A 144179-nucleotide genomic window follows, 5' to 3' on the forward strand; every position below is an offset into this window, starting at 1 on the left:
TATTCAACACTGCTGAAACTTTGTTCAATAAATATGCCTGTGTGGTTTGAAACATGTGACAATACATTCCTGGCTGACAGTTTTATAAAGGAATATATATGGCAATCCAGATCTCAGTACAGTTTGGGGGTCTCACAAGCTTCTGCCTCTCATGTATCCTGCCTGTGCCTCGGTAGGGGTATGTACAGCTGAGCAAGCCCCCCTGGGGTTGCTTCACAGACTCAGTGGTGTCTGGGAGGCAGACGCTTGGATCGGAGACACCGAATGCTAGGCCTGGTGAGTCCCACAAAACACGTGGACTTTGAATTACTCATATTCACTGAAGATTCACTTTAATCCACTTTAGTCCTTGACTCTCTTTGACTCTAATTTTAACTGAAGTGAATACACTGGAAATACCTTTATTGGGTCAGAGGAACCCTCCTCTGTGTGTGTCTTTGGTGGAAAGTAAGTGGTACGGAGGCCTGTTGTTATCAGTGCTGAGGAATATACTGAGGGAGTGTGAGAGAGGGCAGTGGATTAACTGCGTAGCCCAAGAATATCTCAAATGTGTTGCAATCAGAGCAGGCTGATATGGATGCACCTCAAAGTTTCTCCTAAACAGAACTGGTGGCTTGCCACTATTTCTTAACAGAGATGCTGAGGTTTTGAGGAAAATGCTCAGGGCCACGTGACAGCATAAAGCACACTTGGGGTCGAGCAGACATTTTTAGCTGATGCATTTTTTCCTGTTCATGCTGGGTCTACAGGTGAGAGGAAATCTCCTGTTTGCCGTGTGAAAAGCCCCGTGAATGCTCATCCATATGCTCACATCTGCACTTCCAGGTCTGGGATACTTCCTGTAACAGAAGGAAAGAGGGAGCTGCCATGATGTTAGTCCAGGGAAAGGTCTGACTGATAATGACTAATTTATATTTCTAACCAAAATCTCTGGAGGTGCCCAGCAAAGAGGCCCCAACATTGAAAAGAAAAGATTAGCTTTAACCATATGGAGCAGTGTTTCTGAGCCTAGCTTTTGCTAAGTGTTTTTATAAAGACCTAATTTTGTTAATTCTACCACCTTACCAGGTTTTAATCAGATCCTGTGCTCCATTGAGCTGTTTTAGCCACTGTAACTCACTGGTCCAGGAGAGCTCCGTTCAGATGCTGTGTTTGATGTGCAGTGAAATTGTTCTTTTTGCTCAATTTCCCAGCTGGGTTGCCTCCAGCACAAAGGGTCAAGTGATTTGAGCAAATTGTCCTTGGCTCATTCAGGATCAAAGCACAGGTTTTGCCTGGTTCCACTTCTTTCCTCCACCCACACTGTTAAGGGGTCACCAAACCTTTGGTATCCAGTCCCTGATAAGTACAATACACAGTGATAACTGAAAGCAGCAAAATACATCCCAAGAGATTTCCTTTGGGCAGATACCAGTGGATCAATTGAGGGCCGAGAAAAGATTAGGGCTAGAGAAGAGGGTGCTTCTGTCTACCCAAGCCAAAGAAGCAAGGAGAAGCAGCAGATGCAATGTGTGCTTCCTGGATGGGCATGCTACTGGAGGACAGGGTGTTTGTCCGTGGTGCCAGGGGAGGGTGTAAAGGGAAAAGGCGTGCTGGTTGAGTGATAGGCAGGTAAGGAACTCCAAGCTCTCTGCTTTGGTTTTCACTGTCTCAACTTGTGTTTATGAAGGATACTAAGCAGGGGAGTGGGTGTCTCATCCCAGCTTAACTTGTCTCATTGTGTGATTCCAGGTAATACATTGTTCTTCTGTTGTTTGCAGAAAAACCAAGAGAATATCTCTGTGTCTCTGAAGTAATCATTATCAGTAAGGCATTATGGGACTGCCGGCAGAGGAATGGTTGCAGCTAGTCCCCTATTTATTTTAGTAGGCTGTGTAGTACAAGCATTGGAAGAACTTGATGTTCTGAATATTGCAGTGGTCGCGCTATGCCCAGAGAAGGGTCAAGTGAAGAACACTTAGAGGACAGAGTATCTTCAGGAACAGGATTGAACACCTCATACTTTCTAAGTACAACTAGTGCTTCTAGGTGAACTTAATATCAAAACTCTAGAAAGGCCAGCAGTTTTCAGAAATTAGGAAGAGAAAATTCAGACGTGGGTATGACTGGTCTCATTTCTGCCTTATTCTACTTTATAAAGCACATTTTCTATCTAAGCTGAGGGACAATTGACCTGGTTTGTAGCATCCAGCTTTTAGGAGCCTTGATATCAGGCACTTGTTACTGTTTTTAAAGTGATATCTCCTTTCCAACCATACCAATAACTCAATTCAGTTGCCATGGATTTGGGGGAAATACAGGTCTAAGTTCTCTTCCTTGCTTTCTCAGATGAGGACATTGACCACAGATTCTAGAGATATTTCCAAAAATTTTTCTGGATTTTTAGATAATTTAGGCAAGAAACAATTTAAACAGGGAAGACTACCTCAAAATGCTGTATTGGCCAGGTTCAACATCTGCTCTTGGCAGTAGAAGATCATCTATCTGGACTTCTGTAAGGCCTTTGATACAGCTCCACTCAGCATCCTTCTCTTTAAATTGGAGTGATATGGATTGGTGAACTGTTCAGTGAATGAGGTGAAGAGAAGGCTCTGGGAACACCTTATTGCAGCCTTTCAGTACTTAAAGGGGGCTTATAAGAAAGATGGGGCCTGTTGTGATAGGACAAGAGATAATGATTTTAAACTAAAAGAGGGTAGATTTAGACTAAATAGAAGGAAGACATTTTTTACAGTGAGGGTGGTGAGACACTGGAACAGGTTGCCAAGAGAAGTAGTAGATGGCCCATCCCTGCTAACATTCAAGGTCAGGTTGGAGGGGTCTCTGAGCAACTTGATCTTGTTGAAGATGTTCCTGCTCATTGCAGGGGGGTTGGACTAGATGACTTTTAAAGGTCCCTTCCAATCCAAACTATTCTATGATTCTATGAGTCTAAGATTTTAATTCATGATCTGATCAAAAGAAAACAGGGAAGATCCCAGGTCTCGGTAAGAGCTCTCATTCATTAATTTCCATCTGCAGGGCAGAAAGTTCTGCATGTCAACCTTCCAGATGCAGCATCCAACCTTCCAGGCCTGATGCAGTAAGTGTTTTCTGAAAACACTAGTGGAGCTGACCCTAAAGTCAGGACAGTCAGAGGCAGATATCTGGGAAATTTCAGTTCTTCCTGGGTAAGCAGCAGCTGATTGGGGACTTCAAGTATCTAATAAATATTTGAAATAGGTAGATGTGGATTAGTATGTTCTCCAATTCCAAAGATTTTAAGAAAGCATGCTGAGACTTGCCTACACCAAAAGAGGGTTGTGGTACCAAACACGTCACACTTCCAAAGCACAGAAAGATTTTCCGTTCATAAGGTAAAATGCTATTAAAGTGGCCTGTCTGAACTGTCAGAGCCTGTGTGCATTCGGTCTAGAAAATATCCATGAATACAGTATTTCATGACATTTCCTATATTTCCTGTATGTAGTCACTCATTTTGCAAAAAGACTCCCCTTTCTGTGGTGGTGTGTATTTCTCGATCCTTGCCAAAACATAAAAGTAGAAAGGCCCATTACAATGCAAGGAAAAAGATCATTAAAATAGTTTCAACTCTAAAAGTTCAGGGTGAGTTTGCAGTGAAAGTTTGTGAGTGGGAAATGATGCATTTCTCATTAAGTCCTGTCCCCGTTGATGATCTGCCCTTGTTTCAAACCAATTAAACTGGAGCTAATCTCTCTGTTGGTTTGAGACATGCTGTCTTTGTTACATATAGCTCCTTTTGTGCACAAAATGGTAATGGATTTTTTTGTAACCTACATCCATATTGGAGAATAATCATCTTTGTACAAACACAGAAGATCTGGCTCCTGAATCAGACAACTTTGAACTTGATTCAGGGCCTAATGAGGAAAAACTGAAAGGCTCACATTGACTTCACTGCGTATTAGATCAGGCTGTCACTGTCTACATTCAGTCAGGGACATATAGTAGCTAATTTAAGGCCTATATTGTGAATGGGCTGAAAAGCACAATGACAATGCAGTACACATTCATTTTAGCACCTACCTTTGGTGAAGGGTGGCTGAAAAGCTTTATGGAGGAAGACCTTTCGGAAGGAATTTGGAAGAATGAGCATTCAACATTTCCTGACTAAAGGAGTTCTCAGAAGTGCTTTTTTTGTGGGAAGTCGATAGAGTGTTGAAGGATTATTTAAAAAAAACCCAACGGCTGGGAGACAAATCAGATGGACAAATTAAATTCTCTGTGTGTAACTCCAAATACTGCTGCATTTGGATGTACCTGCTGAGACATACATCTGTTGTTAGAAAAACTCTAGGATATTTTTGACTGGAAAGCCATACAACCCATAAGCAAAGCAGTTAAGCAGTGAGTATAAATTCTGAGGTAAAGTGGGCTTAGAGGGCTCATTCTAAAAGCATCCTTATAAATGTGCTGTGCTGTAAATTTCCGGCTCCTTTAACCAAGTACTCAGTTCCTGGGAGTCAGACTCAAACGTTGAACTCATGGTGACACATCACCACCATGTGGTCATTGCCAGGAAAATAAACTGCCATTGAATAGTTGGGAGCAACTGGAGCTCTTGTTTCAAAATTTGGGAAATATGTAGTTATTGTGATAGGAGAAGATCCTACAGCCCTTGGCCATCAACACTGCTATAATGTGAGCACCTAACAGAAGCATCTGTGAACACCAACACAGAAAAACTGTGCTTTGTCCAAGCTCTTGTTCGAGGCCTGAAATAAAGGCAGGCACAGGAGGAGGCACTCATGCACCATCAGATGAAGCATTACTTCAGCATTTTAACCTGTCTGGATGGTCCTGCTGTTGGTTCCGATATGGCTGAGACATAACACATACTAAGAGTGGTGTAAAGAGATTGTCCCTGTTGCTGGGAATAGCATGGGGTACTTTTCTCAAGGCAGAAATGACGTTCTTCGGAAAGCATTCTTTATTATATGCTTTAATGGAAAGTCCTGCAGAGTATAGCAAAGGATGACACTGTTTTGTTCAGGATTCCCTGTAGAGTTTCTAATTCATTTTGAGGAGGACTTTTTTTTTTTTTGTGGAAGGGAGGCTGCAGTGAGGTATCTAGGAGAGTTCAGGGGTGTTGCCCCTTTAATTAGGACTGCATACAAAGCAGCACCTTAAAACATCGTTTTCTGAAACAGCATTGGGGTCACTGTGCAGACAGACGGCTGAGCACTCTGTTTCATTTTGTTTGCATAATGGGGGGGATGTCACTCCTTATTGTGCTTTTGCCATTGTTTTCATCCCTACTCTGCTCTGTAGGACTTTCTAGAAGGGAAACAGACTTTATAATAACTTTCTACAACATTCACTTCTGTCAGTTCTCTCTCATGATTAGTAACTGCTGTGGGACCAAACTCCTCCAGTCTTTCAGGGACTGCTCTGGTTGGGCCTTAATTGTCTGTGCAAAGTGAAGGCTGTCGGCTCCTTGTCTTATTCTTCCCCTTCCTCTTCACACAAATCCAACCTCTTCTTTATTAGGAGTTAAAATGAACCCTGGTATGTGAGTCTTGATAAAATATTTTGGTAATGGCACTTGTATATGATGGATCCAGATGTGGCTGCGAAGCAGACTAAGGCAGCTGTTGCTATATTTCAGACTATGAGCTGTATAAGAGCCTCTAAGCAGAGACCCGGAAGGAAAAGCGCTCTGGCATGCTATTATGCAGCAGAGCCATGCAGGGATTTTTACCTCCCAAAATACTAATCATTTGTGCAGGTGTAAAACAGCAAAGAGGAGATAAGTAACCATGCCTCAAGAATATATTCAACTACACCAATAAATGTCTCTGTCTAAATTATTTATCTGCTCTTTTAATAGCTCATTGCTCCAGAATGTATTTTCCTGTCATCTTTATCAGCCTAATCCTGGAAGGTGCTGAAGCACTTGGTTTTCACATGCCTGAGGGTGTGGAGCCATAATGAAGCTTTTCTCTGCTCTAAGAGCTTAAGATCTCCTTACAGTGAAACAAAAGCCATGGACAGAAAACTCTTTGAAGGGCAAAACGACCTCATTCGTGTTTTCCTACAAATAACTCTCTTTGGAGGGTCATGACACCAAGAACTTCACTGTGGCTTCTCTCTCCAACTCTCTGAATAGTAATTTGTGATGCCTGCAGATACCAGATATTCATTTGGGATGCAAATTACATGTAACAGTAATTAGAGCCTGGCTTTTGTGTGTGGTCCCTCCACAGCCCTCATTTGGGTTAGAGGTGAAGTGTAAATCCCATGAAAGTATACCAAAACTCAGAATATCTAAAATTAATCTCTTTTCTGGGACACTTTCCAGCCAGTACATTGAATTTTGGGGAAGTTATGGATGTGATGAAGCTACTGTGCAGTAATTGGCTTTCACAGTAGTTGTGACACTTAGGAGCAGGGTGTTTGGATCAGAGTTACCAAACAGGGACCATATTTTCTACAAAAGGATATCCTTTGGAAAAAATGGGGAAGAAGGAGGGGGTATCGGGCAAGAAATCAGTCCTGGTGCAACAGTCTGATGTAAAACTGAGTAGGAGTAGAGGCATTTTGCCTCTGGCACCTTTTGTGATGCTACAGGGATCCTGCATTCATTTAAATTGTCAGGGTTTTAGGAAGAGTGCTAAGTGAGACAAGGGAGTAAGGAACCATAAATTCTATTCAAAGCCTGAAGAATGCTACTTTTCCTGACAGATATGAAGACCTCTATTTATATAGTTTATCCAAAAGGAGATTGAGACATCTGGCAAAGCATCCTTCTAAAGGACTCAGTCAGGGCAACCCATTAACTGATGCAGAGGCAAGAGGAAGGGAGCTGTGCCGCACTTCGTAGAGCTTTCTGTCCATGGCTCTGCATGTGTATTACACAGCACCACAACAAGAGACATGATTAGAGTGTGCGATAAACTCTCAGGGGAGGAAACCACCAGGTTTAGAAGGCTCTTTTGTAGAAAAAAGGCATAGCAAGAATTCATGGTTGAGTGCAAAACCAAGATGAATTCAAATAATAATTAGACAAGTGCTTTAAATAACGAAGGAAATTTGCCACTGGAACGTGCTGAAAAGAACAGTAGAACTGACAAATCTTGATACTCTCAAATCCAAACCAATTATCATCCTGGGACACAGACAGAAGCTGAAGAGAAGTTACTATACAAAAGTCAAAGACAACTGGGAAGAAAAGGCAATATTTAGATGCCAGATGAGAAGAAATTACATCTCCTAGCTTTAAAATGTGTTAATGCTTGAATATTCTAGTAAAGGGCTTCAACATAGATCATTTTGAGCAATGCCAAGTTTTTATATTATTGGTAAATGCCGAAATAAACACCACGTGTACCTGCTTTTCCTCTGTCTCAGGATTTCCAGGGAAAGAGTTAAACATCTGATTAAGCCACAGGGGAGACCTACCTTCATAGAATCATAGAATCATAGAATGGTTAGAGTTGGAAGGGACCTTAAAGATCATCGAGTTCCAACCCCCCTGCCATAGGCAGGGACACCTCCCACTAGACCAGGTTGCTCAAAGCCCCATCCAGCCTGGTCTTGAACCCTTCCAGGGATGGGGCATCCACAACTTCCCTGGGCAACCTGTTCCAGTGCTTCACCACCCTCACAGTAAAGAATTTCTTCCTAATATTTAATCTAAATCTCCCCTCTTCCAATTTAAAACCATTACCCCTTGTCCTGTCACTACATTTCCCGACAAAGAGTCCCTCTCCGGCTCTTCTGTAGGCTCCCTTCAGATATTGGTAGGCTCCTATGAGGTCTCCCCGGAGCCTTCTCTTCTCCAGGCTGAACAATCCCAGCTCTCTCAGCCTGTCTTCATAGGAGAGGTGCTACATCCCTCTGATCATCTTCGTGGCCCTCTGCTGGACTCGTTCCAACAGGTCCATGTCCTTCCTGTGTTGAGGACTCCAGAGCTGGACACATATTATTTCTTCATTATTTCTTCAGTCACAGTTCTGTCTCTCACATGCTCGTTTTCTCATGTTCAGTGGTACTAAGGAAGGAAGTGGTACTAATGCTGGAAGATCTGGAAGATCTGCAGAGCTGTAGGTCTCTAAATCAAACTTCTGGCTACCTTTCCTTTTCCTTGACTCCATGAACAAGTTCTCTCTTCCTCCTCCCAGCTTCCAGCCATGGGTGATAGTCAATCCCAGAACACAAAGTGTATCATGCTCTGTAGATCTCGATGGATCCATCCTTCAGACATAGGTCCAGCTCATCTTTAACCGCCCAAAAAACTGTGGCAATTAATTTCAACATTTAATAGGGGTGGAGGTATGAGAAAAAGGATCAATTTCTGTTTTCAAATCCGTGGCTTAGAAGCATTTGGTGCCCCTAGTTCTTGAAAACCTAGTGCTATGAAAGCAGGCAGATAGTCTCTCTCAGCTATTCTGTCCACATTTAATTGTTTCTTGTATGGAAACTATTCGATGCTGTTGATCATATCTGTCATGCTTCTCTGCATGCTTTCTGGTTCTAGTGTCTGTTGTTGAGCTGTGATTACCAGAGACACAAACACCAAAGAATTTGAACATAATGTCATGTAATGTTATTTTGTTTAATATACTCTTTCTTCAGTGATTCAGTTTACTTTTTCCAGAATCACTGCATGAACAATCACTACAAGATCAGTTTTCTGAGTGGTAAAATCTGATTTAGAGGCTATCTCTATATCTAGACAGAGTTTTATTTGCTTTTAGTTATGTTCATTGCTTTGGATTTATCTAAGCTGAATTACATCTGTTACGTTATCACCCAGCCACCTAGCATCTTACGATTCTTCCAAAGCACTTCCAGGGCTTATTAATTTTTACACAATACCATATGAACAAAAAGCATCCTGTTTGCAGTTAGCTTCTGTTCAACCAGGGCACAGAGACTTGCAGCTCCCTGAATTGCTCCACGTGCATCTACCTTATAAAAGCTCTGAGTATACCCTCATTGTTAGAGAATGGTTGGAGATAACACCATCAACTTGGGACAGGAGAGCAGCAGAAGAAAGAAAAGCCTAAATTTACAAAAATAGTCCTATTTCTCTCTAATTTTCCATTTTTCCCAGGCAATCTGGCCTGATCAGCGGGCAGTTGATATGCATTTTTGAAGTTAACCCCCATGGGCTGATTCCAGAAAGTGAATGGTTGAATAATTACAGAGAATGCTGAACTGCTCTAAAATTCTCTCTGCACTAAATTCGGAATCTTTAAGAAATATACTCTGTAGTTCATCACATTCATCTGCATAAGAGGCATGCAGAGGTTCTGCACTGCCCAGTGCTTATTTGGTCACCACATATGAAACATGCATGTCATACCATGTTCACACTTGAGAAGCCTTTTCTGGCAGCATAGGATGCAGCTCAGACAGGGCAAACAGCCATCATTCCTGGTGTGGCAGTGCTGACAGTGTAGCCGTGTCCTCACAATGCACATAAAAGCATAGTAGGATCTGAATGATTTGAATTCACGAGACACTTCAACCTCTATAAAGCCCAAATAATAAATGAACATATAAATTAGCCAATAGGACAGAGGTCTTATCAGTCAAGTGAGACAATTAAACTAACGCTAGAAAATAGGACTATGGCAGTTGAACTGATTTTGCTGCAAAGACGGTGACTCGTTTTGGGGTTAAAGCGTGCTCGTCAGAACATTTTGGTAAAAAACCATCCTTGCCATTAGAGGGCACCAAATCACTTCAAAATCTGCCTTCCCCTCCATGAGCCTAGGGTTTGTGCCCAGCCTATGCAGAACCTGAGCCTTGAACTACAGAGCCACAACTGAAATGATTTTGCAGTCATAGTTGTTGTGCCTCAGTGTCCCCCACTAGATTGCTACTGTTTTGACCCTAAATCCCACTAGTGTTCCTGGCGAGGTTTCATAACTGTCAGATTTCAGAATGGCAGACATGCAGCTGCCCGCCTGCCAGGGGGAACACAGGGAAAATCTTATTTTCACACATTTCTTCCCCTGTCAGGCATTATAGCCTTTGGGGATGGAAGCTACACTGTGCAAACAGCAATAAACTTGTGAGGTTTGAAGGGCATGACAGGGAATATCACCTATTAAAAGATAAATAAGCTGAAAAATACAGGAGCGGATGGAGTACAGCTGTTAGGACACTGCTGTTGGGAAACTGTTAGGATTACTGCTGTTATCCTTAGAGTTACCCTTCTCAGCTACTACTCACATGTGCTGCTGTTTGTCCGTGTTTTACTTTGGTCACCTTGTTTTCGGGTGTGTTTTCTGTTTCAGTTGTTTTCCTTTCCTTACGCCTTTTAGTTTCTTCCTGAATAAAAATTAGCTTCAGTTGGAGTGGGGCTGCTAAAGGGCTGCCAAAGGAAGGGGTAAGCAATGCAGAGAAGTAACCCATGAAAACTTTTCCATCTGGGCCATGGCTGAGGATCTTGAGCTAAGATTCAGTCAAAGCCTTGGGTTAGGATTAGGGTTAGGACAGAGCTAGAACTGCAGTCTAGAACTGCAGTTGGGGCTGGGCTACAGAGGAACTGCTGAAGGATGTTCAGTTTGTTAAGCATCTTCTGACAGGAATACATAGGCTTCTGTTAATATTTGATTAAAAAAAAAAAAGAAATAAAAGGATGCTTCAATCTTTAGGGAAAGTGGAACAAGGCTAAGCAATTAGTTAGACTGCTGGGAACCTGCAGTAGCTCTGCTAAAATTAAATGGGTTGCTGTGGCTGTGATTTACTCTATTTCACAGCCTTTTAATTCTGTTGAGTTTGGCAGGGTTATCCCAGATCTATACCAGGGTGAAAGGTCCTTTGACTCTGCACTGAGAGCAAAATCTAGTGCAGCTAAGCATAAGGAGAGCAGAGTGTTTTATTATGGAACTGAGTTGTACAACCTCTAAATCATGTCACCTGGTATGGATGTTCTCTGTAAGTTCTTAAATATTTGAATAAAGAGATATTTCTGAAACATTTCTGGCTGGCTGTGAGGATCAAAGTGTGATGTTGACATTAGTATTCTTTGAAGGGGGAACTCATGACAGTGTTTGGGAGCTTTTTCCCTTGCTTCCCTTCCTGTGGGTATGCGAGATAAAGCAGTGCCAACTTCTTTAAAAAGGGAAAGGAAGAAAGAGAACCAGCAGTTTCATGAGCATCTCTGAGAAACTCCAAGGAATTTAGGTTAATCCCAGCTGAATTTATACTACTGAAAAATATCTCTTTGGGGAAGGATGAGCTTTCCTCTTAAAGCTGCAACCAACAATGTGTAGAGCAGAAAAGAGAAAAGTATGGGATACAATGGTGTTGGGACTGACTTAAGTGTACCCAAGTGCAAGGAATGATGGAAATGTACATTTTAGCGTTTAATAACAAGAATACAAATGACAGGCTTTACCCGTGAGAACAACAAAAGATTTATCTAGAAAATATCCTTTCTTTTGTGTTTTAATGACAGTGACATCCTAAGGTGGGATTTATATCTGCTAATTTTAGATGTCTACAATGCATAATATGTCTGGGTGAGGTGTCTTAGCTCCTCTGAAAATCGGTGGAGATCTAGTCAATAAAGTCAATTGCATTTAGGATGAGATTCACTGGACCAGATGTGAGAGCATATTTTACTATGAAAACATACCCTAAATTACACCAAATCACCAGTGACTAAAAGCTGCTTAGGCTATGAACATAAATGTAGATGCTTACACTGTAAACACTCACATATAGTCTGATGAAGCCTGCTTTTAACATCTCTAAAGCTGCTTATTTGGAAAAAATGCCAAACCATCAATGCTAGAAAATGTTTTCAGTATTTCTTATACACCAGTTTTATGACACAGTGTAAATAATAGTGTCAAAAACACTGATGAGGAAGTTCATTAATAAACATGCTGTGGCTGGAGGCTGGATATATCAAAAATATAGTCTAAATTCATATGCTTGGACAACACTGAAGTTAAAGCCAGACTGTCAAAGGACAGGGTCCCACTTTCATGGGTCTGGTAACCACTGAGATATGAGTAGTAACTAGAACTATAATGTTCTTTTTAACTGAAAAAATTATGTTTGTTGGAGTTTGGTTTCTTCCTTTTTTTTAAAGAGACTTCTTGAGCAAAGGGCTTGAATTGGTAGGTCTTAGCTTTAAGTCTTAGCTTCATTCTCTTCCCTACACATTATCAAAAAATTATGTGTCTTCAGCAGACCTACACTGCTGAAAGACAGGTTAATTCAACTGCCTAAACATCTTCCAAGGCCTGGAGTAGCCATCTAACTTTTTCTGTGCATTATACCAAATACCTTTCAAGACTAAGAAGCTGGAATTGAAGTGTTGGCATACTGAAAGTCACACAACATGCGAGTTGAGCACCGTGACTTCAAACTCTTAGTCCACTAAATTACAATGTTATATTTAGGGGAAAAAAAAAAAAAAAAAAAAGGCACGACGCTGGTTAACTCCTAATACCATTGCAAGATGGAAAGGCAACCTGCCTGCATGATCCTTGTGCTCATGAAAAGTGTTCCTTTCTAGGTAGAGCTTGTCTTTTCTCAAGCGTAGACAAAGTTCTACAAGCGGTCACTTGCCCAACTTGTCAGGCAGGCTAAGTTCTCTGTTTTGCTGTGTTTTTAACCTCCTGACTCTTCCAATACTTTTTTCTACCCACGCAGATGCTGGTAATGGACATGACAGTTGGTTTCAGACAAGAAGATGATATCTATCAGTTAATATCTTGAAGCATTCCTTCTGAAGAAAGTAAGAACTCTTTTCCTGGTATCTCAGGTTTACTTATTCCTGGGAGGATGATGGCTGCACTTTTTGTGATTGTGTGGATTCCACTTTGAGAAAAAAAAATTGCTGAATACAAAAAAGCAGAACTCAACAGTCATGTAGTGTCCCATCCCACATCCTGTAAATCCTGGAGGCTGGAGAAGAGTTATCTGTTGTCTTGTTCATGTGCAGACGCAGATAAAATTTCCTTTGACTGACTGACGTCAATGGATTGGCACACTTTAGGGTTAGAGATCTCAGAACATGGCCTCTGGAGTTTATTTCTACACAAATGACTGGTGATAAGATAAAACAAGGGTTAAGATGTGGTTGGTAGAAAGTGGAGGCCAGTTCAAGGAGCTGTTCTAAAAATCTAGGCTCAAAACCAGCTTCTAAAATTAGAAAGAACATGATGGGGCATATTGGGACCTATTTTCTAGAAATGCTGTGTACCTGCAACTTTTATTTGCACTCCAGAAATTAATGTCTTGAACTGTGTAGTCCAAATCAAGCGCTGTGTAAAAAAAATAGCTGAAAATCTCTCCTCACCAATTCACCAATCTAAAACCTATACACTACTCCCTGCTTCAGAGGGGTATGTTGTGGCTTCACAAATCAATTAGTTTGAACTGGGATCATGCTATGGTAGAAATCTTATGAACTAGTGACTCCCAGCCCAAGCCCTTCGTCGTTGTTTAGCCCCAGCCAGCAACTAGAACCATGCGGCTGGTTGGGATGGGGAAGAGAACCGGAAGAGTAAAAGCAAGAAAACTCGTGGGTTGGGATAAAGACAGTTTCATAGGTAAAGCAAAAGCCACATGTACAAGCAAAGCAAAACAAGGAATTCATTCACCACTTCGCATTGGCAGGCTGGTGTTCAGCCATCTCCAGGAAAGCAGGACTCCATCACACGTAACAGTTACTTGGGAAGACAAAACACCATCACTTCTAACGTCCCCCTCTTCCTTCTTCTTCCCCCAGCTTTATATGCTGACCATGATGTCAAATGGTCCTCTCTGTCAGGATAGTATGAGGAGCAGAAAAGGTCTTGACTGCTTAGCAACAACCAAAACCATCAGTGCACTATCAACACTGAGATTTCCAATCCCAAATCCAAAACACAGCACCATACTAGCTGCTAGTAAGAAAGTCAACTCTACCCAGCCTAAACCAGGGCACCCCATTAAGATGAGAAAAAGCATGACAAACGTTCTGTGGGCCCCCAGTTTTTAGGCATGCTTCCTAAGATGGTGCATACTACAGAGTCCCCAGCATTAACATCATCTTGGAAAGGTACTTCTTCCTCTTCTGACCCCTGTGATACCTGCTTTTTCCTAACTCACACAATGCTCTTAATTATTATTTTGATTCTCTGGAGAACATGTAAGGAGCTGAAACATTTACGGTCCTCCTGCTTATAGGGTCAGGCCTCTGACTGGCCTGGAAGAGGATTGCCTTCTTGTTATCCAGCAACTCTGAAATCATGCTGAACTCAAGATAAGGTAAGGAAAAAAAAAAAAACCAAACCCACAAATTTATTTCTTCACCACATCCCACATAGATAACATAATTTCAGAGGTGATAAAGAAATGACAACAATTAAGCAAACCAGCCTTCACTTTTGGTCTCCAGATATTAAAACACAAAAAGCTTCCTGCATTTTGTCCCTTTTTATCCATCTATTTCATTGTGATTTTCCTGACAGAGAGTAAGGAGAAATTTAAAACAGTGTAAAAATTTATTCTTTAGGGCAGTGCACTCCTACACTGTGCTAAGGTGCATTTGTTGAGATCACCTCTGACAGGCCATTAGTTTGTGCCGAGACCCAGTGGGAGGCTAAACTGATGGGCACTGGAAGTGGCCAGCCCCTCCAGGACATCCTGCAGGCAGGCTCCCTGGGAGAGGCGCTCCATTCTCCCGGCTTGCCCAGCGCCTGCATACGCATGCATATTCATGACTGGCTATTCTTTCAGGCAAAAGAGAAAATTTCTTTAGAAAACTGTAGCAGCAGAACAGGGCTGTGCTTTCAAGTATTTTGTCTTTCCCAAAAGAAAATAGCTGATGCCATGAAAAGTTTTGTGCAACCGTAAATGTGCTCAACTGTGCTATAATGTTTCATGGAGGGGGAATTTTCTTTCCCAGCCCAGCTGCTGAATAGTTTGTGCCTCCAGGCTCCATGAGGAATTGAGAAATAGGACCAGGCATGATACTAATTTTTATCATTTTTCACCCCATTTGCAATAATCTGGGACACGGAAATTGCCCCATGTGACAGAGCAATCCTCCTTTCCTCCAGTCTGACCACATGTGCAGACACACGTACACACAAACGCATACTTTTGTAATCCATGTCTCCTTCAAGACATTTTTATGAAGAAGTTTTTTGGAGGAAAACCTCCAAATCCAGTTTCATGCAACAATCTGATCATTTGTTTTTAAAGGGCATTGCTGTCAGCTTGGGGCTACTGCTGACTATAAGAAGGTAACACTATATAAATGAACATGCACCTGTTTAAGTTTCCACTTTCTGCTTATACATACATTTAATGTGTTTTTTTGTTTTCAGCAGAAAAATGCTTCACTCAGTGAAAAGAGATCTGCTAATATGGAAGTTGGGAGATTTAGGATTTTCCCTTTATGACCAAGACATCCCAAGCGACAAGGGGAACATTTCAGACTTAGATTTGCCCTGAAAAGTTCAGGTTGTCTAGTCTGTTGTTTAGCCGTTGACAACGGAAAGCAAAACATTCTTGTGTTAGAAGCAAGTGTAAAACTTTTGTATTAGGCAATTAATTAAGCACTTACATGGAAATAAGATAAGTGCCCTAAATTCAGCTGAATTGTATTCCTTGGCCTTAAGGATAAAACTAGTTAGGTTTCTAAGAGTCTCTTCAACAAAGTTGTATATGAATCCTTGATTATTTTAAACCTTTCCTGTAGGGATGATGTTCTACTTCAAGACCAAGGCTAATCCTCCTTCCTAGCTGCTCCCTTGCTTTTTGCCACAGTTGTACCTGGTGGCTCCGAGTTGCTCATTGACTCTGGATGCAGAAGGATAGACAAATTGATAAAAGCCATTTTTAGTGCTATTCTTTGATTTCCCGTGCTTCTCTCATTCATGGGTAGCAAGGCTGGGTGAATCAAAATGTTTACTTTAACCTTTTCTGTATTTTTCCTCATTTGTCATGCTTATCTCTCTGTCCCTTAGAGATTGCAGGAAGGTTGCTGTACCACAGATCCCAGGAGCTGCATTCACTTCCTCACTTTCTGTCATCACCCCATGCATCCTTACCACTGGAAAGGGCCACAAAAGTTTCTCCTTTCTTTTCGGCCTCTTTTGTGGAAAAAACTGTTTTGCAAGGACAACAATTTTGAAATGGCAGCTGATGTGGGTGATTTCTTATCTGCCTCTCTGTGCTTTGCCCCAGGAGCTGACCTCTCCATGCACTGTAAGAACACAGCTCACAGCTTCACGAGGTCTCCAACAGTCTAATGCTCATTCCTTCACACATGGCTTGTGGGGTCTGAGAAAGCCACTTTGCAGGCTTTCATTTTAGACCATCAAGATCTCTTTTTTCCATCATTAGAATGACCTTGGAGCTCAAAGACACATTCCAGGGAAGGCTTCTGATGCTGAGCAACTTGTCTCTAATGAGAGAGAGGAATTTGTCATTGCCTAACTAGAGTCTCCTTTGCAAGTTGAGACTGATTGCTCTGGGATGGTATGTTCTAAGCTTTTCACATTCCCCTACTGATTTTCACACCTAAGAACAAGACAGAAGCAACTGTCTGTTGCCCCTAGGACTTCCGTCTACAGTAGGAGGCTGATGCAAGGGCTATAAAATGACCAGAGGTCTGCCAGATTATGTCTTGATCCTGACTCTGTGCATGAAATTGAGTTATATTTTTCCACATGCTGTAGCACTGATCAAGGCAGTTTTATTATAGACCCAAGCTTTATGAAATAGGCCTAAGAAAAGAAACAGGTAGGGCTGAGATGTTCCTTATCTGATTTGTAACATCTTGTACTCACACATTTATAATGGCATCAGCTATTACTCTAACTTACTGGAGAACAAGCACACTAAAATTTTTCATAATAAAAATGGGTCCCTTGCTAAGTCTACATCAGCTACTCACTGTCATCAGGACTACGCTCTTTGACCTGTGATGTATGTGTCATTACAGCAGCAACAAGAGGCCCACAGCTCTGCTGCCTGCAGCTCCTATACTGACTTCCTTGCCTTTACGCTGAGCCCTTGCAGGAAAGACTCCAGCCCACTTCTCTGCCCTGTATTGAACACATGATGCTGCTTGCAAAGGCTGATGTGATATGGGAATGAAGGACTCAGCCAGGAGTGTACTGGCACAGCTGGCTCCAGGCTGAGGGAGTGTGAGAGCTTTGTCTTCCCTCCTCTTGAGCCTCTGCTTGAGCAGGCTTTTTTTGAAACAGCATGTATGTGAGGTGAATATAAACTGAGATTGTGCTATGGAACAAGTTTAGATGACAGCATCTTCATACCTTCAGTGCCAGAGCTGGTACTTCACTATCTGTCGACAAAAAAGCTTTCCTGAAGCAAAGTTTGTCTGAATACTCAATGTTGCAGAGCATTTTTAGGGTGTATCATCTGCAGGAGGAATATAAAGGCCTCCCTGAACAAATAGAAATGACAGATTTGATTTAAAAAAAAAAAAAAAAAAAAGAGGAAAAACTTTTCAATTAAAGTGTAGAAGTTTATTTGTCTGATAGCTGAAAAAATATAATTACTTTCTTGCTGTTGCAAAATAACAGGAGAACCAGCTGCATCAGGGTCTCTTCAGGTGTCTGGAAGAGAAGATGCTGAGAGATAGGTTCATATATATAGGAAAAAGAAAACTACCCTGAAGACATGCAAGGATGAATTTTGGCTGGATCAAACTTCTATAAACATTGGAGTTAGAACTAAACAACCCCTTTATCTTTCAGCTGCTGGGGAATAGCCCCACGAAAAGGCAGCGATCTACAGCTAGTGAGATTAGCAGGGGCTTTGGTCAGGTCCTTGCGAGCCTTACTTTGTGCCTAATGCTATTCAAGGAAGAGTATGGACATCTGTGCCAGTGGTGCTCTGACGACAAGGGTTATCCATGGACCAGAAGAGGTTGCACTTCAGTGGGAGTTTTGGTAAGTACAAGCACACGTTGGTAGAGTGCCACAGGGTATAAATCATGCAAGTGTCAAATATTTTAATTATTCTGTTTTTCCACAGAGTATTGTTACCATGTAGTCTCTAGCTCAAAAGTTTTGGTGTTTTGGTTTTTTTCTTTTTTAAGATTTCAATTAGAAAATCTAGTAATCTTTGCGTGACACTTCTTGTTTGGGAAAGCCATCATACTACAGCACTTGCATATTCCTTCACTAGCATAAAATGCCTGACAGCTTGGTGGCATGTGAATAAAAAAGGGAATTGGATATCTACCTAGTCAGACCACTGTGAAGCTATCATCAAATGTTCTGAAGACTACTGTACCAAAACTGCCTGATCTAACATTTGGTGTGATCAACAGAAAAACTGTTATTGGATTCTGTTGGACACAGTCCATAATCCATTTTTCTTAATTTCTACATTTCTCCTTTTCCCATTTCCACTTTGTCCCAGAGGGAGAAATGCTGAAAAGCCACAAGAAAAAAATTACTTTTCTGTTCTTTTAAGTGCTTGTGGGACAGGAGTTTTCAGTAATTTGATGATTTCTTCCCTATAGTCCCAAACCACTCACCAAAAACAGTCCTTTACTAGTTTTCTCAGAGCCAAAAGTTTTGAATAGGTTTGATAAACTTCAGTTATGCATCAAATTCACAGGACTAAGTAATAATCCCAAGGCCTTGTGATGAGCAGTTCCTATACAGTCCTATGCTAGGGTGATGTGGTTACATACACTGTATGATAACTGCTTTCATAGGAGCAAATCATATGTAGATACTCTTCAAGAGCCCACTACCTCTTTTTTAGCATTATGATCTTTTCTATGGCTTTGCTATTTTTCCAGCAGCTGAGGAATACTTAAAACAATTTTAGGTCTGTGCTAACAAAAAGTTGCCATCTTTGAATTCTTCTGTCTTTGCTCCCTTGTGTGTCCTAAGAACTCTTCTAGTGTTAAGAGACAGCAATGGAATGAACAATACTCATCCTCCTCTTTTCACAGTAATTTTCAGGAATATGGAAGTTTCAGATCCATAGATCCATTCTCCCACTACCTGATGGTTTTCGCTGTTTTTTTTTTTTTTCTTATTTTTTCTTATTTTTTTCTCCTTTTCTTTATGAAGTGGTTTTTAATTATCTGGTGCATTTATATGGCTATGTGGGGTTTTTTATGGCAACATTTGTGGACTGGTAGGAGCGAATCTGCATAATGAAACAGCTAGTACTAAGGACCTAATGTCCATACTATTCACATTTCAGGATTATTCTACTCTGAACTAGCTCTAGTCTGGTCTTGCAGAGCCCTTTGTGATGCAGTGCATTACAGTATGCTCCTAAAGCACACTTTCCACTTCAGTTTCATCTGACAGGAATCTGGTTCATGGTCTCCAAGACAGATTCATTATGGGAACCAAAGCGCAGTAACTGGGGAAAATGGGAGATTTGCTTCAAAAGTGTAATCTTCATCTAAACTAAAGCCCTGGTGTAGATATATCCTGAGTGATACATTGGAAGGATTTGGAAGGGATAAACGAGGTGTCAGGCCTTACACAGCTAATACTCAGGATGGAGCACTGTCTCAAACAGCTTGCATTGCTGGAAGGAATAGACATAGGTTTTATGCCCAATGCTGCATTCTGAGAAGCCACAAGGCATCCTACATATTCACAACAATGAAGTCCCTGGTGAACCAAAGATGTTCATCTATTTCCTTCACCATTGAAAATGCAATCTGTGTTAATTTTCCTCTCTCAAAAGTTTTGCTAGCAAACTGCGGGAAGTACATGGTTACAAAAAGAATGTCTATTCTTCTGGGAGATGCATGTGTTGCATTTTCAACTAGGTAGGCAAATGTCCTACAGCGTAGGGGTCTAGTGCATGGTTAGACAATGTGATTTAATAAGAATCCAGAGTTTCACAGAGGGAGGCCATTCTGAAATAGTAACTGACATGTACAGCAGCTGCACTCTGCTTTTCAGTCATTTTTTTCCACCATTTTAATGAATGTTTTATGTTATCTTTTCTTGCTACCCGATTGTCCCAGCTCCTGTTACTGAACACAAGGGCCGCCTTTCACAACCTGTATCACTCCAGACTGACATAATATACTTACAATTCTGGAAATTCCAAGGCGCATATACACTTCACGGTAACTCCCAGGCAACTAAGCCCTCTTGGAGTTAGTAATTTTACTGTATTTCATTCCACAAAGGAAATTCTACTCCCAAAGGAAGCAGTAAGCTTTGGCCACCCCTATAGCTGATAACAATCCAAGACTTTCATCACATTTTTTTGACCCATTCTTGGCTTTCAGGAATAACAACAGCTGCTGAAAGCAATACAATTTTTAGTTGTGCTTCTTTACCTTCCCCCTAGCAAGCATCCTTATGAGAGGCTGAGAGATTAAATAGCCTTGGGGTAAATCAATCTCCAACAGCTGTTGCCTCCAGCATTCTTGACTGTCACTGACTTCATTGAAAACCTATGAGTGATCTTTCAACATGTTCACAAGTGGAGAAACGTGTCAACTGGGAAATCTCCCTCCCCCCAACCCCATCTTCATGAATGTACATGTATGGTTGAATAGTTTCTCAAAAGTCCCAGTGGTTCCAGGACATTTCTTTCTTTATCTCCTTGGTTTTGTTTGTTAATCTTTCCTTTAATGCAAAGCTAGCTCTAAAAAGGATGAGCATGAGTTATGTTTTGTCAGCCTGAATTTCTCCTTCAAGGGTCGTTTGTTTGGATATGTAAATCAGTTTTCATAATGCAAGAGGCTGGGGTAGAACTGACTTGATGAGGACTGAAGTCAGGAATGTGGACTGAAAACCAAATACAAAACTGGAGAACGCCGTAGGCAGTCTCTGTTTCTCATTAGTGTGGTTTTTACTTTGATAGTTGCTCTGTAACATGACCGTTCCTGAGCACGTAAGGTGCAGATGTCACATGCCTTCTCTTTCCCTGAACATGACCTCCTGGCACTGCCAGCTGGCACCATGTCTACTCAACACCATGTTCAAGACGAAGGCCCATGGCTGTGGGAACATCTGCAGCCCATGGTCCAATCTTACTTCCCTCTTGCTGAGGAAGCATTGGCACAGCTGCAATGGGACAGGAGGGGTCATGGAAGCAATGGACCAAGTGGATGGAATGAGGCTGTTTCTCAGCCTCATTTGGGATGGAAATTTGCATATGTTTGACTCCCTAATCCAATCTGAAATAGTGCTGTTTGGAGAATCTACTGAATTATTTTTTTTGCTGCTCTAATCACTCTAGCACCCAGGCTTGCAGCTCCATACTTTGTGCGTACCTGAAGCTGCTCCTGATCCCATTTATACCTTGATCAAACTCCATCTTAAGTTTATTCCCATTTTTCATACTTAGGAGGCTGTTAAACAAACTTACTCCTTTGATAGCAAAAACTTTCTTCTGCTTTCTAACTAAATATATCTAGGCACAATTTGCATGCATTTGTTGTTATGATAAACATTTAGGTTAAGTGGCTTTTGGTGCTGGCTTTTGTGCATCCTTGATTTTTGATGCATCAAAGATCACTCCTGCTTTTTCTTGTCACCTTGTGGCAGCTGACTTTCAGTAGAGCTGCTATATTAAGTTAGATCTGCAGGCTGGGACCAAGTAGGACTTTTCAAGGGGGTGAATCTCTGGCCCAAGGAAACATTTCTTTGAACTTGAACTGCAACCCCAAACATCAATTTAAAATGACAGTCTGAGAGTTCATTCCTATTTTAAACTTACTGTTTTCCTCTATGTGGGACGTAATGAAAACACTCTTAGAGCAGCATAAACTGGACATGTTTCGCTTCCTGAACATTGGCAGAAAGATTCTTACTCAACTTATGGTCCTTCCCTTCCTATGTTAAGGTGAAAGTCACCTTGTTTGAAATGCTCACTAAGGCACTTGCTTTTACTGAAATGCAATGTTGGATGAATATTCCCTTCTGAATTCAAGAGAAAGTAAAGGAACTCTGGCTGTGTCTCACTTATCCAGCCACATAACTTGCCATTGATATTCTGTGCCTGAAATCCTGGTCTCATCCATCGGCAGTGAAACACTGATTAGCTTCAACAGAGTGAATATTTCATCCTGCAGGTTTAACAGACGTGAACACTGCAATGAAATTAAATCTCTCGTAAAAATGACCAGTCCTTTTCACTAGAATCATAACTCAATTAAGGATTTGGAGGATGATTATCTCTTCTAAAGCACTTTTTATCTCTATGTATCTTTAAGTAGTTTGAAAAGCAGACTGGAGCATTCTATCTTCCATTTTGAAGTCAGTTTTGGGGAGACTGTGTCAACCAGTCCTTCCATAATGCTTGACTAAACTAAATTTCCAGTCATGCAAAGTTTTGTCACCTTGGAAATGTTTGGTGTAATTCTGCTGGAATTACTGTGTTATTGTATCACCAAGAAACCTGGTGCAGTCTTTGACAGCTGTATGAAGTGTGCTGAACCTTGGCTGAAGATTTACCAGGCTCTCATGCTTATCATGCTGCCGCACAGGAGTGAAACTTGCATGCTGGACAGGAGGTAGATTTGTGATCTGGGGATTTCTCATGAAATCACCTTTTTTCCCTTCTACAGTGTGATGCTGAGGTGAAAAAATGACAAGCTGATCAATGAGAGAGCCCTGCTCTGTACTGAATGCCCTTTATTAGGAGATTTGAGGACTTTTTGAGAACTAATAAGGAAGGGTCAGTTCTCTTAATTTATACTTCCAGTTCACAAATCTGCCCAAGCATCTCCTATACAGTCCTACTTCAAAAGTACCCTGAAGGCTGAATGCAGATTGCTGGGGAACTGTTTTGACCTCTATATCTTATGCCACGGGGCAGAAGAATTATACTGACTAAAAGATGGAACAGAAGGAAAGGACAATTTTGTACATTGATATAACACAACTGCAGTGAAATTTTTGCAGCAAACAGTATCTATTATGCATAAGGCTCCACCTGATTCCCCTGCAGCCAGAGCACTGTCATCCTTGACCATAAGATACCTATTGCATGGTACCTCAATTACTGGGTAAAGTGAAGTAGAGAGCTGAATTGCCTGGCTTGAGGTCATGCTGCTGATCAGTGGATGTCGGAGTTATTTATAAGAGGCAAAAAGAACTGCTCATTATGTTCCCACTAGCAGAAAGAGCTCCAAAGGGACTTACAGCTTGCAAGTTTTGCTCTCTTCATTTTGTTAAGCCAAGAGCTTTAAAATTTTGTCCTTGGGATATACATTTACTTTTCATTATTATGGTGGGAACAGGAAGAGACATTTACAAACTTTAGAAAATATGTGCAAGGGCTTCTCACGCTGGAGATTATAATTTTCATATTTGACACTAATTAAAAAACAAAGGCAAAATCTTTGTGGAAAAGAGATATCTTACCTCCATGGTTCAAATGAACTGTCCGCAGTATATCAGCAAGCAGCGCTCTTCCCATGTACTTTCCTGAATGTCAAGGTGACAATGTCTTTCACCCAATTAATCCCACAACTCCCATTTGACTGTGCTCCCACTCAAAAGACCTTAGGCCAGCAGGACAGATTTCTTCTGGTAATTAGCCTTTAACCCTCCCAGTCTTTGCTTTTTCTGTTGCCACTGACTCTGTGTCAGACAAGAGTTTTATGCTTCTCTTAAAGCCTATTTCACAGTGGCTCTGGCTTGACCTTTGGAGTATGTGCATTTATAAGGAAATTGTTTGAGAGACATTTTAACCACTATTTAAGAAAGTAAGTGCTGGGACTCCCCTAGAAAGGTAGAATATTGCTTGCCTATATCTGCAGATTCAATTTTGTCCTCCTGACTACTTTTTATTTTGTTCTTTTCCTTATAAAGTATAGAAAACTATAAATTTACTAACAATTGTTACGATCAGTCTGTATATATCAGAAGCAAATCACTTTGCAAGTTCAGAGATGGCATAATGCTGTTCTCTAAGTTCAACACCAATTAGTCACTACTGTGCCCACATTGTAAATTAACTTGTGTTTATGGAGAACATTCTTCTGTATTGGACAGAATCAGAACAATTCAGTTATGTATCCTGCACACTCCAGCAATAATGATTTCTTGCAGTTATCAATGGACAGTAGCAGAAGTGGACCTGTGGAGATGCATTGTCTTTCCAAAGGCTATGGTCAACAGCATAATGAAGTTCCAGATGACCATCAGTTTCAATGGTGGATAAAATCTTCACTCAGAAACTCTTTTCTTGGATCCAGAAGCTGCCTTTCTGAAAGAGAATTGGTCCAGCATTTCAACCCCCAAGAAACCCAGTTTGAAGCAATTCCATAATGGTAAGCTAGCTTTCAGATTTTTACTTAATTTGGCAGGGTCTTCTTCATCTCTGGATGCAATTCTGAAGGTTGCTGACTGGAACTGCTGAATCTAGAGGTGGATTCAGATGCCCCGAAAGATGATGGAGATCCCTGGGCACCCAGTTGAACTGGGCTTATTTGAATGTGGGAAGCTGATGACAAAGCTGGTGTAATGTTCTACAGTTCCCTGACACATTTGTTCACTGTACTCAGGTGTTTTCTGGGACTTTCACACTTCTCTGTATTTTCTTTGTGTTTTCCTAAAAGAGACAGATAAGGGTCAAAATTAAAACAAGTGTGTACGAAGAACAGAGGGCTTTATACTCATGGAGCTTACATGGAATGCTCAAATAGGATTTTTAAATCACTGCAAATTTCATCAGGTTTGCATTCAGCCTCCACAGAAATCCTGACAAGTGATACGAGGGCTCTTGCAGGAGCCTGGACCTTCTGGTCTGCAGTCAGATGCCCTCTCCACAAGGGCTGGTAGGATATCTGAAGGCAACTGTGCCAAACACACATTGAGTGTACGTTTGAGTGTGTCCTAACTTCTTGGTGTACACACCCACAGGTTGTCTCAGAGCTGGTCCTGAAATCACTGTAACAGGGAATCAGTGTGATTCAAGAGGTCACTGTTAAGCTACAGTGGGGATGTAGGTCCTGCTTAAATGAAGCTACAGCGGTCTCTGTTGTGCAGAGATGGATCCCCAATTCATAGGGTCATAGTATCATAGGAAAAATCAGGTTGGAACCCTCTGCAGATCGTCTAGACTAGTCTCCTGCTTAAAGCAGGGTCAGCTACAAGGTCAGATTGAGTTGCTCAAGGCTTTATCCAGCCTGTTCTTGAAAACCTCCAGGTGGAGTCTGCACAAATTTTCTGGACAACCTTCTCCCCTGCTTTACTGTCCTTATCATGGAAGAGGAGTTTTTTTATACTTCATCTGAACTTCTCTTATTTCAACCTATCCCTGCTGTCTCTTGTGCCACCACCATGAACCACTGTGAAGAGTCTAGCTTTGTCTCATCAATGACCTTCCTGTAAGCACTGAAAAGCTGCTATTAGATCCTCCCAATGCTTCCTTTTTCCCCAGGATGAGCAAGCCTCTTCTCACAGGTCAAACACATCAGCTTGTTACCTTCTTGATTCTTCCAAAAGTTCCTGGGTTCTGCTCATGGTGGTGTCCTGGCTGCAGATCTACTCCATGCAAAGTCATCTATTTTCCCCAAGCCAGCAGAATTGTATTAGTAGCTTTAGGTGACTTCATAAAGGGTTTTGTTCCCCAGAAAATCCATAACCACAAGTAGGTATCAATTGCAGTCTGACATGACAGAAATTCTGATCCTGAAAAATCAGAGCTGATCTCCAAAGGGGAGACATAATGAAGAAAGTCACGTACAAAGCAGCCGTTGCAACTGTGCATTTGTCCGTGAAGTCTTTAGGTTGCAGTCAACCACTAGCCATTAGTCATTAAGCAAATCGGTTGGCACTTAGTTATTTTGAATGGCAGGTATGCTTACTTTATCAATATAATAATAGTAGAAAATAAAAACAATTCTTGCTAACTACTACTATCACTCACAGAAAGATTCAGAATGATCTGTACAGTCCTGGAAATTAATTCACTCCCTGAAGCATTTGAAATGGAGCTGGGCAAAATCTATACTGTGTTTTCTGAAGGAACTGCTGAAATTAAACTACTGAAAAATGGTGGTAAGCAAGAATTAAATTAAGTCCTATAACTGCAGATATGTCTTTATCTTTAGCATAAGTCTTTTTGATAACTTCAAAGACCACTCATTTTCTTAGCTAGTGTGTTTGCTTTTAACGACTCAAGTTTCAAAGTAACAATAAAATCATATATTCCAGTGTTTTTAATGATTTTTTCTTTTAAGTCCAGTGAAAAATGTGCATAAGTACCATTTCATTTGCATAGAAGTACATTTGTTGTCCTAGAGTTTCATTTGTCTCCATTAATAACATTTCAGAGTTTAGCAGAGTATCGTTAGACACATTTTTTGCCCTAATAGGCCAGTTCTTCTGAGTTTTGTGTTGTATATCTGATAAAATGCATGAAATACACTTATCCTAGATAAATCTATTTTTGTGCAACTTTATTTGTAAAAGTACTCCAATTACCAAATGCATATTACTGAATATTTAGATCTAGGATGAAGCTATCATATTTTCAGAAGCTCACTTTATTCTTTTTTTTTTTTTTTTCTCTGAATGCTATATTTCTCCTGCTGTGGGGTGGGTGAGGGAAGGAGAATAAATGAGGCAGTGTCTCAAATTGAAAATCTCTCCCGTAAATAAATTTCTCTCTATTCTTTGTTTCACCAGTAATGGAATTTAGTGGAATTATTTACGAGGTGCCTAGTTCACCTCAATATAACTGCAGACATTATTTAGACAGCGGCATAATTGTGAATAGCATTTTCAGAGAAGTAAAGGTCACTGTCTCTAGCAAAGAGCTTCTCACCTAAATTAAGATGTAAAAAGGGAAGTTATCAACCGTCAGCTATTCCATAAGTGACTAGAAAAGTGAAGCCATGTGTACAGATACTCTCACAACTCCTGCTTCTGGTTTTAAAGAAAAAAACTGGGAGAAGGAAATGTGTTTGGGAGAAGGAACAATGCATGGTGAACTGAAGTAACTGAGGAGTGGAGATGATAAGGCACAGGTATGACATGGTGAGGCAAAGGCAATTTAGCATGTTGACATAGTGGACTCTGTGTGATTGCAGTGTAGATAAGCCTGAACTGGTGAGCCCCACTGCTAACTCAGGGCAAGCCAGGTTTCCTTGCTTCTGAGCTGGGTGCCAGGAGCCGCTGCTCAACACCAGTTTGCCACAGCTCCACTGCTGTGGGTAAGCAAGCTGGTCTGTTTGCCCAGAAGCCCTTATGAACAGCAGTTCAGAAAGTACTGTATGCCAATCCATTTCCCTTTAACTGGCACATCTTTCCAGACTATTCTGATCAACATCATCACTTCCAGAAAGTTTATTTTCTTTCCCGAGTAATTGTTAATGCCCAGAATGGCATGATGGTCCTTTATAGTTATTAGCTTATGAATCAATACAATCAGGATTTTGAAGCCAAAATCTTTTCTGATTCACAAACAACACAATCTCATTAAAGCCAATGAATTTCCATGGGGAATCTATCAGGAGTAGTTTTGGCCTTGAATTCTCATATTAAGTAGAAAGCAGTGCCTAGAGCAATGCCTCTTGGCAGAGTCCAGCATTCCATCAAGGAGACAGACAATTAGCAAATGATTAGTATTCACGAACCACGAGAAGAAGCCAAAAATTCTTTTCTAATAGGATACAATGACCTTATTGGGGTAGATTTTTGCTGGACTGACAGTTCCAGCGGTCAGGCTGACTGTGCTGGGAGCCATCCCCTGTTGAACTGTCAGACAACCCTTTGCAGGAGAGTGACTCTGCCTTTACTTATGGCAGCAAGAGGCATGCGAGGGCTGGCTGCTGCTGTGACAGTGGGCTTGGGAAGTTGCCCAGGCCCTAAATACTCTTCTATCATATGGCCTGTAGGGTGGGTCTTTCTGTTGAAGCATCTTGTTCTGTGACCGCCTGGCTCTGTTTATTTGTTAATTAAAAGGCTCCTTATATAATATAAAGTGCAGACTAGACCCTAGAGGGGACTTAGGCTTTGCAATGCTTGGCAAAGTGATTAGGGGATATGTCTAGGTAGTGACTTCTGGACTACAGAGCTTGCTCCATGTGTTTCTCTATGCATTTTACACTGAATAATCCACTGACAAAAAAAAAAAAAAAAGTCCTGAATAATCCCTAAAAGAAAGGACTGGAACTCAGGGCTTTTCTGCCAAGTAAGTGATCTCACAAGGCTGTGGAGCCAGGCTTATTTCTGCTTCCTTTACCTCACCCAAGAGTCCTTGAATTCTCTTCCATGCAGTGGGCCAGCTTCAACAGGAAGCATGAATAATATGTCAGCTTCAGAATAACCTCTAGCCTGAAGGCTACAGGGATCTGTTGTCCTCAGAAACACTATGCCATGAAAATTAAGATGAGGAGCATTTCTTCCCTGGTGGGAATTAGTCTTGAAGCGGAGGCCAAGCTGCACAGCTCCAGCACAACCAAAGCCCTTCTGGACTCCAATGACACAAATCCATGAAGGAAATCCAAGTCGTGCACTCAGGCATTGGGACTTGAATCTCTTCACTGGTTCTAGGTATGGTTTAGATGCAGATACTCTGCTCTGGAGCTTGTGAGAGTTGGCATGTGTCCGCTTATGTGCCAAGTGGCCTCAACTGTACAGAAACCCTGGAATGTTTAATTATATCTACATCTAATTTTGGTGCTGAAGGTAGCAAGGATGAATAAACCAGTGAAACCTTTCTGTTGGCAGTCAAAAGAACCTAATGGGTCAGCTGAGACCAGAGAGCTAAGTTTTAGGTGGAAAAAGTCAGATGAGATAAGGTCCCACCACTTATCATGGAGACTGATTGGATATCATGAGATGATTGATGGGCAGCAGCCACAGTCCCACAGCAGCCACAGTGCTGCCAGCTTTGTGTTCAACCACAGATTAAAACTCTGGCAAGAACTGATAGCCTGGCATGGAGCACTTTAATTTATCCTCAAGGAGTTCCCCAGAAGCACACTCCTTGCAGTGTTCACAAGAAGTAGCACTTGGCCACTTGGGTTAGACAACACTGTAGTAACCTTTAGCAATGCACAAATCTCGAGCAACTACCACAGAACAGTTGGAGCTGGCTGGCCAGGAGAATGATGTGCAGTATATAAAGAGCTAGTGGAGCAACCTGAATAACATTATGTAAATCGGGGCACTTAAGGGGAAAGAGAGATGGTGCTAACACAAACACATAGCAGTGAAAGTCCAAACATTCACACGACTCCTCCCTGAAGTTACATGAGCTTCCCCAGGAAGTTAAAAGCAAAGAAGCTACTCAATTGCTTTCAAAGGGCATCATTGCTGAATCCTCTTTCTTCAAAAGTTCCACAGATAAACCAGAAGACAGAGCTACTTTGAGGATGCTGTAACCACATGCCTAGAGACCATTAATTTGAAGAAAACAGCTGTGGCTTGTTAGCATACCACCTTCCATCTCTGGGTTGGTAGCTGAAAGCCAAGACAGTGGAAAGCAACAGCGTGGGAGAGAGCAGAAAATATTACAGAATGTATTAGTTCCTCACCTGGCAGTCTATATCCAGCAGTAGAGAGATATGGCAAATAATGGAGATGGGAAGAAACAGAGGTTGGTTTCAGAAATTATCAAAGGCATGGAAAATAATCCACACGGGAATGGAGGGACAGATTCACAAAGAATATCATCCAGCATCTTTCTGTAGAATTTGATTACATACAGACTTTTGGAGAAAGGAGGATGTCAGAATAACATATATGCAAAAAGTATATGGAACAAAATGAAAACGGGTGCTCCTTCTTACTGCTATTATTAGTCATTAGTCAATAGTATACAGACTTTCAGTGGCATGGAATGACTGAGCTTGCAGCTGAGAAAAGGACATTTTCCTGAGTTATATAGAATGCTTCAGGGAGAGTGTCAGTGCTGTGTGACGTCACTGACCCTACCAAAATTGCAATAAATACATACATAGACTTTTATTTTTAATCCTATGTGCTTGAAATTTTGCACCTGAATTCATGCTCAGCCATTTGCGTTAACTAGAGCTTTTAACATCCACGTTCAAGAATACTGGCCTAAACTGATAATTTGATAGGAGATGAGTGGCAATTCTGCTAGAGAAGACAGGAGTTGTCATTGAGATATCAAACCAGCATGTTCTGGGTTAGGGAGGAATTTCTTTAGGGACAGAATTGGCTACATCTGCGGCCATGTTCCCTAACACCTACAGCACAGCCTGTCGTCACTGCGCTCTGTGACTAGCTTGCTGCTAGCTCCTTACTTCTTCCCCATTGCTGTGTTACCAGCCCAGCCTTGCTGTCCTGCTGGCTGGCTGCGTCCCGTGGAGTCACCCCCAGCCACACTGAGCTGTCTGAGCCTCAGGGTGCTCAAGTATTAAACAGAGAATGGGAAGCACTTGCAGTTTACTGATAAGAAGCAATTTATAAATACGAGGTTTTAGGAAGAAGATGGAGGGTGTCGAAGCATTGACTGGTGCCAGGCCTAGATCAGCTGTTACTGGGCTGTGCAAGTACTGTCCCTCGAGTGTTTCCAGAAGCAAGGGGAACGTAACAGACTTGCGGATAAGCTTCCCTTTGCTACTCAGTGACCTTACTGAGCAATTCAAAGGGATCCTGAAACATCTATTCTATTCTTTATACAAAGTATTCATATCCTTCCTAATTACTGATCTATTCCCACAAGCATCTTAACTTCCTTTGCTTAATAACCTTCTAGATCATTTCTTATTACACCAAATAGACACTGAAACAATGACTGCTGTCACTTTGTGCTAGTTGCAGTACAAAAATAGAATAGGAGACAAACCTTTCTTGGAAGACATCAAGACCTAAACAGATTAAAATAAATTGTGGAAAGGGAAACACTGGGGAGGAGGATGAAGTGACTTGCCTAATTACAAAATCAGTCAGTGGCAGAGAAAGGAAAAGGATGTGCAGATTCCTACCCTTGGGTATGAAGTATAGTTTATCATTTAACTTGCTTTGTTTCTGTAACTCATTCTGATGAACACATTTTCCCTTTTTTCCCCAGAACAAGTGCACCTACACAACGTGCCAACAATTTCACAACATTTTCTGCCTGAGAGGAAAAAACTGACTCTTCCTTCTTCCCCCTCAGGTTGTGCAGTGCAGCTGCGATACCAGACCTTTAATCATAGTGACAAGCAGAGAGGGTCTATGCAAATGTAAGCAAATAGTGTTTGACATTTATATGAAGATGGTAAAGACAAACATTGGGGGCTGCTTTGAGGGCGGAGAATGTTTACACTATTAGTCCAAGAGAACATGGAGATTTAACCAAGCAATACTCCCAAGTCTGAGCTGACGAGTTCAAAGATGGAGTGACCTTGCTGGATAAGTGGATGCTCCACAGGCTGTTAAATATATTAAAACTGAAAAGCAGCATCTGGCTTAATATCATTCTTTGCAGGATTCACCTGCCTTTGTCCTCCTCCTTCTACCATCTTTTCTAGCAGATCTTTTGCATCATGTTAAACTTCATATTGGTATTTTTGTTTGTCATTTCCTCCCATGTGAATTTAAAGAGACAGAAAGGAGTTATGAATAGTTACTGCTTGGAAACTTCAGAACATCTGTGTCTTGATCTAAATTCTATCAAAGCATCTTTCTGTTGACTTCAGCAGGGACTACCTTATCCTATTTATACAGCATCCAACACAGTTGTAGACAAATCTCAGAGGAAATATGCGGACGCTCCTGTGCAACAATAAAATAATAGCAACAATAAAATAATAATAAACTCTCTGAATTAAATGTATTTAATAGTACTAGCTACATGGGTATGGGTTGTCCAGGTGCTCTTTTTCTGCAGATGCTGCTGGTTGCTGCATTTCTATTTCTAACCTGAAGTTGAGGCAGAGAAGTTGAATACTAAAAGAATGTTTGCACAAGTCATTTTGATGCACCATGATTAAATGCCCCTCTCTCATCAGATTAAGTCCTTTTCCGCTTCAATCTTTCTTCAGAGATGCAGTTTATACACCCACTATTTGTAATACTGTCCTCCAACTAGTGAACAGTGGAGAAGTCACAAGGATAAAGCTTACACCAAGATCCTCTTAGCTTTGTGAAGCCTGCAGGGCGCTCTGGGTCTTATACGTACAAAAGTAAGTCTAAGATAACTCAGTTCTGTGAAGTGACTTTATTACAGTTTGCAGTGATTGACTGGAATTTCTCTAGACTGTGTTATTTTGTTATCACAGATGAGAGTTTAGTCATGAATCCAGTGTGATCTTATTTATGCCTAGAGATTCACCTTGTTCTTCTCCTGCTTTATTAAACTCTCTTTCTCAGCAGCTTATGTATCATTTCCTGCAGAGATGGACATGTTACCTGAGACATAGGAGGATGCTGTCAGATATTGGATGTTTAGATCCTAGTTGTGTTGCAGGGTCCTTTATCAGAAAGCATTTGCTTTTTCTCAGGGGGTTGGTAGAACAATCAAGTGGTTGGAAAAGTTTTGTCCCTTTTTGGCAAAGCCAATGAAACAAGCTATGACTGGATATTCATCTGAGGATTTTATCGCCCACCATGTTTTATGTAAACAAATGAGGATTTATCATCACAGAGTCACACGGTGTCAACTATTCTAGCCAATCTGTAGGAAACATTTGTGCTGTTCCTAACCATTTATCATGCAAGTTTCCCTTCCTGTCAGTCTTTTACACCTTCTTTCTGAATACCCTACACAATTCAGGATGAAAAATAACTGCTGTGGAAATGATCATGGTGTAACATATACAACGAATCTTATTTAATTTTTTTAAAGTCCATCCATTCCCATAAGGTGGACTTTTAAAAGGCCTTATCACTCATTGCCCAATGGGTGAGCGTTCCTCTTGCACATAACTGTCTCATCTTCTCCTCATTGCTCTGGTACCCACTGATCGATAAATGCAGGTGTGTTCCTGAATGCACACCATGCTATTGCTTTAACAAGTCTACATGTCATACACCTATGGGAATGTGCCACCAGCCACAAGCAAGAGAGAGGCCTGGTGTTTATTGGAGAAGCCAGAGGGGAAGAAAGACTAATGTAACTCCAGACCTCCCTGCCCAGCCTTTCCGTCACTCACCTGTGAAACTATGACAAAATATCGGTCCTCCACTTTCACTCTTTTGAATTTAACACCTAAGCAGAATTGTACGCGTTTCAAGCACCTATGGTTTATCATCCAAGGAACTGCTATTCAGTTGGTACCAAAGTCTTGGTCACTGTGGTGTGTAAGCTAGCTTGCAAAATCCATTCTGACCATGAAGATGTGATTCCTCGTTATATGCATGGAGTTGCTAGCTAAGAAAATGGATCTATAATAATATAATGAATATACTATGCAACTCAGCAAATGTTATGGAATCTGGCTTTCTAGGTGTGCTGAAAGTATTGTGTTGACTGCGTTGATTGCATAGAAGAATTGTACTGAACTAGAAGGCAACTCAATGGTTTAGATAAACACCCAAATATGCACTTGAGGGCAATAATAGGACATTGACTCATGGCCCAAAGTTAGTGCCAGAGCTGTGAGTTAATGGATTGAAGGACTATAAAGAGATAAAAGCAACTCAAGATATAAAGGCAGGCATTCACTCCAAGGTAGCACTTCTCTTTTGTTATAGAAACCCACTTCCAGAAAACAATTCAGCCCATCGTGGATAAGGCAGATAAATGAATCACCCTGTAGATATTCCTCACTTTCTCTTTAAAGTAGTGTGAGCCTTGACAATTAGCTTTGATTAGACAACCGGCTTTAAGGTATTAGATCTCATGAAGAAGGATGATCAAAAAATATTGAATGGTATTTGAAGATTATTCAGTATGAAGAAAGGGCAGTGACCTATTCAGTTGGAACACGTAAATTCAAGAAAAGTAACAATTACAACTAAAGGTAGTCTGCTAAATACACCTTTTTGCTATGGCTGCGTGACTAAAGGATATTCTTTCAAGGTTACAGCTTAGAGATGCTTTTTTAGATCACTGGCCCAAAAGAGATTTGCAGTGTCTCTAAAGTAGCTGTTAGAATCTATTACAGTAGATAACTTAGGGAAACTTTAGTTCACAAATCAATGTCCCAATAAAATCAAACAACTCCTTTCCTAGTTGTCTTAGTTTATTGTATCTAGGCCCTACTTAATGTAGTTTTAGTTGGTGCGTCATTGATCCAATTGATTGGAATGACTTCTCTTGAGCTTTTAATATACACTAGATCTTTGTGGAGGAGATGCATTCAGCCCGAGCACTGGAATATACAGTAAAGAGTAATTCTAGTTAGTCAGAAAAGTGATCTATCTGGCGTTTTTTAACAATTTCAATGACTGTGAGATCACATGTATGGATTAAAAACGGTTGCAGCTTCACTGAAGGTAGAGGCACTATCAGTTGTTGGACAAATATAAATAAGGTCAGAAGAAAGTATTGAGTCTTACGTGCAAGAAAATATTCTATTAACCATGACCTTCCTTACACAGGGATCCATACATTGGATACAGACCCTAATTGTTCTGACCTGCTCTGACAGACCAGAGCAGCTGCAAAAGAAGCGTATCCAGTTCCATAAAGTGGGGAGAGAACTTGCAGTGATGTTATCTTTAACTTGCATTGTCATCTAACTTCTGTCAGAAACAAGGCTGGAGCTAGGAAGTGGAAAAGTGACCTACGGCTGCTTTGCCCTGGTATCTCTCAGGTTCATCTTGGATGTGGGTTGTGGCTGGTGTGGCAGGAGGATGTAGTAAGCCATTTATAACGAACTTGTTATTCACTATATTATTTTAGACATTCTAACTGTGGGTTAGTCAGTGAAAGCAAAATCCTTAGGGTCTTTAGAGTACTTTGGATTTCATTGACTTACTGTTGCCATATACACCTGCAGAACTTCAGAAGCAGATGAAAGCTCTGGAAAGACCCACAGATGGTTTATTTCCATCAGTGCAAAGCTGAAGAAAAATGCTAGATGCATATAGGTATGAATAGTTTCTTGTGTTACTGCTAACAGTCCCAGTTATTTGAATGATTATTTAAACAGTAAAAAAGCTGGATGTGCGGAAGTGGGTATAGCTACCCTTGGATTTAGGCATGAGCCATAGACACCCTAGGAAACTCTTATGCTATGACTCAGACTCATCTCACCTGATTTAAGCCATCTGCAAGTTAAACATCTAATTTGTTAGTCATCTAGACTCCCTGCAGACCTCCTGAGCTAGGTAGCTATGGCTGATGATAAGAACCTTACTCTGGGGGTGTCTGTTTTCTCTGCACTCATGACAGAGAGAGATTTGGCGGCTGGCTTTTAGCCTTCATTCAAAAATGAATGATAGATTTTAGTAACTCAAACTAAAGAGATGTTCCTACAACCTGATAGAAACATATTTTATTTAAAGTGATTTGCTTCCCATTCTGGGGCAGAACAGTGTGGGATGAGGCACAAGAAATGCTTATAAGCACCAGGCTATAAAAAAATCTTCAAGCAAATTCCAGGTAATTTTCAAGCATAGGTAAGCCAGAATATTGAGAAATCCTGTTTCTTACAGCTTTGTTGTCTAGATAAGGAAAAATTTTAAAAGTTTACTTCTTTTTAGATTTTGAGTTTAATAGTTCAACTGGCCAAATTCCCTGCAGCCATTTGAGGGGCCAGACCTAAGTTAGGCAGAATGCTTCAAAGGTTGCTTAGACGGCCTGAAGTGTTGATCTGTAAAACTTGAATTAATAACTTAATTAGTTCAACAAGGGCAAGTGCAAGGTTCTGCACATGGCTTGGGGCAATCCCAAGCACAAATATAAGATGGGCAGAGAATGGCTTGAGAGCAACCCTGAGGAGAAGGCCTCCACTTCTTTCTTGGTGGATGAGAAGCTCAACATGAGCCAGCAATGTGTGCTCACAGCCCAGAAAGCCAAACGCATCCTGCGCTGTATCAAAAGAAGCATGGCAGCAGGTCAAAGGAGGTGATTCTGCCCCTCTACTCTGCTCTGGTGGGACCCCACCTGCAGTACCCAAGTACCTACAGTTACATAAGAAGGACATGGACCTGTTGGAATGAGTCCAGAGGAGGGCCACAAGGATGAACAGATGGCTGGAGCACCTCTCGTATGAGGCTAGGCTGAGAGAGTTGGGGTTGTTCAGCCTAGAGAAGAGAAGGCTCCAGGGAGACTTTATAGCAGCCTTTCAGTACCTAAAGAGGGCCTACAGGAGAGATGGGGAGGGACTCTTTATCAGCGAAATGTAGTGATAGGACGAGGGGTAACAGTTTTGAACCAAGAGAGGGGAGATTTAGATTCGATATTAGGAAGAAATTCTTTACTGTGAAGGTGGCAAGACACTGGAACAGGTTTCCCAGAGAAGTTGTGGATGCCCCTTCCCTGGAAGTGCTCAAGACCAGGCTGGATGGGGCTTTGAGCAACCTGGTCTACTGGGAGATGTCCCTGCCCATGGCAGGAGGGCTGGAACTCGATGATCTTTAAGGTCCCTTCCAACTCTAACCATCCTATGATTCTATTAACTTAGAAATTCTTTCTTCTCAATAGCAGCAGAATGTTATAAAAGCAAAAGCTGTAGCAAAGCTATATCCTCTTGGGATGGCCCACTGCTGACAGTGGTAAATTTGTTTCAGTCAGAAAACAAACATGAAATTAAATCAACTGCATGTGTTAGTTACTTGGCTAGGTCCATCAATGTCGTGAGAACAGTGATGAAAAGGGTGGAGGGAAATAGATAACAGATTCTTCTTTCATATAATTAATAACCTGTGGGGAAAAATGAGAAAAACATATGAAGAACATTTTCTTCATAGAAACTTCTTCATGAAGTCTTCCCAGGACTTACAAAAATAATGAGGGAGTGACACAGGACAGACAGCATCTGTTCAAGCTCCTATCCCTCATAGTGTGCCGAGCAGAAGGGTAAGAGAATTGCAGAGTAGCTTGAACAACAGGCTTGTCCCTGAAATACATCAGCCATTATTGGCTGACAATCAGAAACTTGTATGCAGTAGAAATCTTCATGCTCTAGAATGTTCCCTATTTTGATTCTCATGCCTTTCTGATACCAGGTTACCAGGAACAATAGGGCTCAAAAAGTACGGTTCTGAAATCCTGCAAGATATATGACTTCATGACATACTTTTCCTGGAGGGGAAAAAGAAATAGAGAAAACCTTAGGAGGCTATTTTGGCTGCCTTTCTGAAGCCAACTCAGCTGCCAGACTTTTGTTGTTGCTCAACTGATATTTCAGCAAGTATTATATTTATTGTAAATGTATGAAGTGGATGAAGGCAATGACTCTTGGACTAGATCAGATCAGAAAAAAGATAATGTCTTGTCGTTTAGATAGCTCTGAAACAGTTCACACAAGACAGTTATTAGAAGTATTTTTTTTTATTATGCATTTTTAAAAACTATTTTTTCTTTATTAAAGATATCCAAGGGGCAATAGAACCAGGAAGACATAATGGACATATATGTGGGAGAATGTTATGAAAAAGGAAAACCATACAGTTCTGGAAAGGCAACTGTTGGACCTTTTCCTTTATAGGTGTTGAAGGACCAGCAAAGACAAACATTGAAGATTTGCACTAGTGAAGAGCAGTGTTTCTTTAGTCCTGGTTGTCAAGGAACTTGACTTTCATGCTTATTCAATGATTTTATCTGAACAGTAAACTCTTAGAGTCTAAGCTTTTCAGGGCAGAGACTGACTTTGCTTTATACAGGGTCTACCAAATCAGCTGTGTTTGGACCTTTTTAGAAATCACTGTAATAGCAATAGTAGTATTGACACAGCATGTATCAACTTACTTTCCCAAAGTCATGACATTTCTAGAAGTTCTAAACAAGTTTGAAAGAAATTCTAGCTTACCTTTTCTTTTTTTTTTTTTCAGATTGTGACCTAGAGTTTATTCTGTTCATATTTTCCAGCTTTTTGTGATAACTTCAAGAGCAATAAATTGAGTTTCTTTCACTTTATTTTATGAATGACAACTACCATTCTTGCTGTGCTCACAGGACTCCAGGATCTTTGCTTTGAAGCAAAATGCCAATATATCATTCTGAAATGGTAAGCACTGGTAATTATTTGTTGGGAAAGCAGGAGAAAATGAGGACTCCTCACCTTCAAATTACTATATATAAATGTACATTACAAAGAGGAAGTGTTTACTGCTTCTAAATACCAAGATGAGTTGAATGCTGTGATTTTGTGTCAGCCTTAAAGGCAAGATCCACTCACTACTGCATATAACATTTAATCAAGTACAAATGGGTTCATACTATTCCTTCTTCCTAGCTCTCTGTCTCTTTGCTTTGTGCCTTGGGGATACTTCCCCTCCTCTGCGAGAATATTAAAGTAAATATATATTCTCAGATTTCAGAGAGCAGTAATTACAGAATAGAGAGATCAAATTTCCACAGCTTGTAATTTTCATTACTTCATCCCTTGCTCAGTGATGTGAACAGACAAGCTCCAAAAAACAGCTGAAGCCTAGTGTGGAGGGCCAATTTTACCATGAGAAGAGGAGGGGGATTAAGTGGGGTGGAAAGGGCTTGTGAATGGATTTAGATGCTCAGAAGAGGTGGAGAGAGGCAGAGGGAGGGATACAGCAGAGGGAGGTAATTTTTTACATAAGCACAGAGAATTAACTTCTCTTTTGATCACCAGGACCATCAGCACCCTATTTATACTGCCTGGAGGAGAAAAAATTGGTGGTGAAACAGCCCCCCTCCCTTTGCGCTTTTGAGGTAGTGTAGGGTGTTCTGTTCTCTTGTCCCCAAGTGTGACAGTGTTATTCCTCAGAGAGAAAACTAATAGAACTGGGTCCAACAGATTTTTAGATAAATGCATTTGGAAACTAGCAGAAATTAAGAGGCAGTCATCACCCATCTGTAAGCTGCTGCAGTCCCACAGCCTCTACTCTTCCTTTTCAATTCAGTAGGGTTAGAGGTTTCCATACATTTCTGTGTGCTCATGACCAAGAATCAGATGGGATTAGATGGTGAAGAGACATTTAAGCCCTTGGTTCCTTCATTCCCATCAACAGTAGCTGTGAAGAAAAGTGATTCCATCTTTGCTTGCTTTGAGGCATTCCCTACGTTCTCCCTGAAAGCTCTGCTCTGCCCAGAGTGGGAAGACAATGCACACAGGGAAATTACTGTAGGAGGATGAGTCTAAATTAGCCACTATGATCACAGTCTTCCTATGGCCTCAATCTTCCCTGCTCATTTGGGAGTCCTAAAGCACAATGGACTGTGTGGCATTTAAACCTCCAGAGACACTGTGGAGCAAGGCAGTAGTTTTGAGGGTTCCCATCAAAAAAAAAGAAAATATAATTCAACCTAACTGAAAGCTCTCCATATGAATTTGTATTGCATTTTTAAGTGCCTGAGTATCCTCAGTCCTAGACCACAAAGCCCCTCATCACCAGGCACTGACAAGCAAAGGAAAAGGCAGAACAAAAAGACCATCTCAGACTGCAGATCAATGAGTCCTTTAACGCAGAGAAGCCCAGTGTTTGGACAACTGAGTCCTTCCTATGAGACAGTCAAGGTTCCTTTCTGATGAAGGGCTTGAAAAATAAGGTACAATTTCCTGCACTGGGGATCATTCCTCCTGCATAGGGCTACACGATACCCATCTGGAATTTGGAATGAGCACAGCTTGCCTCTGGTGAATTCCACTCCATGAAACACCAGTGGGCCCCACAGCACAACTGATGGCTCCAAATGCCCTTGTTCCATCTTCCATTTTACTGCCTTCAATGGAGGCTTCCTTCCCTTTGGGCTGCATTGGGTTTGTTACTTGGTGGGTTGGCTGGTCTGGGTGAGGCACACTCTGTTTCCCTCCCTGATCTACATGCCCACCCAGATTTGCAGGACGAGATCTGCCAGCATATCAACTGGAGTTTGCAGTTACTGTTTGTCAGTCTCTCCAGGTTCAGTCTCAAAACTGTTCAGAGTTCACAGATGGGGAAAAAAAAAAAACTTTGCTTTATTCATTAGTCACAGAAAATCCCTGACTTCAGTTACCCACACTTTACATTTTGTCCGAGATCTTGGCCCATCAAGAATGAATGTTTTTATGTGTATGTGCAGTTACAGTTACATGACCTCCATCATGTCATGCAGGACTGTCAGGCCTCTTGCAATGGACGTACAAGACCCATTTGACTATTGCCTCACACTCGCAGCAACACCTCACATCTCAGCAAGGCAAAATAGCATCTCCTCCTATGCCATGCTCTGTTGGACAGCAAGTTGGATCGTAAATTTGGAGATATCTCAAGGTACTGAGCTGTTGCTGGACGTCGGCCACTTTGAAAGTCCTTGTACTTAAGAACCCTGTTGTAGGACACCATCCTATATCTCACTGCCAGCTCCCACATAAGCCAATGCAGCACAAGCATCCCTGGCACTGTGTGTCTCAGGATATGGTTTGGTTCCTGCCTTGATACATCCTATTGTCTCTTCAGTCAAGCTGCCATCGCTTGAAGTGCAGTTACCTGGTGACCCAGATTCAGGAAGAAACCTGTTTGAAAATAAAACAAATTGACACACCTAAGGGTCAAGCTGCAGACAGGGAAGCAGAAAGGGGTGGATTGTGTGGTGGAGGGCAGGATGGGGCAGGAATACCTGGGCTGGTCTCACCAGCTCCAGTGCTGAGATGTATGTGATATCATGGTGTCAGGTAGTGGCAGGTGTCCTGCGTAGTGACATCCATTCTGTATGAAAGACATAAAAGGGGAGGGAGTGATTGCGGATGAACCACATGTGGATGAAGGCTGTGATTTCCCAGGTATTTTATTTAAATGCAGCATCTTGCCTTGGGCGTGACCTCCACAGCTGCTAAACTCTCACTGATTTGGGGGGATCAGCAGCTCTGAAAAGGAGAGATGAGGGTACCACCGATGGCATCACTTAAAAATCTTTAAAAATTCTTAAAAAAATCTTAAAAATCTTTAAAAAGATGAGTCTTCACCCATCCTTGCCAAAGAGAAGAGGAAGAGGAAAAAGGAACAGAAAAAGGATAAAAAGCAGGAAAGGTGTGCTCCCCTTTCTCTTCTGTGAACAATTTTGCTGTAAGGGATCTGGGTCGGAGGGTTAACTAGGCACGAAGGAGCTCAGCTCCGCGACAAGGCTGCAGGGCAGCAGGGCAGAGGGGCCCGAGAAGCCGGGGATCACGGCACCCCAACATCGCCCGCTCGGGATGCTGCAGCGGGGCAGGTGGGGAGGCATTTCCCGCAGCCCCGCCGGCAGATCCGCTCCTCTCTCCTCACGGAGCATCCCCCGTCCCCCGAGGAGAGCGGCGGGGGGTGCCAGAGGGGGCCCAAGCGGGGCGTGGGGTTTCGGGGGCGGCGGGACCTCCCCGTCCCCGGGGCCGGCGTAGTCGCCGCCGCTGGATGGCAGCATGTCCCCGCCGAGGGACCCGCCGGCCACCCACCCTCCTCCCTCCTACTAACAGCCAGGGAGGCGGGAAGGAATTAAAAAAGGCAAAAGTTATTGTTTTCCTTTGCCAGGGTCCTCCTTAAAAGCAGAATGAAAAGATAATTGCTCTAGATATTTATTTCTTTTTTTTTTTAAGTATTCAGTGGTAAACATCATGAACCAAAAGAACCAACGCATGTAGCAGATTTTTGGACAGTGCATCCCCAAAGCACCGGCTTGGGTCTCCTGTGGCTGCTTCCCCACCATGCACTGCTGACCTTGCGTTGGGTGGGGAGATCCTGACGCATAGACCCCCTCTGCCACTGCAAGCAGGCATGAGAAAGGATGGCTTTTCTCCTAAAACGTGCTATGGAGCTGAACGCCAGGGTCGCTCCTTAAAAAAACATGCCCTGCTTGTAGAAACCCAGCAGGCTTGAGTCTGCTTTTCATGCTTGGGGCAAGAAAGAAGGAAGAGGACACACAGGCCTTTCTATAACCTTTCCTCTTCCCCTTGCTCTTAGGCAGCCTGGGGCTGTCCAGATCCTAGAGCAGCTTTGAGAAGAGATTAGCCAGAGCACTCAGGGCGGCAGCTGCGGCTTCCTCCCACCCCAGCCTGCCTCCAGGCTTTCCCAGCCGAAGTGAGGCTCAGAGCAAAACTGTCCAGGACCCAACATCAGCTCTGTCCTGGGTCATTCTGCACCCTGGAACAGGAACACAGGACCTGCACTGGGACACGTTTGCTCCCTCTCAGCCCCTTCTTCTAGCTGTAACCTGCACTTTTTGCTCACTGGTGACCACAACTCAACCTGTCATCCCAGACCACAGAGGAAACCTGCTTTGCTGCAGGGAGACAGCAGCAACCAGCAGGACTTGGATATATTTGCCCTGACCCTGCCCTTTAGACAGGCACTGAGAGGGTCAGCATATTCTTCCTTGCCCCGTGCCCTTGCCACAGCCATCTTCTTGCAAGCTGTTTCTGTCCCCTCTGCTAGGTCACCTTATGTTGCCAAAGCTGCAGAAAGGGGCTTTACTGAAGTTTGAAAGCCAATATAAATTATCCTGTAATTACCATTTGTGTTTATAACAACATGAAGGAATGCACTCCTTTGCCGCTGGGCAGTAGTCCAGCCTGCCCCTTGGTTCCTCATCTGCTGCCACCCTCCAGTCTATCAGAAGTGGCTGCCAAAAGCAGGATCACACCGGAGCCATCCTGAATTCCCCCCTGAACTCTGGGGGCTGGGAGGATGTGTCTTACAGCAGCTGCTTAGATCCAAGGGCATTAAACTTAATTAACTGCAGTCTCAGAGGGCAGAAGCTGGAGGGACGGGAGCAATGGATCACCCTGTTCTCTGCTATGTTGATACCTCTCTATGGTCAAATCATCTGATCTATATGGTTCCCTTTTCACTTCTTGCACAGACAGAAGACTTGTGACAGTGCTGAATAAGGAAATGACCACAGGAATCTCTATGTATGTCTTGCATCATTCAGGTCAGATCTGATGACCAGAGCCACCTCTCTGGCCTTTAATCTGCACAGTGGTTTGGGATATGAGGCTCAGTCAAAGGAGCTCTGAGGCCCTTGCACACCTTAGCTTCACCCATAAGGCTTGTGTCTTATCCTAGGAGAGCTGGAGTCGACAAAATTGACCAAATACTGACCTAAATGAAATGGGATTAGTAACGGAACACATGGAAAAAGCCTTTATCTAACCATCATGCTAGTCATCATCTCCTGCAAACAAATGCAGACCTCGCCTTTGACGTACAAAGCAGTGCTATCTGTTGTCAAATCACAGAGAAAGGCTCACTGATGAGTGAGTGACTACTCAGAGTGGGAAAAAAGAAATAAATCACTGCAGCACGTGCACTCGAGGAGCGGGGCCCCGTCGTGGAGATGGAGCAGACCAGATAGTCCACAAACTGGGCTAACCAGGTCCTGAAGCAGGAGAGAGGTAGTGGAAGAGAGGGGCTGTGCTGTAAATGCAGGAAGCACGGAGGGAGATGCCGGGAGGCGGCGGTATCCGGGGGAGGAGGATTTGGCTGCATGAATCTCACGCTTGGCGCATGAGTCTTGGCAGGTCTATGAAGGGGAGCTGAATGCTGCCTATGTATGACATGTCTGAGGACAGTGCTTGTGAAAATCTTCCGGGGTGTGGTTCACTCTTCTCCCGTAAAAATGGAAGAGCACTCAAAAATGCTTCATCTGGGCGCTCTGCAGTTTCTTTTGGCCCCAAAATGCCAGAAGTAGCCTTGAGGGATAGTGAAAACTGAAAGGAAAATGTTGCAGCTTTTTTAAAAATACCAGCTGCAGTTTGGAGTGGCAGCTAAAATCTTACTACTGCACACACCCGGCGGTGTAAGGTGCCCGTGTGCTCGTTATATAAAGCAGCTATAAAATCATGGTAGGGTGAACAGAAGAACAGAAGGAGCATGTTAGGCTCCAGGACTGCAAGCTCCAACACGTTCCCAGCCCAGCGAGACAGCTTGCTGAACAAGGGATATTCAAACTTTCAGTCTTCTCAGCACCCTCCTTGCAGTTGTTTCAAATGAAAGACTTGTCATGATTTTTAAGCCATGAGAAGTTTGCTATTTGTGGAGGCTCCCTCTCCCTCTTTCCTGACCCGGAGTGGCCCTAGAAAGTGGCAGACTCAGCATTAAGTGGACCCTTAATATTCTGTGTCTCTGCCCCACTCACGCCGACTGAGTTGGTTACACTAAAAATAGTACTCCAAGAAAGGTATAACAGATAACATTTGACATCTGCACCTCCAAATTTCCTTGCCATCAAATTTACTAAAATTTTGCCTAAAAGAGCCTGCTAAAAGTCTCCTTTCTTCAGCACTGAGTTCTTAGGGGGGGAGTAACTGGAAATCAGAGCTGAGAGTTGCCTCAAGCCTGTTCTGTAACAGCAGGTAAGTAAACAAACATTAAGAGTCTGGGAGGGAAGAAAAAGGTTCTGGGTGTTTCTGCATGACTGTTAATATCAACTATCAACTACTGACTTGAACTATTATGCTGTACTGTTTCAACCTGAGCATATTAGAAAGACTGCTCATATTGGCATTGTCACCCAACTTCTTTAATTCCCCCGTCACACTCAGCAACGCTAAAGCTCAGCATCCTACAGGAGTGAGTCTTACAAGAATGTGGTGGCTGTTACTTCATTCTGGACACAGTTCAGATTTCTGAGTGAGACTTCTTTACTCACTTAAGTGAGAATCAACTAATTTCTGAAGCATTTAAATTTTGGTTATGAACCCTCACTGCTTATCTCTTGAAAGAAAAGTGCATTTCCATACATACAAAGGTAGATTATAGATGAGTTCCTAGGTCAAAATTGAGACGCGTATAGAGTTTTAGATGCTTCCAGGTGGATAACAGCTGAACAGAGGGTGTGAATTGTCATCTGTGAGTTGGATCACTAGGTGGGTCCCAGGCATGTGCATCCTTCAGTGGTTGTGAGGCAGGGCTATTTGCCATTCCCGAGGGCAAACGTTTGAGCGTTGTGGAATCCAGCGACAAGGATGAGAGCAAGAGCCGAGTAGTGATTCCTGTGCCCTCTTCAGTTATTTTTGTTTTCTGTGTATCCGTATTGTTTATGATGCTTTGCAAGAGGAAGATTTTCTGACGTTTCCACTGATGTCAGCTGAGCAAGGGGATAAATGGTGATTTAGGATGGAAACCAGGCAAAAACCCAGCCCTAGCTTTTTTTTTTTTTTTTTGTCTTATTTGGAAAAGAAACAGAAAACAAATTACTGGCGTCAAAAATAACTACATCCTCTTGGAATCTCAGCACAGCGTACTGAGTTAAATTCCCCCAGGTATAATACATTAAAGTAAGTACTGATTTGCTTATCAAAACAAAGAATGAGTATGCACATGCCGGGGGGGGGTGTGCTGAGTGGTGAAGGTGTCTTGCTGTGGAATGGAAACTCTGAGTTTGAGTCTTGCAGAAGGCTTGTGCCAAAGGCCACTCTCTTCTTGTCTCCAGCTGTTCCTGGTCTCGCAGGGTAGGAAAGTTCAAAGAAGCCAGATGCTGTGCTAGTGACATAGTTGCCCTGACTCCTCTTGATGTACATTAACTTTTCTAGCCTGCACTGTATATAGGCTCGAGCTCTTTGTCATGGAGGCTGAGCTAACAAGAATAAATTGGCCTTGAGCTGCCCAGAGCTGTAGTCTCCCTCCTTTCTGTAGCATGAAGTCAGTCCTGCTTGTGTCTGGAGCTTGTAGATCTCAAGCTCTTGCTCTTCATTGACACAGACTCATTCTATATTCACGTATCTCCATCTTTATCATTTCCTCTCCTTGTGTTCCTGTGCCTGGCCATGGCGAAACACAGAGCAAGTACAGAGCTGTGAGCAGCCATCTGGGCAGAAATCACTGGAAGTTTAAAGCAGAGAAAACTGTGCTCCCTAATTCCTGTTGGATTTCTGCATGTGTGGCACTTGCAATGTATGCCATTCATTTCACTATAATGTGTGGGATGAGACTGATCCAACTTACCCTTTCCCATGTAACGGAATTTCTCAGGATTTCAGGAAATGCTGGTCTTCCATGTAGCGATTCCTTGTGCCCAGGCCTGGGCCATTGCTACTTGCCATATACTACAGACCTCTCTGATATTTTGTTCTGATCACAGATAACCCAAGGAGTTGGTGTTATAGCAGTCCCCACTCTCTACTTCACCACTGACCCAGTTCGGTAATTACAACACTACTGAGTCTCTCTCGGGTTTGGCAATGGATGTCATGTGCTTGAGTGATGAGTAGCCCCAGCTGTTGTGTTTCACTTTATTTATTTAATGTGAACTCATGTGAATTCAATAACATCTAATCTACCAAGCACTGAATGAATCATGCAGAACAGTTTGTAAAAATCCTGGATATAGCTTCAGAGTGCGCAAGCTATTTTCCTGGAAGAAGTTGCGTAGAAATTCATTAGCTGCATGAATCTGGTAGGAAACTCTTCATGTATGATGTATTGTTTCTCTGGGATTTTTAATGTGTTGTGAAAGTCTGCTGATGCAATGCTTGTCCTTTAATTTGACATTATAAAAAAAGAAAGTTATTTTTATCCTGAATGGTTTTATTTGGAAAATATTATCACTAACTTATTATTCTTGTATAGCATCTTCAGATGATTTTATGTTGCTAAACACTTCTGTGAATATACTCTGACATCAGAGCTTATATATTCAGCTTTTGCAGGATGAGTTACAGATGCCCTGAGAGGATCACTTTAGAGGAGAGAGGTGGCTCATGGAAAAATATCTCATCCTCCACAACACGAGTTTGTGTTAATAGAGACCACAGAGAACTCTGAGCAAAAAAAGTAACCAGTATAATTCAAAGCTTTTTATGGCTAAGGACAGGACATGATGTATTAGACAATGGTCCATTTCCTACACTGTATTGTAGGTGTTCGGCAGTGACCACCCACAGTAAAAGTAGTTTTGTTGGTTTGTTTTTCCTGATGATTCAGGATTCAGGTCTGTTCTTCCCTTTAGTTGTTCTATAGCTCTAATTTTTTATGTATATATTTATTGTAAAGTCATCCCTTACAGAGATACTACTTCTTGTTTAACGGATGGGAAGAGCACTGAAGGTCTTAAATGTCTGCTTGTCAAGCCTTTGCTTGGAAAGCCTCTCTTGATTCCAATACTTCCTGATGGTCAGAGCCCAAGTAGACAAGATCATGTTTTCATCTCCATCAAAGTTACATTGATCAAAGTTGCAGAGAACCATAAATTGCCTTTCAAATGGGAGCAATGGCACAACTCTTCTTTCCCCTCTGCTCCCTCCCTGGGATCTGCAACAAGTCCAAGCTGTCAGTTAGCAAAGGGGGATTTGAAGAACCAGTGTAGGGTGACAATATTTGGGTTGGGTCATGGCGTGGGTCATCTTTTCTGGATTGCTTCGGATGTTCGAACTAAAGAAATCCAGGCTGAAACAGTAGCCAGGATTGTGTTGTTATTTTTGGGAAGTACTGTGCTGGAAATCATTTCTCCCACTGACCCAGCAGCATCCAAGACAGCTGTTTTAAAAGCCATTCTTCTGACTTTCACCAAGAAGCTCAATCAGTCAGCAGTGCCAGACTGCACGTATTTCTACTAATAATGTCCCAGAGAAACAACTGAGAAATGATTGTAGATTTCACAAGCCAGGTACACTTATTTTTTAAGAGGATTTTGAGGGACTGATAGTCCTGTAATCAGCATTGAGGCTACAGGCCAGTTTATCCTTTGGCTACACAGCACGGTAATGTTTCAACATTTGGCTGGGCAGATTTTGCCATTTAAAAAAAAAAAAAAAGAAGTCTTTTTTTGAAGGAGCAGGGAAGGAATCAATTCTTACCTAAGTAACAAGCAGTGTTTTGTCAATAACAATACTTTTTAAGTAGCCAAGGAACATAAGCAGAACAGTCAGGGACAAAGCTTGTCTGCAAGGTACCAGACTGGAAAGTTGGCACATTAGTGCTAGCTACTATCTCAGCTTTCAAACGGTTTCTGTCATAAATGTTTAATTTAGTTTTTTCTTCGATTACATTCTTGCGTGGATAGACAGGGAAAAAATGTCAGACTTGCAATGTATTTTGACATGGTAATTTCCATGGGATAAAAATCTTGCAGGAAGCCTCTCTAGAGCAAGTGTCTTCAGTAACTAACTAACCTGATGGGCTTTTGAAGAATTAATGATTTCATGAACCCATTTTTCTGAGGTTGGCTTTTGGTATTTTGTTGGGATATCTAATGTATATTTTTTTTTCCAAATACCCTATGTTTAAAAACATAGAAATGTAAAGTTTTTAATTTATATTTCAGGATACTTTACAGATATTATGTCCTTACATTTTAGAGATACTGTGTCCTTGTTGATGGGGAAATGAACGGCATAGAGCAAGTGGCTACTCAGGAATAGGAAGTCACCAACATAGTAGGATACAGAACATCAGCCATGCTTTAAGTTGAACATTTCTCTCTACAACGCTCTTCCAGAAAATGTAGAGGCTGTCATGAATTTTGAATATCCAGTAGCTCTTCTGAAACACCTCTCCAAAACCTGCAATGATTTATATTTTCTGAGTGCACATCTGTAACTTATGCTACTTATCCGAGTTTCAATCTGTCACACTGTAAGGTGGTAAGTGTGTGACACTGAAAGCAGCCTGTTCTGTAGCAGTGAATAGCTCATCCCTAACGATGCTTTTTGGTCCAGTCAGGTGTAAGGACAGGCTGACAATTCACAGAAACACCTGGAAGGGCAACGACTTTACATCTTACCTCCAGCTTTTCTTTTGCTGTGGAGCACAGAAAACTCTTCCTGTGCTCTGGTTTCTCAAAAGCAAGCAGCCCATCTCTCACCTTTGCCAATATCTACCTGCTATGCAGGTATAGACAAACTGAACTCCTGTCACTTCTATTCAGGTGGTCCCCAACCATCCCCACTTCACCGTACAGAAACAAAATCACCCTTGCTCCAAAAAATGTCTTTCTGGGTGGTAAGGGGCCTTGAGAAACAATAGAAATTAAGATAGTTATAAATGGAAGGACCTTGAAAGTCATAGTCACAGAATCATAGCAGAGTTTGAGTTGGAAGGGACCTTTAAATGCCATCTAGCCCAGCCACCCTGCAATGACCAGAGACATCTTCAACTAGATCAGGTTGCTCAGAGCCCCCTTCAACCTGACCTTGAATGTTTCCAGAGATGGGGCATCTACCACCTCTCTGGGCAACCTGGGCCAGTGTTTCAGCACCCTCTGTAAAAAATTTCTTCCTTCTATCTAGTCTAAATCAACCCTCTTTTAGTTTAAAACCATTACCCCTCATTCTGTCGTAACAGGTCCTGCTAAGATGTTCATCCCCATCTTTCTAATAAGCGCCCTTTAAGTGCTGAAAGACCACAATAACATGTCCCCAGAGCCTTGTCTTCTCCAGGCTGAACAACCCCAACTCTCAGCCTGTCCACATGGGAGGGGTGCTCCAGCTTTCTGAACATTTTTGTGGCCCTCCTCTGGACCCACTCCAACAGGTCTATGTCTTTTCTGTGCTGAGGGCTCCAGAGCTGGATGCAGTACTCCAGGTGGGGTCTCATGAGAGTGGAGTAGAGGGGAAGAAACACCTCCCTCAACCTGCTGGCCATTTTTCTTTTGATGCAGTTTTCTGGGCTGGCTGTGAGCGCACATTGCCAGCTCATGTCCAGCTTTTCATCCACCAGTATCCCCAAGTCCTTCTCAGCAGGGTTGCTCTCAACCTCTTCATCTCCCAGCCTGTATTGGTACTGGGCGTTGCCCCAACTCAGTTGCAGGACCCTGTACTTGGCCTTGTTGAACCTCATGAGGTTCACATGGGCTTACTTCTCAAGCTTGTTCAGGTCCCTCTGGATGGCATCCCTTCCCTCAGGTGTCAGCCACACCACTCAGCTTGGTGTCATCTGCAAACTTGCTGAGAGTAGATTCAATCCCACTGTATGTGTCATCGATGAAGATATTAAACAGTACTGGTCCCAATACAGACTCCTGAGGGGCACCACTTGTAACTGATCTCCGTCTGGACATTGAGTCATTGACCACTACCCTCTGGATATGACCATCCAACCAATTCCTCATCCACTGAACAGTCCACCCATCAAATCCATATCTCTCCAATTTAGAGAAGGGTGTTGTGGGAGACTGTGTCAAAGGCCTTAGAGAAGTCCAGATAGATGACATCCATAGCTCTTCCCTTATCCACTCATGTAGTCGCTCCACCATAGAAGGTTGATCAAGCAGGACTTGTCCTTGGTGAAACGATGTTGGCTGTCTCAAATCACTTCTTTGTCCTCCGTGTGCCTTAGCATAGCTTCTAGGATGATCATATCCATTCTTCAACTAAACTCATATCACCTTTTTTTGACATGTCCTCTTTAACCCATCTTTAAGCTCAGATGATCAAGGAGATTGCATAGTTTGTTTGTTTCATTCTCTCTAAACCCTTGGGTTTAAGAAAATGAAACAGCAGTGAAACGCAAGAACTCGGGCCCTGTAGATCTCAGCTATGCTTCTCCCTGGTGTTCTGGGGATACCTTCCACACATTATAATTTTTATGCTCAGTGCCAGGTTTGTTTCCATTTTCTACTCAAAGCAACAAAACTCACTTTCAAAACACCCAGTGACAAGGATAGTTTATGAGGACTGCCGTGCTCCGTGAAGACAATTCAGCTACATAAGCCTAACTCAGTGCACATAGAACTGGAAACTTTTTGTCTGAAGAAGCTGGGGGTAGAACTTCATCCTGCAACTTGGTAAAAAAACCACAATCTGGACCTTCTTATGATTACTCCTTTGAAGAATTCTGTTCATCTCAAATTTTGGACATAGACAAGAAAAACAAAGTCCTGATTTAATATTTTCTCGTAACTGAATTCTGTGCTCAAGAGAGAAGAACAGAGAGAAAAGAGAAAACAATCTCATTTAGTACACCAGCAACCTTGTTGTACACAGTTCAGTGAATAAAACAATAACCACTACAGAAATCAACGAGGAATGACCACTGCAAAAAAAGCAGACTAGCCTTAGATCTGAGCTTTTGTGTGGTTTGAACAAACTCACTTTGCTTCACAAGTGAGACACACTACAAGTATACACAGCCAGATCCCGTTGCTCAGTTAATGAGCGATAATCTTTAATCAATAAAACAATAGATCAGTTGCTTTTATGCATTATTTTTTTCCCCTCTTCCCAAGCCATTGACATAACCAGGGTTCAGTCAGGAAAGGCCAGGCATGGAAAAAAAGACATTGAATTAACTTCTCAGCTGTGGGGTTTTTTTCTTGGGCAAGGTTAAAGTGCACAAGTAAGGTAGATAATCTCACGCTTTCCATGCTCCCTGAACTGAAATCTCGAATGCAAATAACTTTTCCTACCAATGCACTCCAGTTGTACATCATGCAACAGATCAGACTTTGGATCTAGCCTGACTGCTGGCTCTCTGGTTACACAAGTAAACAAATTTTTCTTCTTTACTTTGGTCTGTACACATATTTCCACAGATGTGAAGCAGCAAGTTATGGCCAAATTAGGGAGAAAAAGAAGTTCTTCCAGTATACTCTATTTCAGTCAGAAGACATGGGCTTGTTGCAGTTGTTCCTGTGTGAAGTTTTATGGTGTATGTGATCTGAGAGGTCACAGTCTGTAATGGTCCTTTTCTAGCCTTAAAAGTCTGTGAATCCTTCCTCTACTCAGTCACTCAGTCCTTACGGGAATGTCTTAATCTCTTACTGCATGTAACAGTAAAAAAATGGATGGAACGGAATCCTTCTATCTCAAGATGTAGATTTATACGTATATCATGTATGATTTATGCACGAAAATCACACTCTAGATAAAATAAAGCAAAGTGTAGACATTGATCATTTTTTTCAAGCAGTTGCTTATAAATTTAGTAAGCTGTCTGCATTTTTATACTTTTCAGTCTGTTCTCATTACAGACATGGCATAAGGCTTTGTAGTAAATTTGGAATTTGCTGAGTGAGAAAATGAAGATTTATACAAAGCTAAATTGAACAAATGGTGAATAATTGATTTAACTGACCTGACAGCTCACACTGTGCTTGTAAATAATACATAACTTTGTACTATACTGATAATTTAGTATTCTGTGCTTCTAGATTCCTTTTGGTAAGTTACTGCAAGGAGCAAATGATCTTTGACCACCCTAAAAAGGCAGAAATATGCTTACCAAGCATATTACGGTACCCTAGTTGTAGATTGCAATAGTGTGATACCATGCTGATAAAGCATCTTAAAGATTCTCTGCCCTTTCGTCTTTAGTCTCTAAAATATTGTTGGAGAGATAACTCCACTAGCCACCAGCTCCCCGAGTCACGTAGTGTCTATGTAAATTCACCTAGCACCACTGTGGTGAACAGAATCACAGTGACTTGTAATAGCAAATGCTTGTGCTTATTCTGCATTTTCATCTCTTTCAGCATATACGTTTGAACTCTTAATCAAATGCATAAGCACAAGGTATTGTTAAACTGGTTCTTGAAGTACACGGACACCCTTAAGCTGATATATATGTCTGATAGCTTCATTGCCTTGTAACTACTGTAATAACCTCTATAATGAGGGTGTGAAAGACAACCACTGGCAGCCTTCCATACCCACCTTGCAGGAGTGCAATTGGTTACAGAAAGGCACAGAGCAGTGGAGAGTTTCACCTGCTTTGTATTAAGATCTGTGCTCTCACCATTGAAAAACATCCACTCTGAGAAGCCAAACAACATCTCTTTAAGACAACAGGAAACATAAAGACTTAAGATACAGTGATACTACACCATACATAATAATACAGACCATTATCAGAGTAACTGGCTGAGAGGCCCGAGAGCTGCATGCTGTCCACGGATCCAAAATAAAAGTTCTCAGTGAAGCCAGTGGGAAGAACACACTTTTCCAAGGACAGACTACAGTTCTTGCTCTTGGAGCAAGGACTCGTGCATGTTGCCACTTTGCTGAACGCTTTCTAAAAGCCTTATCTGTGGAAAGTCACTCAATACATTGTGGCTGTGAGCTGAAGCACACACATAGCTAAAAAATGCGACATTGCAATTCCCAGTGTAATTTTAACCCAAACTGCTGCACTTCTTTCATTTTAATACTGTATCATTTTTATGTTTTAAGGTTTCTGCGCAGTGTGGCTGAGTTATGAGAGCTGCAGAAAATTTCTGGGCTTGATTCCAGCTGCTTTCTCTGAAAGCAGAAGACACCATTCTCCTCTCTGTCAGATGATGTTTGTGTAAGGATGTACCGTCCTTAATGTTCATTCTGCCCTCTTGACTTCTCAAATTTACCCAATCCTAGCATGTGAAAGTCCCAAAGTAGACTGCACATCTGGCCTATGCCTAGGTAAGGAGCCTGGCATTGGGTGCAGCAGAGAAGCAATGCTTTGAGGACTGGGTCCTACGAACAGGGAGATGTTGCCTGGCTGCAGCCCAGTGCTACAGCATCTCCCCTATGTGTCCCCAGGGAAATCAGGATCTGACAGATGAATCATGGAGCAGACAAGAGGCTGTGGTGTCATATATTCACGTGAACTCTAGTCTGAAGAGCAGGTGGAGGGAGTTCATTGCTCAAGTCTCACCTTTGGTGCTCAAGACTCAGCCTTTGCTCCCTTTTTTTTTTTTCCTTCCCCATTCCAGCCTTGATGAGGTTTTCCTTTAAACACCCCAAGAGACGGAGAAAAAACTAGGGCTTACAGAATTAGTCAATATCTAAACTCAGTGACAACAGTGTGATGCTGGTAGAAGATGGAGAAAGTGAAATTAGAATGACCAGGTTTGTGATGAGCCAGATCGCTGCAGGAGTTTTGATTAAATGGGGCTAAAGCTCAACAGACTGGACCTACAAAGTGATGGATGAGGAACAGAAGAAAGAGAGAAAGTCACAGAAGGGAAAACTGTAGAATTCTGTGTTCCATGTGTGCACCCCACAGACACCCAGCTGCAGAGCTCTGCAAACCCTCTGCTGAGCCAGACCTTCCCCCTCTGGCAACAGGTTCTCAAGGGAAAGTCCATCAGACACTAGTATCTCTTTTGCCTTTCCTTTTATCATGGTCTGGGTCAAGTAGATTGGGCAACAGACGTGACAGGACCAGCTGGATTTGCAATGATGAATATTTCATGCTGATTTCTCAGCAAAGATTAGCCAAATATTCTGGGTTTGTTGCAACAACCTTTTATTTTATGTACATACCTGACGTTCTCCAATACACCCCCTCCTATAAAGATTCCAGCTTTTCTCACAGTAAAATAACGTTGTCTTGTTATCCCATACCCTTCCCTGTGTCTGATTTCATGCCTTATTTTTAGGGTCTCTGCTGCAAAGGCAGTTCTTAACATGGTAGATCCCTTCCTCCACAGTAGCATGAGTAGCAGTAGCTGCTGGTAGACTCCAGTGTGAGTGACAATGGTCTAATCCAGAGTTAGACCATTGGAGGTAAATACCCAGGCTTGTTTCTCTAGGGTTAAGTTTTGCTTTTATCTTGTAGGTGTTGGTTTCCTGATTCCCCATTTGCAGGCAAGAGAGAATGAACAAAGTTCAGATCCTCGGAACTTCTGACCAAGGAGTGAAGTGACTGCTTCACCTTTTTAAAGAGAATTTGCAGTAGCCGAAAAATTCTCTTCCTTCCCCAACACGAACTATGGTGTATTCTGTTCTAACAATATAGATGTTTTACCTAAAAACTTTTGAACTTTACAAATGAATCCCAAATGCATCATCTACCTCAACTAACAAAAGGAGTTAAAACATTAGGAGAGTCCTGAAGAGGGGAACGCACCACTTTAGTACTATTGAAAGAATGAGAGGGAAAAGGATTTGATGCTATTTTAAGATCACAGAGGAAAGGGGAGAACTTGCAGTGGTTTTCTGGTCAGCTTGGAACAAGGAAACAAGGATTTAAGAGCACTAAAAAGTCTTTTTGCACTTTTAAAAATCCTTCCAGCAAAACCCTAACACATCCACTACCATTTTCTCTGCATACAGAAAAACTGAGGCAAACCACAGACAGCAACCTGAAGCCTTGGCAATAGCACCACATGCAGTGGTAGTAGAAGCACTCACACTGAAAATCTATTTCCAGAATCAAAAACTATATTTCCTTCCTTTGTTGTAGGTGGGGAGACGCTTGACCTGTAGACCCAGCCAAAATCCCTCTTCAGGCGCTTCTGTCCTTCGTATTTCCCAGAGACCTTTGCCTCTTATTTCAGTCTGGTTGTACTGAAATAACTTACCTGCTCCAGGCTGGGACAAAACCATCCCTCTGTTTTCCACCATGTAGGATGTTTGGGGCAAGCTCATGATCTGGATGAGTCCAGCCCCCCAAATCCAGATGCTTTTGTCCACCCTTCTTTACTGAATCACATCGTTCACTTGGAGGCCATCAGTTGTCTTCTCTCTCAGAACTCTGAGAGGTGTTTCATCCAGTTTCTTCCTCTGGTGCTAGCTGCCTTCAATCTATTCACTAATTCATGGGCAGGAACAAGTTCCTCTCCTCCCCTGCTTGGTTGGGAAGGTTCCTTGTCTCATTCTCGTTCCCATTCCAGGGTCACCTCTGCTTTGAGAATGATCTTTGTGTTGGGAAGGGCACCAGTGAAGTACTCTCCTACTCATGGTGGAAGCCCCCATGAGTAATTTGAGGACCATTCTGTTTCACTACACCTGAAATGCTTTGGCTCTTCACAAGGTTTCCCTGGGTTGCCAGACATTTCTACTTAATTACATGCCTCTTCATGGATGGGATTTTATTCTCTCTTGACAGAGTGAGATTACTTCTCAGAACTCCATTTTTCACTTGTAAAGATATGGTTTATTAATTAGTATAATTTAATATTTATACAGCATTCTAGAGGCATCTGGTGATTTGGCACCATAAAAAGGCAGTCCTTGGTTGTAAGTTATAAGTTTACAGTATGTTTTTAGATGACACTGTAAGAGACAAAAAAAAAACAAAAAACCCAAGACCAAGACACAATCTGAAGTATGAAAATACAAGAACATGGGATGTTGGATGTTCAAGGTATATGTCTTCTTTGTTTTATTCTTCTTTGTACTACAGTTTTGTGGTTTATAAGAGGCATTTTAATATGCATACATCACTTAGGAGGATAACTGGACATAACAAGTGTGTCACCAAAGCAAAATAAAATAAAGCTGGCATCGGACTTTCAGAGGTTCTAACACAACAGAGAAATTCATTTCTTTAGAAAGAAAAATCCAGATGACTTAAAGAGTAGATATGTTCCCACAGATCATGAAATCCTTTTAAAAATGGTAAGCTTTTCCAAAAAATACTTTTGAGTGCTTTTTCTTTGCACCAGGTTCTCTCAAGCAGCGTTACATTTCATAGCTTTACTGAAAAAGCCTGAAGTGCAATGCCTTTTTTTTTTCTCTGTAAATAGGAATGGTGATTCCAAGGTTTACATGTTAATCCAACCTTGAGGCTGTAAGGAAAACGTAAAGTTTATGGGATAACCAGTAGCATTCTTGCAATGCTGAACACAACATCATGGGAAAGGAAGAAGTGTGTTACACATAAGTGAGTGAATGAAAAAGTAAGACTAAGTCAAGTGGGAGTCTGATTTAATCAGGGGTAAGTAATCAAGCAAAACAAGGCAAGTAAAACTAACGGCAGCTGTAGAAGAGTTAGTAAAAGAGGTAGTTTTGTTGCAAACAAGTGGCAAATGGGACAAATTTAGATGAGCTGCAGAATTCCTGGGGTTCATCTGGAAGTCATGTCAGAAGGTATTTAGAGTGTGCAGCCAGAACGGAGCAGTGAAGAGTTCTGCAGATTTTAAAATCTAAAATAAATAAGGTATTCAAAGACTTACAGGCTAGCATTGAAAATGTAATATAAATTGTGTAGAAAATATTTCCTGAAGGAGAAATCAGGGGTCATTAAAAGGTTACTTTTAACTAATGCTGCTTGATTGGTTGTTAGTGTTCAGCTTCCTCTGAAGTGACAACGCGTTAGGGTGACCGTTGCCCTCTTCCAGCAATTATTGGTGCTCTGGCAATTGCACTCAGTTTTAATCAATTAGAGTCCTGAATGGTGCTTTTCTTGGTTTCAAACAAAAGAGCCAACTGTTGGATCAGAGATGTCCGCTTCTTTTTGGCAGCTTCCTGTTTTCTTTTGGAAAATTTTTGAAGACCCTGTCGGGTTCAGGAGTGATCATGATGAATCCCTTCTCCATTAGTATGGGACTTATTATGTGATCTGCATTCCAGTAGAAATCCATATAGTCAATAGAAAGCAAGAAGACAAGAGCTGCCATCCTGGACAAGAGTAAAGGTTCATCTATCATCTGCTTCCAAGTCTTCACCACAGTGTGGGGATGGCTGTCTTAGAGAAAGGTTTAAGAATCTTGTAGCTGGGAGGTAAGGAATACTAGTTTTCCTTTTCTCCCCTTGCCTCCTCCAGTAGGCCTGTTCTATATCTGTAATGTTTAGATTTTGGCTTAAACTTTGAAAAATGAGGTTGAACACCAAGGATGTATCTGTTAGAAATATTTATAGCTCTGGATATTCTTGTTATCTGTATGAATATAAATCTCATCATAACCCCACTTATTCATCTCTGGCAGGAGTTCCCAGGTTCAGGTGCATGTGCCATTAATGATGCATAAGCTATCTCACAGACAGAACAAATGCTGGCTCAACAGCTGAACGTCCCCATGGAAAACATCGATGGGTAGCCTTGGATGGACATGGTAGTGCTGCAACATTACCTGTGTCAACTGGTCATCCAGGAGACTCCTTATCAGAGACAAACATTCTACAACAGTGGTTTCAGAGCACAGTTTTCAACAACAAGATCAGCTTGAAGTATTCTTATTTTCCTACCATGGATTCCTGCCCCATATTGTAATGTGGTGTCTTCTCAGCTATGATAATGCAAGAGCTTGTTGCAAGGTGGCTCTGGGAGCTCCTGCAGCTTGCAGAGGACCAGGCTTGGAAAAGCTGGATTACTTTCCCGTTCCAGCACAGCCAAACAAACAGTTGTGCTTGGACAACTAGCTGAGACTAGGTGGCTGACTTCTCCGCTGCTGTTGTTTCCTGATATGAATCTCCTATTGTTTCCCTCCACTCACCCATCCCTATCCATCTATTGTTGTATTTAGAGTGGGAGAGGGCTCTTTCTGTTTGTGCCCATAGCAATTTGAGGACAATGGGGTCTAGTCCCTTCTTGAAACTCCTTCAAGACTTGCATTAATAACAGTAGCTAAAAGATTTACCCCAAGGCTTATCGGAAGGCCATTTGTTACAAAACCAAATCCTTCCAGAAAAGTTTTTTTTGCGTTTTTTTTCCTTACATTTATTAATCTAAATATTGTTTTCTGTGTGAATCTCTAAGTGAAAATATGTGTATATCTTCATATGAAAAAAACCTGGTTTTATAGAGAGCTAAATATACAGTATACAATCATAGAATAGACACACAGGAAGTAGGGCTCAAAAAAATGATAACTCAAGGTAAAAGCGCCAAGATAGTAGATCTGGCTGAACATTTTTTACCAATGTTTTTATTTGGCTTCCAATTTGAAAGGAAAGTTTTGTTGTTGTTAAAACATAGTTTTGGGATTGAGGAACATTTCAGAAAACTTTGAAAGACAAATTTTAATTCAATAACAAGGAAAGCTTTTTCATTATATGTTTTCTTACATTCAAAGACTGCTGTTGGACCTCTCCCATCAAGATGAAGTGAGCTTTTAAAACTTAGGTGAAAAAAAGGGAAGTTTTGAAAATTCAGAAAGAAAAATATTTACCAATCAAATGGACCCTGCTTCTGACATTTCTTCTAGAATGTACTAATATACAAGATAAAAGGAGTAGAGAGCAATAAAGAAGTTGGGTTTGGTTTTTACCAGTTCGAGGATATATTCAGATGAGAAGTGTATGGGATGACAGCTGTAATTGGGCAGTTTGCTGCAGCTCTTTGGGACACGGTTTCTCAAGCACCCTTCTTTACCCGCAGCCACTCACTGAAGTCAGGTTCTTTTCCCTCTATTTCTTCTGTTGGTACAAGTGTGTTTGTGGACGTGCAAAGTCAGATGAAGTGACCTGGGTGCAAACTATACTGGCAAAGAAATGTGTGGTAGGAAATGGGGTAAAGGGATGAGGAATGACTTGAAAGAAGGGTTTTAAAGAGGACCCTTCCCTCAAGGACCAGCCCGTGTTTCAGGTGGCTTGATGTGACTGTGAGACTGCTACAACTGGCCCAAATGAGAGTTTTCCTCCTGTCCCATGGTAGCTTAAACTGCTCTGCTGAGAAGTGTCTACTCATTAAACCACAGTGACTCAAACACTGTGGTTCTGTCTATAGCTGAATTCAAGACCAAAAGCATAATTCCTGGGAGTCTTGCAGGAGAAAACAGGTGTTCAAATTTTATGGTGCTGTGGAGACTATATAAACTTAAGATTTAGTAAAAATACGGTTGCAGTAGCTCACAAGGCAGCGTATATTAGGAATAAAAATCAGAGAACAGGGAATTCACTTTAACTACTACCTAGAAATCAAAAAAACCTGTTCTTTTTCCTGTCCCCCAGCATACCTTTCCCACCAGATTATTCCTTGCCACTGAAGGACCACACTCCTGTGACACACCTCTCTTTCCCCCCCCCCCCCTCCTTGAAGTATTTATTGAAATTGATTTAGCGGTGTAAAGATCAGTGGCATCCAAGTCACAGGTTCATAGCATTTCTGTATTTAGAAAGCTGATGGTTTAAAAAGAAAAAAAAAATATTAAACTTCAGAGGTTTAAAAACAACCTTTGACAGAGACAATCTTTAGTCTCTAAGTGTGAAAGATTTGGTAGGTATCTGCCAGAACATTCATCTTTGTGCAATGAATAGTTAAAATGCAGTGATCTGTGTTTCAGGGAAAGGAAGCCTTTAATTAGCAAATGAGTCATTAGGGAGCTTTCTATTGACACCTGGCACCAGCAGGAACACACCTGAGACTGACCTGGACACTGTGTTTCTTCAAGGTGAACTGTGAAGTAGTGAAAAGAATTTTTGTTGTTTTACAGCACACAGGGAGGTCTTGGTAGCTGCAATGTCATAACTTGTTCTTCAAAAAAAGCCTTCTAGGGAATGCAGGACAAAGGAAGGTCTAATTGAAGAAAGCAACCTCCAAAAACCTGATTAAGTTTTGCAAGAGGGGAGGGGGCTGGAATTTAAGGTAGAGATGATCAAGATATGTCAGCATTGCTGCGACACCAAGACGGTTCTTATTTTACCAGTAAAGTATGGGAACCTCTTCCCAGCAGAGCATACAGTCAAAATGCAGAGTAGCTTGTCTGCAATACTAATGAGTGCTGCATTGTTGGAGCAGATCTGGAGAGCGCGACAGGTTGCACCAAGGACTCAGTGTCCACATTGTCCACACTTTGGGGGATTGCTTTAGTCTGTGGACTGAAGCACAGTACTTAAGCTGTGGGTAAATTTTCGTTAGCCTTTGGTTCAAGGATGGTTTCATATCCCATGGTTAAGGCTGAAAGGCACACTCAAACACAGAAAAGTCACATAATTAAGTATTTCCTGCCTGTGTTGGTTTTTCAGTCAAGATATCTGTGTCTGAAGAGTCCCTAAAGAAAAGAAAAGAAAAATATCCGTTATTTTGATAAATAATGTACCCTTCAGTAGGATAGGATTGACTTTTAAGGACTAAGAGGTTTCTCTCTGCTGCATAATAGGAATTATCTTTAGAGGACAGGGAAATCCTCTAATCTTCATACAATATCTCAGCAGGCTTACCTTTTCTCCACAGATGCTCTGTTTTTATCCCACAGAAAATCACTGGGTCAGATCCTGAAGCAATCACTGCAAATTAGGAGTGATCCAAGATTCAGTCTACTGCACTTGTGCATGAAGGTGGTTATACCTTAGAGTTCATGATGCCAGGTGACTGCTTTTAATATTAAAAAATAAGTATTTTCATTTTTATTTTACTTATTTAAGGCTCAATTTTCTTTTCAGCTTCGATAGCATAAACCTAAAATGGAATTACTCTACATTTACAGCCACCCTCCTGGGTCCTGAATTTGTCTCAATGTGTTTGTGTCAAGAACCTCTGACACGTGCTTCTTTAAACCTCTTTTTCTTCCCTAGATAGCGTACACAGAAACAGTGTAGGAATTTCAGTGATACTTTTTTGATTTATACTATGATACTTTTCTGATTTATACTATGATTTATACTATGAAATACTATTTCCACTGAGTGGAAGCCCCTCTGTGTGTGAGCATGGACATTACACACGTGGTAAGCCCTGCATGTCTAGGATGAATAGTGTGAATTGTGTGACCCTTCCTCACACATGCTAAAGGCTCAGATCTACAGTTTAATATTTAATCATGAGTTTTAACAAATTAAAATCTAGAATATTGCAGGGTGAATCAGGAACTACCAGGAAAACATCAAACAGCAAATCCATGGGAGTGAGGCTGGGTCCAAGTCAATTACCAAAGCTGTGCTGATGGGACCACGCTGCATAGCTCAGTTTTCAGAGTCAGAGTAGAAAAGGTCTCCCTTGATGTACATCCACGCTGTTAAACCCTTAGAGGAGATTTTCTTTTACATTTTCGTTGGCTTCTGAGGGATTTGGATCAAGTCTGTGTGCCGTAGCTTACCATGTCCTGGGAAAAAAAAAAAAAAAGACAGACGGTGTCAGCTTGACTGCACTGGTTGACAGTCACCTTTGCGAGACCCGGTCTCTTGAAAATCAGTGAGAAGCTGCTGGCGTGACCCGCTGGTGAACTGCAGTGAGGGGGGAAGGAGCAAATATTCCAAGGAGATGAAGCAGGGCATGTGCTTGCATCTGATCCGAAATAACTGCTGCACAAAGGAAAAGTGAATGTAACCAGCATAGCCAAGCTGGTATTTCATGACCTTCTGATTGCAAAGTTCAAGATATCTTAATTTCTTTTTTGCTGGAGGCTTCTAAGCTGGGGGAGGAGGAGTTAGCAGTGGTGAAGCAGGAGAGAGTAAATTTCCTTTCTAAAAAATATTCTTCTTCCGGTGGAAGCAGTGTATTGTTTCTTGAAATGGACAAAGTTATTTTCTAACTTCCCTGTATCCTGTCACCTGGCGCTTCCTTCCTCCTCCTGATACCACAGTAAAATACACAAACATACAAGCTATGCATTATTTGCATCATGGCAGGATTTATACTCTGATCGAGAGTGGTGATTTATACTTGTCGGATTTTCTACAGACCACATTCCAGATGTGGAATGAATTTTACTGGCATTTATTAGTCACTAGGGGTGGCTGAGGATGGCTTCCTTTATACCCCTGACATTTATGTTGTGGTGTAGCTTCCCTTTTCCTTTCAGTGATGTTTTTCCTTTAAAAAGAGTAAAAACAAAAGGAAAACAAAAGAAAAAGAAGTCCTTTCTATAGCAGTGCAGACCTAATGGGACAGATTATCTTTATGGAGAAGGACATTTGGAACAGAAATCCCATTCTTCTAATAAGGAAAGAAAAAAAAACCACAACTGATTACCTTTATTAACAAGCTGTTGTTGATGCTTCCAAGATTTTAATCACCTTTACAAATGCTGTGGTGTCAGCATTGACTTTCTAAGCTTGTCTAACAACTGTGATAATAAGTCAATGTGATAACAGTGAGCCCTGAACTATTCCCGTACAAATTAAGAGCTAGGTGAAAATTTTAACTTAAAGAAAAGGTGTGAGATAAATCTTCCCAGAAGGACAAGAAGCTACAGCTTGTTGAGTATTTTTTACGCATAGAATATCAAAAGGTTGATTTTATGGCCAGAGCAAAAGAAACTTAAGCTTGAGACACTCTACAAGCTGCACGAAGCAAGGACCATGTTCAGACTCCCTGCTGTTGGGGGGAATGCAAGTAACCTAAGTTCAAGAGAACAATCACGTGAAATCCAGCTTGCCTGTGGGTTTCTTGAGGCTCATGGGAAGCAGAAAGGAGCTGCTCTCTTCTTTGTGAGTGTCTGTTTTTAGCCTGTGGTCTGAAATAGTGTAAAAACTGATGGGTGCTCCCCATTACAGTGCAACAGAGAAACCAAGAGAGCACCCAGAGAAAGTGGGTAGGAGAAAGGGGAAGAACTCCTGAGAGAGGACATTCTTTGGGTAAAATCAAACAGATTTGGTGGATAGAGACATGATTATATAGCCAAGGCATGTTACAGAGGTTAATCCACCACTGCTATTCCTCCCAATGTGAAATTTGATTCCCACATTGCTGCAACTCTTGAAGCCCTGCCTGAGAAGTTCTTCTGTTTGCTCAAACCTGGTGTGCCAAAGGCTAAGGAGGGTCTGTCATTGGGTTGAACACTGTGTCTGGTTTTGGTAGGGAAGGTCTAATGCAAGTTTTGCCTTCAAACTAAAATCGAGCTGTATAATTCTGATATAAATTGGGTGCTTGCTGACTGTCAGCAGATGGTTGACTTTCAGCTTGGTTCTACTGTGCCCATACTGCCTTTCCTATACTGCCCTTCAGTGGGGAGATGAGCTGCCACAAGTGTAATTCCCAGTGAAATGTGTAAGAGGGTTTCCATGAACAAGGGGGGTTGGGCCTGGCTCTTGTGCCACTTATAGAGCACAGGAATGATGGCTATGGGAGACAGGTAGACCAATTTTATGGTACAGCTTCTTTAAGAATGTACCATCAGACTAGGTGGGGTAACCCCTGTGGAAGCAGAAAACAACTCACTGAAGTTTTTCAGGGATGAACTCAGTGTGAGAGCACAGGATAAGTATAAACAAATAAGTAAGCAAAGAAGTGGCTGGAGCAGATAAGAAGAACAGCTCAGGGAATTATTTATAAGATCTGAGAAAGCAGACAGTGTATGTGATGGGTTTAACTCTGATGGACCCATTAGCACAGGCAGCACTGAGTTTAAAGAGTCCAAAATCCCTGTGACAGCTGAGATCAATGGGAATCTGTTCTCTTTGGTATTTATTAGATGAAGGTTAGGTTAATGGATTAATTTGCCAGGTGAATTTGATAGTTGGTTCATATAGTAAATACCCTTACAGGAAAATATTAGTTGACTCTTTTGACCATGACCTAGCACATTAAAATAGGGCAGCTTTTTGCCCTGTGTTGCTTTTGAGAAAAATAAACAAATTGTGTAAGTGGGTTTGGGAGTCTGATGCATATGTTTGTGATGTGAATGAGATTATTTCTCATGGCCAATAACCAAAGCAACAACAATAAGCAAAAAAACCCAAAGCAGCTGACACTGTGATTTACCCTTATAGGGATAGACTCAAAACAAGCATGTTGCCACATGGGGATTGATTCACTGATCCGCCAAGATCAGTGTGAATCCTTGTTATCATTTCAGCAGGCGCTAGACCAAACCTCAACTTCTCAGACACTGTGCTTCAGTTCAGCTAGTGAAGTTGCTTTTCCCATTGCAGTCTGTGGGTTGGAATCAGGGTCAGTGTCAGGAGCTTGGCAAAGTAGATATCTGACTGCTGGGTGCAAAAATGCTCATGGTGCTGGTGCTTAGTTTGTGTACATCAGGACACGGGACAGGCAGGCTGGGGTCGTGGGAGGAGTTGGGATACCGGGGGAAGGAAAAACAGCACTGCTGCCTCTGTGCATCTCATCACCTCAGCTGCATCCCCCTGGCTCAGCCCTGCATCCTGGCTCAGCCTCTTCCCAATCACAACCATTGCCCGCAACTGGAACAGCCACCTCTCACCCCTCGGTTCTGTCTCTGAAAACCCTTGGGCAGGCCTGGATTGGAAGACACTGTGCTAAAATCAAGGCAGGACACTAAGGTTTATCTGATGGTGCTTCTCATCATTTTTATTTAAAATAAAAGGCCAGTGGTGTGCAGTCAGTGATGAATTATTTCTTTGTTTCTGGACTAACAACCCGTGTCACAAGTGTTGAGAAACCCAGTTCCATTAACAGCTGGGTCAAGGTGCCGCACATTTTAATCCTGTATGTTTTATGTATTAGCTCTATCACAGTCTGCAATGCTACAGTTGTGTTTGTAGCCATCTATATGCCTTGTGTGTTTTCCATATTTTTCCCCCACTGTGTACTGTGGTAGTCAAGATAATGCTGCCTTCAAAAAATATGGTCTTGAGATGCTGAGATCTCTGAGTCCTGAAAATGAACAGAGTCGCTAGTAGGGATTGACCAGGCTTTGTGCTTTTGATGTGAAAATTGCAGCAAGCCAAATGTTCTTAATCGTCCCCAGAGGACGTTTCCAAGGCAGGAAGGGCAGCAACTGGCTGGTCTCACTAGGAAACCACTAGGAACAGTCAGTCAAGAGCTTGAGGGGGATTTAAAACCCGAAAGTGAATAGACAGGAGGCAACGTCTGCCTATAGCACGCCACAGCAGTGATGGCCTGCCTGTTCTCATGAGGCTGAGGGGAGACCCATAACTACTATAGCTCTCCATAACTACCTGAAAGGAGGTTGTAGCCAGGTGAGGGTTGGTCTCTTCTCCCAAGTAACAAGCAATAGGACAAGAGGAAAAGGCCTCATGTTATTCCAGGGGAGGTTTAGATGGGATTTTAGGAAAAATTTCTTCACCAAAAGGGTTGTCAATCATTGGAACATGCTGCCCAGGGAAGTGGTGGAGCCACCATCCCTGGATGTATTTAAAAGACATGTAGGGACATGGTTTAGTGGTGGACTTAGCAGTGTTAGGTTAATGGTTGGAACTGATGATCTTAAAGGTCCTTTCCAACATAATGATTCTGTGAAGCATGTTGAGGCTCCTGAGCTGTGACTACAATCAGGAGGCTGCCTGGAGGTCGTGCTGAATCCCAAAGTGCAGGAGGAAGCAAACCAATAAATTCTGCTGGGTCTTGCAGCTCCCTGCAACACTTCAGCACAGCCCCATCCACTCAGGAGACGTGATCTCCTGTGGGATATTCCCAGAGCTCCTGTTCTCATCAGGTGTCTAAGCTCTCCTGTCTGTGTCCGAGCCCTTTGCTATTTGAAAACCTGGGTGTGTAGATCACAGGGTCATGAAGGCTGTTCACCCTTGTACTACGTCAAGAGTAATTTTGAAGGAAAACAACTTGGGGAAGCCTCTGTAGTTTTTACTGTAATCATAAAGAAAATAAACAATACTTGATACTGTGATTTGTAAAGAGGCACTATGAGCAGCACAAAAAAAGGACACAGGAGTCTGACCTCTCCAGATGACAGCCCAGGGCCTGGGTAGTCCTTTCTGTATCTCCAGCAGAACATGGCAATAGATATAGTTATGAAATCCTTGTTTGAATGGTTTATTACCTGCATCTCCAAACACTGGCTGGAAAGACCCCTATCTGCAAGGGGCTGTTCAAACACATAGACATTCCTGTACCAGGAGGTTGCCGCAGTAGTGGTGTGTCTAAGCAGACAAACAAGGCAGTGCTTTATTCACTCAGGTCGCCCTCAGAGTCGGGTGGCTTGTGGCATACCTTAAGTCAACTTTGTACTGCATCCTGCATTTCTTATTCTCATCAGAGGCTCTGGAGGCATAAAACATAGCCCTGCCTGCTTTCGCTAGACTTTCCCAGGCTTCCTTCAGAAAGATAAGTAGGGCCCTTGGGGTATTAACAGAAGTAGGTAGAGTGTATTTCTCCCTTGGCATATACAGCCAGAAGCCAGCCAGCATCTGTCCTGGAGGTGAGTTAGAAAAGGATTGTGACAGAGGAAGATGCAGAGGCATGACCCAGAAGAGATGACTAATAAAAAATGACTTAAGAGCTCTTCTTCAAGGATCAAAGGTTAAGTCTAGGTCAATTGTAATAACTGCATTGCTTCACCAGTCAGGACATGTGCAGTCTCCTAGAGGAACATCTAAAGCATGTTCTCAAATGGCATTAAAGTGGCTGCCATTTGCAAAAGATTTGGCTCCCCCCAAGCTTGGCAGGTGTAGTTTTACACCAGCCTGAAGCTTCTCAGTAACAGGGTCACGGGATGATTTCTTTTCTCAGAACCTTCCCAGTGAGCAAGGAATTTTCTGTGTGTAAAGCCAAGATCACAGAGTTCCCTGCAAACACCCTCCCCTTCAGCAGCACGCCTTGCAAAACATGGCAAGAGAAATGGGGAAATGTTCCCAGTCCCATGGCTTAGACTATTATTGCTGCTCAATAGGAGCTAAGCAGTATTTATTTACTTATCCTAAAAATGGATAAAAGAGTGCAGGAATAGCAAAATGGAGGGAGAAGGATGAATGATGAAAGTAGGAGCCTGTCTGTCTGCACTATATAGAGCAGTGCTGTGGAGAGATACCCAAGCCAATGCAACATAAGCTACCCAAAGAATCAGAAGTAGGGCAGCATCCTATACAGGAAAGTTTCAAACACCAGGATCCGATTCAACTCCCAGGCATCCTTTGTTCTCTGCTGCAAAACTTGGCAATGCTGCTGCATGTTTCAGTTTCACACACTGATTTGGGAAGTGCTGATTCAATGAGATGTTTTTCCTGCCAGTGCCTGAGCTTGCTGCCGTGCTGTAAATGGGAGTTTAGTCACAGCATTTTGCCTGACACATACCTGCCCACCCCGTTGTCATTATCAGTTTAAGTATTTCTGTCTCACGCAGGGGCACACAGTAAAAATATGTTACAAAGGCTAAAAAGATTTAGTCATCATCAGCAGTTCAGTTAAGCCTACATAGTTGACTGCTCAGAAGAAATAAGATTCTTAATTGGATAGTTTTCTATTTGAAAAAGCAGTATGGCTTAACGTAGAGCTTCTCCTAATGAAACAGCTGTCCAGAAGCATCCATGGGCAGCACAGAGGGTGGCTAACTAGTTACTACAAAACCCTTCTGTCCATCAGCTACTTACCATTATCATTTTAAGGACACTTTTTTTCCTGTGCAACAATGATGAGCACTATTAGACACCACTCATTTGCACATTAATAGGAGAATATGTTTCCTTTTGGTCTGCCTGGGTGATAACCACGTGCATTTTTAAGGTGAGCTGTCTGCAAAGCTACTTCTAGCATTTGACAAAGAAGATGGGCCAATAGCTAGATGGAGCTATAGTATGGGCAATTCTCTGCATTCTGCTTTGCACACTCATTTCTTATACCCATTTGCCTTTGAACAACCTTTTATTCAGAAGTTGTTCCAGTTATGTTTGTGTAGTGTGTGCTAAATTCTAAGTGTGGGGTGAAGGAGAAACACAGGTTATTTTTACCGTAAGCACTACCTATAATATGAGGAAAAGGTCCCATTCTGTTATTCCCTGTGATACCAACCCGGACTGGGGACCTCACTGGAAGCGACTCCATTGTGAAACTGTGGTAATTAAAATGTCACTTAAGCTTAATTCTCCTCACAGAAATATTAGTCAAGACTTTTTAGACCTTTATGTGTCTCAATTTTTGCTTCCATTTTCTCCAGTAGAACAGTATTTAGCCAGTGCTGAGTACTTCTGATAATCTCCCTATAAATATTTGTGAGAAGGAGTCAGGAGTTGTTGACAATTTCTTCACTATGTGCAGCATTCATGGGGTTATTCCAGATTTTAAAGCAAATTAAAACTTGGCTTTAGACATTAAGATGAATGATGTAGGTAATTGAGATCATCTCCCTTTTTCCTGGTTCATTGGAGAATGAGCAGGTATTTATATCTTTATTTGCTATTTGAACTTATTCAAAAGGAATATTTTACTGTGTAAATGAGCACCAGACCAAAGACTGTTCATCAATTACATATGGCACATACTCACCACAGCCACTGATAATCAGAAGTCAGTGTGTACGTTGTTTTTCCTGGCTACTGGAACTACATATAACCTTCTTTTTTGATTTTAAAATTTTATAAATCGCCAGGGCCCTTCAGGAACTTGGTACTAGAAATTATCTACTCACGGAGGAGGAAGAGGAAGCATGTGTGTATAGGAAATAACCAAGACTAAAAAATCTGAAGACATGTGAACCCTGTTCTTTTTTCTTTTACAAAAGGAAATAGACAATCTAGAGATAAACTTTGTCTGGTTAAACTGTAGCAATCTCAGAAGTCCTTCCTGCCTGGCAAAGGGATGGCAGAAGCAAAGCTAAAGCACTTGAAGCACATTATTATTGGTGGCCAGATTTTATGTATGTATATTTTTTTATAACAGCTTTTTCCCATAATTGCTTCTGCATTTTTAAGTGCAGTACTGTTTATGATGCCTTTTATCTTGTATAACTGTCATTTGGGAATTTCATTTTCCCAGCCAGTAGCAGGTGTCATATATTAGTAGCTCCCAAACTAGTATGCTATAGCTCAGGAGAGCTTACTGCCCTCCCTATGCCACGTCCAAAATGTGCCTGCCACGTGTTTGGTATTTTCAACATGTGATTTTCAACACACAATTTGCAAATGGTTAATGCTTACTAAAGACTTATCTATCCCTACCTCAGTAGACCTAGCTGCCTTTCTGTTTGATCAACGACATATTGTCTTACTCACTGGTTCTTGTGCCTGATCTCCCCATGCTGAGATTTTTCCTCTCCTTTCCCTTGCAAGCTGCTTGATAATGTCCTAGAACTCTTAATTAGGTGACTGAATGGCCTGAGGGTCACAGCAACCACCTCAGACCTTACTTGCGGAAACACCGCCTGTGGTGTTGGGTCTCATCTGAGTGAAGCAAGGGAATCTGATTATAAATTTCTGCTGGCTGGAGGGACTTGGTGAGAGCTTCAAGGCCCTGAGATCTTCCTGGAAATTTCTCTGCATTCTGGTATGCTTCCTGCTAAGAATAATATTCAAAGAGCCTAATTAGTTTATTTTTCTTTTCGGTTCCACAACCCTAAAAGAGGCTATAGACAACTAGCATGAATGGTTCAACATTGGGCAGAGAGGAGGTTATCTGGTATGTACAGGTACCTAAGGCAGAATCTCCTATACCCAGGCCACTCCTGATAGACGTATGTCTAATCTGTTTTTAAAGACCTCCAGTACAGAGGCGTCATAGCATCCTCAGGCAATTCCTGTGCTTTGCTATTCTTATCATTAGAAAGTATTTCCTAATGTCTGACGTAAATCTTCCTTGCCACAAAATGAACTCATTATTCTTGTCCTGCCCACTGTAACCAGAAGCTACTTCAGTATTTACTTGCTCACTTCCATTCCCACTGAATGCAATTTTGTCCTTTAATTCTGATGTAAAGGTGGACAATAACTACGCTTAAAGAAGTGAAACAGATGTATTTACAAATATTCCTCAAAGCTTTACTATTTCTTGGTGTTAGGAACTAAGGCCATCGCTATCCCTGAAGGTATTTAGAAGATAGGCAGACATGGTGCTGAGGGACATGGTTTAGTGGTTCTGTCAGCACTGGGCTGATGGTTGGACTTGGTGATCTTAAAGGTCCCTTCCAACCTAGAGGATTCTGTGATTCTATGATTCTATCTCTAGTGCTGTTGTTTTCAAAGTGTAGTTGTCTTCACATGTACAGGGATCAGAAGAGACTTTTAAGGTTAATGCAGGCATAGACAATACAGGTGGAATAGCAAACACCTAGTTACATAATGCCAAAAAGGTAGAAGGTTCATAGAATCATAGAATGGTTAGAATTGGAAGGGACCTTAAAGATCATCTAGTTCCAACCCTCCTGCCATGGGCAGGGACACCTCCCATTAGTCCAGGTTGTTCGAAGCCCCATCCAGACTGGTCTTGAACACTTTGAGGGATGGGGCATCCACAACTTCTCTAGGGAACCTGTTCCAGTGTCTCTCCACCCTCAGAGTAAGCAATTTCTTCCTAATATCTAGTTTAAATCTACCCACTTACAGTTTGAAACTGTTACCCCTAGTCCTATCACTATATCCCCCAATAAAGAGTTCCCTGGAGAAAAAGCAGAAGCAGAAACTTCTCTTCTCTAGGCTGAACAACCTCAACTCTCTTAGCCTTTCTTCACATGAGAGGTGTTCCAGTCCTCTGATCATTTTTATGGCCCCCCTTTAAGTCCCTTTTAACAGGTCCATGTCTTTCTTGTACTGGAGACCTGAGCTGGATGTAGTACTCAAGGTAGGGTCTCATGAGAGTGGAGAAGAGGGGCAGAATCACATCCCTTGCCCTGCTGGCCACGCTTCTTTTTATGTAGCCCAGGGTACAGGTGGCTTTCTGGGCTGCAAGTGCACGTTGCCTGCTCAAATCTAATTTTTCATCTACCAATATCCTCAAGCCCTTCTCTGCAGGGCTGGTCTCAATCCATACATGGCCCTGCATGTGCTGATACTGAGGATTGCTCTGACCCAGATGCAGGACCTTGCACTTGGCCTTGTTGAACTTCATGGGGTTTGCATGGGCCTCGTCCTCAAGCCTGTCAAGGTCCCTCTGGATGGCGTCCCTTCTCTCAAGCCTATCCAGTGTACTTGCTAACCTTTCATCGGGGGCTGTCAACACAGTCAAGTTCATGTGATCAAACATAGTCAACTCCTTGAGCTGTATTACACGCAGTGTGTGTTAATTGCACGCTGTTAATTCTCTGTTCACTATGAAAGCAGCCCAGGGTGACTTGGGCAGATGTAGATGCCTTCATTTGAGACACCTACAATTATTCTTATATATCCCTCAAGTAACATGAAGCCACAGGTATTCGATGCCAAGCCAGAGCCAGCAATATTGATAGGAAGTTTATGAGTGATGAGGTTTTCTATTGTTCTACTTGCTCTTGACTCACCTGATAGCACAGGCACAGATGGAGAATCTTTCTCCATTTCAGAGGGCTCTGCATAGGCTCTAGTTCACAAAATTCACTTTGCAGAAAGTCTGTTTGTCTTTGAATGAAAAAAAAATGCTTTGTGGAATAACTTACAGTACAATAGTGCCTCAGAGTACCAGTTAAAATCTAAGAATGCATGTACAAGTTTGAGGGCTTCATTTTGCAGAAAGGCAAACTTCACTAGCAGCTTGATTCGGTAGTTCATTTGAGTGGGTTCTACATTGTAAATCTAACCAGGATTAGTTTGGTAAGATTTAGCTACAAAACAAGAAGTCTCATGATTGTTTAAGTGTACATTGCAAACTGTGATTGAGAATAAGGTAGAAATACTTTATGTGGTAGGTCCTCCTTGTCATCTCACTTTATTTTGACAATGACATGAGACTGAAGACCCTACATTTCTGCCCAGGTAGTTTTGCAGCTGTGTTTAAACCAAACATTAACTTTCTTTCAGCAACACAATGATTATGATTTTGTGACTGATCAGTAAATCACAGATGCTTCCCGGAAGAGTGAGCTGGTTAGTATCTGGTACTTGTTTAAATGAAAATGTTGTTGCTGTATCTTTCTTTTCCACCATGAGGGGGTTTCTCTACTTGTCTGTAAACAGATAGTTTGTGTCTTGTAAATTGGGACTTACTGCTTTTCTTCATTTTGTTTCAAAGCTCATTTTTCGCAGCACACTAAAACCACTGCAGAAAATACTACTCTGTGGGGCAGAGTTTGCCACCCACTCATAGGGAAAAATCCCAAAGTCTAGAAATACAGATGAAAACTTTTAATTGAGGAGTTAAACAAAGCCAAGCAGAAAATCTCTGTGCTTTCAGCTTTATTGCACGCAGAGGCCAGACACACTACCATTTTGTTAATGCCGCTATTTAGATAGATCTTGTTGGATGTATTTGAAGCACTAAGTGTCTTGATTCACAGATATTTTCTAAGCAAGGCTATTTCCATGAGATTGAGTTGAACTTGAATCTGGAAGTGTCAAATGAAGTATTTTGCTGTTTTCTATCTAGCTGGCTGCAATTTATCTATATGAAATCTGATCTGATCATCTAAGGACCCTAACTGGAGCAAATGAAACATTTTATCACCAGGAATCACTTGAGATGACTTTCCAGAAGGTGTAAAAGGCTGCTATGGTGAGCCGTCCTCCTTGTACTTGTGGATGAGGTATTTTTGCTGCAGCAATTCTGCAGTATTAGGGTGCATGTTTGTCTTCTCTTTATCCAGCCCTGTGCATTTCTGCTAGGAGATGAAAGCTCCTCGTTGCACCTATGGTCTTATTTAGGCCCCATCCAGCAGCTCCCAACCACTTCAGACTATGAAGCAGAGCAAGATATGATCCCCTGAGCAGTTCACAGTGTACTGCTGCCCCTTTTGGCTCTGTCAAGAAGAGGACACAGCTGGCTCTGAGGCTCCAAACTCCTTCCTGGCTCAGTACTGAGAAATCTCAGAAGCTGCTGCAAGTTGTCCCTCATCTCACGATTCCCTTACTCTTACTTGACTCTTATTTTGGCCTGACATCCAAAACTGATTTTATCAAATCTTCTTTATCTCATCTCAAAACCCACTCTCCAGCTCCTTTGTCCCCCTGCTTCTTTCTAATCAGCTTGCTCAGGAGAGGTTTGGGCATGGTTTCCAGCTGGAGATGGTCTTGTTACCTCACTGCCTCTCCTCTGTCAGTGAGTGGGCACAAGGGAGGTGGCAGTCTCTTGTCATTAGCCTGGGACCCAGCCATGCCTTTGCTGTCTGCCCCCACATTGCCTCCCGAGTGTGACACCCACAATACAGCCTAAGCTAAGGTCCTATAGGGATGGGAAAGGAGATTTCTAAGATTGGTATCTAAACCTCCAAACTTTTTTCATTCTCTCTTTTTTCTCAGGAAGAGCAATTTTATAGTTCTGAGGAGAGTCAGTCTTCCTGGCCACTCCTTTTGCTGTTGCTTCATGTCTGAGCTCTGGCAAATGGTGAGCAGATTAAAATGATAGTTCCCATCACGTGCTCACCTTGGAAGTAGACTGATTACCTCAATCCCATCCCCAGCACTGGAGAAGGGCCTCAGTCATGACTTCAGGTGAGAAGAGAACAGCTTCAAACCTGCCTTCATGATCCTAAGCTCAATGAAAACAACATTAAACCACAAGACAGAGTAAGGTTCAAGTTGCTTCTCAGCTGGAAAATCTGGAGAAACAGTAAACACAAAGCCTGCCGCTGCCAGGAACTTGTTTGTTTGTGTTTTTATTTAACAAAGCTATTCTTCAGAATGGTGCCCTGCACTCCCCATCGTGCAATGGTAGCCTTAACCACAGCCCCTGTTGTGATAAAAACAGTGCCTGGAGAGGGGCAGGATGTGGCAGTCACCCATACCTTCAACTGTGTATTTTTAAACATCAATAAATGGATATTTTTCAGGAAAAAAAGAGGTGAACAAGCACTGTTCACAATGCCTCCCCTCAGGGGCAGGCAGCTGCTCCTGGCTTTGGCTGCCTGCTGCAGAGACAGCATGGGGGGAACTGAAGCAGCCTGCTTTGGCAGTGGTGGACAGGTGCTTCTGCCTCCCAGGTCTTGTGTGTTTCCCACAAAGCATCTTTCTTATTTAAGAGACTGAGACTGTCAAGTTCATGCTATGTTTCTGCCTCCTGACAAAGTTCCCAGTTCTGCGCGGGCTGAAAATTTCACCTTTCTAAAAGGCAGCTGCTGGGATCCAGGACACACTTTCATGGCAGCATTTCAAATTTTCCATTAAGGATGAGACCCAGGGGCTTCTTCTGAGGTTAGCAAGATCCCCCAACATAGTTTTCTTCACCTCTAACATCAGGAAACAGCAATAACTTTTTTTTTTTTTAACCCATACCCCAGATCTCTCTATGCCAGAAAATAAAGAAGTTAATTTTCTTTCTGACATTCCTGTGTGTCACACCCTCATTACAACATCCTTCTACAGGAGCATTTCTGTGCGTGAGAAAGAAAAGAGAATCTGAAGCGACTTTACTTAGTCTAACTCTGGTCAAAATTTCTGCCAGCAGTTACTCCCACGCATAGCCATTGCTCATAGGTAAATGTGAAAGTAGAGGTAAGGTTTATCTTCTGTCAAAAGGGCTTAAAACGTCAGAATCAAAAGACTATGGGTAAGAGAGGAACACGATGTGTGCTGGTGAGTTTGCTTAATTCACAAGTCAACAGCAGAAATAATTTCTATGCCAGGCACATAAAGACCTTTCATAAACCGTCCCAGTGATTAATGCACTGAAGAACACTTCAGTCACAGCTGGAGCTGTTGCAGTGCTGTAGTCACTGGAGGGGCTATCTTCTCAGGTGATCATCTTAGGGGATATTTCTCAACTCTGCTTTCCAAAGGGGTGGGTTTACGCCAGCCTCCTGACTCATGCTCTCCTACCACAGCACCCGGCTGCCTGCGTGTAAAGGGATGCTCACTCTCTCTGCAGGAAATAAGCCTCTAGCACAAGGCTGCAGTGCCAGCCCCTTGGCATCTTAAATACATGGTGGCTGGAGTTTCACAGATTTTCTGTCATTTTTGTCAGTCTGAGACTTTGAACAATGACTGTGATGAATGCTGAATTTTAAAACAGGGTTGTGCTTTCATTCCAACTATATCGTCTTAGGAAGTTTGAAGTACATGCTCTGTGCTCCTGGTAGGAAAAGTCAATACTCACAATTTGGTGGAGATACTACGTGCCTTTGCTGAAATAAACACTGGAAGCAGAAAGCCAGGTGGCATCTGCTCTTTGCCAATGCTTGGAAGCTGGGGATGTTGTACCTATGAAAAGGGGACTGTTAGATATGTCAAGGGGCTAGTTCACGTCTAGAAATATATGATACAAAATGTTCAAGACTGACCAGATTCCTTCGGAGGTGATATTTTTCCAAGATGTTATTTTCAGGCTGCACAAGGAGCAGGAATCTCACATGTAGCGTGGAGAAAGCTGCCCCTTTAAAAATCAGCCTCTTGATGCTGCTTGTCATGTGAAAGTTTCAGCTGAATGCTAATGAGGAAAATCTGTTTTCAGTTAAGCCAATGTAAACTCAGGGAAATTTAAGCGGGATTGGTGAAGTCACTTCAGATTTGCACCGTAGCATAAGTTTGATTGGAATATTTGCTTTCATGTAACTTCTGCGGCTTTATTCCATTCATTATATATGACCATAATTTATGGAGGTTCCACATGCACATGCAAGTTAAGGCAATTTGGTTTCTTTTATTAAGCTATGAGTCTGTTTTATAATCAAAGTAAATCAGGCTCATTTGCACACCAAAAAATCTTGGTGTGGATTTCTGTCTGTGGGAGTGGAGACAAAGTATCTCGCTTGCTGACTCTAGCCAAACTATGCATTTAGCTTACCCAGTCAATTTTCATGGTGACTCAGTGCAATTCATTTGCTCTAGTGTGATATGCAAATGATAATTTTTTGAGAGCTGTATTTGAATTTAATTCTTACCAACACATGTATGAATATGAAGGACTTCAGTAATGTTACTCTGGAGTTTTGCCATGATAATTAAGAAGCGAATACGGCTTGACACAGGGGAGAGGAGAAGCCACAAAGTAAATCACATCATGAAGCTGTAAATTTCCTCATTAGCTTTATCCTGGCTGTTACTTAGCTCACACAGACTAGCTGACTGTCCCAGAGCAAAAGCGCCAAGTGAAGATGTCTCCTTCAGTGTCACTTGGCCTCCTTCCCCCAAGGTCTGAGTACTGACACGCATGACAGGCAGCCTGAGGTCCTATCTCATCTCTGACCCTTTAAATACTGCACTGACAAAAGGCATAAACCCCTGCTCTTTCGACTCTGCTGCATGAGCTTAAACAGAAGAGCTCCAAGCTACTTGCAGACTCATCGTGGTTCTGGCCAAATGACTGTTTCGCTAGGTTAAGGACTGAGTTATTCCTTAAAGGATGGATTCTTTGCTAGGAATAGTAAGAATTTCGTTGCTGAGGAGATGGGTCCATCTGACTTTTAGCTGAAGGGAGACAGCCTGCATCCTTATAACTCCTCTGCACACAGGGGAAAGATGTGCCCTGCTTGCCATGTGCTGCATTCTGTTTGCCTGACCCTGCCCACTGCACCCAGACCTGCCCCATGTATCTCCTAGGTGGGAAGGAATGGAGCAACCCTATTCCTCCCCGAAGCAGTAGGGTGAAGTTCTCCTGACTCTAAAAAGCTTGGTTGGAGCTAACTGATCCACATGGGCAGAACCACAAATGCATTTGTGAGCATAGTGTAGAAAAAAAAATCTCTCAGAAGTGCCTGAAATGTCTTTTTTAGTGACATGCTATCCTAGATAAAGTTTTAAGAATTGGCAAGCTCTCTGTAGACCTGATGTCAGATTGCTATCATCTCAAGAATGTTCATACAGAGGTGTTATACTTCTTTTCAGGCTCTGAGGTCTGCAGTACCTTTCCTTCTTTATCCAAAACTTTGGTCCCTGCTGGTCTCTGGGTCCCCTATAAGGAATAACTCTTTGGCACAGAGGCTTCTCTGGGGCTGTCTGTCCTACTTCTGCATGGCAAGATGGGTTTTAAATGGGTTTTCATTCCTTTCCCTTTTGTGATTAGTATTATGGAGCCTTCATTATGGAAAATCTCCGCCCTCTTCCCGGGATAGCAAGGAGAGGTTAAAAGACAACCATATTCAAATGTTAGAGACAACAGAGAGTTTTTTATTAGTGAGGCCTTTTCACTCCTTGAATACTCTCCTGAGTGGGGTCAACATCTGACCATTGCTGCAGATTGCATCTCAAAAAGCAATTTACTAATGGAAAGGCATCTTTCCACAAAAATCATTCAAAGATAGCACTGTCTATCAGAACAATGAATATGTGAACAGATAAAAATGAAACACCATAAATAAAACATGCACCATCTTATTTCAGCTTGCCACAGGTCAGCCTGAAAGAGTTGACAGCTCTTGGAAAGGCTTTGCAAAACATTTCAGCATTAAACAACTGTAACTTCGACTCCTAAATGCCTTTGTTTATCTGGGCCAACATCCAGAACTCATACAAAATAATTATCTACCAACACAGACTGTTTTCATGCAACCCCTAGACATACACATAGCCATATCAGATCCTTATTACTCCTCTTAGAACTGTCCTATAGAGACAACTGTTGTCTTTGAACAAGGTTAATGAATGCTTGATTCTGAACGTAATGGCAACTCCATTCTTGAGCTAGGATTTTTCAGATAAGACACCCTATTTTATTACTGAGAAACAGGTCAAGAGAAGGTAGTTACAAATTCTGAAAACTTAACATTACCCCACTGACTCTTCCCTTTAGAGTAAATATTTTTAAGTGGATGATGGAGCAATGTAACAGAGTATGTTGCATTACTTGCTGCTTCCAGATATTCCTGCTACATTGGTTCTAACATGCCTATATAATAAAAATAGTCCATACTGAGTAGCTCGTATCCCCTTCCAAATCTTTCTGCAGGGGAAGAATTAGACATTGGGACACCCACATTTTTCCCTTGTTTTTTTAACTTGCTATTTGGAAAAATGGAGGACTTCTCAATGTCAGTTGGATAAGATGTTCTTCATGCCTAACACTCTACCCTGCATGTTGCTTTTGTGCTTTTTTGTGCAGCCATGCTGCATTTGGGGAAGTGCTTACAGCATAGATGTAGCTGTGTACACAGCACGTAGGGGTCTGGAAACCATCTTCAAGGGTAGAGAAAGACAGTGCAGCACAGTGTGTATACCACTGGATAGGAGCTAGGAGATCTGGCTTTTATTCTTGGCTCTGCTGCAGACCTCCCATGTGACTTTAGGCAGAGAAGTCACTTCACTTATCAGCCTCTGTCTATTCCATTTAGCTGTAGATTGGTTTAAGAACTCTGATACTTAGCACAGTACTTAAAATTATGTGTCACCTTTTCAGATGGGTCCCCTCTACACGGCATCACTAATAGAAATCTCGTAGGGGTCCATAATCATGCTGATTGCTCATTCCTTGAATTTAATACACCATTAACATCATAATCATTATTACGCTTAAATTTTAGACTTAGATTTTCTTTAGAGATATTGTTCCATTTTCATTGCTTTTTACTCAGGAAAACCCTTTTGAAAACTGCCAATTATTATCAGGAAGTCACCAACTGCCCTGAGTGAAGAAGATATGTCACCTGAAACCATCATCACTACTGTATTCCCCACCAGATAAATGCAATAGCTACACTATTGATGCAAAAGACCTAATGTAAATATGAAATAAGAAATAAAGCCATCTGCAGCATACCGTGTAGTAAAGACATGTCAATATAACTTTAGAATATTTTAATTTTCTTTTAAAGGAAAGAGCATGGCTAAGTCCTGCCACGCGTTTCATTTCACACACATACAAATGACATGCTGGGCAGAAGAAAGACATATGTGAATTATGTGAGAAAAATTTTAGAAGCCCAGCTAAGAAGACAATTAAAACAGGGGAAAAACAGGTCAGAACTAGTCTGAGCTACTATTTGTTCAAACTATCTGAAGGCAGGTTTAAGAAGAGAATAAGCTACCTTCAGGGCAAGGGCAGGATGGATTTAGGTGTGCTCAGAACGCGTGTCATTCTCTGTAAAAGAAATCACTAATCAGGCTATAGCTAATAATGAGCCAAATCCTTCGTCTGGATTTCAAGGCACACATGAATACGCTGGGATGGGGAGAGCCTTTGAATTTCGTTTCTCACTTTCTCTTCTGTGAGAGCCATGGAGGTTCCTACAGATGTTTCATTCAAGTGGATAAACATTAATACCATGGGGAAGCTCTGTCTCAGACATAAGACCTTCAAGATACAGCCTCAGTGTGCAAATGAGGTAGAATTATAGACTGCTATTAGGATGGGATTTGTGACCATCTCTTATGGGTTCTGCTTGGCAAGTAGGCAGCCTAGCCCCTTTCCTGACATGATGTTCATGGAGTCAAGTAACAGGGCAACATACTGAGATGGCTGTTGATATCATATTCAAGTAGGACTTGCAGGATTTGACCCAGGAACAACATGACGCATCCCACCAAATAGAGTATAAGGCTCACACTTGTGTCAGTGCTTTTATTCTGTGACAAATTTCTCCCACCTTGAAATCTTCAAAGAGTTTGCAGTGATTTTGTGGAAACTGGCATGACTGGTGTCAGTGCAAGATTTGTGTCAAAACCACATAATGTATGTGGTATTTTGTATTTGAATAGAAACCTCATGAAATGTAATTTTAGGAGTAAGTCTGAATTTTTCAGAGCTCATTCAAAATTTAAATTAAGAAGCAAAAGTCCAAAGTTCCAGCTCATGAGTTACTTATTCAGGCTTTGCTCAGGTAGAGACCCACTACTGTAAGTGCTGTTATGCTGCAGTTGTACCAACATAGAATAGAATGAGGTAAAGACACAGGAATGAAACCTGGAGGTATTGTCAAGATCTCAGCGTGATCCATCTCGGTTAAAGGTACATCAAAGATGCATCAAATGAATCTTTAGTAATAATACATTCCCAAACCTCCTTTGTCTAAAAAGGAAACTCACTGATTTATCATGCTGAGATATAGTCTGTCTCCATAGATCATGAAAATGAGAATGCTTCTCTCATCAGTAGTATTTACCAACTTTTACTAACCATACAAAGAATACATCTTTCCAAATACAGTCCTTTTCCTATTTAGATGCAGTTGAAATCAACCAAGAGACCCAAGCTTGCTGTGTCACATGAGTACTTGGGAAAAGCATTTGCTGCATACTCCACACCAAAGACATAAAGTCATTAATTCTAGGGCATAAAAGCATAAATAACAATTCTAGAAATTATCTTAAATTATGTGGAGTAGTGAAAAGCATCTAACATACTCCCAATTTATTCCTGTGATTATCATCTTAACTGATGACAATCGTTAGTTCTCTTGCTCACTAACTTTTGTGGGTTTTGAATGCAAAAGTCAGCTGATTATGATGCTATGGCAGAAGGAAATAAAGAGATAAACAAATCAGATACATTTTTACAATGGATTACAAAGTTAGTTTCCATCACTGAGTATGTACATCATATTATTTCCTCAAATTTTCATACATGTTCAAGACTTACGTATTCCTAAATTATCAAATGCTAAGGATAGAGCACTTCAACCAAACAAAACAGCTCAGTCCATCAGACCAAGCCACGATCCATGCAGAGGACAGACTTTTTGACCTAGGTCTTGTAGGGAGAAATCTTGATGATACCCAATGAATATTATTTATCCTAGGAAAATTAATATTCTGATGAGATGAGGTGGGTGGCTATAAGTATGGGTTGGGGATGAGCATGGGGATTGTGAAGAGCTATTTATGCTAAAAGAAATACTGATATCAGAATAAGTTCATGTTATACTTAAACGCATTAAGGCTAAAAATGAGAAAATTTCAGTTTAGTAATGAGAAACAGTGCAGAAATGAGAAACTTCAGTATAGCAAGATTCTGGAACTCTTTTTTATTAGGAGTCATCAATTAAACCCATAATGACCTTGTGAAAGGCGCTGTATCATTTTTTAGAAGTCCCCTCAAGTATGATTGCACCTGAAGAACAAAAAGATGTCTTTCCAGTCCTTCTCCTAGAAGAATTTTGGTTCAGCGCCTCCGTATTACTACTTAGAAACAAGTCTTCAAAAATATGGCTGGGGATATAAGTTCTTATATGAAGCTGATGGGTGTTAATTTTGAATATTCAGGTTTTTTTCACTGAAATAAACTTAAAGGTCTTAGTAGGGAGGAGCAAAGACTTGCAAGAAAATAGTTCCTCTGTGACTTGTGATTTTGTTTTATAAAATCTTGTATAATGTCCTTTCTTCTAACCTTTTGCCTAATTTAATTTTGAATTCTTTATTAGAAAGTGCTGAATGATATTGAATATGAAAAAAGGGACAGATTCTCATGAAGAATCTGTTGCATGTTTGAAAAAAAACCTCATTCACTTGACCCGAACCGAGCAGAGTTATGAAGTCTTCCATCTGTATTTGGTTGCTGGACAGTGTTTTAGAGTCACTGACGTTGAAAGGATCCAAAACTTTGATTTGGTGTGCCAAACTTGTATAATATTAGAATCAGTGAAGCTCTTCTTGTTGCCAGGCTGGTCTAAATCTGAGATGAGAGGCTGATTGAACTTGCACTGTGTCTTAAATGTAAAGTAGCATAATTTGAAGGGAGTAGAGAGTTAACTGGTGTTCTGTTTTTTATTATAAAAATCCCAATTGCTAGAACTGATGGAGCTGCAGGCAAAAGTAACACTGATAAATGTCTCAGTATGAAAATACTTAGGAAAAAGTGGTAGTTGTGTAATTTTGTTTCAAAATTTCCAACTGTCATTGACACAAAGAGGAATTTCCAGTGGAAAACATTAGAAAGGTTTATATTCCAGTCATGGCTTATTATAATAATAATACTAATAATATTAATAATACCAATAATACTAATGATACTACTACTACTACTACTACCACCACCACCACCATATTTCCAATTATTTTAGAATACAAAAATACTATTTCTTGCCCAGCTCAGTAGAAAAAAAACAGTTTTCTAATGTCAGTTCCTTTCTATTTGGGATGTAAATGAGATTCTGATTCAAATCAATAGAGATACAGCCTTTTTTTTTTTCTTTTTGGAAAACAGACATTACCCAACAGTTCTACCAGGTAAGTAATGGTCTGTGATGTTATTAGATGGCACATTTAAGTTCAGTGAAATGTCCTGGGATGATATCAGAAGAGGCTGCATGTGAAAATGCAGTCTGTAGCTCAGAGAGTGTGAACAGCTGACGATGATAAAGACTGACATTTCAACAATATTTATGTCCTCTGTGTGCATGAGAGAGAAAAAGAAAGGAGTAGAAATAGGGGGCCAGGTTATTCCCTATACAGGAAAAACCTGCTTAAAGGACAGGAAATTCCTATGGGTTTCCATTCACAAAGGTCTCTTCAAAGTTATCTTGCTGTGGGCAACAGGTTTTGCTGCTCTATTGAAATTCCTATGTGTTCAATCTACTAAAGCAAGAGATGTGTACACAACTCCAAATTTCCTTCCAATACCCTTTCCTGCTCTGCTATTTTCGCCCGTTGGCAACACAACTCTTGCAAAGCTTTCCTATAGGCTGCCTTTTCGAATATGCAGCATTTTCAGATCCTTTCCTACACCTAAAGTAGGTCCAGGCATTTCAATTGTGTCCTGAGAACTTATGTTCCTAGATATAATGAAGTGGGCATTTTTCAGCTGGGGAATCAGAAGTCTGGGTCTTCTTCTGTTGGTTAGGGAAGAGGAATTCAACCAACAGAATGCAATTTATCTGGCTTCCATATTGACAAAAGTGAAATCCAAAGAATGAAGAAGCAAACAAGTTCAGTAGATATGCTTTTTAACCCTGGTTTCCTAAAGAAGCAAGGCTCATAGGATCTCACTCTTTGTTTTAGAGGCCCCACTGTTTCCCCCAGATATGTCAGATGAGTACACGATGAATAGAAATGGGAGGATGTGAGGCCATGTAGAAGAGAGCCTGTTGACATGACAGCTACGGAAAATGCTGCAACATTAACTCCTCTGCCAAAAGTTTCAGTCTGAGCTCATACTGCCAAGAACCCCTGAGGATCCATCTGACCATGACACAAATTCATAGTATGCCCAATTTTATTTGTTTCAGTGCTTGCAGATGTAATTGTATGCTTACAAAAAGCTTGCACACAGTCCCCAGATTCTTAGGTTTTCCAAAGCCCTTTTCCAACAGGGCAAAAAGAAATTTTTAGCACTAAGTTAAACAGAAGCCTTGTGAGACAGAGGTTATAGTAAGAGACAATTGTGTTACAAACACCTTGAGCATGTGAAGCAGTTAAATCAGATATATTTTGAATAACCTGATGTGATTTATGCTCGTGCTGCAGAAAGTTTTTCACCCTAGGAATAAGGTGATAGATGCACAAATGTTATTTGTATGGGCAAGGAATGGTTTATATTTTCTAAAACCTTGTTTATCTTCACATCCCACTTCTTAAATGTCTTTCTCTTTGCTCGGTTGTTAACCTACAGGACCAGTTATTAACAAATGGTAAATTAAAGACAACACCAACAAAAGGTCAGGAGTATATTCTCCCAGAGCTATTTCATATCCAATCCAGAGACTTCCTCTTGCTCCATTTACTCGGAGGAATTAAGAGCAGGTGAAGGTAGGGTTGTGTGCAACTGATAACATCAAGAACACACCTGAAAATGAAGTCGTGAATGAGTAGTTTTGGCCTGATTGCCCTCAGTCTGCTGGGTATTGACCTGTTTTATCTGAAGTAAACCTGAAAAGAACCATTTCAAGCTAAGGAGGAACAACATTATGGAAATGCCAAGTTACTTATTGCTACTACTCTTGTGTGGCAAATTGGAACGAGGGGAGCAAAAACATAGAGTAGAAGTATCTAACAATAGTTTCAGGCTGTCCTCTGTTGCCTTTTGTTAATCAGCTACAGCGGTTTGCTTCCCTCTGGTTAGTGCACTTACTGTTTGTATAGAGTAAACAGATTGCAAATCACACTTTGTTGTGTTGTGTGGAAGTCTGGAAGGCTTCCAATAAGTCTGAGAAATCATCCTGCTAATTCTAAGTAATTGCTTAAAGAAAACAATCAGATCTGTTTCTTCTTTTTAAGATGGTTCCCATTCTGTTAAAAAAGTAAATTTTAATGTAAAGGAATGAACACAAGGGTCTAGTATGCAAATTTCATCACCACCACCTTATTTTTTTAGAAGATTGAAATATGTTGAGGAATACACTGTTTTAAACGTTCTTAATGGCCATTCTGAGACATTTGACCCTGACCAAAGCTAAGCTCTGGTTGTTCTCACAGAGAAGGTATCTTCTCATGTTCACAGTGTTATATACAGACAGTGGAGTCGAAAGATAACTTGAAGTATTGTGAGTAAACCCCCAATGTAAGCTAGTCTGTTCATGGAGGGGTGTTACTTTTAGAGAAAACACAAAACTTTAGTGTTAATAGGTAGTGTACAGCTGATATTTTTTCTTCTCATATTCAAGTAAGTCAACTATTATAAATAACTGTAACATGAGAAAATCCATTGAATGAGTGAGCAAAATGTGAAGAGGCACAATTTTCCAGTGTCAGAAACCTACATTGTTATCATTCCTCATTTCAGAAGCACATACAAAGAAAGGGCAAATTAGGTTTGACATTGCATTCAAACTGCAAATCCTTTTTGACTTTGCCTTGGTAATTTCTTCTTTTCCAATATGTGCATTAGCCCCTGCTTTAAATGACTCTTAGACTATCTCCACATGCTGAAATAGTCCCTTTACTTTCTAGCAAATCTTTTGACTGCACTGGTTTTTAAAATGAAAACAAGCACACAACACGGATGATTAAATTTTATCTGTTGATCATCTAATGTTACAGTCCAAGTTGAAGGCAGTCAGTACCAGTCTGTAACACATGCTACTCAAACTTAACTTGTCAGTCTGACAAGCAAAACATCCTTTATTTCACATACAAACAAGTGAAGACTATGAGAACCACAAATACAAAATGTTAATGAATGTAGAAATGTCAAATATTGATCAGGAAGAGTCTCTGTGTACTTTAAGTACAAAAAGCTCCCCAACTAGTCTTTTTTTTTCTTGTCTGATGGAGGGAGGGGAAGGAAAGCAAGTGTACATTATAAAGAAAAGAGTAAACACAACTTTATGGTTTAAGTGATGTAAGTAAAGTAAAATATCCTAACTTTGAGATGCCTAGGGAGATTATTGCCAGCATAAATCTCCTTGGAGTATGAAACAATCCTAACCCTGTTTAAGCCTCTATCTCTCCATGTTTCGAATGTTTCCATATGCCAAACTGATTTTTTGTGTTTTGCACAATGCTACTTTCATCAGACAACCTGTTTTATAGTTTAGAAATGCCTTCACAAAAGTATTCATTAAAGCCTCTTTGTGCAGAGCACGTTGCTGCTTGGTTTAGATTTCAATTCACCAAAGATTTTTCTATTGAGACTGCCTCAGATCCCCTCAAAGGTTTCTTTCCTTGAGCGAATACACTGTCTGCTTCAGGCAACTGAAGCAGTGCATAGAGTCTAGAAGGCAGTAAACTATTATAATTTAACCAGCCTCAAGGATGGAGGTAAGGCTGGTTTTATTCCCTGGGTACATGGCACCCTATATGGCATATTTTGAACGATATCACTCTCCTGTGAGAAAGAGGCAATGTGGAGAAAAAGAGGGTCTGTGAACATAGGAGATTTCTTAGCTGGAAAATCCATCAAGGATGATTACACACGGAGACATCAGCTTTGCTGCAGCAAGTCTCTGAGCTGCAGACTGCCGAATGCTGGAACATGTACAGGGAAGTATTTCTGGAGGATTTCTGCTTTTTATATTCTTTCTGAGGTATCTACTACTGCCCGCTGGCAGAACCAGTAGAAGGGGCCGGGCAGATCTTTGGGCTGACTCGAGTTGGCTGCGCTTCCAGTTTTAAGAACGAAGTGAAAGGGTTCCCAGAATGTCTCTGCTTCTGGAGGTGAAGACTTTGCTGTGTGATTGACATCCTCTCCACTTCTGTACTATTTTGCGCATCACTGTATCCTACGCAGTGGCAGAAAAAAAACTTAGAAATGAGAAGCTGCTGAACCCAAACAATAGCACCATAATACGAGAGATTTTCAACCAAAGAAGTTCAGGGGTATGAGGGTGCATTGTTTTCTTTATTTCCACCACCAAAATCCCCAGAACTGAGAAATGTTGCAACTGGGTTTCCCATTTAGCTGCATCTCCCTAATAGTCTGTTTAATGTCTCTTCTGTCTTCCTACCACTGGCCTGAGGCTATTCCTTCATCTCCAAGTTTCTTTGTGTTCTTTTTCCCTTGCAGATGCACTTTCAGGAAACACACCTACCTCTTTCCCATTTTTTTGGAAAGAGAAAACAGTTGATCCTTTCTCCTGCTTCAGTACCCAATGATCTTGGATGGTTTCAGTCTGGAGACTGAAATGGCAGCTTGGCTCCAAACCCCAGGATTTCCAGAGAGTCTGAGCCCAGCCACCTGCCCCCAAAAAAGACAAGGTGGCCTGGCTGAGACCATGATGTCAGCTTGTGCTGAGTACATCTGAGTGGTGACAGAAAAAAATTTAATCAGAAAGTGTGACCAAGTAAAATGCATTGCAGCAAAGAAATAGTTAAAGCATTTAGACATTCTGATTTGGAAAGCATTTCTCTCTTGCTACAGCGGCCTCAAGCATTTTCATGTTGGCATTTATTGGAAAAACTGCTACCATTTCCTGCAGTCGTCTTGTTTGTTATGAATGCTATTTTTTTTTTTCCCCAATAGGGACATAGTTTTATTATAGCTCCATTGGGAAGTCTGAGAGACCATGGGTTAAAAATTGTAATTAAATACTCAAGATTTCAATAATCACATGTAATTTTATTAGGTGTCCCTCTCAATCCAATTTCTGCTCTGCGAGAGGGATTCTCGCTTACTCTATGCATATGCAATTATGTATGAGAATTAGTTTGGGTATCTTTCACAGAGATTTAATCCTTCACCTTTCCCCCAAAAATGAAAACACGAGAACCCCCCAACAGAGCATCTCTGCATAACACGTTAGTCACTAGCATGAACCAAAGTTTGTTCAGAAATATTAAAAAGAGCCGTTTCAGTCCAGCATGAAGCAAAGCTCTCTGCACTACCTGGAGTCACTCTCCCACTCACTGCACACACAACAGGGAAACAAGTGTTCCTTCTGTATCTCCTTGCACTAATTGGCAAGTGTGGGGAATGGATCTGCTGGTGTGTTAATTTCTTAATGCAATTTAATTTTTACTTGTGCCTTTGCAATTCCCCACTCTCTATGAGACCCTGTTAGCCAAAGAGAGAGCTGGGGATATTGTGTGTTTAGAATACAAGATATCATTAAAGTATCCTATGATGTGATTTTTAGAGGCTGACAGTTGATTCCTTAACACCATTATTGGTATCCTTATAAAGTTTTGGTACGGAAAAGCTTAACAAAATTTCTCCTTAGCACCCCTAGCGTTCTCCTGGTCCCACAATACCCTTCGCTTGCTTCCACCCTTCGTGCACTCTAACTGTCCTACTGCCATAAAGGGGGCTTGCCTGCATAACCAGTTTGAGCTGCTTGTCCTCTTCTGGCTCCTGTGCATGGGGAAACCTGGTCTTTCAGTACTGAGGCTGTAGAAACCCACACGGTAGGCTCCCCAAAGGTTCTGTTTCAGTGAAGTTGACAGCGATGAGCTCTTTTTTTTTATCCCCTAGAAAGAAATTATAGTTAAAAAGAACATCCTCTGAAGTCCATGTTCACATGAAAATTTATTTTTTTTTCTGTTCTCTGGGTCAAAATGCTTGGTTAAAATGGTCACTTTTCCACAAAGAAAAAAATCACCTTTTTTTTAGAAAACTGGATCTTTTTATATTTTATTTTATTTGGTTTGTTAGCTTGTTAAGACAGTTCTATCTGTTGTTTTCATATGGATCAGTGTGAACTATCATGATTTAAACTCCAATGAGATCTTATTTTGATAAGGTATAGGTGTAACGGTGAATTTGATGTCATCAAAACAAATCACCTGTGCAAGGTCTGAATTTACACAAATTGCCTGTGAATTGAAAACAGTATGGGCCTTTTTAAGCATAACCCACCACTGATATGACTGCATGTATGTCTGGTTAATCCTCAGAACTACCTGTTGGTGTGGAAGAGGTGAATGAACAGATCAGATGGAACAGACGAGGTGGAAATTAGGCTGGAATTTTTCCAGCACAGAGAAATCATGCTCCAAGTGGGTCTGGCAATAGATCCTTCAGAAATTTCAAATGTTATTTAGGAAAATCAGCATTTTTTATTTTTTATTAAGCACGCTACACTATTTGTACTCTTATAAGTATACTGGCAACTTGCAGTTAAAACATCTTATCCTGAGAATCTTAATGCTATAGGCTTCAAAATAACTGAGTTAATTTAGAAACAATTATATAAATCTATAGAAACTTCTTTTCCCTTGGGAAAAATGCGATCTCTTTGGAGTAGCCAAATTGTTTATCTCTATTAAAGTGAGGTCTAATTATATGCGTGGGTGAAGTTATAATAACATATTTTTTAAAATATGTGATTTTTTTTTTTGTTCATACTATTCTTATTACAATAAAATAGTCAGATAATGTAGTGAGAAATAGCATGACAGGAAATTTCCTACCCATAGTTAACATTTGGGTTTGGACACAAAGTGTCCAAGGCTGTATTCTGTTGGATGGATCGGCACTTTTTGATAATACCACATATGCAGATTAACTCTCACAAAACAAAACCTCTTGAATGAAATATTTCTAACATCTTTATTCCTATTGTTAAGCAAGGCTTAATCTTTCAGAGTGGAATCTCTCTGGAGCTCTCTGACCTTTGCGTCTCCTATAACACTTAACAGCAATAATTAATAATTGTGACAACAAAAAATAATTGCTTTCCAGGTGAGTCTTTCATTGTGATCCAATATTTTAGAGCACTTCTCATCAAAGATGTACCTACAGTCTTAATTTTTCCAGATCAGACTGCATTACATTACATCTGTTTCACGAAGATCTTACTGATTATCAATCCAGTGTGGCTGAGAATTTCCCTGACATGAATAGGACTATCCGTGTGCTTAATCGTGTGTGTAAATATTTGCAGAATGAGAGACATAACTGTTTCAGCTTGTTTTAAATTTATTAACATTAAGTTGATGCTGACAGGAAACCTACAGACTGTAATCAGTACCTGTTACTGGAAATTTAAATTAAACAAAACATTACCTAGTTTACAAATAACATTATCTGTCTTAAACCTCAAAAAATAAAATTCAGCTTTCAGTTCTACAGCAAATTTAGCATTTTGCCCATTTACATTTGTTATCCAGACTCCCTACCAGGCAAAGAAGACACACTGAGTTGCCATGTTTCAGGGCCGCATAAATGGGATACATCTATTTAATATGCCTCCCAGTGTGCCTGATTTGCTTTTCTAGGCAGATCTAATGTTTAACATCTCATTGTTAATTTATAATAAAAGGATATTTTTACTCCTTTATCTTTTGATAGATTTAACACTGTGTCCTTCGTAATTTAGTACTCTATAACCCTGCTGCTGAACCATTTCTGGATCTTGCAGTTTAATCACAATATACCATCAAGAACACTATAATGAAGCCAACTGATGTACTGAAAAGAGTAAGTCTTGTGACAATGAATCCATGTAAAGAAAACACACTTCAGCTGTTGCCACTTTTCTTGAAGTTATCATATTCTCCTCCAAGGTTATTTGATTTTCAGCAGATAACGTGCAGTCCAGTTAATTGTCCATATAAAATATACTAATTTCTTGGATAGAAAGAGTGAGCTTTTATCATAATGCATTCATACAGTAAATGAGACAGAAAATGAACTCGGCAACAATTATCTTGTCCCTTCTGCAGTTGTCCCAAGTTGTTCCTCTAACATTTCTACACTGACAATACCAATCTTGTCAACCTCTGCTTTTTATTGTTAGACCTTGACCTGAAATAAGGATAAAGACATTTCAGATTTGTACAGGATTTGCTCTTATTGTTGTAAGAATGTGTATTGCTCTGATTGCATTTTTCTCTTGGGCAAACAAAACAAACATTCACATGCTAGGTATAGCTGAGCCTGAACTTCATAATTCAGCAATGACCTTAAGATATTTGCAATTAGATTTAGTATTCTGGTCCTGTTACAAGATGACTTTCTAGTTCTACAAAACAGGACGATGGCTTGTTGAATGTTTTTAAAAAATAATTCTATGTTCTTTCTATTCAGGATGTTTTTTGGTACAGTGGCTATCTTCCCTCGCACAAAGAGCACCAGGAATACTAGACTCTGAGTGTTCTCATGTAACAAATTGCGAGTAGGAACACATAAAACGGATACTTGAAGGTGTCCTAATTTCACCTTACCTCACCTAGAATTTCCTCCACGGTGGATGGAACCCCATAACCAGCACGAACACTGCTCCTGCTCTGCTCCTCTTGGCTTTCGCTACCCCATAATTACAAACTAAATTAGAACGCGCTCACTTCAGATGTTCTTTTTTTCATGTCTGTAGCAGACCAGATCATATTAACATTATGACCAAAGGAACTATTCTAAAACTGCAATGGTTTAAAGCTGTCATATGGTTCCCTAATAAGTTATGAAATTATTTTGCTCTGGTTTATACAGGCAAAACCCAACCTGTGTCTGTTAGTATAACTACAAATTAAAATTATTTGTAAATGTGGTAGATGGTAAGGTTTAGCAAAGCAGGTGATCTCTCCATTAAGGCACCTGGAAAGTGCCATTCAAGAGCAAGTGGAAGACTTTAAAAGTGCAAGTGGTTTTATTCCTGACAAAACCATCTAGAAATATTTGGGACTGTAAGAGTTAGAATATCATATGTTTAAGCTAAGATGTATCTTTTTCATGCAAATATTTTAAAAACAATTAATTATCTAATTAGCAGTAGACATATTGAAGCAAGACTAGAAGCTCATTGAAAATAAATCAGGTTTTAATGCATCTTATTCTAGACATGTATGTTTTGGGCTATTTCATGAGTTCCCAATGACCTCTCTGTGATTGAACCAGCATTTAAACCAGCAAATAGGACAAGGAGAAAAACTAAACACTGGACCAGTCCTGCAGGAGACAAGCACCTGATTTGTTTCTCTCTCAAATCAGAGCACAATTTTGAAATTTGCAAAATTTTTAGAATTTCTATTGGCAACATCAGCTTTTTTTTTGTGCTATTTTTGCATGAGATGAAATGTTTCAATGTCCATAAAATGTAAATGTTTTCCTTTTACTTATTGAACAGTAATATCCTTTTTTTTTTTTTTTTTCAGGTGTTATGTTCACCACTATCTTTTCCCACAGTTGTAAGATGCCTTGAAGAAGCCAGTACTTGGGAATCTTAATTCTTCCTTCTTCTTTGAAATCGGAGTGACCATGTGACCCATGAGTCACAGGAAATCCACAGCACATTGTAGGAAACACAGTGCTCCTGGAAGCCCAGCCAATAGGACTGAAAGACAACCTAGATTACACCTCACATGAATCAGTATACTAATAGGGAAATGAAGGATAATGATTTATTGCACTGATAGAAAATAAAACATTTGGCTTATTAAAAGAGAAAAAAATCATTTAGGTTAAATAATTTATTTAAAATATTTTAATACAGGGAAAACTTGCTAGAAATGTTTTGATTTTACTAGACTGGGGGTTGAATTATTGAGGTTTCAAGAGGAAATTGTCCTGTTTTAAGGAAACTGGTAGATCATTCCCATCAAGAGTTCCCCTTCTTTGTAACGCCAAAGAATCTGGACTCTGTGTCCTTTGGTTTCAGGCTTTCAATCACATTTCCTCTGCCTTAGACTACACCTTTGGAATAGTTTGTACCCGGCTAAGCAAATGCTATGCACACTAGGGGCATGTTGTGTTTTGTGCAGAGAAGCATCTGGAGCAAGAGAGATACCTGTGTTGCAACACAAGGTTGTCCTGAGGGAACAGACTCCACTGACTGACAAACCGCTTTTTCATTCTTGTTAAGGCACTGCTTTCCGATCCTTAGCTTTCATCACATTTGGTGTACCATGGATTTGGGTTTCTTTGTATTTGGGATGGGGAGGAGACTTTTTATAAAGGAACAATAGCATCAAGAACCATCAGGCATAATCATGCCAGCGTGATTCTTGCACAGCAGCAAGCTTAGTGATTCACTGTGTCTCCTGCCAAAGGCTTTAAATCAACGTGAAGCAAGCAGGAACGGTAATCCTGTCCTAGTTTTGTCCTAGAACATTCCTCCTGCCATCAGTGCTCCCCAGCAACGTCTTTTGACAACTCAGGGTAGCAGAGCCAGCACAAGCCACGGCAGCTCACACATGCTCCCGGCTGTGGGGGCGTTTGAACAGTCATGATTCTTGTGCTGTGTACCTTTTGCACAACTCTTGCAAGTCCCTGTTTCATGTCTGCACATCTTGTACACGCTGTTTAACAGGCAGTTGTAGGACCAAAGCAGAAATGAAGAAACTTCCAACATTGCCACAGCCGACAGAAATGGAGTGAATGAAACATACCTCTGTGTTATTGAAGCTGGCTGGGAGTCTTTTTGCAAAAGAATTCCCACCAAAGGGCCATTGCAGGCATAATCCCTTAACCCAACTCTAATATCAGCCTCAGAGAAGTGCAGAACTACACTGACATCCTTTTGACATCACCAGGATGGTCTTCTTCCCAGCTGCTTTTGTCACCCACTGTGCTCCCCATGGCTGTTGTTTCTTCACCTCTCATTTATCATCTCTTTCCGTGGTTAGGCTAGAGCTCCCTCCACCCCCTCAGTGGCCGCACCTTTGTCCCTCAGAGATCCGCTGCTTTCCTGTCACTCCCAGCTCTGAGTCACAGCTCCCTCAGGAAGAAAGTGAGAATCAGCCGTATGCACAGACCAGGCAGGTACACAAGACAGGCAACTAACACCTGCAGAAATGGACATTTCTTTAAATCAAGAGGTTAAACACTCCCATCATCACATCCTGCACCTTCAGCACAAGGACAGATGGTAGTTTCAGAATTGCATCAGCGTAATTCAGAACTATCTAATTTATCTTTAGGGAAAATGATATCTCTCCCCCCCATTCTAGAGAATGGGGAAAAAAAGTACCTGTTGCTCATTTCATGATTGTCATGAAGCTTTTAGGTTCAGTTAAGGCAAAGCAAAGGATTATGAGAGCAGGCAATGTTCCCTCATGCTGGGGGACTCTTTTCATTTCACTCAGCTCTGTGAAAACCTGCAGGAGGATGTAAAGGGCTGAAAAGAGGGATGAGGAGTCAGGACAGAGCAAGGCAGATCACATCAGCATACTTGGTAGCATTTACCAGCACCTGCAAGGTCACTGTGGTAGGGATATAAAGCATGACACTGCCAGGGCCTGTGGCAGGGAAAGATGAGAAAAGGCAGGAGGAAACCAGCCCTTGACATCTGGGAATAGGAGATGCAGGTCTACCTTTCAGTCATGATACACAATCACAAAATCAATAGTTGAGGTTAGCAGGGACCTCTTGAGGTCACCTGGTCCAACTCCCCTTCTCAAGCAGAGTGACCTAGATCTGGTTGCCCAGGACCATGTCCAGTTGGGTTTTGATGGACATCCAATTGGTCTCCAAGGATGGAGACTCTACGACTTCTCTAGGCAACCCGTCCCAGTGTTTGAGCACCCTCACAGTGAAAAGATTTTTCTTATATTTAAACATAAGTTCCTAGCTTTTAGTTTCTGTCTATTGCTTTTTGTCCTGTCAGTGGACACTGCTGAGAAGAGTCTGGCTCCCTTGTCTTCATTCCCTTCTGTCAGGTATTTATCCACATAGAAAAGATCCCCCTGGAGCCTTCTCTTCTCCAGCCTGAACAATCCCAGAAATCTCAGCTTCTTTTTGTATGAAAGAAACCCCAAGCAGGGCAGAAGGATGGCTTGGCTGATCAGGGATCTTCTAGAACTAAGGCAGAAAGGAGGATCAGAGATAACATTGGTCCATTATTTGATGAGGTCTGTCACATCACAAATAGAGATGTAGACAAAGCAGAGACACTTAATACCTCCTCTGCCTTTAACACTGATGAGGGACCCTGGAAACCCCGGAGCCCTGTGTTGGAAGACTGGGGGAATGATAAACTTCCAACTGACTTTGAACTTATTTGAAACTTCCTGCTCCAGTTGGATGTGCATAATGGGGCTCAAAGGGATTCAGCCCAGGGTACTGAAAGAGCTGGCTGATGTCATCCCAGGACCTCTCTCCATTATTTTTCAATGATCTTAGGAGTCTGGAGAGTTTCCAGTTGACTGGAAGCTGGCAAATGTTATCCCAGTTTTCAAGAAGGGTAAAAAGGAAGAGTCTGGTAATTACAGGCCTGTCAGTCTCACTTCAGTGCCTGGTAAAATTATGGAGAAGGTTTTCCTGGGAATTATTGAAAAACACTTGAGACACAATGCAATCATTGGTCATAGCCAGCACAGGTTCCCAAGGGAAAAGTCCTGCTTAACCAACTTCATTTCCTGTTATGACAAAGTTACTCATGTAGTTGACCAAGGGAAGCCAATAGATGTGGTGGTTTTGAATTTCAGTAAAGCTTTTGACACTGCCTCTCACAGTATCCTTCTGGACAAAATGTCCAGCACACAGCTAGACAAGTCCATAATACTTTTGGTGAGCAATTGGCTGACTGTTAGGCTCGAAGAGTTACAGTAAATGAGGTTACATCAGGCCGGTGGCCAGTCACCAGTGGGGTTGCCCAGGGCTCAATTTTAGGGCCAGCGCTCTTTAATGTTTTCATAAAGGATCTGGATGCAGGAATGGAATGTACATTAAGTAAGTTTGCCAATGATACTAAACTAGGAGGAGCTATGGACTCCCTCGTGGGTAGAGAGGGCCTAAGAGAGATCTGGATAGACTAGGGATCTGGGCAATCGCCAACCATATGAAATTTAAAATAAGCAAGTACCATATTCTGCACTTGAGACAGGGTAATCTTGGTTATACATACAACCTGTGGGATGAGAGGCTGGAGAACAGCCCTGCAGGAAGATATCTGGGGAGCTGGGTTGATGGCAAGTTGAATATGAGTCAACAGTTTGCCCTGTTAGCCAAAAGGGCCAACAGTGTCCTATGGTGCATCAAGCATAGCGTAGCTAGCCGGTCGCAGGAGGTGATTGTCCCACTCTGCTCTGCACTGGTGCGGCCCCACCTTGAGTTATGTGTGCAGTTTTGGGTGCCTCAATATAAAAATGACCTCAAACTATCAGAGTGTGTCCAGAGGAGGGTAACCAAGATTGTGAAAGGCCTTGAGGGCAAGACTTACGAGGAGCAGCTGAGGTCACTTGCCTTGTTCAGCTTGGAGAAGGCTGAGGGGTGACCTCATGGCAGCCCACAACTTCCTCAAGGTGGGCAGTGGAGGGGGATGTGCTGATCTCCTCTCTGGTGACCAGCGATAGGACACAAGGGAATGGAATGAAGCTGCATGAGGGGAAGTTCAGACTGGGCATTAGGAAAAGGCTCATTACTGAGAGGGTGGTCCATCAGTGGAAGATGCTCCCCAGAGAAGTGGTCATGGCATCAATCCTGTCAGAGTTCAAGGAGTGTCTGGATGATGCTCTTAGTCATGTGGTTTAATTTTAGGTAGTCCTGCAAGGAGCAGGGAGTTGAACTCAATGATTCTTATGGGTTCCTTCCATCTTAAGATATTCTATGATTCTATTAATCATCTTTGTGGCCTCCAGTATGTCCATGTCTCGTACTGGGGAGCCCAGCTCTGGATGTAGCACCCAGATGTGCCTTGTCAGGGCAGGGCAGAGCAGAGCAGAAGGATCACCTCCCTTGACCTGCTGGAAATGCCCAGGCCAGGACTACAGGCACTGAGCAGTGCTTTCAAGCTCCGTTTGCTTCAAAGCCGGAAAAAGAAAAGAATATCTTTAAACGAAAAAAAGGTCTCTGCATTTTGGGTGTTTTGTGCCTTCTGCCCACTTCTGTTGCCAAGTACCCATAAACTGTAGCAGAGCAACAAGGTTTGCGTCACTCAATCTCAAGACTATGTACAAATACATTATTGCCAACCTGTCTCCATAAAGAACTCTTTCAGAGTTGGTGCAGCACTTTGGGGTTGGGATTTGCCACATGGCAGCTACAGTGCTCTTATGGTCTGTGTAGATGCTTTTAGTGCACAGAAAGTATGAGGTAACTTACTCCGCTTCCAAACTGTGGCTTGTAAATGCTCATCCTACCCTTCAGCCCATTAACTTCTCCAGGAGACGAGCCCTGGAGTGAAAATGCACCACACCACACTCAGCCGAACAGTGTGAAAGCTCGGTTGGTAGCAGGTACTCCACAGCAAGTGTAAACTGTGAGGTAAAACCTGCCTCTGATGAGACATCTTGCTAAAAAGCAACATGTTTTGCCCAGAAGGTCTGGCAGTCAGACATACAGGGTGTCTGACACTTAGTATTCACATCATATCCCACAAAAAGATCAACACAGAACCTTTCAGGGTTGATAACGAACAACCCCTCTAGTAATTAAGCTCTGTGCACCTTTTGAAAACAGTTTCAAGTCTTCTGAGATTCTTTAATTCTCATATGCGTCACGGAAGCGCAGGTTCAGTATTCCCACAGAAAGCAGTGATCCCTCTGATTTACGGACTTCCCCACCCTTGGAACCGAGACATTGACATGTTCTGCTCCAGGCACGGAAAAGCTCAGCACTGTTTTCTCTCTTTTTCTTTCTTTTTTTTTTTTTTTCCCTTTTTTTTTTTTTTTCTTTTCCCCCTAAAGAAAGTGTTTCCTGTCAAATTAATGTTCCCAATTACAAGTGGATCTAATCCCTGGTGATTACCTACCTACCCTAATTGTCTGTCTTGTTCCAAACCAAGGCAGGGTGTTTGAACAGACAAACAAAAAAAGGCTCTGATTTGCTGAGACAGAGAGAAAACACTTACCTTCACAAAATATGAGCTAGCTTTCTCACTCCTAATTACTACCCTTCCTCCTTTGAGCAATTAAAACTGTCTTGAAAAGTTTATGGGTTCCAGAAAATTTAGTCACATACACAGTCTGCTGGTTCGGCTGGTCCCTGTGGAGTTGGTACTGGGATACGATTTGGAGTTTTCTAAAGTGCATTGGGAATTAAAGCATTTCCAAAAATTGCTACTTAATTTGAAGGCAATGTGCTTCCCTTACTGTCTGATTCCTGATTTCAGGATATTGGGGGCTAGTTTTTTGACTGATGGAGACATAGGCTTTAACCTTCCCAAAATGATACTTTCTCTCTAATACATCCCATATTAGTTTCAGAGGTGTTTTTCAAGGAAGAAACCAGTACCTGTTAATCACAATAAGATTTTGGCTAACTAATATGTAAGTTATTTTCATCCATCTTATGTACCAGTCAGAGAAAATATGGCAAATCACGGAATGCAAGATACGTAAACTAACAGGGAATTTCTGCCTGTTTGGGGTTTTGTCTGTTGGTGTAAAATTATAGGAATAAAGGCAAGACTATTCTTCTGAAGTTTTAGCAATATGTCCTTCAAAATATCAGAGGCAAATAAGAAGAGCTGTGTCTCCTAAGAAGGAGTGGAAAAGAAAGTGTGTAAATTCTCCCCTGCTCGACTACAGGAGCACACAAACTGGGAACTCCTCCACCACCTCCAGCACCACCAAACACCATCCTTCCTCCTTCCAGAAAACTTATAAATGTCATGAGTCAGGCCAAAATGTGGGGGGAGCTGATAGTTCTCTACCGACTTGAGGTAATATGGCCTGATCTACACTGTAAGAGGATTTTCTTTATACTGAAAAAGGAGAGAAGGTAAAAGGCTCGTGAAAAGATTTCTGAACCATCCCAGCATCCTGAGCAAAGCCCTTCAACAGCTCCACTGCTTGCCAGCAGTCAATCCAAGGAGACATTTAGATGCTGTCAATACACTACAGCAGCCAAGAAGAGTGACAGGGACCTTGACATACTGGGGGTTTTTTAGCATGAGAGGCACATGAAAGCCTGATGGCAGAAGATACCCACACTGACTCCTGGTTATGGAGTGATTTATCAGCCTTGTTTAAGTGGAAATGTAAACTGAGGGGGGAAGGATTTAAGTGTGCAAATTATTCTTAACCTTATTGTCTTATATGGGAAAGTAAAGTGGGAAAAAGATGGCTAAGAAATTATAAGGTAGCATTAAAGTTCCTAAATCATCAAATTATCTCCCAGGACATGCTTTTCCATGCTTAAACAACAGGCGCATGCAAAAGGAAGGGGAAGTGGTGTAGGAAGAATAGTAAGGAGCCAGCAAGCAGTAAGCTCATCTTAGTACCTGACACAATTCTGCATTTCAGTAGCCAGTGTCCTCGTTCAGCATCATCTATGCACATACCTACATTTACCAGCACCAAGAAAAAGGGACAACTTTTAGTCTAACACATCTGAAATATATGTGCAGATGCAGGCATACGTGCAACAAGCACACACCCATTTGGTATGTCAATGCTCCACGGATGCAGCTCCTTAAAAGAAAATATTTTTGATTCTAAAATGGGCATTCACCTAAATTCTTTTAAAACCAGAATGAAAAACAGCCCCATCCAGAATAAAATGGAAGTGTGCCCTGTTCAACTTACTCTAATACTTATCTTAAATACACTTTAGTTCTTTTTTACAATTACATTTTAGAGAGACTTTTACATTCATTGTCTAGCAGAAAATCAGCGTACACAGAGATGGTGTCTTGCAATCACCTCAAAAGCCAGTATCACTCCCTAAATATTTTCGTGAAAATAATTTTTAATCATGACTGATTACTGATTATGAGCAGTGTTCATTATTCTTTCTGATACTTTTTTTTTATAAAGTCCATTTGTTAAAGTATAAAATTGGTCAGGATTACAAATAACTTGCCCTGACAGCTGGAGGGCAGCATTTCTCTCACAATGATTAACAATTTGTCTGCAGTGAAAGCAGATATCAGGACAGCAATTAGCATGTTTCAACTATAGAGGAATGATTCTTTAAAAGCACCCCAGACAGAACTCTGTATCAGTCCCTAGAAGAGTTTGGGGAAACAGGGATACATATAGCTCTAGATCTGAAAGTAACTTGAGGGCCAGTGGTGCATGCTTCGCATCCCTTTGCTAGAGAAGGAAAGGGAGAAGGATGGACCAGCACCCCAGACAAGATCTAGGTGTATGGCAGACATGGCAGGGCTGCTCCCCCACTACACTGCCCGGTCCCTCTGCAACTGGCAGTGTGGGGTGTCCTCTTGCAAGAGGCTCTTTCCATGCAGCGTGCAGTTGTCAGTGGCTCCCTGGCACGGTACAGACTGCTGGGGAGAGCACTTGGGTCTTGAGGATCACCCAGAAGTTTGCAGCAGATGCACTAACCACCAGTGGTGTTTCATGAAGAGATCAGTGCCATCGGATGCTGCAGGCACTCATTTGTTTTAGTCCTTTTCTATTCAAGCCACTGTTAGATGCATATTCAAAGAGCACACATCAGAGGTCGTCCCTGTCTCCACTTTAACATCCAAGAGGAAGATGAAGGTCCTGCTGATGTCCACTCACAAGCATCTGTCTGAACAAGTGGTTAAAAAACTCACAGCTTAGGTCCTTGAGTCATGCACAGCCTAGCTATGAACTTCATGGGCTAGATCAGGTGATACTGAAGTGTACCACATCCACAGGACACAGCAACTTCATTTGTGAAATAGGAGCCTGGGTAGATCCCAAACCTCTAAGCTGATTAGGTTGGGCTCTGTATTGGCATTCCCACAGTCCCTGTCAGGGGTGGATGTGGGGTGGAAGAGAGGGAGGAGTGAAGCACCAGGGAGGCAGTGGTGGGTGGTCAGTGGGAGGGCGAAGAGGCAGTGGTGGGAGCCTGGAGCCCGCTGACTTAAGGACAGAGGTGAGCCTGAACGCACCTTTCGACCTGGGTTTGCGCTGCCTCCCTCGTGGGAGTGAGTTCACACCACAGGCTATTTCCGCACATTATTAAAGTGTCATCAGTTTAGGGATACAATCCGGTTCATTTTTATGCACCCACGGGTTACAACTGAAATTATCAGTGATCTTTTGTAGGAGATGCAGGTTACATGCAAAATAAGCACACACGGCATTGTCTTCAATATGGTTAATTAAGTTTCAAATGGCAAATATTAGAGCCAGTTTTAATTAACGTGTTGCACAATGGCAAGTTTAGGTTACAACAGTGAGGGCTGAAAAGCTCTCAGTTCACTCAAACTGAATGTCATCAGGTTTTAATCCCACTGCAGTGAGAAACATCTTAACCACTACCTAAGGCTGAATATTTCTCCCAAGATGTATTTAGTTTTAACAATAATAATTCTGAATCTTTGTTATCCATATAATTGCCCAACTCCTGTCCCAAAATTACAGCCAAATTATTAGCCTGCCTCCAGTTCAAACACTAGGGAGAGGGAAGCAGTGAGAGATCACATCGCCAGTCTGTTACGCAAGAAAACCTGGATGTATGTTAAGATAGTGATATTTTAGCAGAATAAACTAAACCATAGTGGGATACCCTCCACAGGACAGCATTATATTTATTACATTACCTTTTTTGAAGGACCCTAAATGCTTTATGATTTATTTATTTTTTTGCCTTCTCTGTTTTCAAACACATAGACTATCGATATTAGGTCCCAGTCACCTCGAGAAGCAATTTCAAAGAAGCCCCTGACATGATTTGTGTTCCTGTAGTCAATTGTTCTATTTTCTCACAGAAGGTCATTGCTAAGACAAATGCCTGACAGAAATCTGCTGTCTTTCATCATTAGATTTTACTGAGTTGATGGATTCCTACCCAGGGAAGCTTTACACATGCTGCACTGAGAGTGGGAGAAAGACTCTATTGTGATTTTTTACCATTTGCTCTCTGACTCAATGCTTTCCAAACTGCACCTCTGGTGGGGAGCCAGGTCTTCAGTGTACTGGGTTATCTGCCACTTCCTTTTTAAAGGAGAGGTCTAATGCGGTACAGGATTCGCATTTTCAAACGAATTTTTACCTCCTTCTGGCTGAAAAGTTAATGACAACTGGGCATAAACTGACATTAAGCCAGTTCCTGAAGCCACCTTCGGGGCAAAAAAATTATTTCCTTATTTTTGAAGGTAGAGTAGGAGTTGGTGGAAAGCCACACAGATCCAGTACTGACAGCACAGCAGTGTTGATTTACACCTCCTAAGGACTTTGCTGTTCCCTACGTAAAAATGCTGAGCAGCTTTTTTTTTTTTTTTTTAAGGGATGTGAGCTTTTAATTATTTTATTAACATTGTCAACTGTCAAATGCTTTGAAATAATTTAATATTCCCAGTCTCCTTACAACCTGTTTATTGATATTCATGAAGTGAATCCCCTCTTGAGATGTCTAGACTGAATGTCAATATGGTTTATAGATGAAGACATGGTTTATAGATGGAAGGTATTAATAATTGAATCCTGAAATTGTTTAATTTTACTTCAATAAAAGGCTGGGCAAGACAGGAACCAATATGCCCTTTTACTAAATTGATGCACAAGTGAGTACAGACAAATGGAATCATTTCAACCATCAATGATTAAAAAAAAAAAATTGATTGACTTGCGATGTATATATTAATAAATAAAATTATTTTGTTGAAATTATTTTTCTGGGTGAAATTCCTTCTTCCCACATATTACATGAGTAGAGATACCTCTTTATAGGGTCTACACGCACTAGGCATAACTTATAGAAGACATATTTTAGCCTTCAACCTCTCCTTGAAAGTCGTACCAGAAAGGACCAAGGAGAGACATGTTCCTAAGAATGATCACGAGGGTAGTATTTAAGCTCTATGCAGGAACTGCAGGATAAATATTGTTTCTCCTGTATTATTTATAACACCACAATAGCTGGTCATAATACTCCCTCTGTCCTTATGAAAGATGTTTATCCAATAATCTAATCAGGATGAGTAAAGGTCTAGGAATATCTTGAGAGAGAAGATTACTAGCCTTTCAAATATGAGAAAAAACTTCTTTCATGGACAAGCACATGACAAACCCAGACCTATAGGAAGGAAAAATATTCTCCAATCTGTAAATCACGATAGTTTTACTGGAAATGTTGAGGTCCCAAAGGTGCTAGCAAGCTTCCAGGGAGACCACTCTGTCAGTACCTTGTTTGTCCATTATCTCTATAAAATTTTCTACCATTAAGGATTCATTGTTTAAATATCCATAGTCTGACCCATGCCCACTGAAGTCAGCATGACTTTATTTCTAATTAACTTCAATGGATATTGTATCTCAATCCTGAGGAAACGACCTATTTATATCTTTCTCAATTAAGTTGGAATCCCTGATAAACCCACTATTTACTGTTTATTAGCCCCTTAAGATTCTACAAGCTTTTTATTTTTACTATTAATAGAATCAGAATATTTGATTGCTCTCATAAAATGAGTGTATGTCTGGGTGCACATTTGACAGGAAGGAAACATCACTGTAGGTTTCCTGGTCTACATAGTTATCATTATGATCTCTTTGGAAAGGACATATATTAATTTCTAACAGATATTCTACACTGGTTCTGTGCCAGTGTAAAATGGCTCAGAATTTAACTTCAGCATAACATCTGACCAGTCTGAGTATGAACAAAGTTGAAAGATCACTTTAACTGAAAATGAAAACTACAGGTAGAATCTAACCAAGAGATAAATACTTAGTACATAGGTCTGACTATGCGTGACCTGCTAAAATTCAAGATTCACTAAGAGCCTTTCATTAGAAGGCACATTAAGACCCTCTCGTAGGAAAATACTATGTCACTTTTAGTCTTGCGCAGCACTAGAATGGTACCCGCCTTCGGATAACTATGATTTAAAAAGACAGATGAACCTGTCGTCATCATAGTAACTAGTAGGCAATACTTAAGATCATGTAGAAATTTAATTCATGTTGGTGCAAAAGTGACCAAAGGATTCATTACTGTTAGCTTCTAAAGAATTATAAAATCATATGAAAAAAAATGTTGTAAAACACAGCTTTCATCACAAAATTTGAAGCATTTTAAATATTGACTCCTTCTGTCACTTTTAGGTCTGCAGGAACATCACCTATGCAGTGACACCCCTGAAACATCTTAGTCTCTGCCTCAGTGGACTGTATTTTCCAAACAGCAGTCAAAGGTATTTCCTTGTTCCCTAAGAGAACATATAGGTGCCCTGGTCTTAAACAGTCTTAGGTTCAATGTTTTCTTTCAGTTCAGGCATCTTTGCAGATCTCACACCTACCAGTCCTCTATCTTCTCCATCAGTGGAACTGAAACCCTTTTCTGTATCGTTTTGCCAATAGTCACTAGGCACCGTGACAGACACTACCTAATTATAGAAGTAGACTTCCTACAGTGTCCTCAGACACCTCCCTCCCACCAGCTCTGAACTCTGTGAGTTGGGCCCTGGTGTCTCTCACCCAGGGAAGATCATCTCAAGATCCTCGTCTTGGCTGGAACTCATACGATGTCTGGTAAAGTAATCAGTGGCCTGTCCCACTGAATAAAGTGTTATTTCACCAACCTAACTGCTTTGCCTGTTTATTTTACTTCCATGAGTGCAAGAAAGCTTTTCAATATACTTTCTCAAATATGAATCACTACTACTACCACCAATATAAATCAATATCAAACAACGTGGAGCACTGTATCATTTACCTACATGTTTATATTGTAGTGGGGAAAAAGTCTGTTTGAATCTTTCTGCTGTGTTCAGATGAGTGGCTTAGGGGGAAATGTGTAAGAGAAGAAATGGTTATACTCTTATATCCATGGCTAACAGAGAACTGTGGCACTGACAATTCTTTAATTTGTTGAGTCTGATATTCTCATGTCAGCAGACAAATATACAATATGCCCTAACATTCCTGCACTGCTGATCCGGAAATGTCACTGTTTATAGAATGTAATGAATCCTGAGACCTGCGCTACTGGAGGGCTTTTCCTCCACCCACTAGATCCACTGTCCTTTTTGTTCCAGTCCCAAAATATGAGCATATTTTACCACAATGTCAAAAGTCATGTCAATTAGACAACATGAAAGAAGTAGCAAGAACTCAACCTTGACAATTCATGGTAGCCCGTGTTCATCTAAATTATAAGTAGGACTTTTATTCTAGATTAAATGAGTTAGGTCTTCTAAGCTCTGCAGACAATCATAAAATAGGTAGCCCTGACTCAGGTTTCAGATGTTATAATGTAGATAATTATTCATGGCATGGAATAAAGAAATGCAAAGCATGGCATTTGTATATCATTATGGGATAACCATATGTGAGCAGACAGAATCACCTCTCTGAATAAAGTTTGTACTTCTGAATAAATTTGTTCCATTCAGAAACTGGAAAGCACATTAAAAGGTTATGTTATATTAATTTTTGTTTCCAGTTAATTTCTATTCCCTGCTCTCTCTATTTGTATTACTCATTCCTGCTCGCTTACCTGACAGTGTTGTTGTGCCTGCAGTGTGATGTGGATCAAGAAATTGATCTACTTTTTAAAAAAATACAACTGTTGTTGCTTTTAGGTTAGATCACTGGAAAAATTTATACACTGTAGGATCACAAACAAGCAGAGGGAGGTGTGGTGCACGGACATCAGCTGGTATTTCAAAGAAAAGCACAGTCTCATGAAGCCCACAGACTAAAAGGACCAATATTATAGAATCATAGAATAATAGAATAATTTGTGTTGGAAGATAACTTTAAAGGTCATCTAATCCAGCCTCCCTGCAATGAGCTGGGAGTTGCAAATGTCTTCAACTAGACCAATATTAAAGCTGGATTTGTCCATAGATCGTGATCCAAGCAAAGTTAAAGCCTCTGGGAATCTATCGGCTTCAACAGGTTTTTAACTAAGTGAAGTGAATCTGTGTGCTCTGATCTGTTAACATAATACATCATAATTTCTTCATCCACAAAATATTTAAGGCAAGCACAGCAATGCGGAACATCACGAGAGCCCGAAGTAAATGCAGGTTACGTCGCCTATGGGTCTCCTTAAATTGAGACCATCTGTTGGCCTGGTGGAACAGGTGCTGAGTGTTTGCAACTCCACTGAAGCACAGGGAGCTTGGTGGAGTTCTGCACTAGCTGAAAATCATCCCTTTCTTTTCAGTCCACAATTAGCTATGAGCCAGTGTGTGCCTCCTTTAGACAAACCAGCCCAAATGGTCTCATAAACAGAATCAGGTTCTTTACAGATCTGAAAACATGTTTTTGGAACTGATTATTATTTAATCCTTTATAATTAGGGTTTATCTACACAAGAAGAAAAATACTATTTTTTTTTGAGGTATGGGCACGCTAATTAACAGCAAGAAGTGTTGGGAAGAATTACTATATTGTCAGTCTAACTTTACAGACCAAATATATTCAAGCAATTAATTTTAATATGTTCCAAATTTTATTCACGTGGCATACAAAATAGAAATGAAATAGCACTTAGCCCAAAACAAGGAATAGTTCCTAGGCTAGAGTTAAGTGACACTACGCTTTTTAATTTCTGTTGTTTGCTAATTCATGTAAGCTAAAGATCTGTCACACAACACAGATTTTACCCAGATATATAGAAAAACAAGATTAAATCTACTAGGATACTTTAAGCCAATAGATGCAAGTTGTAGGCAAAAGCGACCTTTTCCTGACATAGCTATATTTCCATGGGATGCAAATTCCCTGGGCTTGTGTCTACTAGCTAAAAAATGTTGCCACAAGCAAACGGTAGTTTTCACAGAATTGTTGCATGGGGCAGACAATCTGCTGAAACGGTTGAGAGGTTTAGGAAACTGATTCCAAACCACTAGAAAATTGCTACAATAATTTCTGCAGAATTTATAGTTCCATTGTAGCCAGTTTTTCTTTATACTATCCACATTATTGATTCAGCTGTACTAGTAATTGTAAGGGATGATGTTATAATAATGTCATTTTGGCAAGATGCAGTACTATTTAGCTAATACATTATTTTCTAAAAGGATTCCTTTTAGAAACCATATGTTCTTACTATATCATTTACTCCTTTCTCCCTGGCCTTTGAATACAAGCAGAAATAGAAATGGCAAGAGGTAACAAAGCTTGTCATATAATCTCTTTCCCCTTAACCTTTGTTCAGGATGATCCCTGCAACTCATGAAAAGTCTACTTTGGAGCAATGTGAAATGTTTGTTAGGAAACCCAGAGCAAAGTAAAATTCAGCTGTTTGTAACTTTTCCTACAGATGCGGTATCCAGCCCATGTTTTGTCAAAAGTTTTGAGTATTTTGATTAAACCTGAGGCTAGTTATGAATGAAGTGGGCCAACTTATTGTTTTGTATCAAAAGAAAAAGATAAATGTCCGGATTTCACATGCTTCCAGCTACAGATTGACCAAAATCTGAACTGTGAAGTTCATGTTCTTGCTTCAAAGACAGAAAATGCCAGAGCTGAATCCCAGAGAGAAAGGGACCGTGATGAGGAGAAGGGCTGCAGGCAGAGGATCACAGATATTCTTTCACACCCTCCACTGCTCCCTCTGAGGGAGATCGTCCAAATTCCTGACTTACATTCATGCCACAAATGAAAAAATGAACCAAAGATGCTGCCCAGAGCCTAGAAGGTTGGAGCAGCCTGCAAATTTGCTCAATCTTTGCTGTTTCTTTTTTTTTTTCCATAGAGGCTGCAAACAAACCAGCAGAGCCAATTTCAACATATCTCTGTGATATGGACACTTCATCACTTTGTCCTGGACAAACCCCATGAGCTCATTTAAGATATATAATGAATAGTTGTCATATAGCTTTGTGGTTATTACTAAAATGAGAGTTGCAGGGTGAACTAAGCAAAGAAAATATCTTAAACTGTAAGTCCTTCCAGCATCCTTCCATTTCACTCCTAGAACTGGCCTGCAGTAAACTGAATTGGCCTTTCAGAGACAAATATAAGGTGCAGGAGGGATATTTTAAAGGATCTCACAAGAAGCCAGTCTATGCAGATGGTGAGAATGGCAGCTGCAGATATAGGTAACGTAGTAAAAGGCCATCTTGGGTTTAGGAGCAAGGAGCTACCACATGTTATTACACAGAATCTGCATTTGGCAGGTGATTAGCTGCATACCCAGCATAGAAAGATGGGTGACTGGCAGATGAACAAAATAGTAACCAGAAACAGGGCAAGGGAAGAATCCAGATCAATGGGAATGAAGAGCCTCCAGGCAAAAAAAAATATTGCAAAAGCCTCAGACTACTCGAGAGAAAAATCCAGTCTGTATAGGGGGCTGCCTAGGGAGATTAAAATAAAAAAAAAATAAATAAAAGTAGAACTTTCATTTCACTACCTCATGGGAGGAAAAGAACAAGAAGTGAATGTGGCTTTGTAGCTAGACATAATAGCAGATAATACAACAGCTGTAGAAACTGAAGGGGAAGGACGGGTCATCCCAAATGATCAAGTGAGACAAGTTTAAGAAGTTGTCATCTTCTTGTCTAGATTTTACCAACCCCTCAACTGGAACGTGATCATTGACTGCGTGAGAAGCCTCTTTCACCCAACATGAAATACAACAGGAGAGCTCAAAACACCCTTCACAGCCCTTTTCAACACTACATCTCAATGCCTTTTACAAAGGACTTGAAAGGATGTCGTGCAGTTCTGGAAACATAAAAGATGTCCTCATTAGAGACAGGATTGCTGAAGGCCACATGATGCCTGCATGTAGCAGAGAGCTGAGAGAAATTGATCTTACTCTAGAAAAATGCCTGACGGTGACAAGGAAAGCACATGTATCCAGAAAATAAATAAAACTGTGTCAGGCACTTTGGGTGGCAGAGAACCTTACAGCAGTCATAAGGTCAACCACAGAGGAAAGCTGGGCTGGATGGGAGTACGAGCATTCCAATGGCACAGGTGTGGAAAACAGAATAAATGGGGAAAGCAAAACAACCAACTTGTACCAGCAGTGCAAAAACCTTGGGAAACAGGACTACATAATATCCTAGTATGACAGCTAAGAAAGAAAGAACCTGAAATACTCATGCCCTTTTCTAGTGAAAGAAGAGGGCAGCTACAATGTGATGTGGCAACCCGGATACACCTCTGAAAAGGATGCCAGTACTTATTATCGACAGCTAAACTGTTGGGTCAACATCCAGTTTAGTTTGCATCTGAATGGTGGAGTTAGTGCAGCACCAGTGATAAGCATCCCTTTTAGGGCAGGTGGTCCATAAAACTGTTTTCTGACCAATGACAATCAAATGTGGGATGTTCAAGTTGAGAGCTCATGATGCACACACTCAAAAGGAGCAGGGAAATGCAAGTCTGGCATCTGGCATTAGACATTTACCCTCTCTTGACCAGAGGAGACAGAATTACCACTATGGGTTTTGTTCTAGCAGTTCAACAATAATTAAAAGGCAATGGAGCTTGGAGGTATGCTGAAGTTAACCCTATGCTACCTGACTAGATTACTGAAATGCAGAATTCCACTTTAAAAAAGGAATTAGAAAGGCTGAAAAGACATGAGGTAATGTTGGACATCCTTAGACTAGTTCAAAGGAAGGCAATGGTCCAATAGGAGGCATAGCAACAGATAAAGTGGGGAGTTTAATAGCAAACTGATACAAAACTAGTTCTCACTACTGGTGACTGAGGTCAGATTTATTAAGGAAAGAATTCTAATTGTAAAACCAAAACGATTTTTTGATATACTGAGCGAAATGAGCCACCCAGTCAAGAGGCCAGCATTCTCCATAGACCTGTTGGTCTAAAACTTAAAAGCATCAGCCTGGTTACAAAGGTGTTTATAGGTAAACTGAGCCTCACCCTGGAGAGAATGCCAGGCATCTGGCAGAAGTTGGTGAGCAGGCTAATGGTGGTTTAAGTCCCAGTAATATCCAAAATGAAAGTGAAGACTGTCATAACCTCCTATATGAGGTGGCACATGGGTGCAAGTTAGTTATGTTTAAAGCAATCCAGTAGCAATCTCAGCAAAAGGAAGAGCAGGTGTCATAAAAGAGAAACGCACCACAATAAAAGCCAAACTTGAGATGAGCTAAAGCATGTGTTCTGCTGGCCAGGAATAAAACCCCTTAGTGAGAACATAAATGAAATAGAACAGGCTGTCCAAAAGTTTCCTGTGCTTAACCATCAAAAGCCACATGAAATCCCAGACAGCTCTGGGAAAACACTGGGCAGACCTGTTCACTTCTTGTGAAAAGAGGCATGAAGATGGAAGATAATCATCCCAGTTTCTGGAGGTGGAGTAGTTAATGGATGCTCGTGCATGCACAGTAACCAGAAAACCGCAAACACATAGGCAGACTATCATAAAAATAGTTGACAAAGGAAACAAAACCTGAGGTATCTCCTTATAGAAGAACAGACCTGACACTTTTTTGTCATGTAGACACACTAATTGCAAGCAAAAGCAAACCTAGAGCAGGGCAAAGACAACAACAGATTCAAGAAAGCTGTGGGAATTAAACGAAAGGCAATTGCAAAGAGCTGTCAAATCGCCTGGAATCATGGACAGACAGGGCCCAGGCCTGTCTGAGAAGGACACCAGAGCTGCTGCTTCTAGATTGCTTTCTGCTGAAGAGTCAGCCCAAGCCAGACCCATGAGCAGAGCACAGCAGAAACGAGATGTCACGCAGCTGAACCAGGGCAAAAGTAAATTCCTGCCAGCAGCTACAATTCAAGCTGTTCCATAGATGAGTGCATTTACTGCCTGAGGACAATACCTATCATGAAAACCCATGTTCCTGGGTGAATGATGTACCAGGGATCTCTGGCTTCTGATCGGATGGCAGCAGAAAGAACACCGGTTGGATGGAGAAAGTAAAGGCTTCACAGACCTTCATCCCAGCTAACTTTAAAAGTTGGATGGAGGCACTGAAGCAGCAGTTGCTCTGCACAGATACTGTTTATTTGGTGTCTAAGGTTAACTGAGATGGATCTAGCTGGAGAAGGCTTGTGTTGCACAGAGCAAAAAATTCAGCACTTCTTACCTAGTTCTCCTAACAAAGAGCCAGCTTCATTTTTAAAATGTGCATCCTCTCATGTTAATGACGGTGGTACCTGAAACAAAGACCATTACTCTTGCCAGTGACTTCAAAGAGCTTAGATCAAGTGTCTAGTGAAACTGCACTTATGGAAAAATGATTGTAATTCAATGCCGAGGCCACTCCGAAGAAATTCTCTGTGCTCCTCCTCCTAAATGTTACCATTTTGGTAGAGCTGTATCAAAGCCCTTTGGGTATCTATAGTATAGTCTGTGTCTTGCCGGTCTATGTCCTGCAATTGCATTAAAATGAACACTGCTGTATGAAGCTACCAGCGCTGCATGCATGTGCTGCAGCCTTGCTTAGGCAAAATATTTGTCCTTTCTGAAAGTGTTGTTATTGTACTGTTTGACTTGGCTTTCCTTGATACAGAAATGTTAGGAAAGCCAGTATTTTAATCCTGTGTATTGTCATCGAATTTAAAAAGAAATGAATTATTATGCTGAAGAAATTTTTTTTCCCAAAGAGATAACATCCCACAGTGCTGACAGGCTTTTTTCTCTAATGATATATGAATTGGAGCTAACAGGGGGAGACAATAACTGCAGGCCCTTTGATTAATCTATTTTCTTTGGTCCTCTCTTTAAAATGATAGATTGGTCCAGGAGGACAGTTTGCCTTAGATATTTGCAACAGAAGTGTGAGCTCCAAACAAAATAAGGAACCAAGGGTTGTTTAATATATTGTAGACATCTGGTCCATTTTCACTAGGAAATTAGCATAGAGTTATCATCCGATTATTGTCGTATGTGAAAGGCTTAAAAAACAGTCCAAGTCTATCTGATGGCACAGGAGTGGAAAAGAAAAAAAAATATTCCTGTATTATAATTTAAGAGAAGAACGTATTTTAACACTACAGTTTAACTTTAGTGGTCCAACTCTACCCAGATGCACAAAAGAAAATAAGCAAAGGAAAAACATATCCCTTTCAAGTGCTAACATGCTCATGATAAGTCTTTCATAACATCTCAGTTACATTACTTTTGTCTGTTTAGAGTCAATGAGTTGCCTCACTTTGTAAAAGTAAAGACAAGCAATAGGACAAACTGTACTGGACAGACAACAGCTGTACAATCTCTGCCTGTGATGGTGTCATACTTTATTCTGATAAAGTTAAACCAGATTCAACTCAGAACAAAATATAACAATGTCCATGTCTAACTCAGATCTGCCAAATGGCATTCTGCAAGAAGCTACAGTTTATAAAGCCTCTTTGCTAAATAACCTTTTTTTTTAAATTACAAAATTTTTTTAGAAAATGATTGTAGGAGCCATGCCAATACTTGGTGAATGTAGTTCATTAGAACGGACTCAGCAATGTGTTGAAATGTTGTCTGTCTCTAACCCTTCTCCAGTGGCACAGTCTCCAGTGCATAAGACGATGTAAGTTGTATTTAAGTACTTTTCTGCACTGAGGTGTTAGCAAACATACGCATTGACTAAGTGAGGGGACAAAGAGAATGAGACATTGATCCGGAGCAACAAATATCATGAAACAAATTCACAGCCTGATTTTTGAGGTGTGTTACACAAACAAAGCCCGCAGAAAGACGGGACAGCCTGCATGCAAAAGAGAGGATTTTTGATCGCTTATTGCAAAATAGATGGACACGAGCCTTCTGTGATGGCAGGAGTGGATTATCACTCAACCAGTAGCTTTAATTTAGCAAGCATGGGGTGCTGAGCTAGTGTTAATGGAGGGCCAAACATTTTAAGACTTTGAAGATAAGTTAGCTAAGGAGTGATTGAATTAAAAGCCAATCACTGAGGGGAGATCTACCTCTCCTTATGTTAAACACTTGAATGTTTATTTTAGAAGGCTCCCTGTTCTGTAAAAGGAGAAAGAGACACCTCCTGAGAGAAGTTCAGGTGGTCAGTGCCTCTTTCTCATCCTTGGTTATCCAGGAAGTATCTGAATGGGACGTTTTAATTAACATAAACTGAATCTGGACCGGTGGGTTTGACTCTCCCTTTCTTGTGACCCATTTGACAATGATAAAGGTGTGGGATTATAAGGAAAGTACTACTTACCCTTTCTTACATATGGTATAAATATGATACATGGTATAAATATGGTATATGGTATATATCTTCTCTGATAGACCCAAACCCACTGTGTCATTTGCTGTTGAAGTTCTGGAAAAGGTGATGAAATAAAATGTCTCATCACATTACTTTTTTTTAAACCATTCACAAACTGTTTTGGTCAATCCAAATCTACATTTTTGGGCAGTTATAATAACTGGTTATAAAAGATACCCATTACCAATAACATTGTAACATTTATTTTGTGAGGAAAATATATTCACACTGAGTCTTTAAATTGAGGAGCCCTTTTTATGGCCACTTTGGGCCATGACACACAGGGGCTGATAAAAGTAAATCTCTTTTTTATTGTTTTGGAGCTATAGACCTGAGTAACAAGAAAGGGATGTTACCACAGAGGACAACTGTATCTAAGGGAGATTTTGCTTACAATAGAATAGTTTATCTCTGGTGTGCTTCCTTTTATTTCTTATGCCCTTATCTTTCTACTCTGTTCTCTTTCTATTTTACTTACAATTGTGATGAGACATTCAGATGACAGAAAATCACACCACCTTGAAATGAAGACCTTTAAGTGGTGACATCCATAGCATTTCACTATTTCCCTCTGGAAGTTAATGTGGCTGGTCTGAGTCATCAAGGCCTTCTTTATACTGTGGAGAGGTAGTCTCTACAGAGCTGTAGAGAAGTAGTAGTGCTGTAAAGAAACTTCCAAGGGAAAATTCATCCCACCTGTCTTAGGTGCCTCTTCTGAGCGCTTTGCCAAATCAGGTCCCTAAAGAGGAGGCAACAAAAGAGACTGAGTTGCTTGCTTTTACCTTTTGAGTGGAATCTGGCTTCCTATAACTGAGGTAGAAAATGAAAAAAACCCCTCAAGTTTTTAGAAGCAACGGAAGAAAGAAAAGATATGGCAGCAGTATAATTCTGCCTGAAGGTAAGATATGTATTGGAATGTGCACTGAATTTTTCACTGAATTAATTTGTATGAATATTACACAGAGAAATGCATATGTGCTATGCCTTTAAATGTAGATGTTTCCCAGAATGTTATTTGCATATTTACAAATTATGTATTCCTATTATGCCATGTATTGAAAAACAAAAATAAATGTAATTGCCACAATGGAAGAGGGTCTTTTTAATCTTTAATTAAAAATTCAACAGAAGTGTTCTTTGATGATGTCAATCTCTACTTCATTAAGGACCAGATCATACCCTAATCCAGTAGCTATGGCAGACTAGGATTTACTGACTAATTAAATAAAAACAGTCACTATTGATATATGAGAATAGTCATGCAACTCTAATTGAAGTTGTAAAAAATTGTAGTTTAGTCATTTCATGCATTCAACAGCAACCCAAATAGCACTTGTTTTGCAAAAATCCAATTTTAGCCTGCCTTATTGGAAGAAGACAAAAATGGGCGTCTTTTACACCCACATATGCACAGACACACTCTGTGAAATCTGTTTTGACAGCTTCCTATAATATTTAACCAACGACGACAGGCAAGCTAAGGAATCAATAACTAAACCTTTGGTGCATGTTGCAATCACAAGCAATTATTTACATGTCATGTTGAGTCATTTGGATGGTGAAGTATTGTTCAGATCCATCATCTAAACAGACAACTGTATATATGTGCTTTCAATTGGCTCCTTGGCCCCTTGGGACTTTAGTTGAATTATTCTGATGTGAATATTCATGAGGTTTGACGGTAGTGCTTACCACTTCATTATGGCAAAGATTTAAGAGCTGTGCTACAGTTCTTGGAAGGGAGTAGCCATGACATTTGGGAAACAAATAGCTAAGGCTACACCACCTGCATAGCTCATATGTGGAGATGTTGCAGCTGCACCGAGACGGCTCTCTGCATCTGTGCATAGTAGGGTGATGGTATTTACACAGAAAAACAATGCTTTGTAGTGGTACCCAAAAGCCAGTGGTTATAGGGAATCCCATAGACTACCAGGCCTGTCTTTTGGGCAGTCCCCTAGGGTAAGTGACATAACGCACGATTTCAAAGCTTTCCAGTCTGTGCCTTGCAGTGCTGGGCTGATATAGTGTGGGCTCCCGAGGTTGAGTCTGACGGCCCCAGCTGCTCAGCGCTATCAGCTCTCATTCAGCTGCACTTCTCACTTCTTGGCACTTTTCAACATGAACTATCTCAGACTGAGCAAATAAAAGCTGAGGCATGGAAAACCTCCGGGTGCCTTTGAAATAGCTGAATGTTTAGTTCTACTGATCATAAAATGGTCAAAGTAATTCTTGTCCCATGTATCTAACCCACAGCTGTAGTCTCATTATTGGTGAAGCGCAGAGAACTTTGAGCTTGGAATACAGCAGGTCACAGTAATAGTATTTGTGCTCTTTTTCACAAGTGCAGCAGTTATTTTACAGGCCTCCCATGAGGCACAGAGACAGTAAGTTCCAAGAACGGAAGAACCAAGTGCTCAGCACCTCTGCTGTGATTTAAACTGGATTAAAGTCTGAACTCCTGAGCTGGTAAATATTTGCATTATAATATTGTGACTATATATTGTGGAAGTTGCCTGACAGCGCAGTAATGGTTTACAACTGTTATCAGTTTCATTTTTGCATTGGCCACATTTAGAGATTCAAGAGCATCTTTGAAGTTTAGGAACTCGCATCTCAAAAAGGTGTTTTGGTTTTGCCAGTTTACTGACTGTCAATGAGATGTAGACTGATAATTCATTTAGTTACTTCTGAAAAAAATGTACCTGTATTAGCTCCTAAGCAGACAGAGATGTACAGTAGGAAAAAGTTGTATAGCATTGGTGATGTTGGGTGCCGTATACACTGTACCGTGTGGAGGGGTAAGTACTTGAGCCGGTTTGAAAATTTGAGGTGTCTCACTCTGAATTTCCCAAACTTGAGGATTTCAGTCTCATCAGCAATTTTAGAAAATCTTGGATAGATGGATGTTTTCTAACTGAGGTACCAATACCTTGGTAGTACATGAGGTTCTTCAAAACAGGAAAAGACATTGTCCAGGGGGCTGAGACCCTGTTCCATGGGTGCACAGGGTCTGGAGGTGGGAGTTAGCATTGCTGCTACAGCTGCCTTTGGTGACACATAAACCAGGCCCTATCAGTACAAATAATTTTTAGTGTATCTTCCTTCCTTCTGTAAATGGGATCTCCTGAACACTAATAAATAAATAAATAAAATACTAGCACGTAGGCTAGGCTCACAATAGCAGACCAAGATGCCTCCAAACAGCAAAGTGTTTCAAGATGCAATGTCTCTTTCATGCTGGTTAAATCAGAAAAAGGACACCAAAACCCTCTCCTAACAGTCACTATGACACAGGATTCATCTGTGTGCAAACTAGAAGGTCAGGAAACTCAAGTGAAGAGCCTGTGGAGCCCCACCCATTGAAAGCCTATTAATAATAGAAGAGATTATTCACTGTTATCAAATATAATTACAGGCATCAAACACCCTGAAGCTGAAAGACCATTTATTTAACACGCAGAATAAGCAGATGTAGCTGTGTGATGCACTGCTCTGCAGCATTTTAACACAGGCCTTCAGGTGGCAAAAGAAAGACATTGCTAGAGCTGTAACCGGGATCACGTGCAAGGATTTTATGTGGCACAAAATACTCAAGAATAAAAATTACCACCTTATTATTTGTGTAATTTTAATGCATTTCAATGAGTATCTTATCTATCCATCTACGCTTTTTATGTCTGCAACCTCAGGCCTAGGGACTGAAATATTCTGCAAGCCATTTTTAAGGATTCCTTGTGTACTCAGTGAATGAATCACACAAGCACCTGGACCGGAACTTGTGTTTCTTAATCTGGAAGTTAAGCTACAGCTACTGCCCAATGCCTGGGTCCAAACATGGTAATCACTGGATTTAACTGAAAGATTACTACTGACAGGTTTGAAGCAGATCTTTTGTATTGGAGGAGTATCTCCATAGCCAGACTAAAGCACCAACACAGATGGAAAACACATGGTTCACAGGGTGTGTCTATTTCTGTCAGGTATTTTATCTGACTGGTTCAATCTTAGGTCTTGGCATCCTCACCACCTACACTAAACATACATTAATTCATTCTTGAGTAAACTAACTCGTTCCCTCCAGAATAAATCTCTGGTGTGTAGTGAAAAGTTCAATCCCAGCACTGCTCTTCAGAGGTGGGGCTGGCAAGACTTTATGATGTTTGGTCCTTCCAACTTACAAAGCTCTTCAACCCCACCCCCCCCCAGGGGTTAATATGTAAATATATAAATATATTAATTTCTTGCCCCACTTATGCCACCTTTTGGGTCGTTCTTCCCTTGACAATATGTTCACAACTGAAGCATGCTCACATCATCTCCCTGACCTCGGGAGCAGGCAGGGGAAGGACGGACGCAGATGAAAATGCATGAGATCCCCTTGGCAGGGCATACGTTATCCAGGCCTCATTAAACTGCCAGCCCTTTTTCCTGTGTTTCCGTTCTCATTGTTGCTGGTCCCCAAGATATAGATACACAAAGTTTGACAAGCAACACAAAGGCAGAAAACACATATGACAGCTTAATGGGTTTGAGAAAAAAACCCCAAACATGCCAGTGTTATATTCACAGAATCAAGACAGCATATCTTTAAATGACATAACGGGCTTCATTTGTTAGGGCCTTTGATTAGAGGCCTCCCATGATTTATAAACCAACAAAAACTTCATCGGGTACTAAAGAAAATTATTATTGTTACTTTATTATTATTATGTTGTATTTATACTGCAGTCACTCCTAAGAGCCCCAGACAAAGAGTAATAGCTATACAAGAAACAAAAAGAACAAAATAAAACAACTTTAATATCAAAAGTGTGAGTCAAAAATAACTTAAAAATGAGGCAATTCACTACATTTCTTCTACAAGATACCACCTTTATACATATATCTAAGTATATATATTAAAAAAATATATCTAAAAGCTCCTCTTAATAGAGAGGAGAGAACAGAACAACTTTCTTTTTCTAAATAAGAGGATAAAATATATGTCACAATTATCTTGTTTGCTTGAAATACATGTGCATTCGTATTCTCATTTGCTACTTCCAAGGCTAGAACTTCTAGCTAAACTAAGGGATACATGTAGGGCACACAGAACTATACAGTAACAAGCTATTAATTTTGTCTGAATTTTATGAAGTGTTGCAGAAAACCATTACCAGTTCCTTTAAAAGTTCTGGTATTAACAACCTTTAAAGCTAAAATAAAATCCGACCTTTTTTATAAAAGACTTCATGCTACTATATTGGCATCATATTTTTTTCATTTTGACTTATACAGTCAATTTTCCCCAACACCTCTTTGTAGCATCTGGCAGATGGCATTGTGCAATGTTTTTATTCCATTGGTTTTATTTATTTCGCTTCCTATGGGTTTTTAGGAACTGAAGCATGCAAGGATGATGCAATGACTATGACAACTGCACCAATATAGGCAAAGAATGATACAGGGAGTTAAAAGAGAAAGGATATTTTTAGAGGATCTGAAAAGGCTGAAACCACTGCTAAGCATTCAGGCTAAAGGCATTCCATAACTGTAGTAACTGAGTAGCTAAATGTTTGTCCTTCACCAACAGAGCTGATAGTAGCCCAAAGCAAGACAGATGAAATGGCAGATAAATAAGGAAATCAGATTTTTTAGGCTGTGGTATTCTCCAAGAATTTTAAAGACAGTGGACAGATTAGGGTTTTCCATTTCCTCAGGAACTTAGACATATTTCTCCTGAGTAAAAGGTTAGTAACTGTGAGTAATCTGAGAGACAGATAAATCCTTCGAGGGGAATAAAATAAAAAAAGCCAGGTTCTTTGCTGACAACAACAGCGCTACTGACTCCAGCAGAATCACACTGATTTACAAAGGTTGAGGATTTGGCCCAAACTTAGGGTGACTTTTGAATTAAGAGATGTTAAGCCAATGATCAAAATGTCCAAAGAAAAAAGAAAACAGAGAAGGAGAGGCGATGTGAGAAAGGGAGAATGAAGTGAACATGAAGAAGTTTTTGCAGAAGACAGAGAGGAGAATACAACAGCAGAAACAGGGGATTAGGTGAGATGGTTACCAAATCGTTAGACAACTAGAGTCAGGACCAGGCTTTGTAACTCCACCTGCTCTGATGGACTGCATCCCTGGCCTGCCTTCTTTCTTTATCTCCACTTCAAATCATCCTACATCCCCGAAAAGTCAGATGAATTCCCAAGTCAGGATCATCTCAAATACCTCAGCACAAGCCTGAATTATTCAATATAGAGCGTGCTTCCTACCCCAAAATTGCACAATCTCATCAATGCAGGAAATAACCTGGATAAGAGAGTCCAAAATGCATCTATTTCACTATGTATTAAAGGTGGAAGAAGCCTGAAAGCAAATAAGATGTGTGTCTGTTTAAAGAAACAAGTAGGAGGTGAACTGTTTGAGTAAAATTGTGGAGATGAAATCCTAACCCATCATTTAGACAACATCAAGATCTCTGAAAGAGAAACGAAAACAGTGAAGAAATATCTGAGGTAAGCCAGGGCTGTAACAGAGTGGGAAGAATGGAAGGAACTGCTCTAGGAAGTCACCGTACAGAGGCTATAGCATGTGGAATGGGAGTCTGTGGGAGTTGATGGATTGCCACTTCACAGTTGCTGAGAAAGAGGAAATCTGGAGTCTAACATCAGAAAAGATATTGAAATGAATATCAGTGACTGTGATAGTTACACATTTGGAAGAATGAGACCAAAAGCGGGGGCCCAGTGCTAGCTGTATTGGGTTGCACATAAGGAACAGGACTGTGGCTTCCAAGGCATCAACATTAAAACCAATAATACAACACAACATAATTAAAAGCCCATGGGAGCTTTCTCTTTTACATAATGTGTCTGTTTTTCTGCTGAATTCTTTTGAGAGATTTGCTTTATTACCAGTAAAAAATAAAAATTCGAAGAGAGAAAAAAAAAGTGTTCTTAATGAATTAGTCTGATTACTTTAATTACATTTACAATCTGTTTCTTTTAGTGCATGCTTTCCAGTAACTGCATATTTAATGAAGGATTGTGCTTTGTTGTCTAGTATAGATAGGAGAGTCTGATAAAAAAGCCCTGTAAGCAGTGCGTTTGTGCAAACATATTGGTTGTATGTGTATGCACATAGTGGTCATTGTCAACTCATTAAAGTTGTTTGGTTTACTCTGTGAATTAGAGTCTCTGCAACCATCTTTTAGCTGGTTAGACTCAGAATAAGATGGTTGTTTTCACTGGAGACAGACAAAATTTTAGGAAAAGTAACAATGAAATATGTGAGAAGTAAGGCAATAAAATTTATTTGGGATGTAAATATAGAGCATAGTCCAGCTACTGAAAAATTGTGAAAAACTGTTACAAATTGTATTGAATTAGATTTTTTCTTTCAGGTGATATTTATTGGCACAGTTGGACATTGAAACTATTCTATCCATGGGAGGAAATATTTCTTTTAAAGTGTGGCCCACTTTATGCCTGCCCCAGTGCTCTTACCCAGAGGCAGAGCAGAGCTGTCCCCTCTGTTGTGATGCTCTGGTGGGGAGCAGCCGTGTGCAGCCGTGGGGCTCAGGGCTCCTGGGCTCACAGCACAGGTAAAAGCCCAGCTGTTCTGCTTGGCATTTACTCCTGACAATTCCTGGGAAATCTGCCAGGCTTATGCTTAGCCATCACAGGCTTTTCCACAGAGACTGTGGAGAAAAAACAGTCCTCTGTGGGTGAAACAAAAGCAAATCCATGAGGGTATCCTGAGAGGGAAAACTCAGAGACTTTGCATCCATCTTCCTCACAGCAGAGGTGGTTCAAGGCTCATTCTGTATTGCAGTTGGAAAAACAATGAACTAATTATTTTAGCATGGTGGGTTTTTGGTTTTTTTCTTTCTTTTTTTTTGTTGGTATTTTTTTTTGTAATAATCCTTTTAATTTTTATGAATGTGCACTTCTAATGAAAAGTTTCAAGTAACATTCTTTACTCTAGAGACTCCCTGGAAATTGTTTTGTGCTACTAGTGCTGGGAACATTTACTTGGGGAAGATAGATCTTGTGTGCCCCTTCTAGACTGCATGATTCCTTTCACATGGGAACTAAGTTTTGTGAGAGGGATGACAAGTTTGCAAGTACCTACGTCTCATCCCAACATGAAGTCTTGAAAAACACTTTTTCATCCAGGATCTGGAAAGTTTTCCCAGCTCCCGTTGTCTAGACAAAATCTCCAGTGGCTTGAGCGTATAAGCATCATGACGTTGCATGCATTCCCTAGATGAATTTCTTCATGTCTACCCTACACTTTCAAGGTGGCCGTGTGAAAATTTCTACTGTAAATACTCTAGGTACACACACCCCCCTCCAACACACACCTGCAAGTATCTTTCATGCCTTCTTTGTGTTAATATTTCTGTGAATGAAACCTCACTGTAGCAAATATTCACAAAAAGAAAACAGAAGTGGTCATAGTCACTGTCTGAGTGAACTCTGATGCTAAAGCAAACTTTAACCAGCACTGTTTGTCTCTTTACCCCAAGGTCCTTTGAATCTGTAGGAGTTTTGTCTGCACGTGGACTACTGAATTTGGCCCCTAACTCTCCCTCCAGGAATTCCAGATTAATCCAAAACTCTAAAACAAATTATTTTAGCTGTGTTATATGCTTATTTCATTAAAATTTCCAAAGAGGTCACTTTGCAGAAGAAGAAAAAAGGCTTTGAAAAGGTACTGCCTGAAAGGTTAAAATTTACATAAGTCTAGCATTATTATCATTATTAATACCTACATATACCCCTCACAAGCCTCAAGGTGCTTCACAGAATTAAATTATACCCATTTTCAAGGAACTGGGAAAAGTCCTGTCACCTACATGATTTGAAATGAGATTTTTCAAATCCCTTAGAAACATTCAGACGGAAACATTTTTGCTCTACGGCAGGCACAAAGAAGAAGAGCTCATAATTTTTATCAACCTTCAGCTTCCCTGCCTGTGCTCTGGAGAGGCCCAAGCTAATTGTACCCATCCCAGTTCACTTTCTTTTATGCTTCCCTCAGAGATGAGGTTCCAGCTCAGCTGATTTGGGTGAGGACATTCATGGTGCAGGGTCTGGTGTCCTATGTTTTGGGAGTAGGTCAAGCATAGACGGATCTTTTTAAGGTGATCTGCAACACTGTCTGATAGTCAATTTTTGACCTCTTCGTTTCACCCATTTCTCACTTTTGGAAGTGGTGTTGGGGACAGATTTATTCTTCTTTGTTTTCAGTGCTGGATTTTTGCAAACATATGAATTAAGTATCTAAATTCTGAATTTGGTTGGATTCTTAATCTAGTGTAATGCTGTTAAAAGAGATCAGGCTAAAAGAGATCACCAGAGAGAATTCTCTGAATAAAGGTGGAATAAAAACTGGGTGAAAACAGAAGGGTCTGGATTGCCTGAATAAATAAATAACTTAAATGCAATGTTGAAAGCTGTTCATGCTATCACACAGAGCTATCAGTTAGTGGAGCTGAACTCTCTGTGGAACCAGCAAACATGTTTAACCAAATTGTAACCCATGAAAATCACTTTACATAGCTTTGAAATTAACTCCCCTTTATTCTTTACCCTGGTTTCCAAAGAATTTTCTTTCTCTCCTTTATTATTTGCTTTTGTTTGTTTTTTTTCTGTATCATGGCATGATCTCTGCTGTAGGAGGGGCAAGTTCCACATCAGACAGCTGTTCCAACCAAAAAAAAACCAACCCCAGATAAACAAGCCTCTAATCTGGAGTCATATGAAAGTTCTCCAGACAAGGTCTGCTCCCTGCTTGGGGTTCGTTTTGCTTTCTGGTTCTCATATACAGAGGCCTGCTTGGGAAAATCAGACAGACTGTGTCTGCTTTGAATTTATCAGGCGAACACACACAGAAAACAAGAGTGTTTAGACTCCAGGCTGCTGGTGAATGCTCAGAATTCCCCACTGTCCCAATGACTGTAGAGCTAGTTGGCACATCTTCAATAAAAAATTACATCAGTGATGCTCTGGAAACTCAATCGAGTTATAGGAATGACAAGAAAATAAGCAAATCCTCAGTGAAAGCTTTGGCAAGAAATCTCTACTTCATTTCAAATGTAATACCAACCCTTGTGTCTAATTTTTATTTTATTTTTGGTGACAAATGAATTACCAGTACAGCTCCTCAAAATCTATTTCTTTCCATTTCTCAGACTCTTTTGGGGAGTGGTTTAATTTTAGACTATAAAAATATAAGCCATCTGGTTTATATATAATTGAGCCACTCGTACACACATTTTTTAGATGTAAAGCCATGCCTTAGAGAGAACTTAAGAAAGGATGTGAGAAGTTTTGTATTGCTGAGAGCCATTCTGACTCCACTTCATTGCCTCTCTAGGCATGCCTCCCAACTGGCCATGGTGTAGACTTGCTGGATAGTATCACCTTGGGTGAGAAGTGACACAGAGGCAGAGGGAACATCCATGCTGTGCATGGAAATTACTATGGTCTCAAGACAGGCACTTAAAGAAAACTTTTTGAGCTACCAGCCAATGTATGAGATTAAGCATTTGACCAGAACTACTGATTTTATTGTAGCCTAAGTGCGCCAAAGGAGAGGGGAAGGTAATACTGTCTTGATTCTTTTCTGTCCCATCAATTCATGGACAGTAAGCTGGTCAGTATGACCAGCTGGTCAGAAAGACTAGCATTTGGGATTGGTAAGAATTGTGATATAGGGGATGAAATGGGGCACTTGGAAGAGCCAAAAGCCCATTTTTCCTCCTGCCTTCCCCCATTTTCACAGCTCAGTGCAAAAGTCCTTCCAGCTTGTGGATGACAATGCAGCTGTATCATGTACTGGTTTGGATTTACATCGCTGGCTCAGCATCCTCATAAAATGCAGTGGGAGCTACTCAGTGAATATTTTCCATTCTGTCCATTCTGTCCATTCCCTGCATTTGTTTCCCTGCACGCCTGGAAGGGAGTGATCTCAAAGGTATTTGCTTTTCCTCAGCCGATACCCTAATGATGTTATTTGCTGCGCTACTGTCAGTAACAAAGGTACAGAGCTGTGAAGTTTGGATCTCATTTCCAGTTTGATCCCAGAGTTCAGAGCAAGCAAGTGATCAAGGCAGGAACAAACAGCATAGTCAAAACAGTGAGCAAATGTGCTGAGTGTTAGTAGTTAATGAAATACAGTTGGCTGCCACTGCCATTGGGCAAACACAGATTGGAGGCTTTCAGCACAGCAATACTATATTTGCTCTAAATGGCTTTACAACAATAATTGAAACACAATATGCAATTAAAGCATATTTACTGCGTCCACTTGAAACTTGTGAAACCGATGAGGAACACATTCATTCAGTAAACCTATCTCACTCTGTTTGCACTGCTAGCTGGGCTGGAAGAGACACAGACAGGCAAATTGCTCTGAAGACAAGAGCTCTGCCACTGAAAAATGCATATTCCATCATCCTAAAATGCCTACTAATGCAATTACCAGGACAGGATCCAATGAAACATCAAACTGATACTGGCTTCACACAGGTTTTTACATCTGCTACCAATCTGTTGTCCATTTATTCCCTGTTTATGGCCCAAGGGAGCAATTTCTATGTGCAGGCTTTAGTTGCAAGACTACTGCTTTGGAGAATGGCACTCTAAGGGTGCTCATTACTTGGCACAGGACTTTTTATCTTATATTCTGCTCAGAAATAATTTAATTCACTGAAAGGGTTGTCAAACATTGGAACAGGCTGCCCAGGGAAGTGGTGGAATCACCATCCCTGGAGGTATTTAAAAGACATGTAGACGTGGCACTTAGGGACACGGTTTAGTGGTGGACGTGGCAGTGGTAAGTTTACGGTTGGACTTGATGATCTTAAACATCTTTTCCATCCTATAATTCGATGATTCTAACTCAAGGCTCTGGAAAGCTAGATACTGACATTAGTGTGCATTAGATCAAACCCTAGCCAGGCTACATATTGCTTAGGTGCTGGCGAATAGCAGGGAGAACTCCTGCAACTGTTTTCAAAATTTGTAATCCTTTAATTTCACATTCTCTCCTGCCTTTGTATTTCCACTTCCAATCAGTGATCGTGCACTTCATCTTAAAAGTTGGAACCTATCTAGAAAGTTGACTTGGAGCGCTCACACTTGCTGAGAATACGTGCAATGTGCTTTCTGTGTACATTTGTCACAGATCTCTGATGATTACAGGCATGAATTCCTCACCTAATTGGGAACAAGCACACTTGCCATTTTGCCAACTAGCAATAATCAATAAGGGAGACACTTGTGAAAATTTAGAGCTGCTCATGGCTCCAGAGATATGTGAAGCCTGAAACAGAAAATCTTCTTTGATAGGACAGTGCTCTCTCTTCCACCTCTCTCTAGCACTATTTCTCAGGAGCCTGGCAAGAGCACTTTGTGCAATAACAGAACCTGGGAACTTTTTGCCTAGATGTCCATCCCCTGTACTTCCCAGGTCCAATCAGTACAAAGGATAGGTCCTGGGGTGAGAAGGCATCACAGAACATTTGATGTGCAACACCACCATGTGCCTGATGGCAGGGATGTTTAAAACTCCTCCGCCCTGGTGTAAGATTCCCAAATGTTAGATCTCTGGATGATAGAATTATTTATTCCACCTTTTTCCATCATTGTCCACAGTCAATTACCGACTGAATAATGACTTAATCAACCACAGAACAAGCCAATATGTCAAGAAGTCGTGTCCCTTGTCAAGTTACATTGTAACACAAAAGAACAGGGGAAGGTCACCCCCACACTGCTGGCCAACTTAAAGGGGTGCAGAGAAGTATACAGAAGCTCCACAGTCTTAGGGACAATTTCGATTATGCACCATCTCTGCTAAGCACAGCCCCATCAGTCGCTGAGTAAAATCAACAACATATAGAACCCTTGCATTTCTCCTTCAACTCTGGCACAAAATTCCTCCCACTGTAATACTATGCACTATGCACTAACAATGAATATCATTAATTGAATTGTCTTTTAATGGCTCAGGAGGTGAACTCTGTAAAAAGGAGGAAAGGGACAGAAACTTAGGTTCAGATAATAAATGAAGGATTGATTTCAGCTCATTTTAACCATCTAAAAGAAGAACATCTGGTCTAAGCTCATCATTTGTGTTTCCATCATGCCTTTTCAAACAAAAGAGAGAAGCAGATGCTTACAGAAGATAGTTACATTACCTTAAGTAAGAATTGATTTTGAAACACTTAAATATGACAAGACAAGGACAGACTATAAGAAGAACTATGTGGAGAGTGAGGAAACATAATTTTTTCCTTTATGGAAACACAAGTGAGAATAGAATAACTTCTCAAGGCTCCTGCCTTCCTCAGGATCTTGCTTGACAGAATTCAAAGATGACTCCAACAGCTGCAGATACTACATACAGTTCATTGCAAGTTGAAAATAACAAGATGCACTTATTTATTCTAATCTGAAGAAACAGCTCACCTAGACACTTGTGTCCGGAAGCTAGGAACAGAACTAAAGTTCTGCTTAGTTAGAAGAACTAAAAAATGAGTGTATCATAACAGAGCAGAAGCCACAAATAGTACCATGGTCCAGGAATGGAGACATACTTTGCAGTCTGGACCTCATACAGTTGGGACTTGTGTCTGTCTTACTAGACTGAGCTTCACATCTTTTCACCCAAACCTTCACTTGTTCAGACTCTCCTATCAAGTCTGTCTGATGCTATTTAAAATCTATGAATTCCTGCCAGGACTTGAGTGCACCTCTGAAAGTCTTTTGGAAACAAGAATTTCACTGACATCATAACCCGTGGTTATTTATTAAGTGGTGGGCTGAGAAACATTACAGAATGTGAAACGAACAATTTAGCTAATAAGGAAGAGTTTAGACTATATGATATGAATTAACAGATCATCAAAAACGCATAGGTATGTGATGATTTCAGTACTAATGTGATTTTTATTTGAAAATTGTGATTCTCTGGCTGTCCGAGAAAAGAAATTACAAGAAGTCTTTATGAGTTGTGCATCTTCCTGCCCACATACCAGCTGCTTCTGTGACATCTGATACAGGGAGGGTGAACACACTCTTTAAACCCATCTTCCATTAGCACATCTCACTATGTAGTTGCTTATTCACGAATACAGCAACCTGATGGGGCCTGTGAAACCACTAAAACAAGAGATGTCTGGCAAAACTGCCAAAAGCATAATAAGAGCAGACAATCTAAAAGATAACTAAGAAGCAGTGGGGGAATGACCAGGAGTGTGTATTGATGCTGCGGTGAGTCTGAAATAGAGCATTTTCACTGCATGTAGGAAATTGTTGTTTGTTTGGACCCCTTATGCCTTTGCATAAGACCTTTTGAAGCAGTAAATAAAAAAGCATTCCTGCTTACATTAAGAGGTCTGCTAGCTGGGAGGCAGAAACAAAGTCAAAACCTTTTATGTGGTCCAGTCAGTAGAGGTGGAAACATGGTTCCATCCTTGGTTAATATTAGTGTTTAAAAAAAAATGTCTCTCCTAGACTTTTTTTTTATAGTTTTAGCCTTTCTTTTGTGATGTGGAATCAGACTTTTGAGATGATTATGCAAAAGAAAGAGTTCAAGAGAATGAATTCACAGAAGACAAGGAGTCCAAGCAATAGGATCCTTGGGATAATCAAGCTCCTCCTTAAAGAAGAAACCTGGGTTCAAAGACCTGACATAAATTTACATCTGCCTAACTATCTGGGATGGAAATCTGTCCTCTCCCTTCATCTAATCCACACCTGAAACTTCATGGTTGACCTAGAAACACCTATAAATGACATTTATGCCAAGTCTAATAGTCCCCTGTAAAGCATTATGCCACTTGCAAAAATGAAAAACAACATTTTTCAACAAAAAAAAGGTCAGTTTGGAGAAAAAAATAGGGAGGGGTTATTTCGTGCTTCTTTGGAAGGGTCTTTCCAAGATTCCTCACAGTTCTTTTTCACAGCTGAATTGGGTTGCTCTTCTAATCTCATCGAGTTGTGGTGAATAACTAAACTCCCCTCAGGTTACCCAATTGAAAGAGGAATGCCCAGAGGTAGAAACAGAGAGTTAGGACTTGCAGTTCCTTTCACACCTTGGGATGAACTTCTCTCTCTCCATCACACCTGGACTCACTTATCTCATAACTTCCTTACCTTGTCTGCATGTCATGATACTCTCCTCTTGAAGGTTTGTAGTGCAGGCTTCTTTGCCCTATGGAAAAGTGAAGCATTATATATTGTGACTTTGTTTTTCAGTGGAAATAGTTTGGCAGACATCTCTTCAAGGACAGCAGCGATGTCTGTGTTAAGTTACCATTTTTTATCTTTAACTTGTCCTGTCAGTTTTCTGGCAGACCACAGTAAATCTAAAACATTTGGAGTTGCACAAATTATTTTCCAGACTGTCTTGTCGCGGTTCAGGGCTGGAGCATAGTAAGTAAACAGATGTGATTTGGAACTAGAGTTGTGCTGTCGGACCAGCAACCTGAGATTCAACATTCATAAATATGCGATATGCACTTGCTTCGTAATTTTGTCCTTAAGCTGTGTAAGAGCCAAGACAACAGTGTGCTGGTCTGTGAAGATACTGCTCAAGTGAATAGAAGGACCCTTATTTACATTGTCTTGATCAATGTGCCTTGTGCAATTACTTATCCAAATAAACAAAGATGTTTAATCAAATGTCCTACAGGTTTGCTTCTGAAGATTATCTGGCACCTTCAAATGGGCAAGATTACCAGAAATAAAACAGGAATCTGAAGCAATGAGAAACAATGATTTATTTTCCCAATGGAAAGAAATTATAAAGAGGGAGTTAGGATTATTTTATTATTAAAAAATTATAACAAAATGGATTACTGTTTCTAGGGAGAAGCAGTGGACTGTAGGTATAAGGAGGCACTGAGCAGGTCACTTGTTATTTCTTTTGTTGTGTCTTTGAGGAGTAAGTTATTAGAGAGAGGTAACTCATTCCTAGTGAATATAAAATGGCAATGTATTGAAGACTGGTGATTTTTTGATTTAAGTACTGGTTATTGTCCCATTTTGTAGCATGCACATAAAAAAGAGAGGACTCATAGAGTTGTGGGTTTTTGCCTTAAAAACCAAACTTCCAGGAAAAAAAAGAATCACATTCCCAGCTTGTATATCCACTGATAAACTCCTGAGATTTTTTTTTTTTTTAAAAGGAGTAGTTCAGTTCAGCTTAGAGAAAAAAGAAAAAAAAAGCAGTTGTTTGTGTCTGGGTGAGAAGCCATTAGGGTATTCTCATTTTAAACCAACTAGAAGGGAAAATTTGAAATTAAGAGCAGGGAGGTGAAGAGCTGAGATACCTCTGAGCCAGGACACAAGTTCCCCTATGAAAATCAAGAGCAAACAGCCCTGTGGTGCTTTGTCTAAGAACTACTCTGCAACTCTTTTCTGCTATCAGACCCTGCCCCTTCAGACTGAAGTTCTGAAATAAACTGGAGGAGGTTATGAAGGCACGATGCTGAGATTATATAGGTACTCAGTGAGTTTCTGGAGGCTTTAGTTCTGTCTGCAGAGACATACAGCTGATTGACCCTCACTCAAAGTTAATTATAAATAAATTCACATGTGAAATAACCAGTACAAGATATTGGGTGATCATGTAGGTTGGACGTAAGTCTCTGCACTCCACAGCTATGTCTAGGACCATTCTTGAGCACCAAGTCCTCCTGGTACTGGGGAGTTTGTGTCCATACTGTTAAATTCCCTTCCATACCAATCTATGGTGGCTACACACAAACCGTCTGTTGCGAATGACCCCTGGCCTGTGCTAACATCCAAATTGTGTGTAAGACCTGTTTGGGAGTTGACAACTTTGGGGCAAATCATGCCAGGGACCATTCTAACAACAGTAACAATAAAAAAGTTCTAATGGCCAGAAAACACCCCTGGGCACTGAATTTAAAGATAGGGCTATACACCATGAAAATCAGATTATTCTGTGCTTTTCAAAACCATAAATCCATGCCACAGTCCTCACCTTTCCTAATCCCATAATTTCTGTGGGAGATTTTTCTGTACTCGCTCACCTATAGTCTTTGAAAGCTGGTCTGAGCATGGTCCAGTTTCTTGAACAGGTTGTAGCTACAACGAGAGAAGAAAGAAAAACACTGCCAAGAAAATAGAAAGGAGGGCATGATGCCAGTATAACACAGCAAGCATCATGGGATTTTTCTTCAGCAGGGCTTCAGTGTTTGTTCCTACAACTCAAAACCAATGAACACCGCATGACTTACCCTCATGAAGAGATCAGGGAATCGTCAACCTAGTGAAGAATCAACCTCTCTTTCTCCTAATTTTGCATGCTGCAGGTGGCTATGAGCCAGAGTGCTGCACCTGAAAGCTGTCTACTGCTGCTGCTCCAGTCCACTTCCAGCACAATCTGCAATAATAATAAGTCATAGTAGAGGTATCCATCAAAATGCTAAAACACACAGGCAGCAACAAAATACTTTTGATATCTTTCTACCAACATTCAAAATAATTTGGAGCATTTCATGCATTTAAGGAAAGTTATGGAAGTCTTGCTCAATGTCCTTTATGTTTTCCTAGTCTTTAGTGTTTGGTTTTTTTTTTTTCCTTTAGTTGATGGAGTTCATCTATGATTTTATAAAGTCAGTGCTGCTTTAGGAACAAGGTTTCACACACTTAATAACTTAGTAATGAGATTTCTATAAAAGCCTGAAGCTTTCTCCTTACAAAGAAAAAAATGCACATAACTGATGGACAAAGCAAGTGGAATATAGAAAAATACCCACTTCAGGAATAACTATTTCTAGGATTAGTTCTTTTCTTAGCAGCTTCACGTCAAGGTAGGAAAACAAATACATTTCTAAAAGCCAACTACTCAGCTGGTACACAGTAGAGCAACTTGACTAATGTTGGCAGAGCTATATCAGAGTTAATAGAAGTGGAAACGCTGACCTATACCACCAACTTTGACTGATGAGCAGGCTTATTTCTTAATAAAACCTGAAAATACTGGTAATCTTGGAATAGTGTTTAATTATTTATGTGCATATATTAGGATTTGCTTGTCTTGCTTTCTGAAGTCATGCAAGAACTTTGCATATTGGCACTTCTAATGTAGCTAGAACAGAAACCCCCACAAATATGTGCACATGAATGTGTACATCACATATATAATATGCAAAATTATGGATATAGATAGAGACTTAACAATTTGACCCCTATTTGTGGCATGACAAAAGGTCCAGGTAAGAGACAACTTCATAAATTTTGTGTTGTTTATAATGTTACAAATAACACTGTTACTCTCATGCAAGTCATTAACTATTTGGGAATTCTCCTCCTGTGAGAACGCCCAACAGTAAAGGCAGGCTAAAATGAACCACTTGTTTCTTTGCCCCATGCTCTGCTGACACTCTGCAGAGGCATTTCAGCAGAGGACAGCTATGCTGAGGTTGACGTAATCCAGAGAGTTTATTGTGAGTGAGGACAGACACTGCAGAACACCCTTTGGCGAGAAATAAGCTGGAGTTAAAAGTTTTGCCACATTTTGGGCAGGTTAGGAGACTTGCTGGTTATGTTTCCCAGAAATGGTAGTTCTGTACAAAGTTCCTTTGCACGTGAGCTACAAGGACTTAGTTAGGACAAAGCAATAGTATGCTGAGGTGTGTGCCTGTGTGTCTTTCCAGATAGGTATAGATATATGTATGTATTTATTCAAATACATATACACAACTCAACATACTGAATTACTCTTCTGAATGCTGCTATTTATACAGCAAATATTTATATTGACCTGCCTAATCATATTTTATTAAGAAGGGACCTAGGCAGATCACCTAGTCCCTCCCCAAGCTTTGAATTGGGATCAGGTAATTTTTGAGAGATACTTCTCATATATGATCTAAACATCTGCAAAGTCAGAGATTCTGCAGTCATTCTAGAGTCTAAGGTCATAAAAATCTCATTCCTGAATGTGTAAGAACCTCACAGCACACAGTTTAAATTATTTCTTCCAAAGTACATTAACTTTGCATTTGCTAAAGCACAGAAACTCTTTGGCCATCATAATGACCACTCACTTGGTTTTACTGCATTGCTATAAAGCTCTTTGGTGCTGGCTGGTAACACAACTTACGTAAATACTTGCATAACCTTCCAGGTTTGCTACTTCACTGATCACTACCGGCTGCTTCTTTCAAATTTCCAATATACCTAACAAATACCATGAGTGTAATGTAGTCCTTTAGGCTACCTAGTGTTTAACTTTGTGCTGTACTGGAAAAAGAAGTCTATTCTTTGTTTCCAACTTTTTTGAGAGTTCCAAATTCATGAAAGAGCCTGACATATTACAGGTGATTATTTTAATTCTTTAAAATGTCTCCTGCAAAGATTCAACTAAGACCTTTATAAAGTCTGATAATTTGTAACTGCTACCGTTCCTTTATCCACTCTTTAGCTGATATGTTCAAAAGATGTACCTGTCACTACTTCCTTTTGCAGAAACTGCTTGTATTAATCTAGATCATATGAAGTTCATGCAGGTGCGTGACATCCAGTTTTTCATTTTTGTCTCAACCAGGTTTTTTTCCAGTCATTTTTTCATCAGCTTTTAAAAATAATGACCTTTGAAGGAGCATAAATAGTTTCAATTTGTGTTTTGCTTTCTTACAAAAACCTATATATGAAAACAAGTGAAAATGTTCATCTCTTTGAACACATCGGCTTGATTTTACATTACGCATCTTGTCTGGATAACAAAGATTATAAACTTGTCTACACAGCATTTCATAAAAGATTCAAGAACAGAAGAACAAATAATAAAGACCTGTTCCGGTGTTTATTAATTCACAAAAAAAGTATTCATGTTTAATTCAGATACCTGACCAAATGCTGGGAAAAGGGAATTCTGTAAAACAGTCAAATCCCCATCTTAGAAACTAAAAGCTCAGAAATCACCATCCATTGCTTAAATAAGGCTTTCTACCATAGACAAATCAAAAGAAATAAAAAAAAAATAATCCCCCAAACACAGGACGTTTTAAAGGGAGAATGGTGACTTTTAGGCCTCCTGGTAATGAAGCGAAAAAGAGCAATTGTCTTCGTTTGCCTTTTTCTGGGTCACCTCCAGCATTCGTCTTGTGTGGGTAGGGTACAGATGTTTTACCCAGGTTTGGAGCTGCAGTTTGGCACTGCGAGAGACATGCAAAGCATCTCAGGGGCTTCAGGCCTTCGGAAGTTCACTTGGTGCTGCTCACGTGGTAAATCACTGGCTTTTGCATGTCAGAGGAATTGCCTGACAGCCGGTGTTTCTCCCCTCCAGGCTGCTGCCGGAATTCTTCTGCTTGCTTATGAGAACATATGCTTAAAAAAACCCAAACAAACAACAAAAAAAAAAAACAACAAAAAAACCCCACCCTTTCATGCTATTTGACACCTAAAGCCTTATTTTAATTTCTGGGTGCAGCTTTTTCTCTGAACATATTGCAAAATACCAGCGTATTACCCATCTGTTCCAACTTGGTGTCTTCAGGGCTGAGTCCTGTAGAGGAAAGGTTATCATTAACTTGCCTTAAAAAGCTTGATTTGCTTACAAAAACTGTAAGCGGAGAAATCAATTATATTCTATTCACAGTGCAGGTTATTACTTCTCGTTTTCACAAAAAGGGCTCAGGGACAAAATCCTCACTGCAGCCTGATGAGTTTCAGCAATCCAAACCAAATCTGAGAAATCTTTCCTTCCATTTTGGTTCAGGTTTATCCTTGATGCAGGCTCTGAGGAGCTCCAAAAGCCACAGAAAGACTTGGGTTTTGCAGAGTGATCATATGCACACAAGCTGACTGAGGAGTCTGACTTCAGTGAGCTTAACATAACCAAGTGTGAGCTTGTAAAACTGGTGACCTCCAAACCAAATCAGGATTCTCAGAACAATTCCTGATACAACTGACACAGAGAAAGATCTAGTCAGGGTAAATGGGTCAAGTGAGTTTCAACCGGTTTAGCTTGCTTATCTCTTTGGAATTTCTGTTGGTTATAAAGTTTCTGTTATAAAGTTTTGTCTCCAAGGAACTCTTTATCAGGGAGTGTAGTGATAGAACAAGGGGTAGTGGTTTTAAACTGAAAGAGGGGAGATTTCAATTAGACATTAGAAATGCTTTACTGAGAGGGTGGTGAGACACTGGAACAGCTTGCCCAGAGAAGTTGTGGATGCCCCATCCCCGGAAGGGTTCAAGACCAGGCTGGATGGGGCTTTGAGCAACATGGTCTAGTGGGAAGTGTCCCTGCCCATAGCAGGGGGGTTGGAACTAGATGATCTTTAAGGTCCCTTCTAACTCTATCCATTCTATGATTCTATGATTCTATGGCATCCATGCCTAGTTTGGGGTCTGAAAATCTTCTGTTATTTTTACAGCCCTGTATGAACTTGCACAACTTAAATGAGGCATATGACATTGCCCTGGGCTCCTCCTGGCTTCTGGTGAATCACTTGACAGTGTAGAGCTCTCTGCCCAGGGATGTACAGGGCTAGACAGGGCACTGCACCACCCAGACCAGGTGCTCAGATCCTCCAGGGACCCTGACACAGGTGCTTAGCCCAAAAGCATCCACAGCAATGGCTTCTCCAGCTCCAAACAGCACAAGATAAGACTCTGACATCCTACAGTTAGGGGACCGAGAGTTTCAGCGTGTCCCAGTAATGTCTGGGATGATCTAAAAATTTGTTAAATAGAAAAGTCCAGCTGATCCCGGGAAATAAACCTCATCTCCTACTTTAAAAAAGGACAAAAATTCCTCTGAAATATTGTCAGTCACTACCCCTGTGACTTTGCAAATTCTTTCTCAACACATATGATAAGATTTTGTAAGTTTTTGCAAGACTTTATAGTAAAGGAACGAAATTTACATGTTCCAATTCTTTAAATGCATGTACGTATTTAAGTATGTACACGTACAGGTGTATATGTATGCATACATTACATATGTAAGTGTGTATGGACGTGTGTATGGGTTGGTGAGTAGGTGCTTAGGGATGTGGGTGCACATCTTTCTACCAGTCTGTTCAATCCAATATAACAAAACCAGGGTCATTTCAAAGACATTATATTCCCACAAGTGTTATAAAAAATCAGAAACTGGGTGGAGCAAAAATAGACTATGGCTACAACTACCGTAGTGAATTAAACATGCCTCGTACTGTTCTCTGCTCCTGAAGCCAAATGGCACAGAACAAACGGTTTCCAGGCTATTAAACTCTCTTACACTCCCCAAAAGGTAACCACGTCCAAGTGTCTATTTTGGTGGACTGTGGCCTTTTCTAACTCCAAAGTAGTTCATGGGAATTGTTTAGGAGAGTGCTAGTTTTCTCTGGTCAAAACTATGCCAGCCAATATTCTCACAATTTAACAGCATAGTTGGTCAAGTTCCAGTGCTTGGGAACATTCCTCAGTATTGTTTAATTTATTAGTATAGATGCAGCTTACGTGGGCACCCAACTGAGAAGCAGGCTGTTCTGTTAATTCAGGCTTTATCAGACACCAGATTGTGCCCAGAAGAGTGATGCTGTGAGTGCCCCAGCAACAGGGAACAGCTAAGATCCGAGCTCAGACTTTGCTAGATGTCAGGAGAGACAACTAGGCAGCACAAATTGGTAGGAAACTGTGCTGTACCAACCTGCTTGTTCTTTCATGTAACCAGGCACTGCGTTTGCTGCAGGGAAGGCATGCAATCAAGGTTGAGAGAGATTGTCAGATGGGCTCCGAGAAGTGCTCACACTGAAATAGTTTGTGATTTCCCAGGGATAACAGATTCCCCTTTTCCGTGCAGAGGCTGCCTGGAAGTTGGCAGCACAGACATCTGGCTCGTTTGGGTGCCGTGGCTTTTTTTTTTCAATGATTGCTCCAGGTAGTGCTACAGAACACCTGAAAGTGCCTGTTCCTGGAGCCCTATGCACAGAGTGGCAGCAAAGTAGTCAAACATGTATCTACAGAAAAAGCTGAATGAAGGGCCAAGGTAGAAGCTGGGAAAATAGTGGATTGGCAGGGGTGCCACAAAAGGGACAAAACCCTATGAATTCTCAGGGAATATGGATGCCCCTGTTGTCCCATCGGTCCTGAGAGCACTCCCTCTCCTTGTAGTGCTCCAGCACTTGCTGCGTGTGGGAGCTGCTGCTTGCACAGAGGGGATACCTGCGCAAGAAGTCTGTACATCACAGACACCAATACAGACTCACCAGACATGTACTCGCAGGTCAAAATGGGAAAAAATGAATCACAGAATCAATCATGGGATTAGAGAATCATAGAAGTGCTTTGGTTGGAAAGACCTTTAAGATCAGCAAGTCCAACCATTAACCTAGCACTGCCAAGTCCACCACTAAACCATGTCCCTCAGCACCATATCTACATGTCTTTTAAATACCTTCAGGGATGGTGACTCCACCACTTCCCTGGGCAGTCTGTTCCAATTCTTGATAACCCTTTCAGTGAAGAAGTTTTCCTAAAATCCAGTCTAAACTTCCCCTGGTGCAACATTTCCTCTGGTCCTATTACCTGTTACTTGGGAAAAGAGACCAACCCCCACCTGGCTACAACCTCCTTTCACGTAGTTGTAGACAGTCATAAAGGTCTTCCCTCAGCCTCCTTTTCTCCAAACTAAACACCACCAGTTCTCTCAGCCACTCTTCATTGGGCTTGTGCTCCAGACCCCTCACCAGCTTCATTGTCCTTCTCTGGACACGCTCCATCACCTTAACGGTCTTTCTGTTGCGAGCAGCCCAAAACTGAACACAGTATTCGAGGTGGGGCCTCACCAGTGCTGAGTACAGGGGGACGATCACTTCCCTAGTTCTGCTGGCCACACTATTCCTGATACAAGCCAGGATGCTGTTGGCCTTCTTAGACACCTGGGCACCTGAAGAAATTTCCTAAGTTATCATCTAAATAATATCATGAGAAGCTTAAAGTGGAGTGAGTCTAGACACAAGTGCTGACAGGAGCAGAACACCGGGAGCAGATCAGTCAAAACACAAATAGTTATTTGTAAGACAATGGTGGTGAGAGGCCAAAACAGGACTGTAGTCCCCATCTATAGGCCAGGAACCTATTGGGCAACAAAGGAAAGGCCCTGTGCTGAGGAGCTTGAGGTGTAAATAAATAGCTCTTGCAATGGTTTGAAGGGAACTGTGTGACAGCCAAAATCATATGTAAGTCTGTGACAAAATCAAGACTTTGTTTTCCTGACTAACTATGTAATGACCAACCCACTTGTTTAGGGTACCTATCGAGTGGACAGAGCTATATATAGAGGCAGAGAGTTAGCGGCAAATATGAGTCTACATACAAAGGAAATATTGCTGTATGTGAGCTGCACACTGAAGTTACTGTCATTGGCACTAACGGAAAGCTTTCCGAAAGAAGAGTTTTCAATGGGAAAATGATCCGCAAGACCAGAAGTTTCTGGGAAAACATCAACTTATTTCAAATGCAATAGGAAATCATAAAAATGCAGTGTTTCAACTTTTTTACCTCCTTTTTTGTCATAGGTTTTAGGATGGTAGTTATAAATCTGAGGTCAGAACATTGCAGTGAAATAGTTTCAGAACATTAAATTTTACACAAAGTTCCCAAAACACTCTCCACTCGAGTCAGGACAACAGTCAGCTGAGGCTCCAGGGACGTCTTGGGATTTTTTCATCAGTCAACTCTAGTACAACAAGGGGAAATGTACAGCCAGGGTGCGCCAATAAAACCAAACGATCAAACGAGCTGCACAGGGATATGTGGCCATACCCTTTGCAAACAAAGCCATGCACGTACATGCCAACGCAATTACTTTACTTGGATTTGCCAGGAGAAAATGGAATGTAAAGTAGTCTGTAAATAGCCAATAAATCTTGCTCCCAGTGTTTTATGTGTTTCTACCTTAGTCAGGAAGGAACTCAGGTTTTTTTAAAACCTGAAGTTACTGCAACTAGCTCAAATGTGGTGTTTTAGTGGAAGAGAGAATGGAAAAGGTTTTGATTGTTCTGCCATTCCCTAGAGGGGAATCTCCAAATAAACTTTTTTAAGACCTTCAAACTTATTTCTAAAGAAAAACAAATACATTCAGAAACTTAGGCAGACTCTTTCCTGTTTAGTAGAGCAACACCCAAAAAGTAATATCAACATAAAAAAGGACTGTGACAGGTGAGTGAAACAATCAGTCCTACAGCTCCTCTCTCTAACTCCATACACTGAGAAAGCTGGAGATAAACCCTCTATACATCTACAATGAGCTATTTGATGTAGAGACTAATTGTTATTTTTAACAGAAAAAGAGACTAAAATAGACTGAACATTCATCAAGGTTTGGGGCAAATTAATTTTCTTTAGATATATAGTTTATAGAAAGATAAAACTTTCTTCCCTACCTTCATCCTTATCCCCTGCAAAATAGCTCCTGGGTTTTTACTGAGACTTGTAGCACTGAATCCAGATATGTCATAAATCTGGTGAATATGCTGTCTGCTCAGAACAGTTTGTTCAGCTCTGGGTCTAATTCTGTGTTGCGGTGTGCAGTGGAGTCAAAAATTGTCACAGTGGTTTATAGGGAAGCTCTGCTAATATTGAAGTGTTGGGTTTTTGGTTTTTTTTCCTTGTGAGGGGAAAATATGACTTTGCTAAAAGAATGATTCCACTATGGGGCTTTAAAGGCTGAAATGACTGTAATGTATAGTTGACTTCAGAAGCCTAAACAGTTGGTGCTTCATCTTTCTGCCAGGACATTCATCTTCTACAAAAACACTATCAGTCTCTGTTTGAATGTGTGCACAGCTGTAGTGTTTGAAGACACTGGGTGAAGTATCTTGTATTAAACATGTGTAATTGTTTTTCACTGGACTGTGACCTGAATTTAGTAACACCTGATTGAGGCTACTATCAACAGGATATCCCAGTGAGTGAGAGGAAGATCCTGTGCCAGTGCATTTGCTGGAGTTAGACTAACTGGGTTTCTCTTTTGTTTAATGTGTTCAGAAGTCTGCAAGGATGTAACAGGGAGAGTGCCAGAGCTTATCAGAGAGTTAAGAAAGCTGCCTAAGTTTCCTGGACCTCTCTGTGCATGGGAACACTCACTAAGTGATTATGGCATACACTGGCAGAGTTGGGACAGTAAAAGCAACTGAGTCTTCAAATCTGTCTCGTTGGACACTGTGCAGTCCACGTTTCCTAATTCTCTGGCACAGATGACCCTTCAGTCAGGATCAAGTCATAATGTGAAGTGAAATTCCTGTGTTATTTTTATCTCTGCTTCTTTTCTCCAAGGTGGCTTGTCTTTGTAGAGAATCTTGGTACTATCAGGCAGTCTTATCTAAGACTCATTCTCATTTTCTGATGAGCTGAGAAGAACTGGAATTTAATAACCATTAATCAATTCTCTTCTTCAAAGTGCTAATGGTCAACTCCATTGGCCATTTCTCTACCACAACAACCTCAGAGAGATGTTGTATGACAGGGAGTACAAAGAAGTTATTCTTGATCTCAACCTGAGGACTTTGGAAAATACTTTAGGAAAGACACACAGTGTGGCTGTTTGCAATAGCAAGAGATTGGACTCATAACCTGAAAGGCGCTGACCTGTTTTGTATTTCTAAAAAAGCAAGAGCAGATCTGCCCCAGTTGGAAACCTTTGGTAGCAACAATGATGTCTTCCTACAAGGCCTCCAGCCATGTGAGGGCAAAACAATTGCAACAGGACTGTGTGAAAGTGAAGGACCTTTTAATGAACTCTTGTTTTTGGACTGTGCACAGGGCTTGATTCACATCCATGTATTAAAAAAGGTCACCACATTTGTTAGGAAATAAATGAAATGTACATCTGTGCTCTACTTAATCGTAAAGCCAAGATCTGTTGAAAGGGACGAAGTTGCATCAATTTACTGTTTTGTCAGGCTGGTGAATTAACAGTGCAGACTAAAAGATGATGAGAAAAAGAAATGGATCCTCCAAAATGTAAATATTTCATTGGTATGATTACTTCAATACTACCTAGAAAGCTTTGATAGGTTAAAGAACCTCCAGAAATAAACAAAAGGTTTTCAATCCTGAAATGTCTTGTTCTACCTGAATTCCTTTTCTTACTGTTCTCAGAGCAGTCACCATACTAAAAAAAAAATGGTGAAATACACCACACTTTTCTTGATATTGACTTCCTTCATGTGTTTGCTTGAAGTGTTCTTATGACAATGCTCTTCCTTCTTCCAACCAATGAGCACTTAGTGAGCAAACAAAGAAATACCTTGCCCAAAGCGCACTCAGATCAGGGAGCAACATAGTCAAATCAGGCAGATGACAGGTCCAGAAATAAGCATTAGCCACAAGCGCTAGTCACAAGACAAGGTGATATGGCATCTATAGCACAAGATAAATGTTGTGCTTAGAGACCTCAGCATTTTAGTTTACAGCAACAATACACTTTAAAAGTGAATCTTCCAATTGTTTCCAGTTGCTGCACTCTGGTTTGCATTGCAGAGTGGTCTCAGAACATGTGATTCTTTTGACCAAAACAAAACCAGAAGATTCAGTCTGCAAGTATAGCTCATGTTCCCCAATTACAAACAGTTGTTTAACCAACAAGGCAAGAAAAGGGGCTAGTTTGGTATAAGCCCTGTGAAGTATATATGAATGCAGAGTTCAGGAACCCAGCATCCAATGTTTCACTCTACAGATCTGCTGAATCTAGTTTGAATCTGCTCTTGTCCTGGTTTGAGGTAAAACAGAACTGATTTTCTTTTCAGTAATTTTACTTTTCATTTAATTCTCTTCTAACTGCCCTTTCTGAAATTAATGGCATATTTTTCAGACAGTGTCAGCTTCCAGCAGATAAGGTCTGATGTTTCTAGTTAAGACCAAGGAATGGCATACAGATAGGTTCTTGCTTATATTTATTGCTATAACAACCAAGGTTAGCTCACTATGTTATGCACCAAGTTGGAGGGTTGGAAGCAGAAGAGCACAGAGAGGGTGCACCTGTGGGGAGAGCCGGACAGGACAAGTGACCCAAAACTAACCAACAGGGTATTCCATCCCATCTGGGTCATGCTCAGTGTAAAAGCTGAGGGATCAATGAGATTAGGCTCTTTCTTCAATGGCCAGCATTGAAGGAGGACTCTCTTCATCTGCCTTTGATCCTGATCTACATGTTCCTGAATCCAGTTCTGGAACCCAGTTCCCATCCATCCCTGGGTCCAGTCTGGGGCATTCCCAGTGCCTGCTGGTGACATGGTCATCTTCCTGGTTTTCTATATATTGTATATATTTGGTTATTTTTTTATTAATATTATTATCTTTTCCTTTTATTATTAATAGTTCATTAAAGCAGTGTGGTTTTTTTTCAACCCATAAGTTTCTCTCTCTTCTTCTCTTTCCTTTCTCTTCTGGCAAGGGAGAGAGAGGTTAAAGAGAGCATGTTGTTCATTTAGTGGCCAGTCCAACCTAAATCATGACAGCTCTCTTGGTAGTCAAAGGAAAGAAATCCAAACTTCTGGGATGTGAGTCATCTGACATGATTTTTTTGTTATCTCACATTTACATATTAAATGAATTATGCTATAGAAGCACTCATTTCTCTCTACTGAATCTAGACAACAGGCTTGGAGGTAGCTATTCTTGGTCAGATGAAAACCTCTTTAGACAATATAGTGCACTAAGAGAATTCTATAGGCTTAAATTTGCTAACTTATTTAGCAAATGCCTACTTAAAGTCTCTTGGCTGACCCTCTCAGTGACTAATTTTTGTTATGTGTCCTGCCTGCTGTGCTCCACACACCAGTCATTTGTCACTCAACTAACTGAGGTATTTGGCTGTCTAAATCCCCTTCCACTGTCCTGAAATCTTCTTATGTGAGGCCTTGTCCATGATTGCAGACTTACGTCAGTTCTAGCAATGACTTAAAATGCACCAATTACTGTTTTGAAGATTTCAGAAGTCTTAAAAGCAAAACTAGTTTTTGGTTTTGGAAATGTGCTACTCCTTCTTGGAAGACTCAGTGGGAAATGCTGAGTCTTCCCCAGCACAATTAAAATATGTATAAAACTGTATTGTCCTATTGGCACATTTATATTTTCTGCCTTCTTTGATCCTTTTTTCTACCTTCTATTTGATCCTTTCCTCCTCTAGGAGAACCTGTCTTCCTTTTCATCAAATGGATCTCACCCTTCCATCACTCATTTATTCCATTACTGCTGCCCTTCACCAGTCAGATGGTGTCACTGTTGAGCAATGCAAAGTTTCTCTTCTTTTCTGCGAGGAGCACACTGATAACCAAAGTGATTTGCTTGTAGCACAGGAAGTAAAAGACTAAAACCCATAGCACTACCTCTGTGTTGGTAGTACCGTAGCACATATCCTACTGATATGGCCTGCTTCTTTTTCGTCTGTGACTGATACTGAGAAATTAGATCCGTCTCAGTTACTGAAGAACACTTGTTAGTAACTCAGGATCTGACTTGACTGTAGGTCAGAGCTACAGGAGAACACTTCTTTGGTTGAGGTCAAATGGGTTCCTTTCTCTGTGGACAGAGACATATGGCCCATCACCATGACTACCACAAAAGAGTCAGTGAAACGAATGCTTGGGAAATGGTTTTAGATGAATTAGCACATTTCAGAGTCTGAAGTACAGTTCTATGCACAGCAGTATGGGCAGAAGGAATTTGCCAGGTTGGCCACATCAGATCTCTACTAGGGGCTCTGCCTTCCACAGATGCACTTTAGTGTTGGGTCTTAACCACAGATGAGCCCAGGAGAGAAATCTATTCACTGGGATCATAACGACCAATTTATGAAACAGGCTACTAAGGACAGAATGGGGGTTGCTAGATCTTCCTACATGGCATCTCAGATTCTAACCTTCCTAGCTGTAGACTGTTCCCTTCTAGGAAAAGTATTTGGCCAGCATCATCACATTCTACCACAGACTGAACGTGAAGTGCCTTAATGGACTCTGGTCACCTTCTGTATGGTACTAAACTTCACCTCTCACTACTGATGCCTGTGAATTCACAATTACATTTCTATCCTCATCAATTTCTATCACAAATAAGCTAGTCTTGTTACAGCTCCACCATGTTGTACCTTTTTTATGCATCTGCCAGTGGCTGGCGTTTTCCTCAGATACCTTCTGTTCCTCAAACTTGCTTTCCTTTTTCAGAATGTTTCTATTGTAGGTCTCCATTTTGACTACTTTTGTGACTGAAAGTGAAATACAGCAGGAGAGTAAAAATCTGTCTCTCAAAATTGCATGTTTCCAGTTATTGCCTTACTATGTCATATCTAGTTTGGATGGATATTTCAGGGTAAGAATTATACATCTTATGTCCATATCCAAGACAACATACTTTTGGAGTCAAGGAGATGAGGTACTGCAGATCTGATAAAAACGTACATGAACTTCACACAATCCCTAATTAAAGAGCAAAATGTCTCATTTTTTTTAATTAGCCTAAGAGGTTTTTACATGCCCATACAACCTACACTGTCCCTCCACATTGACAGTATAGTTACAGCAAGCAGTGTTCACAGTTGTGAACCATTTGACCAGGACTCAGCGAAGAATGACTCAAAACATGGACATCCCTGCACCAAGAACACAGGCTTTCTTCACCCTGAAGGAGTGAACAAAGATAGACTTTCAGATAGACAGCCAGATAGACTTGATGTCAACAGTTTCTGGGGTTAAAGTCAACCTGTTTCACAGGTTAAGTTCAGGTGGAGGAGGAAAAGTGAGAAAGGAAGAGAGAGAGTGATGTTAAGTGACAGTCCAGTGCTTAGGGCACTTGCCTCAGCTAGAGAAGACTACAGTTCACATCCTCTCCAAATCAAGCTAAGCTGACACATGAATCTCTGACTCTGTGGTCATACCTGAATGGCCTAATGCATGTTTATGCCTTGTCTTGGTTCTCATCCTCATGAACATTTCTGGAAAATAAAAAATAAAAATGAAAATAAAAACCTGGTGTGGGCTTCTTTTTTCTACCTTCAGTGCAGAATGAAAACCACTTTTGAAGCCTTGGTGGTTTTTTTTCTCTCTCTCCCCTCCTCAACCCCCCCCCCCCCCCCCCCCCAATTTTGTGAAAGAGAATTCTTATTTTCAGGCCAACCCCACCTCCAACTCCAGTTAACACCATAGGCCATTTGACTTGTGATGGAGTGGAACTGATTGCGTCCCATAGAAAGCAGCATTGCACAGACACACCAGTCTGCTCCTGCTTACAGGATCCAGGGAGCTGATCCTCTGCGTGATAAAGGCCATTTCTTTCTCAAACTTCCCTTTCCTTTTTGCTGAGTGAAACAGCACTGTCCTTGAAGGAAGTGAAGCCTCAGATTACCACTTAGTAGCATCTGATCCCTGCCCAAAAAAACACCATTATATATTTTCTTGTGGCATTGCTGTTGCCCAGGCCTCTAATTAGCTGCACCCTGGACTGTTTTGTTGGTTATTCTACTGTAATGGGCCTTAACTGAGGCCAACAGGTCTATTGAAACAGGCCCTGTGCAAACAGATCGCAAATTATATGTTCTCTGTCCCAAACAGTGATTTGCCAAAGGTCACACAAAAAATTACAGGCAAAGGACAGAACCCAGATCTCCCATATTCTCAGTCCAGTCCATTAACCAAAAGATCTCCCTCTCACAGTAAGTCCTATGGCTCAGTGAGAGTTTTTCCAAAACACTAGATGCAATAAATTACACGTGAGATGGAAAATGCGCATTAGCGAGGAGTGGAGCTGGGAATACAACCACGTGTGTTGTTAGGAAGGTTGTTTTTGTTTTTTGCTGACACAGATGAAATGCAAAATAGGAGGAATCTGGTTAGCCTAAAATGTCACCTG

This window comes from Numenius arquata, chromosome 3 (assembly GCF_964106895.1).
Source record: "Numenius arquata chromosome 3, bNumArq3.hap1.1, whole genome shotgun sequence".
Lineage (NCBI taxonomy): Eukaryota > Metazoa > Chordata > Aves > Charadriiformes > Scolopacidae > Numenius > Numenius arquata.